Source organism: Mastigoproctus giganteus, chromosome 10 (assembly GCF_048544385.1).
Source record: "Mastigoproctus giganteus isolate SK-2022 chromosome 10, ASM4854438v1, whole genome shotgun sequence".
In the NCBI taxonomy this organism is placed as follows: Eukaryota; Metazoa; Arthropoda; class Arachnida; order Uropygi; family Thelyphonidae; genus Mastigoproctus; species Mastigoproctus giganteus.
The window spans coordinates 232,046,629-232,190,807 of record NC_143584.1 but is presented as its reverse complement, the minus strand read 5'-3'; the positions used below and the strand labels follow the sequence as shown (position 1 = coordinate 232,190,807).

The 144,179-nt window shown below is 39.4% G+C and overlaps 3 protein-coding genes across 3 annotated transcripts; 1 reads left to right on the top strand and 2 right to left on the bottom strand.

The window, feature by feature from the left end:
* The first annotated feature begins 8,021 nt into the window (after positions 1-8,021).
* LOC150080027 (uncharacterized) lies at positions 8,022-9,044 on the top strand. Its single transcript, XM_090383337.1, has one exon. The coding sequence runs from the start codon at positions 8,022-8,024 to the stop codon at positions 9,042-9,044; it is 1,023 nt and encodes a 340-aa protein (XP_090239463.1).
* Positions 9,045-14,283: 5,239 nt separating this feature from the next.
* On the bottom strand, positions 14,284-15,228 carry LOC150080026 (uncharacterized protein F54H12.2-like). The gene has a single exon (XM_090383336.1). It carries the CDS (start codon positions 15,226-15,228, stop codon positions 14,284-14,286), a length of 945 nt encoding a protein of 314 aa, XP_090239462.1.
* A 37,192-nt stretch (positions 15,229-52,420) lies between these two features.
* Positions 52,421-125,507, bottom strand: RpL27A (ribosomal protein L27A). Its single transcript, XM_090384015.1, has 5 exons — positions 125,484-125,507; positions 118,288-118,333; positions 98,611-98,686; positions 76,517-76,691; positions 52,421-52,583 (listed from the first exon to the last, which is right to left on the bottom strand). Exons 1-5 carry the CDS (start codon positions 125,505-125,507, stop codon positions 52,455-52,457), a joined length of 450 nt encoding a protein of 149 aa, XP_090240141.1. The 3' UTR covers positions 52,421-52,454.
* Positions 125,508-144,179: the final 18,672 nt, after the last annotated feature.

Below are 144,179 nucleotides of genomic sequence, written 5' to 3'. Positions count from 1 at the left end.
ACGTATTCCGTTGGTGGAGTTCAACTAAACCCAGTACTGGAGGAAAGGGACTTGGGTGTTACGATACGGTCAGACATGAAGTTCTCTGAGTATTGTAGACAGGTTGCAAGGAAGGCCCATGGTGTCTTATCGATGATCTATCGAACTTTTGCAAGTAGAGATAGGGACGTGATAATCCCATTATATAAGGCTTATGTTAGACCACACTTGGAATACTGTGTTCAAGTATGGAGACCGCACCTGAAGAAAAACATCGAGCTTCTTGAAAGGGTGCAAAGAAGGGTAACTCGCCTGGTGAGATCGGCAAAAGGGCGTCCTTATGAAGAAAGACTTCGAATATGTGGGTGCAGAGTTTGGAAACTAGACCCCTTAGAGGAGATTTGATTGAGGTTTTTAAGGCTCTGAGAGGCATCAGTAAAATGAATGAGGACAAAATTTTCAAGATTATAAATGATGCTAGAACTAGGGGACATGAATTCAAGTTACGGGGGGAAATGTTTAGATTGGACTGCAGGAAGTTTTATTTTAGCCAGCGAGTTATAAATTACTGGAATAAGTTGCCTTCATGGGTGGTAGAGGCCGACAGTTTGGGGAAATTCTAAGGTCATCTGGATAGTACTTTCGGGTAAGGGAAGTTCATAGGATGATAGGTTTAATTTCCTTTTTATTTATTTTTTATTTTATTTTTTTTATTTATTAATTATTATTATTTAGTTATTTATTTTTTTTTTGTTTTTATCATTGTTTTGTTCGGATTTTTTTTTTTTTTTTTTTTTTTTTTTTGGCTTGTGCAGCATAAGCCATAGGCTTTCTTGCACCATGCGGCCGTTACTAATACTAATACTAACTGCAAAATTGCTAGAGGGCTGCAGGACTTTACAAAAGCAGGAACACTACCAAAGTCACGAACAGCTTTGCGTCAAGGTAAGAACTTCAGGTCAAAAGTCAATAACGTTGCTATTTGTAGCTATGCAAAACAAGATTCAGAGTAACGTTGCACACTAAAAATTTAAGCTTAAATAAATAATACTTATCTTGATGAAGACTTCATAAAAACCATCTAAGTTGCTTGATAGTCATCTAAGGAACACGTCAGAACACAGATTTTATAAAGATGCCCTTTAAAAACTACTTAAAATCACTATAAAGCAGGAGCTGAATCAAACACGTCTAACACCTAGGAATTATCAGAATGCTAAGCCTAAATGGATTAGGGAAATGACGAGAGAGTACAGACAAGATAACCCTCGTAATAACAAAATTTTCTCACCCACGTAATCCTCTTGCGAAGTTCTTTGAGCTAGTACACTTTTCCGATGGAAGAAAACACATTAAAATAACTCAACATTCAGGAGCTCCAGAACACGTGGCTACACTGAATGACGGCCATAAAATGTAAGCGTTAGCAGAATGCTAAGCCTAAAGGGATTATGTAGATGACGAGAGAGTACAGACAAGAAAACCCTCGTAATAACAAAACTTTCTCACCCACGTAAACCTTATGCGAAGTTCTTTGAGCTGGTACACTTTTCCGGTGGAAGAAAACACTTTACACACATTAAAATAACTCAACATTCAGGAGCTCCAGAACACGTGGCTACACTGAATGACGGCCAATAATTACACTCTCTAAAGACAGCGCCTATAGCGCCATGCTGAAATCAAGGAAACGGAACTCTGACATTGCAGGCATGAATGGAGTACAGCAAGGCCAGATGCCCGGACCTCAACCGTCGCAAGCATCCCTAAGCCATCGGTATTCCAGAAACAGCAAAACCACCTTGATTGGCACGAGAGTAGTTAACACTAGCCTCAGAATACGAGATCGCCAAGCCACCAGCAATACTCATGCAAATATTTTCATTAGCAGGCTGGATCCGTTGACAAAAGTTGAAGAAATTCAGGCACTGTTGATGGAACTAGGCATACCCGGTAAGCCTTTCAAAATCAATACCAAGCATGCATCCGTCTTATGCTTCCTTTAGGATTCAGATTGATGGGCCTAATTACCAATAATACCTCAATGCTGAATACTGGCCCAGAGGTCTGTTGGTAATGCCATACTATGGGACACCAAAGACCAAGAACTTATCAAGCCCGAACCCCATTCCACAACAAGGCATAACTACAACAGCATAGCTACCTGTCCTCTCTAGTGGAGTCTCCCAAATTATATCCGAGAGCGGGTGCAACTTATGGATGTCTAACGTGGAGATGACGAGCGAACATCGGACCGATTGCATTCCAGTTAGAATATCCAGTAAGAGAGCACATCGAACGCGACATCGATCCCGGGACGAGATTTCAGATCATTATGTGAAAAGCAAATACTGTTCCAAGAGTAATCTCATCATAGTACAACCTTCTGTCGACGTAAAAATTCGATGTTTCCTACAAAACATCAGGAGTGTCAAAAACAAGTTAGATGGCCTACTTGATTTGCTTTCCTGCTCAGACTACGACTTCGTCATTCTGATTGAAACCTGGCTCAGAGATGAAATAGAAATTGCTGCCTTCACCTCAAATCTTGGCTATCACACGCTGGCTGCTAATAGAATTGGAAGACGAGATGGCGGTGTAGCAATCTGTCAAAGGAGTTCACTACCCCTGATTAAGGCATCCACTTATCCAGGAGACGATATAGAAGCTGTCCTTGGAATCTACCGAATTGCTGGTTTGTCGATCTCTGTGTGTGTGTCGTTTATTCCCCTCCACTGGTTTCTGAGGATTCTGTCCTTAATCTGACAGCATGGCTGTCATCCACAATCAATCATCGGCAAAAGCTCATCATCCTCGGAGACTTTAACCTTCCACTGCCAGCCACAAAGAAGCTCCTAGATACTCTGTCATTGAACATGTCGGAAATGGGCATTGGTCTTATTCATGTTCTTCCCTCACACGGCGATGCCACCCTGTAACGCATCTTCTCAAACTGTTTAGTAGAGGAAACCCTAACCATAACTGAGAACTTCCTCCCGTCCGATCATGTTCCGATTGCTGCGATGATATCTCTGCAGGCACCTAAGGATGAACGTACACAAGTACAACTGCAAATACTGTCAGGAGAGTATACAATCCAAAATACATCAACGTTGGAAAATTTACTACCCTTTTCCAACTTTACCCATGGAACATACTAGCTGAGCTTAACATAAATGAGGCTGCCTACTGGCTTTCGAGATGGATGGAATTCATTGCAAGGTCTGCAATGTCCAAAACTTGAATCGTTATTCCCCACTGAAAGCCATGTTGGAATGACCTCCTAACCAAGGCCTTTAGGGAAAAACAGGCAGCCCATGCCTTTTACAAGTCGCCTTCACAAGAGTCATAAGCCAAATTTTCCAAAGCAAGGATGGATTTCCAGAAGAGGAAACAATTTTCTATTGACAATTTCATGAACGGCCGGCTATCCAGGGGAAAACATGTGTGGTCCACTAGTCATACTTGCACCCCTCTATATTTAGATGTCCAGGAATGGTGTGAGCACGTGCTGCGTTTTAAGCGAGATCACCGTGTGTCCGAAACATATCCTTGGAACGAAGCGCTTAACATTTCTTCACCTACTAGTAATACAGAAATTTCCGAAGAACAACTAATAAAAATAATAAATTCACTACCTGACAAATCCACCATAGGAATTCTCGTTTCATCAGAAAGAGCTCACTGAACTCTACAACAAAGTACTCAAATTTGCACAGGTGCCTTCAAGCTGGTTATCATACAGAGTCGTGGCAGTTCCGAAAAAGCCTCGTGCGAAAAGACCGGCTGACTTCAGGCCAATATCAATTGCCTCTCCCTTCCTGAAATGCCTCCAGAAGTGAATCTATAATGATGTAGCACTCGCAATCTTTGCGCATAGGCCAGAACACACCCATTATGCCATGCCTAATAGATCTACGGTAACCTGCCTACAGTCATTATCACAGAAAATACTTCAGGCCTGGAATGACAACGAAGATCTTCACACCATTTTTCTGGACATGAAATCTGCTTTCGACTCAGTCCAAATAACACCCCTTCTTGCCTTACTTGAGAGTTTCTACGGGATATCCGGAAATATGCTCAAGATCCTCAATAATTTGCTGTCTAGGAGAATGCTTCACTTGAAAGGCGATGGCATTACAGTCACTAAAAGCGGTGAAGTAGGGATCGCACAAGGTGGTTGTCTCTCAGCCTTGTTATTTGCAGCAATATTCGTTCCACTAATGGATCAAATTCCAGCGTTCCTATCGTATGCTGATGATATTGTTTGCTACTTGCCATGCAAACGCCATGTGGGTGATTCACATGAAAGACAAACCGCCTCTGAATCTGTAAACAGTTATCTAAATACATTCTGCAAGTATGCTAAATTTTTTGGCCTGTCAGTCAATCCAGAGACGTCAAACTATCTCATCTTTTGGAAGTCGGATCACTTCTACTGATATTGCATCTTCTCTACTTCCGGAATTGGCAGGAAATGTCCTGACTCCCATAGACAGCGTCAAATTCCTCGGAGTAATCCTTGATGCCAACCTCACCTATAAAAAACAAACCCAAGCTCAGTATTCCAAAGCCCTGAGAACGTTCTGGGGAATGAAAATTGATCTGTGCAAAACGCACAATAAGCAAATAATCAAGAAGTACCTCGCAACTTACTTCTGTAGTGTATTCTCCTATGCCGTGGAAGTTTGGTCAGCGACACCACCCATCAGCCTCAGGAAACTATGGGGCCTCGAATTCTGGGTGCTGAAGTGGGCCAACTCGTGGTCGCACCAGATCTTCACAACATCTAAATCTACTCTCTGCTGCAACCTGCAATATACGCCCATAGTCCACAGAGCCCATGTGCTAAAAATAAAGTCATTCCTTCATCTGTACTCAGCTAAGCAGGATCAGATCAACATCTGCAACACGGTTGGTTGGCGTTTGCCAGGCAGACATCTCCGTAGTACCCCCTCCTTATGCTCAAGGCTCCAGCGGTTACAGAATTTCAAAAGACACTTCCCTAATGTGACCCTGGACACTCTCAACTCGCTCAACATCGACATCGACTTGTGGACTACACACAAGGCATATCGTGATGGCATCTTGTCCCATCTTGCTGTTTGTAAAGGACATTTGTGTAAGTGCCGATCCTAGTTAGTTAGCCGATGTCATTTCATGTTCTGCTCAACTTGTAGTCCTTTTTCGCTGTAATTACTACTTCATTCATTTTTACATTTTGACTATCAGCTTTGCTTTGATCTATTAATTATTATTATTTATTATTATTTTTTTTTTTATAAAACAAAATCACTTGTATAAACAACGAGTTGTAAGATTCCTCTGGCTTTCTGTGTAAGGAAACACGATTGTATACAATTTATGTTAATAAAGAATCTTATTATTGTTTATCTGTTTTTGGTATGTGGTTGCCTGTTTTTTAGGCACATCCCTCTGCTTGCTATCTCAGTCAGACCTTCAGAGTGTTTGTTCTTGTCAGGTTTTAAAAACATGTTTTTTTGTCCTCGAACATAACTTATTTTCACTGTGAACTAATGGAAATTGTTTCAAAGTATTTCTAAGTGTTTCTAACCTCCACCTTGCCTGGGTCTTCCCAGCAGGTCAGTTGGTCCTGCCATCTAGTGGCCACTACCGAAATCAACGGGGGGGGGGGGGGTTGAAGAGAGAAGGTTTTTTGGTTAACCCCCCCAAAAAAAAAATCAGCGGTGTATATATATATATATTGCATGCGGTTTCATATTTTATATCAGAGTGAAAGACTTTGATCTGTTATTTTTTTGCAGATTAAGAAAGTTAATTTTAATTATTATTGAAATGTCAGAACTGTATACACTCGTTTCTAGCAGAAGAAAGTATTCTCGGAAATATAAAACGAATTTCTCCAGTTATGTAGTCCAGATGAATCTGCAGGCTGATGATTTATCAGAGGCGAATGTTAAATTGACTCAATTATTTCATCCGATATCGAAAGAAGTGAGAGACAATCTTCCACCCTTTAACGGAATACGATTCGCTATAACTTCGACGTGCCTCGGCAATTCGATCAATTTTCCCCTCGTGGCTGACAACGAGTTGACAGTAAAAAGGATCCTTACAGCCTTTGAGAAAGTCGCTCAATCCAAGACGGAATTACTGAAGTTTTTGCAACTTGAGGCGATTACATTGCAACTTCCCGTCGGGTTTAGTCCAAAGCGGATGTCAGGCCCTTGTAAAAGAAGAGAAATATCAGCCAGTCTGTTCGCAGAATTTATAACGGTAAAGAGTCGTTATGTTTACCGCGAGCGATAGTGGTTGGGATTTCTCTCGCTGAGGAAACAGGCGTATGAGAAAGGTCTGAATTTTGATGAGAAAAAACACCGCAAGTTACTGAACTGTGATCGCCCACTGACACAGATACTTGAGGCAAAAAGATTATGCAGCAGAGCGTCCATCGAACAGGGCGATGGATCGATCCAGGCTGTTGCCGGTTTCCAGAGGTACCTGCAAGGTAGGTACCAGATCGTTGTATATTCTTCTGACAAGAATTTCGGAACTATTTTTCGAGGTCCAGTACATTCAGATAAGAAAATTAATTTGCTGCTTGCTAACAAACATTACAACACAATAACAAGTGTGAAAGGATTCTTTGGAAATAAGCACTACTCTCCCAGGTGTCTGAAAGTATTTAAGAAGCCTAAGGCATTTCACTGTTGTTCTAATGTTTGCAGACGTTGTTGTATATCAAATTGCAGTCGATCCGACTCGCTTTTGAAATGTCCCGATTGTCATCGCTACTTTTGCTGAAATTTATGTCTACTAAAACACAAGACTACTGTTTGCGATATGCTTGTTCCTTGCAAGAAATGTTCGGTGACATTTGAAAAACGAAAATCTCACGCCTGCAAACCCATCTGCTCGTTTTGTAACAAGACTCACGCGTCGACATCCTGTTTCGTGCAACCTTCTACAGAAAATATTAGCAAACCACACAAAAGATTATATTATGATAGCGAAACGGAGATATCAGATGAACATCACCCGATTCTTTGTATCATTCAATATCAGCAGATGCCAGGTGCCAACTTTACAGAGAAAATATTCTATGGGAGAAAATGCGTGACAGAATTTACGGACTGGCTGCTTCAATCGGATCCTGAATCTGTTATATATGTCTTCGAAAACACTACCTGTCTCGCTCACAATGGCACTAGTTTTGACATGTATTTCCTGCTCTCCGAATGTATAGGAGAGAAATATTTCCCCAGATAATTTTTAGAGGATGAACGATACTGAAGATGGAATTACCGGGCCAACAGATTAAATTTATAGACAGTTATAATTTCGATTCGTCTAGATTAAGGAGCCTACCTGACACCTTTGTGTTAGGTAATAATTTCAAAAAAGGATTTTTCCCGTACTGGTTTGTCAACGAAACAACTGTAGATTATATCGGCGCTCTTCCAGAGATCGAATATTTTCGCCAGCAAATATGAAGGCAAGATGAACGGGCAGAATTCCTCGATTTGGTATGAAAGTAATAATCGTTGGCAAGTATTCGATTTGCGAAAGAAAATCATCGAATACTGTCAATCAGATGTCAATATTCTTCAGAAAAGTTGTGAAACCTTCCGCAATATTTTGATCGAGACGGTGAACGGCGATCCCTTCGAAAAGTCGTTCACGTTGCCCAGTTTCAACCCATACACAGTACTGAGTACTATAGGTTTTGATACCTTTTCGTGTTTGGGGTTTCATAAAAAAAAAAAAAGTTTCGCATTGGATGTATTTCAAACAAACTTCCTAAAACCGGGAACAGTGTCCATGGTGCCAGCAGGAGGGTACAGGTTTTCTGAAAAACAAAGCCGGATGGCTAGAATTTTTTTCAAGTGGTACGAGAAAAAAATAATGTTGTTCTGCAGACTTGTGATACTTTCGGCGGGGAATTTAGAGTTGGTCCTTACAAGATAGATGCCGCTCAACATCAACTCGAACAGAAACTCCTCATTGAAGTTTATGGTTGCATGTATCACTCGCATCTGTCCTGCTTTCCACCCAGTATGAGGCACCCATTATATAAACCTCTAGCAAACGGGGAGGTGTACGAAAAAACGATATATCGAAGAAATCATATTCTCCAGTTATTGCCCGATTATAAGCTGATTGAATACTGGGAATGCGAATTGTATGCTCTAGCCAGTGAACAGGAATCATTTCAAAAGCTTGTGGAGGAGGAAAAAGATATCGTTTCCCCCATTACTAGCCGCGAATATCTTTATGGAGGACGTGTTGATTGTATACGGCTTTACTGTGAGGCAACCAACGACATTGGTATGGAATATACTGATTTCTGTTCTCTTTGTCCCTTCATTAATAAAAGCATGGAATATCCAAAATGTCACCCCACTGTGATAACAGACAACTTCAATTATGAGCCAGGGCACTATTTTGGTATAATCAAGGCCAGAGTTCTCCCTCCACGCAATCTGTTTCATCCTATGCTTCCAGTAAAGTTCGATGATAAACTCTTGTTTCCTTTATGTCGATCTTGCGCGGAAATTCAAAGGCAGGACATTTGCAATCACGAAATCGAAAGTCAGAGAACCACAGATGGGACCTGGGTTTCGTGTGAATTATATGAGGCAGTCCGACAGAACTACCGGATCATTAAGATATTCGAGGTTTTGGATTACTCATCCACGTTCAAGGCACGAGAGCTTTTCGAAGATTATATCGACAAGTTCTTAACCCTTAAACATGCTAATTCTAGTTTTCCTGACAATATGAAGACCGGCTCGCAAAGACAAGCGTATCTCGACGATTTTTATCATCGCGAAGGGATAAAATCAGAAATATCAGACGTTAGCAAGAACCCCGGCTTGAGGGCAATCGCAAAGCTGCTCCTGAACCGATCATGGGGAAAATTTTGTCAGAATCTCGGACGTGCCGAAAGCGAGGATATTAATTCATATGATAAACTTCTTACAATAGAGACAGATTCCACGCATTCTGTGTCTGATCTACGTTTCGTAAACAGCACTTGTAACTACCGAGCCGATAGAACAAGCCATTCCCACAAATAGAAACTGTAGCACTGTAATTGCAGCATTTGTAACTGCCTACAGATGACTCGCATTTCTCGAAGAATTAATAAAGCTTGGGAAGCGAGTAGTTTATTATGACACCGACTCGGTACTATACACCATTTCCGAAAATGACAACTACTCTCCCGAAATTGGCAACCATTTCAGACAACTCGTCAGAGAATTACCCTCTTCAAAAAATAACGCATTTCGTCGCCACCGCCCCAAAGAATTATTGCCCGAGGTTATCTGATGGATCGAGTATTATTAAATGCAAAGGGATATCGCTATCTGGACCCGCCCGGGAACATCTAACTTTCGACACGATGAAGAAAGTGCTTGAACAACAAGTGACAGTACACATCCCACTGAAAGGTCAGATTACAAGGGACAAATATAGTTCAAAGGTTTTAAATGAAGACACTGAAAAAATTTTCCGTTATTCTTACAACAAACGGGGAGTCGACGAGAACAGCTACCGAACTTACCCGTTTGGATGGAAGGAAAATTAATTCATCCCTTTACATCGATAATAAGTGGTAAAGCCAGTTAGAGTGGTAAAACAACCATCGTATCTCGCATTCTGCGAAACAGGGACCGACTCATAACCCCAAATATTGAAAGAATAGTGTACTTGTTTGCCGAACTTCAACAAATGTACAAGGAATTACAGAGAGAAATCCCGCACATTGAATTTCGCAAAGGAGTGGAGGATGTAGATTTTCATCCCGATACTAGAAATGTACATCGAAATTGAGAGTCTTCTAGATGAGCAGACAACCCACTACACTGTTATTATGGGGGACTTCAATGCTAAGGTTGGAAAAAGGCAAAACAGCGCAGAAAGAGGAACTATAGGAAATTTTGGAATTGGTGAAAGAAATAAAAGAGGCGAAAGACTTGTGGAATTTGCAGAATCTCAAGGACTGTCAGTAATGAACAGTTTTTTCAAGAAAAGGGTGAACAGAAAGTGGACATGGAAGAGTCCAAATGGATTAACAACTAATGAAATCGACTTCATCCTCACTAACAGAAGGTATATCATGAATGATGTTACCGTCCTGAATAAGGTAAATGTTGGAAGTGATCACAGAATGGTAAGATGTACACTTGGTATAGATGTAGGAAAGGAAAGGAAAAAACTGACTCGAGTAAATAATACAAAGGTCTTTGAGATAACAGAAGAGGAGAAAAAGCAGTATGTACTGGAACTTAAGAACAAGTTTGAGCTTCTGCAGACTTCTCAGGACCAAGATATCCACGAGGAATATTACAACTTTCTGAAAGTGATAAAGCCGAAGAAACCTATAGGGAAACAGAAATCCAAAGAAGAAAAAATTTTTCAAGAAACACTTGTCATGATGAACCGAAGACGACAAATGAAGAACAAGAAAAACACTGACAGGGAGAAAATTGAGTATACTGAGTTATGCAAAGCCATTAGAAAGAGACTCAGAGAGGACATAAGAAGATTTAACACAAGAAAAGTAGAACAAGCATTAAGGGAAAACAAAGGACTTAAATCAGCAGCCATGAGCAGTAATACAGAAAGACAAATGATACTGAAACTGAAGAATAGCGATGGTGTACTTATAAACAGCAGAGAAGGCATAATTCAAATAGCAGAAGACTACTATAGAGAATTATACAAGGAACGAGGGAATGATACCAGCAGTGGGGAAGATGGATTGCAAAGTAGCAACACATACGACATACCCGATATTCTTCCTGATGAGGTAGAACATGCATTGAAGAAAATGAAGAATCGGAAAGCCCGGGGGAAGATGAAGTTACTGTAGAGTTGTTAAAATTGGGACGAAGAGACATAACACAAAAACTGGCAAGGCTCTTCACAAAGTGCATTAGAAAAGGTGTGATGCCTAAGCAGTGGAATAATGCAATCATAGTTTTGCTGCATAAGAAAGGAGATAAATCAGAAATTGGAAATTATAGACCAATTCGCTTGTTATCCCACATCTACAAGTTGTTCTCAAGGGTCATTACTAACAGATTAGAAAGAATACTTGATGAGAATCAACCGAAAGAGCAAGCTGGCTTTAGGACAGGATTCTCAACTATGGATCACCTTCACGTAATATCACAGCTAATGGAGAAAGCAAATGAATATAAAACACCATTATGCCTGGCATTTGTGGATTATGAAAAGGCATTCGACTCCATACAGCATAAGGCAATGTTTCGGGCACTGGAAAGACAAGGCATAGATATCCCATATATTATGATTTTGAAGAAAATATATGAGAGTGCTACCTCCTTTATTAGACTAGACAAAGACAGTAGCAAATTTAAAATCGAGAAAGGAGTTCGACAAGGAGACACAATATCTCCGAAGCTATTTACTGCTGCCCTTGAGGAAGCTTTCAGAAGATTAGACTGGTCGAAGAAAACGAGTCAATGTGAACGGAGAGTACCTAAACCATTTATGATTTGCAGACGACATTGGGGTCATAAGCCACGATCCCAAAGAATTGGAGGAAAATCTTAATCAGTTATGCACAGCTAGTAAGGATTTTGGACTAAAGATGAATATGGCTAAAACAAAAGTAATGATGAACAAGTATGCCACAGAAAGGGATATAATGACTGCAGGAGCAGTAATTGAAAAGGTGGAGTCATATACTTATCTGTGACAAGTCATCAGCTGTAATAATTATAAATGGCTGGAAGTGAAGAGAAGAATAAATTTTGGATGGATAGCATTCAGGAAATATAGTCACATACTGAAGAGCAATATCCCAGTTTGTCTGAAACGTAAAATAATGAACCAATGTATACTCCCCACCATGACTTATGGAAGTGAAACTTGGGCACTCACCAAAAGAATGGAAGAGAAGCCGAGAACTACACAGCGAAGAATGGAATGAATTATATTGGGAATCAGACTGTTAGATAAGAAGAGAAACACATGGATTAGGCAACAAACTCAAGTAAAGGACATTCTTATCAAAACTAAAGAACTAAAATGGTCTTGGGCAGGACACATAGCTCGAAGACATGATGACAGATGGACTAAGAAAATAACAGAATGGTACCCAAGAGGAGCTAGAAGAAAACCTGGAAGACTAAGGCAGAGATGGATATATGAAATTCATGAGTTTTTGGGTAGTAAATGGATGGCCAGTGCTGAAAACAGAAGGAACTGGAAAGTTGCTGGAGAGGCCTTCATCCTGCAGTGCATTGAAAATGGCTGATGATGACTAGAAATTTACTTGTGATCGATGATCTCTTGAACGAAACTACGACATAGCGTCAGGTTTCAGATATCTTTACCAGAGGATCCCATCACCGCAATCTTTCGGTCTCCTTGCTTTCACAAAATTTATTTCCAAGAGGTAAAGAGGCTCGCCCGATTAGTCCGAATTCTCACTATCTGGTGCTGTTGAAAAATGCACGCGGCATGTCCCAAATTTGGTTTTGGCAATGCAGATGTATCCTCAGAAACCCCAAACATTTTGGTCGAGTCGTATACAGATGCAGTGCGTTGGGCGAGGGGTTACCTCTTCGTCGATTTAAAACAACAAACGGCCGACGACGAGAGACTGCGAACGAACTGTTTGTGTGAAATCGGACCGAGTGTTGTTTATCAACCCAAGCACTCGTGAAACTGTGTTCATTTCAGTGAGGACAGATCGTAGAAGGTTTATTAAAGCTCTGAGTGCGTGCAGTTCTACGAGACAACGCTGATCTCCGCTTACGAGTGCAAATAAAAACGAAATTTCTTCCTTATGCGAACTGTGCCTGAATTTGCGACACGGACGCATTCCCACGACAGAGTCTACAAAAAAATCAGCCCGTTCAGAACTCAGATAAGAAGAGTATCCGATAAAAAAGTACCACTGTCATCTAAGCGAAAAATACCGACATCACAGCGTGGGGAAGGTTCGATCACGACTCTGCTGACTCTGGCTGCTCCATTGCTAGGAACGTTATTCGCGAGACGATGAATTCTGTGGTGAAAACAACGGTTCTACAAGAAATAATCGCCGGACTCGATCGTGAAATCTCTGCAATTTTGAACGGTAAAGGTGTGACGGCTAGTGAAAAAGCCAAGCTTTACCTAACAGAGGTTTTACAAAAATATCTGGCGTTTAATGAACAAAATGTGCCCGCTCCAGTTCCTGTCATCCCAATGGCGTAGGTTAGTGACGAAGACGGTACTTTGTTATCCCTTCCGCAAATTTTCCAGCGCAAAATTGCCGGCCTTTCCTTTAGAAACACGGAGTTTCCTGGAACCAGCGAAGAGCGATCCTATTGCGCGATAGTGTTTTGCCGAACACAAATATAAGTGAACTGTTGTTCGATGTACTTAGAAAAAAGCAAAAAAAAAAAAAAAAAAAAGAAATTTTTACAAAAAGCAGATTACAACGATGTCAAGCCGTTGATTGCGGCAGCCCCGATAGGTATAATTAAGAATACGGAATGGTTGAGATTTTGTAAAAAACAAAAATACTATTTCAATTTTGTGTTTTGTATTTAAAAAAAAAAAAATTCTATATATGTATAAGATATAAATAAAAGTATTTATGAATATATATATATACAATAAAGACTTTTTTTGTTATTCGTAGCAATAAATCCATTAAAGAGCAGAGTACAATATACTCGTTAGTAACAGTAATAATTAATAAAATTTATTAATTATAGCGTTCATGTCCGCTCCTCTTCTGTACTTGCGAAGGAAATACATTGCGTGTAGACCACACGAGACTGCGCTCGACGCTTGCACCTGTCTGTCGTTATAGCGCACATCGACGCAGTTTTTCTTAAAAAACACAAAAAATGGAAGTGTCCGACTGGTCCCATACGAACAAAAATATACTCCTCTTCGATCGCTGTTCGCAATAACAACCACCCCGTGTAGTCCTTCTTCGTAATGTGGCGAAATATTGCGGGTCACTGCGTAGGGGCCAACTATCCGAGATGGTAGCTCTTCAGAGGCCAGTACTTGGATACCTGCAGTCAGAGGGTGCCGACTAAGTAACTGTCTTATTTCTTCGCTGTTCATAATGAATAATCAAACGGGATCTCTCTCCGATGTCAAATCTCCACAACACTCTCAAATTCCACTAGCAATATCACGCTTGCATTGCGTGGGAGGTCTTTAGCAAATTTTAACGAGAGACGCAGATTTCCAGCGCGTCTTTGCTCGAAATGAGGGGCATCTGTCTCGCCGCTCGCTGTTAAGTCCACTGCGTAGAGTGCATAACCTCCAGGAAACTCATTTAGAGTAATGTCGTTTGATCGGTCGCTGTGCGAAATGCGATGCGTCAAAAAGGGCAAAGTATTCGCGAGTATAGTTTTTTTCTGCATAATCTGGTGCGAAAGGTCTAGCCGAGATTTGTTCTCGATCGACATTAATCGCTAGAAAATTTAAATTGAAATGTTCGAAATTAAAAGGGTCCTTATCATAATTTCCATTGAACGAGGCGCTACCTATAATTACGCGATTCGGAATTTGGCCCATAATTAGGTTATCGCGTGTTATATTGCGAAGGCCCTTATTAATTGTAAAAGTTTTTAATTCGACGCGTGTGATAGGGTACTTCGCATTAGCTATCAGAAGCGCATCTGCGTGTGCTAACTGAATAGGAGGGGATACCTTGATCTTTCTTGCAAAGAGAATCGCGTCTTCAAAAATTATTTTTAACTTTTGCGAGGGCTCTGCAGAAATTACAGAAAATTCGGTTTTAGCGCAAATTAATCTCAATTTCATATTAACATGATTCAGTAAATACTTATCTCGATGAAAGAGGTCTAGATGTAGTCTACCCAATAATTCGACTGCTTGCGATCCAGCAACGGCTTTCTGTCGCTGGAGAAGCCCCGCTTCAGCGGTCATGTTTTCCAATGTTGCCACCGAAGGATCGCTGTCGTGATAAAACATCTGTGTGGCTAAATGTTTCTTTTTTGCGTCGCTTCCATAATTCAATAAGGTCTCCAAATAACTGCGGTACGGGTACAGGTTAGATGATTGACTTACTAGAATATCTTGTAAATACAAATCAACCTGACTGAAAAGTGAATGCAGCCAAAGTTTTACAGGGCCACTTTGGCCTCGCCCTTGAGCTCCGTTCCGTCTTCGTTTAAAATTTCCACTTTCAAATAAAGCAATGTTCTCGAGAGATCCAATTAATGCTGACTGCCAGCGTTTGATAGCTGCCATATGTGCTCTTTTCGTGCGATAAGTTGACTGGGGGGACACAAAATAAATCCAGTTCGGAAGAAAGACACTCAGACATCGACAAAGATATCTCTTGTTCTGCGTCTCTTAGTACAAATGACCTTTCTTCTCTGACGAGATTTCCGTTTTATACCACTCCCGACCTGTCGATCGGTGAAATCGTTAGTCATATGCATCAAATTACTTCCGGCTTCTTTAAATCGCACCTTGCCGAATTCTCGAATGTTTTGACCACTAATGACATCTCCAAGCATCCCTGCACCGGCTCTTAAAACTTCTCTTCCGACCATCTTTACTACAGGTTTTACAAAAGGTGTAACGAATTTAAATATCGATCTAAACAGCCCGCCCAGTCCTTATCTCCCGCCCCGGAGGCAATGCTGGGGTATAAGGATTGATTTGATAGCAAGTGATATATTGTGTGGATCACAAGTGCCTTGCGACTAAATTCTTATACTTGGAGCTGAAAGCTCCCATTGCTGCTCATACCTCCTACTGGTCCGGGGTGGATGGGTAAGGGGTGAATCCCCTTACCCATCCACCATAAGGGTGAATCCCCTTACCTAGCTAAACTGAGCAAAACAGGAAGGGAAGAGGCTCTTGTTATTTCTAGTTAAATCAGGAGGGGTGGTTTTTTCCTCTCCTGAGTTTTTTTGGAGCATTTCTGTGCCCTAACGTTATTTAGTTGCTGGCACAGCATTTCCGTGCCCTTGGACATTTTATTTCTGTTGCACCGTTGTGCTTCAGTTTTTAGTCCTGCATTTGCGTTAAAGGCCTCTGGGAGCATTACCTGTTTAACTTGGGTAGTGTTGTTTTTAACGCTGAATAGCGTTTTTAAAGATTCCATTTCGGCTTATTGGATCTTGGCTCCTAGCTACCTGACATACTGGTTGTATATATGTATATAGTAGAGTACTCACCATAGTTGGTGTTTAGTTTTTAATTGCATATAGTCCTTATTTTACAATGTCATCATCCTCTGAGGAATTAATTTCCGAAGAGGAGATAATGCGAGCAGCAACTGATGCGACAGAAGAAGAGAAGGAGGACATTGCACGAGTGGTGTTAACTCAGGCCCAAGAGTTGACAGAAATTGATATTTTTGCTGGTAAGACCTTGTGCAGGACACCGGTTAAAGAAAGTTCAACACCATTACCAGGTCCGTCAAACGAGTCACTTGAGCCAACGAAGAAAAGGAAATCAAGGAAAAGGATATCGGATGGTCAAATTGATAATGTTTCGGATGGCAACTTAAGTCAGAAGGAAAAGAGGAAAAAACGGAAGAAAAGGAAAGATGAAGTAGTACAAGAAAAAATAGTAATGGAAGGTTTTGAAAAAATTTATGAAATAAGGGAAAAATTATATAACTTTATGTGGGATCCAATAAGTAAAATTCCTACGGCATCAATAAGGATTATATTAGATCATTGGGATACTTTGGATCGTAAAGCGCATGAAGTACAGATGGAGAACTTGTTGTTAAAAGATAGATTGCAAAGGAGTAGAAACAAAGTTGGTGTTGAATATTCAGATGTTGTGAAGAAGAAGCCTATGGAGGAGAAAGGTGCTCCAAAGGTTTTGTTAATTAAAGCTGATGCGGAACATTATAAAACTAGTGAGCAAGTCAAAGAAGAGGTGATGAAGGAAGTTCGGCCGATGTTGGTTAATTTAAAAGTGCGAAGTATAAGAACAGTGCGTGATCGTGGTGTAATAGTTGAGACTGACTCATATGAGGACCTGGCGAAGATCAAATCTTGTTCAAGGATTAAAGAGATCGGATTAAAATATGAAGTGCCAAGGTTAATTAATCCAAAGATTGTCGTTTATGATGTGGAAGAAGATCTATCCAAAGAAGAATTTGTTGAACAATTATGGACAAAGAACTTTAAGGAACGTGGTTTTACAGAGAAGAAAATAAAGGATAGTGTGGAGGTACTGAAAATTAATCAAAATAAGACAACTAAATTAAATAATTGGATAGTCCAAATGGCACCAGAATTATGGACAGTTATGTGTTTAAAGCAAAGATTGTACTTAAGATGGACTTCATGTAAGTTCAAAGAAATTTTTACGGTTACACAGTGTTATAGATGTTTAAACTTTGGCCATATTGCAAAATATTGTAAAAGGGAGATGGTGTGTGGTTATTGTGCTGGGTCTCACTTGTATAAAGATTGTAAAAATAAGGTAAAGGAGCCTAAGTGTTGCAATTGTGTTAGACGTGGTGTAGAGGCTGGTCATGCGGCGACGAGTAGAGATTGTCCAGAATACGCTAAGGCTTTGGAGGTGCATAAAAAGAAAATTAACTATGGATAAAAGTTTAAAACTAATCCAATTGAATGCACAAAAAGCTAAGGCTGTTGCTCTAGAAATTAATAAATATATGGAAGAGCGAGGAGCTGATATCGGACTTCTACAGGAGCTTTACACTTTAAGGAATCAAGTGATAGGTTATCCAAAGACTTATAGAATAATTCAAGCTGGAGAAGGTTCTCTTGCTGCTATAGTGATTAGGAATCAAGAGTTAACCATAACTAAAATAGTTAGTCTGTGTGATAAGGAACATGTTTGTTGTGAGGTAATTGGAAATTTTGGAAGATGTTATCTGATATCTTTGTATTGTCCACCAGGTGGTGACATAAATGTGGTAGTAAATTATTTAGAATGTGTGTATATAGTGTATTGGGCTCTTGTGGGATTGTGGTGTCGGCCGATACTAATGCAAATTCTCCATTGTGGGGTAGCATGGGAACTGATGATAGAGGGTTAAGTCTAGAAGATTTCCTTGCTACTTCCGGGATGGAAGTTGTCAATGTGCATGGACATATACCTACGTTTAGGTCGCTGCATGGACAGTCGTATATAGATGTGACAATTGCAACACAAAGTATTTTAAGACAGATTAAGAATTGGAATGTGATTGATAACACTAGCAGTGACCATAATACCATATCCTTTGAAATAAGTTGTTTAGGTGGCCAGAGTAGATTGTTATTGGACACTGGAAGATTTAAAACACTAAATGCTGTGTGGACTAAGTTTTAGCAAGAATATAAACTGAAAATGAGTGGTGTTAATTGGTCTAATATGAGTGCAGAAGAGTGTGTTAATTTAGTAACCTCCACAATTTTAGTGTATGTGAAAGAACTATGAAGAAAAGACTTAAAGTTAGTAAACCGGTGTTCTGGTGGTCTATAGAGTTAACGGACGCAAGGAAAAACATGTTCAACAAAAGAAGAGATCTTCAGAGGGCAAGAAGGTCTGGTGATAACGAGTTGTGTAATGTCTATAAAGAAATTTTCAGACGGGCTCGTTCTGATTATATCAGGTTGATAAAGAAATCTAAAAGAGATAGTTGGAGAAAGTATGTCAGTGAGCGGGGATCCAAGGATCCTTGGAATTCAATTTTTAAATTAATAACTAACAAAAGGGACACACATGAAGTTCTGTGCACTCCAAATGATAATGTCAGTATTGTGACATGGGAGGGGTCCGTAAACAGGATCCTGGATGATCTCTTTCCGTTGGATGTAGGAGAACTGGGGCAGGATCAGAAGCAAATGCTGGAAGATAATAAAAATTATAAATCTAGTAAAATTGAAGAAAAATTTACTATGGATGAAATCATAGAAGCCATAGGACGTGCAAAGGATGGCAGGTCGCCGGGTCTGGACAAATTTGAAGTAATAGTAATGAAAAGAGCGTTTAATATAATGCCAGATGTTTATATGACTATGTTTAATAAATGTTTGATGGAGGGTACCTTTCCACCTGGTTGGAAGAAAGCTGAAATAAAACTAATAGTTAAAAATTTAGACAGATTAATGAATGAGACTGGAGGGTATCGCCCAATTGCACTCTTGTCGGTTCTGGCTAAGGTTTATGAAAAGTTATTGGTGAACCGTTTAATGATTATATACCAAGACAAAAATATGGCCTCGGATAGGCAGTATGGATTCAAAAAAGGCTGTTCTACTGAGGATGCCATATATAAGTTAGTCCAGACTGTCGAGGGTTGTGTGAGAGGTATGCCCTTGGGGTTTTTATTGATTTTAAAGGAGCTTTTGATAGACTATGGTGGGAAGGTATCATGAGTCGAGTGAGGCAATCAGAATGTTCTGAGCTGCTATATGGATGCTTCAACAGTTACTTTAGTGATAGAGAGATTGAAGTAGGAAATAAGTTTGGTAAAATTGAAAGAAAAGTGTATAGAGGTTGTCCGCAAGGCTCGGTGATAGGTCCCTTTGCATGGAATATGGTGTTCGATGAATATTTAGATCAAATTGAAGAAAAAGTTGAGAAGATAGCGGATGATCTTGTCCTGGTTGTCCAGGGCAATGCCAGATCTGTCTTGGAAAAAAGAGCCAAAGAGGCTTTAGAGAGATTAACGGATTGGGCTAATAAAAATAAATTAGAGATTTCTAAGTCCAAGACTGTTCAGATGCTCTTAAAAGGAAAACTAAGCATGAATCGGTCTCCCACAGTGAGGCTTCAGGGATGGACCGTTCGATACGTCAAAGAGACTAAATATTTAGGGATAAAAATCCAAGAAAGAATGGTGTTTGTAGAACATGTGAAATATTTGAAACAAAAAATTACAACTTTGTACGCCAAGCTCAAGAGAGTTATTAGGAGCGACTGGGGAATAAAGGGTCGTTCGATCTTATATGATTGTGTATTTATCCCTATAGTCACCTATGCCTCGGGAGCTTGGGTACATAAAATTAAAAACAAAGTTATTATAAAATATTTAATACAGGCACAACGATTTGCATTACTAAGTATAACAAGAGCGTGTCGAACTGTCTCCTCTGAGGCCTTACAGGTGCTCTCTGGTAAGGTACCGGTCCATTATATGGTGTTGCTCAATCGGTTGGTCTACTACACTAAAAATAATATTAGAAGAACATTGTTCTAGATACAGTCATGTCCAGAAGATAAGATATATCAAAGAGCGGACATAAAAGAAGAGAAGAAGAGAATTCTAGAGTTAATATATTTACAATGGCAAGAACAATGGGATAATAGTGTTAAGGGTAGACCGACCCACATGTTCTTTCCTAGAGTGGACATAATTAACAGGAGCAACAAAAATTGGTTGCAATTTGGTTTAAAGGCCACTTATTTAATAACTGAACACGGATTAGCTTTAAGACTGCACCAGTTGGGATTAAGAGACAATGGTTTGTGCGAGTGTGGAACCTTCGAGACATCAGAGCATGTTATGTTAGATTGCCCTAATTATCTCGATCTAAGACAGGAATTGGAAATGTCGGTTGGCATGCTTCAGAGAGATTGTCTTTGGGTTCTGTTTGGTGACAAACGGCTTTTCACGTATTTTAATAAATATATTGATGGAGTGTTCAGAAGACGATATATGCTAGATAGTAGAGACCCACCTCCTCGAGGTAGGGATGGGAACTCCCATCATTAGGATTGTTGAACGAAGTTAAGGGCAATTCTTCTTATGGGAGGCTAAGTGGTCTATGTGTTCTAGTTTGAGTTGTTTTATTGCGTTTAATAAATTAACGAAAGGAATTCTAAATTAAAGCTGTATTCCCATGAGGATTAAATCCACGGATGAGCTACGGCTCGAGTAGTGGTGCCTATGGAGGCTGAAATGGATGGAGTCCGTATCTCCCCTCTGAAAGGCAGGACCACGAAATACAGTTGGAATTCCAAACCCAGCTTGCTGGCTGTAGTATTCGTGGTAAGCAGACAGCGCCATCTTTTTTCCTGAAGTAAAGCTTCAACACTGTTCTCCCAGAACGAAATGTCAACCTCTCACCAGTGTCGGCTCTTATATCGACTTCAATATTTTGAAAATCTTTTACTGCAAGGGGATAATAATCGATCGAGGTGTATATCTTTGCAATAGTATCGGAATTATCATATGTGGCAGGAATAACTCTAAGCAAAGGCGAATAAATGTCGCCGACTAGATGAGAGAAATGATGTTAGAATGTATGTACAATCCGTAGACACCTTTTCTAATATCAATCGGATATTTTCCTTTAACAGTGCCTTTCAGTTCGGGTCCGATTCTATCTTCTTCAAAGCCTAGGAGCTGTCCGAGACAGGGATGGGATTTGGGAAAATACAGACACACATCGTCGGATACAGTGATCTTGACTTTCCATCTGCGCCCTCTGCAAATAAACATCCTGTGGCTTTTTCGAGATCGCTAAGCAGTTCTTTCACAGTTCGGTAATATCCACGTGGAATGCTGACTAATTTCTTTTCGTGATACGCTGCTTTCAACTGTTTACGAATATATTTTTTTTTACCAAATGCAGTTTTTGCAGGTGGCATCGGATGTGATAATGGACGTGTCCCTGCAGTTTGCCATCCATTGTCAGAAATCTCAATCTTTCTCTTTTTATTGCGTGTCTTTCTATCACCGAGATAATCTTCCTCGTCGATAGGAAGCAAACCATCACCTGAATGTGGATGTTCCAATAGAGAACGCAGATCGTTTGGAATGAAAACAGAATATTCGCCTTTTACAAAAATAACAAAATGATCGTTTGCACCCCTCGGCTCTGCACCAAAAATAATGTGAGACCTCAGTGCGTTCGGAATTGCATCCGAAAGGTGCTCTACTAATGCTCCTTGCATTGCATGTGAACTCAGTCGCGTTTTCACGGTACATTCGAAACCTTCATGCTGTGAATCAAAAAATTCCTCGACAATAATCTTATTAAAAGCATCGTCGATATTGTCGAATTCCGAGGGCAAAATGGCTTCGGCACTCTCCAGGTCCTAGATTGACAGGATGAGGGTAGTCTCACAGTATAGTGCCACTGTGTGTTTTCTGGAAAAACGTCCATGCTGGCAGAACTAGGTAGAATCAGGTATTCCATCAGTAAAATAATTTGGGATTATCGCTCTCTCTAATAGACGCAAGTTTCCACAGTCTGTCAGCCAACCTTCTAAAAATTGTAGTGATAAAAGATCTTTACACTTAAACAGCGAAAGAACTTCTGTCAAATCCATTCTCGACAAGGCGATGGCTAAATGAATAATTGTTTCGCTTCCATCACAGCTTATACATCTGCTTGTGTGTCTGTGGAAATGAGGACGAACCGCAACTGCAAGTATTTCTAAAAGAGGCGATTTTGTAGGGTCTGAACTCTGCTTTCTTTTTTCCAGTAGCGATATATGAGAAACAGTCAGGTAAGTCTGCAACCGTTAGGGGGAAGGAAAGTTAGTCTGCCATTCTGAAGAATGTGCTCTAGTCTCTAGATGCATCCCGTCTCGTGTTATGAAAGTCACCGTTCGATATTCCAAGCAAAGAACTGGAGCTGCTTGACTCTTCTTTGAAACTGCCCTCTCTCTGAAATCCACTGTCCATGTCGGTTTTCACTAGATGGCGCAATAAAAATTTCAGGAGCGGTGGTGGCAAAGTTTACACGCTTTTTCAACTGACTTCTGCAAGGAAACGATTCTGTCCCACTCGTGCGGTTCCAAGTTAATTCCCTTTATCGTCGGAATCCAGATAGAATTATGAGAAGTAAACACACGAATATCGACAATATTGCCACATACACTAAGTCGTTTGCTGGAACTAATTCGTTTGGAAAACGTACAGTTCCCTACATTGATATTCATAGAAAACGTTGAAATCAGTAATACAATCACTGTAATTAATCCTACTGCACATAAAATGATTATAAACGACGCAATTCGGATTCGTTTATCCAACTCGGGACTGCATACGCTCGCCATTTCACCAAAATTTGCCTATATATATATATATTTTTTTTTTTTTTTTTTTTCTGTTTATACTCCGGCACGAGTATAAACAGAAAAAAATAATTTATTTATACAACAGACACAAATTTAAATACAAGGATTTTCAGAAATGCTATCAAATTCAGCTCTTCACAAAACGATCTACACAATGAACTTCAATACCTTACTGATAAATTCATAGCCAGGGGCTACCCCCTCAACTCATCCAACACGCAATATCCACCGTTAAAAATAGTATTAATAACCCCACCAGACACAGTAACAAGACAAATACTCGCATAGTTCTCCCTTACCGTAGTGAACTCGCAGCACAATTCCGACGTACATTCAAAGATACCGACATCTCCCTCACCTTCTCCACTTACAATAAACTAGGTTCCCTATTTAATTCTTATAAAGATACACAGAAATATCCCATCAATGATCTCAATAATAATATAATATATCTCATAAAATGCCAACCAAAGTGCGACGCCTGTTACATCGGCAGCACTACCACAAATTCGGTTCCTCCACAACTTCCAATACCCGCGCATACTACCACTTCAACAGTTTCAGGACAAGTCAATCCTGCACTGAGTTAACAACCCACGCTCAAACCCATAACCACACCTCCCTTGTTGACTCTGCCATCACTATTATTAAACTTAGATCGAGCTACAGAATTCTTCAATATGAAGCCCTCACCATCGAATGGTACCCACACCATTCTGATCTCAATATTATTAACGCTAAACTTCCCTTCAACCTCTCACAGGCTTGGAACCTCTCGCGGCTAAAGTTCCCAAGTGTCAAAAAGAGCATCACGAGAGTACAGATAAACTTTAAATACAACACGCGCTCACTTCTCTCCCATTTGCCAACTGATGGCGGTTTTTTCAACGAAAGTGCCTCGTAACGACTATTGGCACCACCGGCCTTCTCTTTTTTTCATTCGCGTTCTTTAACCTCTTTATGACAACCAAGGATTTGAGATCTGCACTTCTACTTCCTTGCGCTCATTTTAAAATCTGTTTAAAATATTTTCACCCCATTCCCCACCTTAATTCTTTTTAATGCTTCTTAATTTAGCCACCATCTATCTACCAATAAATTTATTGCAGTTTTACACAAAGTGAGTACTGTTTTTTAAGCATTTGCTATTCATTTTATAGTCTGATTTATCACGGTATTATAAGATTACTATAATTTCACTATTGACAAATAATAATAAAGAAAAGAACCCACACATTTATATAACAATTATACTAATGCTAATTTCTTCCTTTTTTATTTCTTTTTTAAACCGACTTCCTGTCATACTTTTACATTCTGCTTTCGACATTTATACATCTAACACATTATTTCTCGCATTCATTCACTCATCCAGGCACACACACACACACACACACACACACACACACACACACACACACACACACTTTTACACCCTTACATTCACACAGCCCATTTCACTCAGACTCCACAGTCATTCGCTAATTTTACTCAATTTCGACATTTACGCTTACACTCAGTACTCACACATTCACCCCCCACACACCCAGAGGCATAAATTATCATTCACTCACCGTTGCTAGCATTTCCTTTCATACTCTCGCTCCAATTCTCATTCGCTCCAATTCTCATTCGTTCAATCCTCATTCATACTAGAATACTTCAGAAACCTGCAGCTTACTAGTTTTTCCCAGCTGACAGGTAACCCTGGCTGCACGTCTATACAAGTCTTTTTAAAGACCTTTCCGTGAGTGTTGTCATGTTTGGGAACTCAGACTGTTTTGGTTGGACGTATGCTATGATGAAGGGCAGTACCAGCCTGCCTTTATTCCCATCAGTCACATTTGGTTATTTATCTACCTCTATAGTCCACTGGCAATAAGCCAAAGGAGTCCCCAGGGGCAGGGCGTCAACTCTGGTAAAGTCCCGGTGATTTCTGAGTCATTTCAGATATGTTCAGTCATGTAGAGATTTTGTCATTCACTGGGCATGGGGAGGGAAATGGGCCGGTTATATATTTTGTCTTGATTTTTCTACAGGGACTGGTAGTAGATAAGGGCTGTTACTGGCAACATCCACAGCCCCTCTCTCCCTTGGCCCTGACCTACATACACACCTGTTCGTGGGATGGATATTACACAATCGAGCAGGAAAAAGTGTCACACCATCATCAATCAAAGTGGTATGTGGGTCACAGGGCTGATGCAGGTGGTTTATTATCAGACAAAAATATCAATTAAGTGACGCAATGAAATTCCGGGTAGGTTCGAGCTTGTAGTTTGAGGAACTGTTTACGATAAAGCTATCAGACAACTTCTCGCCTATTACGCAGACCCCCATACAGCTTTGTAATTGGTTTCGACTGTCCAGATACATTTTAATCACATTTGATTGGAGGGTCATTAACGTCTTCTGATTGGTGGGTTTCCCCAAAGAGGGTATATATAATTTTTCTGATCGATACACATTCGATATGCTTTGAGAGTGCATTTTTATATAGTGCCTTGAGTTTGTTTTCACTGTCTCGTGTAAGTTTGCAGTTTGTATTGTCAAGAGGAGTTCGATTCCATATTTCCCTTAGCGAGTTCGATCCTGAAATCTCTATAGAATCGCGCAATACTGTTATTTCTTTATCTGCAGATGTGTGGGACGTTATGAAATCGCACCTCCCTACTCTGAGAAGATATGTACATGATGGTAGAAAAGCAGACTTTATTCTTGGTGGCACTTGTCATGTTGTAGCAACCGACGATATAATTCGCTTCTCCCTTCAAGACAAAGCTGTCGAAGTTGACATCGATGGAATTTCTACTGATTTCTCGTGCTAGCAGCATTAGCAGTTCTCTAGAAGTTTTGCGTGGGCACAGGCATGTTTTTCAAATCGTGGCAGAGATTTCAATGTCAAGTTGAAGGAATAGCTGTCATAAATTGTAACATTCTATGCAATTATTTCATAATTTTTCTTTCATACTTGTTATTGTAAAAGTACTCATAATGTAATTATAAGTATGTACTGTTGTTAACCACGCGACATGTGTGGTTGGTTTACGTAGTCTCGGTAATGGAATGTAGAAACATGTCCAATTCATGATGTATCTGTTTTTATTATCTTTTTCAAAGGGAACACCCCCTAAAAAGCCTCTGGCTTATGTGTTCTCCCTCCCTTCTTGCTGTTATCTCCCAACAATTGTAACACAAAATAGGGATAAATAAATTATCAATCAAATTATCAAGTCTCTGAAGCAAGATTGTGTGAAATTGGGCTGCGATTGTCGTACCTTAAGTGAGACAGATTTTATTTTCTATTCTCAGTGATTTTATGAAAAAATGTAGTCCTTTCGCATTAATCAAAAACTTGAGCTTACAATTCAAGATTCATCAAACCAATTGCAGAGATAGTGTTTTTTATTTCGTGCTGGCCCAGCATTTATTGATTAAGGCAACGTTAACCCAAATGTAATATGTTATCATTTATTATGTTTAAACTATTTTAGTGTCAGTTTGTAACGAATGAACAACTGTACACCGCTTATTACACCCCCATGCCAGAGTAAATAACTATAATACTCGTGTATCAGGAGTTTAAAATGACCGCTTTCAAGCGTGCACGTGTGTGTGACAGCTCCGTAAATTGTGACCTGGATTACTAGTTAAAAGTTAGCGCCAAACTCTGGATTTTTGTTGGATCAAAGCCATTAAGGAACCGGAACACCTTGGTGAGTTTTGTTTGAACTTTCTTTGGGTAGTAGTGAGATTATGTTTGCGTTCTTTATCCAACGCTAGCGTCAATGGGTCTGCCGTTAAAAGCGCCATTGTCTTAGAATTGGAGAGAGACAGCGACGACATGACAACATACGGTCACCATGCCTGAATCACACTTATAGACTGGGAAATTAGTGCCCCCCCCTGTGTGCTACTATAGCGTAGGATTGTGCTCCCTCAACTCTATGACCTTGTAAACAACATAGTGAAGTAAATGTGTCTTAAAGTTCTCCCCTTCCTCCCTCCCTACCAATAGTCATTACATGGGTGCCCACACATATACCCAGGCGCTGAGAAATGACTCAAACCAGTTACAACTAAACCAAGAAGGGCAACAAGTAAAAAGGTCTGGTTACCACTCTTGAAAACACCAAACTTGGGTGGTACTCAGACCGACAGCCCTGGAAAACACTGAAAATGTCCAATCCAGCGAAGAACAAAAGGCTAAATTTATGAAAGAGACGAAAGATAACTTGAGGACTACCAGAATTAAAGCAATAAGAAAAACAAGAAGCACAGGACTAAAAAAAAATTTACTATATTAGGGTTAAAATTTACTATATTACCCGTAAATGATTACATTAACCCATATTCGTGTCTGTAAATTGCGTGTGTTCTCTGGTTGATTTGCCTGTTTTGCTGGACGAAAAAACCTCAGTTTCTGAGGGAAAAAAACCTTGCTATCTACGCCTGAGACCGACTAACTCAGCCACGGACTGAAAAAACCCACTAAAGTTCCTCGCGTCATCGACGGGATTTGAACCCGGGCCTTTTCCAAACGGTGTGAGGAGGACGGTGATGGTACCACTGTGCTACCCACGCAATAGAAGCACAGGACTAATAATAGAAACAGAAAATAAGGAAGATATACAGACAATAGAAAACCCAAAACTTTCCAAGTTGGGGCTAACGGCGGAGCCGCCAAAAAAGCGTGGGCCTGCAATTATAATATTTAATGTACACAAAGACGTAACGCCTGAACAATGAGCAACTGAAATTGTTACCAGAAATCTAATGAATTTAGCACAAGAAAAATGCACAGTAACACCAAGGTATTCAACTGGTACCAGATCGGGAATCAGTAGGAACTGGGTAGTTGAACTAGCCCCATCTGCATGGCAACAGCTGAAAAATTGCAACAGAATATATATAGAATGGGGATCCCACCGGTTCCGGGAGCATGCAGCGGTGCCGAAATGTTTCCGGTGCTCAAAGTTCAGACACAAAATCCACACCTGTACTCAGACAACGCCTATCTGTGGCCACTGCTCTGGCAAGGTTCATGAGTACAAAACTTGCCCCAACAGGGAACAGGATCCAACCCGTGCCAATTGTAAAGCAGCCAAATTGGAATACACACATTCGATCAGAGATCCAAACTGCCCGGTCTATATCAAAGCAAAGGGTCAATACCAAAAGAGAACCAACTATGGAGACAAACAATAAGAAATATAATACATCCAAAATAGAGATCATCCAACAAAACGCGCAAAGAGCCAGACTAGTGGCAGAACAACTAAGGATTAAAGCTGACGAAATCAATGCAGACATTCTCATACTCCAGGAGCCGCACACTCTAAATTGAGATTCCGAGGCACAGGGTCGTCCAGTGTGGACGCACGTTTTCGCGCTCCTGGGTTTTGTCTCTGTATATGTGTTTACGGTACCTGTTAGTTAATGAAAAGTGTACTAATTAGAAGAATTACTACAGTGGATCTCAGGGTGAGAAACTTTTGCTCATTTACTGGGAACTTTGCAGGTTATTTGCGTTTTCTATCTGTATCCTTTGTTGCCAGACCGTACCGGTCACCATGCGGCTGACAGCAGGGCTATAGAGAGGCACCAATTACACTGTGGTTGCCACGCAAATACCCTGCACTTGACTTGGGAGGCTCGTGTGACAACGGAATGTATACCCCCCTGTGTGACAAGAATGTGTAGCATTCCCCTCCGGCGCAGGACTTAGTGAGTAAACACATCTCTGTATTCCTTCAGTTGTGACCTTGACTGCCGCATTTCACTGATTGCGAATGTCCATCTAAAGGCACTATATCGCTTACAAATTCACCCCACTTGATCAGTGTTCATATAATTTTCGAAAACATTTAAGCCAGCCTGCAAAGTAAACAAAATCTTCTGCGATTCTCTAAAAGACTATAGTTGTGGAATCCTGAAAAATTGTATTGCCCTTTTTTTTTTTTTTTTTTTTTTCTGGAATTTTGCGCTGAACTAAAACCACGTCAGATTCCGACGTTGAATATATGAACAGAGACCGCGCAGACGCTGGCTGACGCACTAGAAATGCTAATCTCCTTCATGAGAACGATGAAGCTATGAGAGAACTAAAGAGGCAAAAAAGCACGCGGAAAGCTAGAAGGACAAGACATAGATCTGGCACAGAGTCCCCCCCTGTAAGGGATATACCTGGGGACCCAGGTAGGGATTCATCCAGCGGATCGGATACAGATAACACTGATGACAAGGAAGAACCACTACAGGGGACCCCAATTGACCAACTCTTAAAACTGCGCGACATCCTTGAGAAATATATGGCCAAGAAGACCAACAGAATCACTGCTGTCACTCGCACAGGCATTATTAGAATATGGTCGAAAATGGAGGGCATTCTTTACCATCTGCATACAGATAACGAAAAAATGTCGGCCAAATTAGACCTACTCACACAAGAACGGGAAAACAAAATGCTACAACGCCCCCGTTCTTTTGCCGAGGCGTTGAGGAATGGCACTTCATCGCTCAACGAAGAGGTCCCTGTGCAAAAAAATACTATCAGGAAATCTGACAAAAGAACAGATAAATCGCACGTTATCCTGGTGAAACCCGCACAGGATACGCAACTAACAACTAGCGGCGCAGTTAAGGATGTCTTAACTAGCAATCTCAAGGAGCACATGAAAACCCTAAAGATCAAAAGCATAAGAAAAACCAGGATGCCTGGTGTTATCATTGAAACGGATACTAGGGAGGAGGCACTCACTATACTAAAGAGTTCAGAAATCTCCAACATAGGATTGAAGGCGGAAACGCCAAAACGAAAAGGACCTTCCATTATCCTCTTCGGTCTGGACAAGAGTACTACTCCTCAAGAGCTAAAGGAAGAAATATACTACAAAAACCTTAGCGCGCATACAGCAGAGGCCGACGTTGATGCTGACATTATACCAAAACATATCACAAAGTCTAAGTCAGCTGCTACAGTAAACTGGGTAGTCGAACTTTCCCCCAGAGCGTGGAAGGTTATTAGCCAACACGAGAGAATCTACATCGGATGGGGGAGCCACCGATTCAAGGAGTACGTTCCAGTTCCCAAATGTTTCAGGTGTCTGCAATTTGGGCACACATCGCACACCTGCAACCAACGGGTCCCAACGTGTGGTCACTGTACCCAGCAGGGACACGAGTTCAAAGACTGCCCTAAAAGGGAGGAACCAGCAGCTTGTGCAAACTGCAAACGGTCTAAAATACCCCACCTGCACTCCGTCAGGGATGCAAACTGCCCTGTATATATAAAATTTAAGGGAATATACCAAGACAGAACCAATTATGGATAGACGGTCCACCCAACCACCAACACAGAAGAAGCTGAATTTCTTGCAGATTAATGCACAGCATGCCAGAGCAGTGGTTGAACAAATTAAATTAAAAACAGAGGAAGAAAATATTGACATAATTATGCTCCAGGAGCCTTATGCCTACAAGGGTAAGGTCACAGGTTATCCAGCTTCATACAAAATCATTCAAGGTACTACAGATGCACCACGGGCCGCAATCCTAGTCAGTAACACTGAAATCTCTATAACTAAAGTAGCTCCACTTTGTACATCCTTTAGTGCCTGTGCTCAAGTCCTTACTGCCATGGGATCCTTACATCTGCTCTCACTCTATAGCAGACCTGGTGAAGACATCTCAATTGCGATCGCCATAATACAAACAGCACTTGACCTTCTACCAGGGGGTAAGCTACTCATAGCCATGGACGCGAATTGTCGCTGCCCCCTGTGGCATAGTCAAACACCTGATCGTACGGTCACTCGAAATGGGGAGGAACTTGAAAACTTCATCCTTGCCTCCAGACTACAAGTACTCAACCAGCCTGGAAATCTCCCCACATACAGTAGCACCCTCTGGGAAAGTACCATCGACATCACCCTGGCCACGCCGACTATTTCTGGAAAGTTCAGCAAGTGGAAGGTAATGAAGCATGGACCACTTCTGACCACAGAGCAATCACCTATTCTCTTGGCCGCTCCGTGGATCGTATTCCCCCAATACCAAGGGATGTAGTGCGATTCTGCACAAAGAAAGCTGACTGGCCACGCTTTCAAGCCGAACTTGTAAGAAGACTTCATGAAGATTCTTCACAACTGAATCACATCACCTCTGAGGACTGTGCAGTTTCCCTCTCCAAGACCATTAAAGAGGCCTGTGCTATGGCAATCCCCAAGAGACGGCCCTTCAAAAATGCAGTCCCTTGGTGGAATGCTGAACTACAAGATATGAGGAAGAGAGTCCACCAAGCTCGTAAAACTTTTCAGAGAGCCCGTGCTCACCTCCCACCCTTAGAGGTCGAAGCCGCAAAAGACAGTTACCGATTCTTAAGGAACAGTTACACTACCATGATTAGACGCTGCAAAAAAGCCTCATGGCAGAATTTGGTCTCGATCACTGGAAATGATAACCCCTGGGGAGTTGTCTATCGTATCGTTGTGAACAAACTCCCTAGAGGTGAAGTCCTCAGTACAACTGTAAAGCCTGATGGTTCTTCCACCTTCACGTGGGAGGACTCTGTCCATAACATGCTAAATGCCCTCTTTCCAACAGATGATGCACAGCTAACTGAGGAGCAACTACAGATTGTTACCGCTAACGATTCTTATACAACAGAAAATACAGAAGAACCATTTACAAATGATGATCTAAAAGCTGCACTGGACAAAACTAAAGAAAAAAAAACTCCTGGCAATGACCTCCTCGAGGTGGATGTTATCAAGAAATTTGCAACCTACTTCCCAAACACCATGCTCGCCACTTTCAACAGATGCCTAATGGAAGGCCACTTTCCTGCTATCTGGAAGGAGGCATGCCTTAAACTCATCTTGAAGAACCCAGACAAACCACCTGAAGAGCCAAAATCTTACAGGCCAATTGCTCTCTTGCCAGTCCTAGGCAAACTTCTAGAAAGGCTTCTCCTCAGCAGGTTGTCAAAATGCTACTCTAAAGAAAACCTCATTTCTCCACTTCAGTACGGTTTCAAAGCTGGTTGCAGCACTGAAGATGCTCTTCTGAAATTAATATCTACTGTTTCAAGCACTCAAGGCAAGTATGTGCTAGCCATCACAGTTGACTTTGCTGGAGCGTTTGATCGGCTGTGGTGGCCAAGTATTCTCAGAAGACTCCGACAAGCCAAAGCACCGCTCAAACTTTATAGCTGCGTCAAGGAGTACCTGAGACACCGCACTGTCCATGTTAGTACCAGGTACAAGTCTGTCACTAGCCAGGTCTCCCGAGGCTGTCCCCAGGGCTCGGTCCTGGGGCCTTTCTTTTGGTCCATCGTCCTGGACGAGTTCCTTGGGATGGACTTGGGGATGACTCAACCCCTTGCGTTTGCTGACGATTTGGTTTTAGTGGTGCATGGTGACACAAGAGCTGATTTAGAGGAGAGAGCAAATTGTGCACTAACTAAGCTCCAGGATTGGACAGCCATTCACCGACTAAAGATCTCGGGAGAGAAAACCAAATCTATATTGCTCAAGGGAACGCTCCAACTACGAAGACCACCGGTTATCAAAATTGACAACACCTCCATAAAATTATACCCTGAAATCAAGTATTTAGGAATCGTCTTAGATATGAAGCTAAATTTCCATCCTCACTTGAAATATATGTCACAGAAAATAAAAAAATACTCGGCCATGATCATCCGTATAAGCCGTGCAGATTGGAGCCTAAAGCGCCGGGCTCTGGCCCTCATCTATAATGCCATATTTGTGCCAATAGCTTGCTATGGAGCCTCAGTATGGTGTACTAGGGCCTCCCTCGACCGAAATCGCCGTAAACTAGACTCCATACAGCGTTCTATGCTCCTTGCCGTAACAAGGGCGTGCCGTACAGTAAGCACCCCAGCTCTGCAGGTGCTAGCTGGATGTATACCCCTACACCTAGAGGTAATAAGAAGAGGATTATATCAACGATTGAAGAAGAGTATTCCCACCGAAACAGCAGGCATCACTCTTAACCTTGATAACAACCCCAAACAGGAAAGGAAGAGAATCTCTGAAATTATGTACAGGACCTGGCAAGAGACATGGGACACCACCAACAAAGGATTGATAACCAAAAAGTTCATCCCCTCTGTGAACCTCATCAGTCCAAAGCCTCCTCCCTGGTACTCACCAGGCCTCCATACTACATTTCTATTTACAGGCCACGGACCCTTTAAAGCGAAGCTAACATCCCTAGGCATAGAAGAAGATCCACTGTGTCACTGCGGGGCTGAAGAAACGTGGGATCACGTGATGTATGATTGCCATGAATATGACGAGTTCCGGCTAAGGTTTGCCACTAAAATGCAAGAAAATCCCCGGAATTGTGAACACCTGATTATGATGGACGAGCAGCGCTACGCCGCCTTTCAGAGTTTGCGCAGTCTGTCTTCACTGCTAGACGGGTTAGGCACCCAAACAGCACCCATTGAAGATCAAAGTAAGAAACTTCCTGGATATGACAGTCCTCTCAGGAGAAGGGAAAAAAAAAAAAAAAAAAAACTCCTTCCTTCCTTCGTCCCAGGAGTGACAGAACCTACACCAGCACAGCTCAGCTGCTGCCTTTAGGCCTCCCTAGCCACGCTCCCTTGCGTGGTCCTTTGTTTCCACTCCCTGGTGGGAGGGGGAGTTCATCCCTGGTGTCCTTCCCCCTCGCCACCCCTCTTTTTCACTCTGGTGGGGCATGGGCCTGCTCCACTGACTTGGGGTCATCTTCCCTATGGACCCCGTAACTCTGTTTTTTCCCCCAGTCTTCAGTCTCCCTCCCCTTCTCTAACTTTCAACTAGTGTTTGAATCAACTCCAAATTGTTTGAGCCCTACATCCAAAAACTTAACAACATCAAATCGCCCGACTAGTACTCCCTTTGTTTTTTGGCTGACCCCTATCTATAGCGTGTTTTTTTTTTTTTTTTTTTAGGTCCTTGCCACTGAAATCTCAGGAAATTAGGTGGCAGGACCTGCCAGAGTAAATAACTAAGTAGTGTACCTGGTCTGCCTCCACGGGGCGGAGTGGGGCAACGTTGGGTCCCATTAGGGGCCCAGCGGCTAAATGACCAGAGGAACAACGGTACACGACACTACACATGTACAAAATCCATACACTTTTAAACCTCTGGCATTGACAGTGTTCTGTTTCACACCCACAATGTATAGCACGCGGAGATGGGGGAAACCCCTGGTGCCGTTTGACACTAAACACACTCTACACTCTACACTCTAAATGGGTGTGCGAATACCCAACCACATATAAGACAGTACACGAAGAGGAAGATACCCCTTGGGCGGCGGTAGTGGTACGCAACCCAGACTACACAGTCACGAAAGTTAAACTGTGCTCGTCATGGCCAGCTTGTGCCCACATGTTGACACCACTAGGCCAGTTCTACATAGTAGCACTGTACTGTAGACCGGGGGAGGACATTACCCCAGCAACACAATACCTTCAATCATAATCATAGAGGGGGATGTCAACAAGCCTGACTCTGGACAGAAGCGGAACTCGGAACGGGCAAATACTAGACAAATACCTTTCCAACTCCCCGATCGTGGTGCTAAATAGGCCGCACCAACTGCCCACATTCTGTAACACATTAGGGGAAGCCACAATCGACGTCACGCTGTCCACTAGGAACGTCACAGGCTATATGAAGGACTGGCTTGTTCGGGATTCGTGGACAAGGTCCGATCACAGAGTGGTTACCTATCAGATAGCAAGGTCACTTGACAGAGCCCCAATATCCAAGCAAATACAAAGCTGCTATGCCATTCGCAAAGCAAATTGGGAACATTTTAAGGAAATCCTAATACCAGCAATGGCCCAACAACTGAGACAAATCAGCTCGAGGAACCTAAAGTAACTAAGATAATAACAGAAGCCAGCAATGCAGCAATGAAAAGAAGCCCGATACGGGGGGGGCGGTCCCATGGTGTACCCTGGAAATTCAACAGCTCAGACGGGAAACAATTAAAAGAAGAAAACAATTGCAATGGGCAAGGTGCACATGGCCGGTCCATGAGGTTGAAGCTCTAAGGGACCGATATAGCGAAGCCAGAAACAGCTAAACAAATGTGATCATTAAGAGCAAACGCAAGGCCTGGGAGACTTTTGTTAGCACAACAGGGAACACCGAACCCTGGGGAGTGGTACACAAGATAGCCACCAGTAAACTTCCCAGGGGGGAAGTCATTTCAACCACCCAGATACCACAAGGTGATTATACTACCACGTGGCAACAATGTATAAGCAATATATTGGATGCCATCTTCCCGGAACCAATAGAGCCAACACTGCCAGAGCAACTTATCATCTGTCAAGATAATGAAGCATACTCAGGAGCCACTCTTCACACAGGATGAACTACAACAAATGGCAACCCAGATATCATCATCAGCCATTTTCAATCCACTGCAGGATGAAGGCCTCCAGCAACTTTCCAGTTCCTTCTGTTTTGAGCACTGGCCATCCATTTAGTACCCACAAACTCATGAATTTCATCTATCCATCTCCGCCTGTCTTCCAGGTTTTCTTCTAGCTCCTCTTGGATACCATTCTGTTATTTTCTTAGTCCATCTGTCATCGTCTTCGAGCTGTGTCCTGCCCAAGACCATTTTAGTTCTTTAGTTTTGATGTCCTTTACTTGAGTTTGCTGCCTAATCTTCTCTTCTTATCTAACCGTCTGATTCCCAATATGATTCGTTCCATTCTTCGCCGAGTAGTTCTCAGCTTCTCTTGCATTCTTTTGGTGAGTACCCAAGTTTCACTTCCATAAATCATGGTGGGGAGTATACATTGGTTCATCATTTTACGTTATAGACAAACTGGGATATTGCTTTTCAGCATGTGACTATATTTCCTGAATTTTTTTTTTTTTTTTTTTTTTTTATGTGAACCCCAAACACGAGAGGTATTAGAACCTATAGTACTTAGTACCGTGCTTGGGTTAGGGTTGAAGGAGAAGTATGGGAGGAGGGGGATGCCGGAAACTTTGCTCTAGAGACTAAACATGGGTTTACCCATCCAAAATTTATTCTTCTCTTGAATTCCAGCCATTTATCATTATTACAGCTAATAACTACTTGTTCATCATTACTTTTGTTTTAGCCATATTCATCTTTAGTTCAAAATCCTTACTAACTGATTGAGATTTTCCTCCTCTAATTCTTTGGGATCGTGGCTTATGACCACAATGTCATCTGCAAATCGTAAATGATTTATGTACTCTCCGTTCGCATTGACTCCTTTCTGCGCCCAGTCTAATCTTCTGAAAGCTTCCTCAAGGGCAGCAGTAAACAGCTTCGGAGATATTGTGTCTCCTTGTCGAACTCCTTTCTCAATTTTGAATCTAAATAGCATAAAACTTACCAATTTTTCTGTAGCAACGTGCTGGGTCCTGTTGAAAAATGCAGTTTTGAACGTCTGTGTGATCCCTAATAATGGGTTTCATCCACTCCTCGAAGTTATCAGTATAGGTTTCTGCATTCACCATTCCGTTTGTTATGTTTTTTAGGAGCATGAGCAATTAAGGCCATATTGCTATGGGGATATGCAGTGGTCATTCCCTTACCTTTCCGAATCCTCCTTATTTTGTGGTCATTAGCTCAAACCCAGGTCTAATCAAGAAGTGTGTGCTACATGCTGCTGCTCCTGCACACCTGGCTATTGAGGCACCCACCATTCCGTTAATAAATTTAATTCACCCTACCCCTTTGCTTGTTATGCATCCCCACGCCATCTGACTGGCAGGGAACTTTACAGCCGATAAGATGATGGGTCATGATGGCATGCCTCCGATTTTCGTATTGACATATCGCTTCCCTTCCGATTCGTCAGAAAAGATGACGGCGTTCCATTGCTCTTTTGTCCATGAAACATGCGTTTTAGCCCAAGCAAGTCACTTCCTAATTTGTTGGGTCAACAGAGGCTTCTTCTTGGGCCGATAGGCATGCAGACTACATTCCGAAAGCTGTCTTCGTATAGTTGCCGCACTTACTTCAACGCCAAAGGCCATCTCAAAGTCCGGTTTTAGATAAGGAGCACTGATCTAAAACTGATGGAGATTACGAAGGCATAGCCATTTCAAATATCGATTTTGGGAAGGCATAGTTACTCTCTTACAGTCCGATCCAGGTCTTCTCTTGACATCATACTTTAGTTTCCTAAACCGGGATACCTCATTGGTGGCAGTCTATTTTATCAGCGATAGTACACGTAGAAAACCCTTTGTGGGACAGAGCAACAGCTTTTATTCTTGGTCTCAACTGAACATATGAAGCCATGCTTACACCTCCACAAAACGGGTCATCACCTGCAAAGTAACAAGAACGCTGCCAAGAACAACAGCAAATATACAAACACCCCACAGATACGCAGTTGCCAAGGCAGATTGGCCCCAATACAAAGAGCTACTAACTACAGCGGTTAACAACCTCCGTCCCTAGATCCACAGAATAATCCGAACGAACTGCAGAAGGCAATTACTAAATTGATGATAGATATCAGCAACCAAACTATCAGGAAGAAACACCCCCGGCTGGGTGCAGTCCCCTGGTGGACCCGGGACATTGCCATGCTCCGGCGACAAATGAACAAAAGTAGGAAGGACTTCCAGAGGGCCCGAAGAACATGGCCAGCAAATGAGGTTGAAGCCCTGAGGCAAATATATAGACAAATAAGAAACCGGTACACTGACGCCATAAAGACAAAAGACGCTCTTGGGAGTCCTTGGTCTCCACAGCAGGGAACAATGACCCCTGCGGCATTGTCTACAAAGTAACAACCAATAGACTGCCTAGGAGACATGCGAGAGAAACGATAACTACAGAAACCAGGCGATTGAGCCTCCCTTCACCCTGGATGAACTCAGCGTGGCCACTAGTAGGGTCAGAAATAGAAAATGCCCGGGCCTCGATCTCATTGAGCCTGAAATACTCAAGAAAACCGTCGAATACAAAACCGCACCTACTCCTCACACTGTACAATCGATGCTTGGAAACAGGACATTTCCCAACTGCATGGAAAACAGCAAATTTAAAACTAATACTGAAAAATCCTACCAAAAATCCAGAATTTCCGGATTCATATCGGCCCATCGCACTGCTCCCAGTGGCAAGCAAATTGTTTGAAAGATTACTCCATGTGAGAGTTATAAAACACTATGAAGCGGCAGGCCTACATGCCAGAAATCAGTATGGCTTCAGACCAGGATCCTCAACTGTGGACGCACTGGGAAACTTGTTAAGGATATTCCAGGATTGTAGACGAAAGTATCTGCAGCTCATCTCTGTTGACTTTGCTGGGGCGTTTGATTCACTTTGGTGGCCAAGCGTCCTGGCAAGGTTGAGGGAGGCTGAGGTGCCGCTTAACCTCTACAAAGTAATTGAAAGCTATTTAACGCAAAGAAGAGTGGAAATCAATGTGCACTATCAAAAAATAACAAGAGAGGTGCACAGAGGATGTCCGCAGGGGTCGGTGCTCGGGCCGCTCTTGTGGACAATGGTCCTCGATGAATTCCTGACTACGGACCTGGGTTCTGTGGCAGCACACGCCTTCGCGGACGACTTGACATTGACGGTAGAGGCGGACTTCAGGGCCCAATTGGAGACGCTGGCAAATCAGACACTGCAGCGGCTGCAGCAATGGGCATCAAAAAACCAGCTGAAAATATCGTCAGACAAGACCTCATCGATCCTGCTAAAGGGGACTCTGCAACTACGACGACCCCCGCAAATTAAAATCAACAATGTAACAATCAAATTTGTGAGCCAACTGAAGTATCTGGGCGTTATCCTAGATAAAAACCTGACGTTCCAGCCGCATCTGAAATACGTCAGAAGAAAAATCAGAGGATACTCTGGACTGGTAACCAAAATCACAAGGAAAGATTGGGGACTCAAGAAAAAAGCACTGATGCTTTACTATAAAACAACCTTCCTGCCTGCAATCACCTATGCAGCAGCGGTGTGGTATCCAAAAACGACACTGGTAGTCAACAGAAGAACACTAGAAATGACCCAAAGGACCATACTGCTACCAACAACGCGCGCCTGCAGCATGGTAAGTACCCCAGCATTGCAGGTACTTGCTGGAGCGCTCCCTCTGGACCTGGAGGCAGTCCAGGCGGGGCTGCTGTTTTTGCTGGCCAGGGGAGTGGCCGCTACCCACCAAGGATACACGACTGACCCGGCGGGCAACCTAAAACACGAAAAAAATAGGCTACAGACCCACCTCCTAGATCTTTGGCAGAGAAGATGGACAGAGACTACAAAAGGCGAAGTAACAAAAAGATTTCTACCAGACCTCCGGAAAATATACCCAAAGCAGCCACCGTGGTACTTTCCAGGGTACCATATGACAACACTATTAACCGGACACGGACCCTACAAGGAGAAGCTGTTTGGCTTCCGGCTCGTTGAGGACCCCAACTGCATATGTGGGGAAAGTGAAAGCTGGAGCCACATAGTCTATGATTGTCAACACTATGAAGACCTCAGAGGGCAACTAATAACAAGGTTAAGATACTTCCCAAAAGGACTGGAGCACCACTTCCTGGACACTGAGGATGAATATAGGGCACTCTCCCAGTATGCGCAAGACCTATTCACCAGGAGAAAAACACTAATAGCTATCTACAGCAACGTACACAGAGATTGACAAAAATTGGCGCCAAATGTGACAAAAAACTGAAACCCCGCAGAGGACCAGTACTAGGACAAGAAGAGTGCTGATCACACGGAAGAGAAAAGCAAGGACGGGGGAATGCAGCACAGACAGTAGAGAACAGACAAAACGCAGCAGTTGGAAACAGCTTTATGGCGATCTGAAGAGGACACCCTAGCCCTCTTCACCTATTATTCCCACTTCCTTGGGGGGGGAGGGGACATTTTTGTTCCTTCTCCTCCACCCCCAAACTTCTACTCTGGTGGGGCATGGGCATGCCCCACTGAAAATTGGGGCTATCTACTCTATTGGCCCAATATTTCTGTCTTTTCCCCCCCAATCTTTGGTCTCCCTCCCCTCTCTACCTTCATCATAGCGAAAGCCCCACACGTCAAAAACTTAACATGATAAAATTACCTTACGCCCAAAACTCGGCCTAGCAAACCAAAGCGACATTACCCCTACAACAGCGCAGATCTTTTATTTATTTTTTTTCTTTATTTATTTATTTTATTTTTATATATATATTTTTTATTTTTTATATATATATTTTTTATTTATTTATTTTTTATTATTATTATTATTTATTTTTTTTATTTTATTTATTTATTATTATTTATTTTTTTTATTTTATTTATTTTTTATTATTTTTTTTTTATTTATTTATTTTTTATTATTTTTTTTTATTTATTTATTTTTTATTATTATTTTTTTTATTTATTTATTTTATTTATTTATTTATTATTTTTTTTTTATTTAAGGTCCTAGCCGCCGAAATCCCAGGAAATTAAGCGGCAGGACCTGCCAGAGTGAATCTACAGCTACTGGGTTCCTGGTCTGCCTCCACAGGGCGTAAGTGGGACAATGTTGGGCCTCAATAGGGGTCCAACGGCTAAATGACCAGATGAACAACGGTACAGAACACAACACATGAACAATTCCCACACACTTTTAAATCTCTGGCATTTCCCAGTGAACTGGTTCACCACAATGAAAGCAATGTGGAGATGGGGGAAACCCCTGGTGCCATAAGACAACAACACACACTTACACTTACCTCCACAAAACAAGTTACTAAGTATACCCTTCCAACACTGTATTTATAGAAACGGCTGATGCAACAGAAGCGTTATCTGATGCAATACCTTTGCAACAAACAAAATATTAAACTTTACACTTTTAGTAAAATAATACGAGGAGTTTACCTCAATATAGTACGTAGAACACTTCGGTACGATACTGTTCCTGTGATAGAAGTTAATCCAGAAGTTAGTTGAATAACAAGCCAGTCAGATAGTGCCATGGCTTCTACTACTGCTGTGGTAATTTATTTCAGTATTAACAAAGAACTGTTCTCGAAATAAGTGAGTACTAGAAGAGCTATACAGCAGAGATCAACTAAGAAGAGATAGGGAGACATCATCGCACTCCTTGGAACCTGCACAAAAGAACCCCACCATTAAGGAAAAGGAAGGCAAGTCCTCTGACCTGTGTTGTTTTGGAAATGGTACTTAGATAAAGTGGGAGATTATTTTAGAGTAAGGTTGATGTTGAAGAAATAAGGAAATGTTTAGTGTTGAGTGGTTTATTTGTCAACGTAAATAAAATTGATATTGCTAAATTAAGAGATTACATTTAATTTTTAGTATTAAGTTAGCGACTTATGGATTGCAGTAGTGAAGAGAATTAATATGGGTGATTTAAGAGAAATATGAGTGATTAGGATGAATTAGTTGTTTGAAGCTTTAGAGGAATGGAGAGAAATTTTATGGAAATGATAACATGTATTAGCAGATCAAATGAGAAAAATGAATAGATTAGATGTAAATGAACATGTAACTTGTATGATAAATGACTTTTGTTATGTCATTGCTCTTGAGAAACTGACAGCTCACATATATATATATATATATATATATATACGTACTCGTGTGGGGAATATCCCTCAGCTCCTTTAAATTCTCATATTTTAAGTCAAGTAGCTTGCGGGGCTTATTACTTGAGGGGAGCTGCTGTACGAAAATCATAACAATGGCCACTGACGGTGATACTAAGGTACAGGGAAATAAAAATTAATAAATAAATCCCCCCCCCTCCACAAAACTTAGATTGGGTTTCTTCACCAAGCTTAACCGTCAGATCCTTTCTTTCATTAATCCTTTATTTCATTAATAAATGCCATAAATGTCAAAAAGGAAATGATTTTTTGAAGATAAGGGGTTAAACTGCAACTCATCTACTATCTCAGTACAAAAACACCAACTAGCACAGAATCCAAAAGGATGTTTTCTGCCGCTAATTAAATATGTACCAAAATTAGATCCAGTTTAAACGATAACACTATTGAGTTTCTTAAAGAGCTCACTTTATTCAGACAGGTAGTGTGGATGCTTACTGGTTTTTAGAATAACTGTACGTTTAACAATTTTTGCAATAAAAGTTTGATTTAAAATGTGAATTCAAGTAATTACTTGTTTTTTCCTTACACCTAATTGTCATCAAAATTTATTGTGAAAAGCGTTTTTTTTTTTTTTTTTGGAATACTGGTATCCCAGTTTCATAAATTAAAAATACCAAAATACCAGTGCACTGTATTAAGATTTTGACCAGTATTGTGAGCCCTAGTGCTAACTACCTATAGAAACTCAACACCATCCACTTTCATCCTGTTGTACTGCAGATTGCTAACTGTAAGTTAATTTCTTTTATCTTAACACTATGACGGAATGCTAAAAGTTAATATTTAAATGTGTTCGTTTATTCTGTCAAGAAGAACTAAAAAGTGGGGTTGGAATATCGTTAGCCCTAAAAATTTTAAAAAATTAAAGTAAAATTTATATATTAATCAGTGCCAATATAATAAAACATTATTCAGGTCTGACAAATTCTTTGAGTATATATACATCTGATATTTGTCATCTGGTGCTAGATGCTAGAGAATAACAGTAAGAATTGATTCCAATTCATTTTCCTGTTATTTGACTATCCTTTACTTCAAACTAATCAATGCTTTCATCTGCCCTTAGTGATAAATTTAGAGAAATCTATTCCTATATGAAATAGCTTCCAAATCTTTATACAATATTCCAGATAAGGATTAAGTGACACTGCATAATATAACCATTTTATGCTCCTATTAACAGTCTCAATGTATTATCCATCAGCCTTAGCCTTCTGTGCAATTATTATTATTATTTTTTTAATGGTGAATGTAAACACTAAGAATTGGAACTTACAGTGCCTTAATACTATGAGGCCAGGAAATGCTTGTTAACATTGGATCTGAATTTGCAGACTAATTTTCAGGAAATGCATTACATTACAGAAGGGGAGCAAAGAAGAGGTGTAATATAAACTTTAGGAGAAAACAAAGAGATCTTAGTAAACTGCCACTGAGAGTGTGAAACTGAATGGGATGCCTTCTGGCATGGTGAGTGTACACTAAGTGAATGTAGACTACGTATATATATATATTTTTTGCTATGATGTTAGGCTTCTGCTGCAACAGCAGAAGCCTAACATCATGCATATCATTCTCTACTTGGATATCCTTGCATATCATTCTCTACCTTTGTCAACCTTGCACAAATCTCCAGTTTCTGAACCTTCAGAGTCAAATGCAATTTCTTCCAAACTTCTTTTGAAGTCAGTCACTAACTTTGAGAACTCCTCTTCACTTATTACCTGACTTTAAATATAAGCTGTCATCGTAGTGCAATTAGAAGAAAGATGCAACATAAAAATTAGAACACTACATGTAAAAATCTAAAGACATGTAATTATCATAGGTGATATTTCACCCAGTTATTAATAATAGTCATTAATAATGCTGACCTTTATCAGGAAAAACAAGGATGTGTAGATCGAGAAATTTACGACATTCTTACAGTGGAGTGCAACATTCCTGATCCTGAAAAAAATCTCAAGAGCAGTGATGAGTATGTTCCTGTAAATTTGTAAATTTGTAGAAGTAAATTTGTTAGAAGGGTTCTGCTCCAACTGTGTTTGCACCAAAAGGCAAAAAAACTGGAAATATTAGGCAAAGGAAGCAGAGTGAAAAACGAAGATTAGTTCTGGATTATATTTGTAAACAGCATATAAAATTTTATTTTATTCAAAAGGATTAAAAAAAAATCAAAAAATTGATTTTTTTTGGGAATTCCTGTTTATTATGTTTGTTTGTTTGTTTGGTTTTTAGGAGCATTAGCAACTAAGGCCATATTGCTCCGGGATATGCGGTGGTCATTCCCTGACCTTTCCGCATCCTCCATATTTGGTGGCGACGGGCTCGAACCCCGGTCTAATCAAGAAGCGTGTGCTATGCACTGCTGCTCCTTCCCACCTGGCTACGGAGGCGCCTCCTGTTTATTAACCTAAAATTAATGATGTGTGAAAAATCACCCATGATAGTATTAGTGTACTAAATAGAGGATGATAGTACTTGATTAAGGGTTAAAATTGGGTGGCCCTGTTCATGTTTTTCACCTGGATTTCACGAGCTGTTCTAGAGGGAGCTTGGTTTTTCATAAGGATAATGGAGAATGTGGAGATTTTTTCCACAGAATCCAACACTTTTAAACTAGCTAACTCCTATCAGCTTCATGGAACTATTTATTACCATTATTTGTTTAAAATAAATATAATTATAAACACATTATATTACAAATAAAAACTTTTATATTTCCTTAGTACTAATGATTCCTCTACAGCTACGATATAAACAACACATTATATAGTTCTTGAATCAGCAGATTTGGTTTATTTTTTACAGAAAAATCAAACAAGGTTAGTGCACTGCATCGTGTTAGTTCATAGTAAAATCACCAAAGTAGGTGAAATAGCATTATTTCTGTTATATCTCATATTGTGAACGTCTTCAATATGAGATAGCAAAAAATGCCATTTCACTTACTTCAGTGATTTATTATGAATTAACGCGAGGCTATGCGCTAACTTGTTCAATTAGTGAAATTTCATTCACATTGTTTTTAAATTATGCCATTTAAACTATTTTGATGCAAATTTTCAATCTGCACTATAGTTCAGACATATCCTCAAATGACAGTCTCTTTTAAAGTGTATTCTTACATCTTAGCCGAAACTTATATACTTCGACAGCAAGCAAATCCCTATTAGTTGTATGAGAGAAACTATTTATAATAGGAAATCGTATCAATGAACAGAAAACAATATTTTCAGGATGAACGACAGACTGCCTGCAAGTAGTAAAGAATAAATGTATCTGTAATGAACAATTACTAATTTTAATAAATTATTAAAGTAACACTGCTTGAGGGACTAAATGTAATCAGTTTTTTCCATTTTCAACATAATTATATGGAGATTTTATTCCTTTGTTAGAAATGTGCATTTTCAAATCAATGGCAGAAAAAGAAAAGTTGCTATACCTCTGTGAATTTTTACTGATATCTAATACTATCAGCTTAAGTTTGGAACACATCAAAAAATGAACCCCAGCCCATCACTGTATTAATGGACATGAAAATGATCCACTCAGTGAATGCCCTTCAACATCATGAAACAAATAAAATGTCATCAAAATGAAGGAACTCATGCAAATTGATAGGAAAATGACCATTGAGATTGCTCACGAAGTTTCACTGTCTGTAGGCTCAGTACACACAATCTCATGCAAGATTTAGAAATGCACATGTGTGTGTGCACGCAAAGTTCCAAGCTTGCTGTCAATCAAATGGACTGCAGAGAAGCCATCAACGGTTTATTTGAAAAATCTATACAGGATCCAAGGTCTCGAACAAAAGTGGTCATTGGGGGATGAGTTGGGTGTTTGCCCACGACCTCCAAGAAGTCTCATGCGACAAAATCTAGTCATGCTGATAATTTCTTTCAGTGACGAGGGCACATCATCATCATCAGGCATTTTCAATCCACTGCAGGATGAAGGCCACTCCAGCAACTTTCCAGTTCCTTCTGTTTTGTGCAATGGCCATCCATTTACTACCCACAAACACATGAATTTCATCTGTCCATGTCGTTGTCTTCTAGGTTTTCTTTTAGTTCCTCTTGGTACCATTCTGTTATTTTCTTAGTCCAGCTGTTGGGTGTTTGCCCACGACCTCCAAGAAGTCTCATGCGACAAAATCTAGTCATGCTGATAATTTCTTTCAGTGACGAGGGCACATCATCATCATCAGGCATTTTCAATCCACTGCAGGATGAAGGCCACTCCAGCAACTTTCCAGTTCCTTCTGTTTTGTGCAATGGCCATCCATTTACTACCCACAAACACATGAATTTCATCTGTCCATGTCGTTGTCTTCTAGGTTTTCTTTTAGATCCTCTTGGTACCATTCTGTTATTTTCTTAGTCCAGCTGTGTCCTGGCCAAGTCCATTTCAGTTCTTAAGCTTTGAAAATATTGTCTTTTACAGGTGACCCCCGCTTAACGCCGATAGTTCGTTCCGGGAAAACAGAGCGCTAAGTGAATCCGCGTTAAGCGAGCGCCATATTCCCATAAGGTAACATATGTATTTGTGAGTTGCGGTCTATTCCATAGGATATTTTCTAATCAATAATAAATGGTAGTGAAAATATGCACCAATGTCGATTAAAAATATTTAATATTCAAAGTTTTGTACATATAAAATATTCTACATTATATACACATATAATTATGAGGTAATTAACTAACGAAAATCATGAATTTATTAATTCGATGGCCCTGTGCTCTCGAGTTTTCGTATCTTTGGTTTTCCTCTCATTGTACATCATGTAGGGATTCATTTCTTTCTTCAAATTTCTTATTACCTTGGCACTTTGTTCCATGTCAGGGTTGCTCTCCCGGAAATAATCACACATTTTTTCGAAGTGTTCAAAAGCTTCACTAAGTCCTTTTGCAGTCAATGACTTCATCTATAGGATCTTGATCATCATCTCCCTCAATAGCAAGCTCTTGTTCTTTTATAATTTCCATTAGTTCTTCATTAGAGAGACCATCCCTGTCATTGTCGATCATCTCTTGTACGATGTCTTCGTTAATTTCGTGTAATCCTTCTTTTCCGAGCTCAACAATTTGTGTTTTAACATTTTCAACGGAATCATCAGGTTCCTGGGAATGCTTTATGCAATTTTTCCAAACTTTCCTCCACACTCCATTCATGGTTTTCTGAGTCACTTCATCCCAGGCACTTGAAATGTTGTAGATGGCGGTTTTAATGTTATAGGATTTCCAAAACTCCTTTAAGCTCGGTACATTTTCAGTGTTGATGGCTTTAATAGCTTGGGAAAAGGTGTTCCTTATGTAGTACGCTTTAAATGTTGCAATTACTCCTTGGTCCATTGGTTGGATCAGAGACGTAGTGTTTGGAGGCATGTAAAAAACTTTTATGTGATTGTTCAAGTCTTCTAAGCTCTCTTTGCTTGGGTGTCCTGGCACATTGTCCATGATTAGAATAGCTTTATAACCAATGTTATTTTTCGCACAATATTTTTCCACTGCAGGACAGAAGAACTCAGCATACCAATCAATGAAAAGCGGCCTGGTTACCCAAGCTTTTTTATTAGCCTTCCAAATTTCAGGTAGGTTTGATTTAGCTAAACCTTTAAGAGCCCTTGGATTTTCGGACTGGTAAAAATCCCCTGCAGCATTACCAACCAACAACAAAGTTAACCGATCCTTCGCCGCTTTGAAGCCTGGCATGTTTTTTTCTTCTTTCCGATATGAAACTTCTTTTAGGCATTCGTTTCCAAAAAAGACCTGTTTCATCTATGTTAAAAACTTGAGCAGTATAACATCACTCTTCAATAATTTTAACAAATTCTTTTTTGAAAGTTTCGGCTCCTTGTTGATCTGCACTTGCAGCTTCTCCCTGTATTGCTACGTTGTGCAGGTTATAGAGCTTTCTAAATCTATCAAACCAGCCCTTACTAGCGTTAAATGGTTCCATATTTTTTTCAGGGTGAGCTTCCTTTAAATCTTCATATAGGCTCTTCGCTTTTTCTTTAATAATAATTGAACTTAAAGGAATTCTACGTTGAATGTTGTCTTCAATAAAATTATGTAGTAGTTTCTCCATTTCAATCATAATAGCCGGCCTAGCGCAGGTCAATTTAGTTGCCTGCAGGGGAACAGCTGTTTTTCCAGCTGCTAAAATTGATTCATTTTTTATGATTGTTCTTACAGTTGAACCTGCCAGTCCTAAATTATTGCACACATCCACTTGTCTTTGACCGGAATCAATTCTCTTCAAAACGTCTAATTTAATTTTCAAACTCAATGTTTTTCTTACCTTTCCAATCTTTGCACCATGTCCAGACATTGTTGCTTTTTCATTCTTATCCGCCATAACTCTGCAAATGTAACTGCGTTGCACTGATTGTGATACGATGTTCGAGTACAGTAAACTGTCTGTATGTCTAACACTGTATGCACTGAATGATATCTAGAATTCCTCTGGCAAGTGAGCTGAAGACGGTGACAAACGTTTTATTTATCTGAAAAGTTCGATTTTACCGTGTAGTAAAATCAAATGGTTGTTTATTGCAGGAAAAGTACTGTAAATCAATTATGGTGTGACTCATGGAGAATGTTTATGGAATTTCCAAAACAGTAAAACAAACAAATTTTATGTACTTCGGGTAACCACAAGGTCAGAGGAGTTCAGAAGACAAGAGAATACTGTACAAGAAACAGCACCGCATTTAGCACTCATGGGATTGATTGTGTGAAAAACATTTCGCAAGTTATAGTTCCCACAGTAAAACAAAAGAAGAGATAGGGAGTAAATCTATTTTTAGTATCTTCTATTACAGGTCAGAACAGAAAATGCAGCTTCGTAACAACATATGACACTGGATGGTAAATTTTTTCAACTTGAGTACTAAAAAAGAATTTCTCCCTTGAAACTATCCACACCAAGAAAATAAGAGCATATTGAAAGTTTCAATTTTGTACAGAGTAGAAATTATAAAAAATAATTACTGTAGTTAATTTCATGGTGGCTATTTTCTCCTTTTGCCAAAAAAAAAGGCTCAAAACAGACTGGACTGAAGACGAATTTGCCAAAAATTCAATCTGTATGCTAGTAAAATAGTGTTACAGTGAGTTTTGACAGCGTTATAGTCAGATACGGGTTATAACGTAAGAACAGCATTATAGCGAACCGCGTTATAACGGGGGCCTGCTGTATATATGTTTTCTGCCTAATGCACGTGTTTCTCTTATCCAAGTCAAATTCATAACAATTTGTTCCATTCTTTGCTGTGTGGTTTTCAGCTTCTTTTCCATACCTTTGGTGAGTGCCCAAGTTTCACTTCCATAAGTCATGTAAGGGAGTATACACTGGTTCATTATTTTATGTTTCAGACAAATTGGGATATTGCTCCTCAGTATGTGAATGCTATTCATCCAAAATTTATTCTTCTCTTGACTTCTAGCCATTTATATTATCGCAGCTAATGACTCATCCCAGATAAGTATATGACTCCACCTTTTCAATTACTGCTCCTTCAATGATTATATCCATTTCTGTGGCATATGTGTTCATCATTACTTTAGCTTTAGCAATATTTATATTCAGTCCAAAATCCTTACTAATTGCATAACTGATTAAGCTTTTCCTCTAATTCTATGGGATTATGGCTTATCACAATGCCATCTGCAAATCGTAAATGGTTTAGATACTCTCCATTCACAATGACTCCTTTCTGTGACAGGTCCAATCTTCAGAAAGCTTCTTGAAAGGCAGCAATAAAGAACTTCAGAAATAGTGTCTCCACATTGAACTGCTTTCTCAATTTTAAATTGCTGCTGTCTTTGTCCAGTCTAATAAAGGAGGTAGCCTTCCCATATATTTGCTTCAAAATCATAATACATGGGGAATCTATGCATTGTCTTTCCAGTGCCCAACTGTATGGAGTCGAATGCTTTTTCATAATCCACAAATGCCAGGCACAATGGAGTTTTATATTATTATTATTTTTTTATGTAAACCCCAAAAAGGAGAGGTATTAGAACCTATAGTACTTAGTACCATGCTTGGGTTGGAGGTTGAGAAGACGAAAGAAGATATTTGTTGACATTGGACTTGAACTTCTGTAGACTAATTTTCAGGAAATACGTATGAAGGAAGGAAGGTTGTTCCAGAAAACGGCAGTTGAATGAATAAACGAGGATGACGAAAAGTTGGTTCTGTGAGTTTGGAGTTGGACATTAAATGGATGTTGGCAGCACATGTTCGGACTGTTTTGAAAGAGAGAGCGGGAATTATAGAAGCCAATTCAGAAGAACATGGAAATATCTGCAGAAGCAGCATTCAACAGAAACAGTGCGTCTATGAGAGAGCGAATGGAGACTTTGTTAAAGATGAATCATTAATCAACCTAACTGCCCTCTTCTGAATGGAATCAAGAAGCCTCAGAGAGGTTTTGGGGGCACCACCCCAGATGTGGGAACAATATTCCATGGCAGGGCAGATTTGCGATTTATACAGAATGAGCACTGTTTGGAAGAAAAGTAATGGTGAGAGCAAAAGAGAAAACCAAGTTATTTAGATGCAGAGGAAGCAATATTTGTAATGTGCTTGTGCCAAGAGAGATTAGAAGTCAGGGTAAAGAGATATATCATTTTGCCTAGAAATCAGAGTGTCACTAAAGATAAGCATAGAAAAGAATCCTTTTTGCGAGATATAAGACAAGACTGAGTTTTAAAAGGGTTGAAATCAACTAAGTTGTCTTTGCCCCACTGGAGAATTACCTGAAGATCGGCATTTAAGGAATTGGTAGCAGATTTTCGAGAAGTTGAAGCTGATTGAGCAGGACAAGGGTTCTCAAAATGGAAAGTGGAAAGCAATGTGCTATCATCGGCAAAACTGTGGATAGGATTTCCAGTCAATGGAAGAAGGTCATTAATATACAAGAGGAAAAGAGTGTGGGGAAAGAACTGAACCTTGGGGGACAAACGCATTAGTGGAGAAGTTAGAAGACAGAGAGCCATCTATCATCACCCTCAGTGAACGATCAAAGAGAAAACTGGATAACCAATTACTAAAAACAGTTGGCAAACCATAAGATGGAAGCTTGTTTAGAAGACCTTTATGTCAAAATTGCTTTCTCCATTAGCTGCAATGTTACGTGAAGAGCTATAGTTGAGAATCCTGTCATAAAGCTAGCTTGCTCTTTCAGTTGATTCTCATCAAGTATTCTTTCTAATCTGTTAATAATGACCCTTGTGACCAACTTGTTTATGTTGGATAACAAGCTAATCTGTCTATAATTTCCAATTAATCTTCTTTCTTATGCAGAAAAGCTGATTGCATTATTCCACTCCTTAGGCCTTTCCTAATGTATTTTGTGAAGGGTCTTGCCACTTTGTCATGTCTCATCCTCCTAATTTTAACAACTCTGCAGTACCTTCTTCACCTGTGACCTTCTGATTCTTCGATGCATGATCTATCTCATCAGGAAGGATATCAGTCCTTTGTTTTCCCTTAATGCTTGTTCTAAAGCTTCTTATGTCCTCCCCGAGTCTCTTTCTAATGGCATTGCATAACTCAGTATACTCAATTTTGTGCTTGTCAGTGTTTATCTTGGTCTTCATTTGTCGTCTTCAGTTTATCACGACAGGTGTTTCTTGACTAATTTTATCCTCTTTGGATTTCTTTTTACCTACAGGTTTGTTGGGCTGTATCACTATCAGAAAGTTGTAGTCCTCATTGATATCTTGGTCCTCAAATGTCTGCAGCTCAAACTTGTTTTTTTTTTTTTTTGAAGTTCCAGTTCACACACTGTTTTTTTTCCCTCTACTGTTATCTCAAAGACCTTCATATTATTTACTTGAGTCAGATGAGGGCACAGTGCACCAAAAAATTGTTACTAAGGGAAGGCTGGAACTTTAACAGCTTTAATGATGCTAACTACATTGAAGTTTTGACACTTTTGTATGAGAATGTCAGGCAAAGGCAACAGTAAAAACGGAAGGATGGCTGGATCCTGCACCATGACAATGTCCCATCACATGGCAATGGCAGTTCAGCAGAGAAAGAATTTTAAAGATTTGTTTCAAAGCCTGGGAAGAACGAGCAAGTGCGTATGTGTAAAGGAAGGTACTTTAAAGGTGATTAGGTTAGTAAGTCCAACTGTTCACTCAAACTTTTAAAGTAAAATTCTGGGAATATTTTGAACACACCTCATATTATGCTTGTTATGTTTGTTAGTTTTTTGGTTTTTAGGAGCATTAGCAACTAAGGCCATATTGCTCCGGGATATGCGGTGGTCATTCCTTGACCTTTCCGCATCCTTCGTACTTGGTGGTGACAGGCTTGAACCCTGGTCTAATCAAGAAGCGTGTACTACGCAATGCTGCTCCTTCCCACCTGGCTACGGAGGTGACAATATTATGCAACCAAACAGTTAAATTTTATTCACATTGAATATCACCTAAACTGCTGCTTCTAATACTTTTTTAAAATGCAGAATTTATACAATTTGAACATATAGTGACATTATTTCACCTTTCCCATAGCCTTAATAGTGCCTTTAGATGTTATCATGAAATATAGTAACAAACGTCAAATGTCGAAAACAAAGAAAAATTACTGGTTGGGATGATACTGTGTAATGCTGCTTGTGAAAGCAAATAATGGTGAGTGTTTTTCCCAATTACAAATTTTGCACATTTCTCTGGTAGTTTTCCATGGATTACTAATTTAGGAGTATAAAAAAATAACTTTCTGCAAAATGTCTATAAGTTATTTTCAAACATTTAATGATTTTTACATTCACGCAGTTAATACACAACAACCACCGACAGATTTGATTTTTTCTTCTGCCTGTTTGCTAAAGAACTTGGCCTTCACTATGACAGGTTGTTTTGGTAACTTGCCTTTTCCCAGTACCTTGTAATAGCCCTAAAATGAAAGAAATCTGATAAGGTTTATGATCAACTGATAATCGAATTAACAGAAACAACAGATTTTGAATATGTAGAAATTAACTGAACACAGGTATGTCCAAGAAAAGTTTAATTAAAATATTTTCGTTCAAGCCACTAAACTGATAAAACTAGTAATCTTAATTCATAGTATACACACAAATAATTCAGGAATCAATGATCATTAAAATGTCACGTAACAAATCATATTTCCAATTTTTTTTGTTTTATTTACAACGATTGCAGAAGGCCTGTTAAGTAGCATTAAAGATACATTATGTTCTGGTATTGACTGGAAGGAACTTGGGTGAGCAGAATAAAACCACTGGTGTTTCCCTATTAGAGACAATAGCCATTAATTGGCTCTAACAGGACAGTCCAATGTAGTGGGCTTTCCTGTTAATAACTATCATTAACACAAGTATTTTGATCAAACAAAATCCCATTTTTAGAGAGCAGGGACAGGGGCACAGGCACCTACAAGAGGTTTCAAAAGGTGAGGCCTTTTAATCTTCACTCTTGATATTATTTTAGCATTGTATTAGAATTAGTAGTAAAGCACAAGGAAGCCAAGCTTTTTCTGTACTGAAGGGAAAAAAAAAACATGTTTTTCCTCCTCCGCCTCATGTAAGGAGCCATCTGGCTGACCTTTGCATTTCACCAAGCTGTCCGACTCAACTAGCCACAGAGGCAACTTATCTTAATAACTCAGATCTTGCAATCTAAAGGAAAACTCTTTTATGACCCTGTATTAACCATTTTCCAAGTAATTTGAAATTATGGCCTCTAGTTCTGTGAATATTTATAAAAGTGAAATTTTGCCGCCATTCTTTTTAATGTCCCTCTGTCATACAGACCTGAATGAAGTTTTTCTAAGGCATAGCTGCCAATAACAGAGCAAAGTGAAGGAGAAATTGTCTGCCAGGGGCAAAGGTTGATGACGTAGAGCAGATATCATCTTTTAAGGGCACAAAAGGTGATATAGTTGTACACGTTGGCACTAATGATATTAAGAGTAGGAGACCGGCGGAATTACTTAAAAAGTACAGGTCACTGTTGAAAAAAAGCCGTGAATTAGGGTTGAATTTGAAAGTATCTGCAATTCTGCTCAGACACGATAGGAGGGAGTATATGATGAGAGCCCTGTCGATCAATTCAGCCCTGGAAAGATTGTGCAAGGCTCAAGGGGTAGAATTTTTTTCAGCCTGATCTGTACTTGTTAACAGGAGAGACTGCTTCTATAGGGATGGGATACACTTAAATAGAAAGAGTGCAAGAATGTTTGCTGATGCTATCGAGGCAGTGTTAGGTGGGTCGGAAAACTGCTAGATTGGGGGGGGGGGATACAAGGACTAATAGATTAACAGTAGCCACTGGCAGAGGTGAAAGTGATTCATGCACTGCTTCTATTGGAATGAGCTGCAGCCTGGAAAATAAGATGCAGGATATTTCAGAGATTGCTGGGAATCGTTGGGGTACAAATAAACGCATAGGTTGTGTTAGGGTAGCTAACAAAAAGAACTGGTGCATATATACTTGCGTGTACACCAATGCTAGGAGTTTAGTAAATAAATTTGATGAATTTGAGGTATTGCTCAAAACATCAAAGGCAGATATTGTTGGGATATCAGAGACGTGGTGTCACAGAAATAAGGAATGCAGAACTGGAATTTGGGGAGTAAAACGTCAACAGAAAGGATAGACAGGATAGGAAGGGGGGAGGGGTTATGCTATTAGTTAAGAAACACATAAAAACCAAGGAAGTGAAGCCAGTCAACATCGCTGGACAGTGCAGTGTTGAGTCAGTTTGGTGTGACATAAGCATTGGAAGATCAAAATTGAGAGTAGGAGTGTGCTATAGGCCTAATGACTCTGATGAGTATAATAAGAAACTTTACAGGGAAATAGAGTGGGCCAGTAAATCAGAGTCTTATAATGGGGGATTTTAATTTCCCAGATATTGACTGGAATTTGGGGGCTGGTCACTCACACACTAGAAAGGCTTTTGGGGATTTATTGGATGATTGTTTTCTACATCAGCATGTTCGGGAGGCAACTAGAGGGAGTAATACTCTTGATTTGATTATCAGTAGTGATTCTTCATGTATTAAGAATCTACAGTTAAATGAACCACTAGGTGGCAGTGATCACAGTGTGCTGAAGTGGGATTTACTCAAAGTGGTAACTACCATTAGGGGTAAAGGGAAGGGTTATTGCTTTCGTAAAGGCGACTACGATGGACTGAGAGAGTATTTAAATTCTATACAGTGGGACCAACTGATGATGCTACCAACGGCAAATTCAAAATGGGAAGCATTCAAAGAACTTATCTTGGAAGCTACTAGGCTTTACATACAAACTAAGAAATATTGTTCAAGGTTTAGGCGTAAGCGGATGTCAGATGAACTAATGAGACATATGGCAGAGAAGAAAAATGCATGGGATACATACAAATTAACACGTGACACAGAAGCCTATGATAGATACAAGTTGATCTGTAACCAAGTTACAAAGGTGGTTAGGCAGGCAAAGGCAGATTACGAGAAATCTTTGGCAAAGGATGCAAAGAAAAACAGCAAAGAGTTCTTTACTTATGTAAACTCTAGAAGGAAGGGGATGAATCAGATTGGTCCACTTTATCGATGGTTCAACTGTTAATGATCCTGCTCAGGTAGCTAATAAACGAAATGAATATTTTGCATCGGCATTCACACATGAGGAGTTATTCAAGAAGGAGAATGACAGAGGTGTACTCAACTCTGGCAGTAAGCTAGAGAATCTTGTAATAACTGAGAGTAAAGTGGAGGAGAAATTGTTGAAGATAAATACAAGAAAGGCACCAAAGGAAGTAAGGAAACCTTTAGCCATAATTATGAGAGCTTCCTTGGACTCAGGGGGAAGTACCCATGGACTGGAGATGTGCAAATGTGACCCCCAATTCACAAAGGAGGATCAAAGGCTGACACAAGTAATTAGACCTGTGAGTTTAACTTGTGTTCCCGGAAAATTAATGGAGGCACTGGTTAAAGAAGCACTGCAGGATCATCTAGACAAGACTTCAGTTATAGCTCAGACACAGCATGGTTTTGTTAAGGGGAAGTCTTGCCTGACCAATTTGATTGGATACTATGATGCAGTCATAAAAGAACTGGAGGCAGGGAATAACTTTGATATTATATACTTGGATCTTAGAAAGGCTTTTGATACTGTTGCACACGGAAAACTGCTGCACAAATTGGAGCAGTGTGGATTTGGAGGCAAATTGCTGCTAGGGATAAAGGGGTGGTTGAGGGGGAGAAGACAGAGAGTGGTAATCAATGGACACTGCTCATCATGGGGTAATGTTATTAGTGGTGTTCCTCAGGGTTCAGTATTGGGTCCATTATTGTTTTCTGTATTTATAAATGATATTGATGATGGTATATCAAGCTTAATGTCCAAGTTTGCAGACATTAAGAAGGTTGGCAGGGTTGTCAAGGACATTACTGACACTATGCTACTGCAACAGGATCTGGAAAGGTTGAGCAGATGGGCTGAGAGGTGGCAAATGAAGTTTAACATTGACAAATGTAAAGTACTACATATGGCAAACCGCAACCCCAGAGCAACGTATCAACCCTGTGGTACTACACTGACAGTGGTAGAGAATGAAAGGGACCTGGGGGTGGTTGTGCAGGCAGATATGAAGTTTTCTGAGCAGTGCAGATGGGCTGCAAGAGTAGCTCATGGTGTATTGTCGATGATATATAGGAATTTTTCTATCAGGGATAAGGAGGCGATTATTCCCTTGTATAAGGCAATGGTCAGGCCACACCTAGAGTACTGTATACAGGTCTGGAGGCCTCATTTCAAGAAGGATGTAGAGATACTGGAACGAGTACAGAGAAGGGCAACAAGATTAGTGAATGGAACAAAGGGGTGCTCTTACGAAGAAAGGCTTAAGTTTTGCAAATTACAGTGTCTGGAGACTAGGCACCAGCGAGGTGATCTGATAGAGGTGTATAAAGCCTTGAATGGTTTGAGCATGCTCAATGCTGATGGGATTCTTCCTCTTGCTCAGAATAATCACCTGAGAGGACATAAATTCAAATTGAGGAAGGACAGATGTAGGATAGACGTGAGGAAATTTGCCTTTAGCCAGCGGGTGGTTGGTTGGTGGAACAGACTTCCATCCTTTGTCGTGGAAGTTGATAGCCTAAATAAGTTTAAGGCTCAGCTGGACAGGTATTTCGAATGAACAGAGGAGTGAAGTGGAAGTGGTTATTTATTTATTTATTTTTTTTTTTTTTTTGGCTGATGCTGCATAAGCTTGCTTTCTGGCATCAAATGCCTCTACTAATGCTAATGCTAATAAGAAAGGCACCTGAGGTAGATGGGATTTACGCAGTTATATTAAAGGAGGCAGCAAAGGAAATAAGCAAACCCTTAGCCTTAATTATAAGAGCTTCCTTGGACTCTGGGGAGGTACCCATGGACAGGAGTCGTGCAAATGTGACCCCAAATCACAAAAGAGGATCGAGGGGTGACAAGTAATTAAAGAACCGTTAGTTTAACTTCTGTTCTGGAGGAATTAATGAAGGCACTGGTTAAAGAAGCACTGCAGGATATCTAGACAAGACTTCAGTTATAGTTAGGACACAGTATGGGTTTGTCGTAGCCGAGTGGGCAGGAGCGGGAGTGCAGTAGCACACGCTCTTTGAGTAGACCGGGGTTCAAGCCCCTGCCTGCTGAATACGGTCGATCTGCCAACCCGCACTGGACCAGCGTGGCAGATTATGGTCCATTTCCCTCAGCATGAATTGTTGAGGAGGCTTCCATCCTGCAGTGGGTTGATAATGGCTGCACTTTACTTTTTTTTTATGGGTTTGTTAAGGGGAAGTCTTGTCTGACCAATTTGATTGGTACTATGATATGATCACAAAGGAATTGGCGTAGGGAATAACTTTGATATCATATATTTTGATCTTAGAAAGGCTTTTGGTACTGTTGCACATAGAAGACAACTGTACAAATTGGAGCAGTATGGCTTTAAGGGACAATTGCTGCTATGGATAAAGGGATGGCTGAGTGGGAGAACAGAGTGGTAATCAATGGACACTGCTCTTCGTGGACTAATGTTATTAGTAGTGTAGCCCAGGGTCCACGTTGTTTTCTATATTCATCATTAATACTTATGAAGGTATGTATATCAGGCTTAATGTCTAAGTGTGCAGGGTTGTTAATGATGTTACTGACAGTGCGCTGCTGCAACAGGATCTAGAAAAGTTGAGCAGATGGGCTGAGAGGTAGCAACTGAAGTTTAGCATTGACAAATGAATATGGGTAGCAGTAACCCCAGAGTAATGTATCAACTGTGTCGTATCAGGATGGTAGAGGATGAAAAGGACCTGGGGGTAATTGTGCAGTCAGATATGAAGTTTTCTGACAGGACAGACAGCATACAAGAGTAGCTCATGGTGTCTTGTCAATGATATATGGGAATTTTTCTAGCAGGGATAAGATGATTATCCCCTTGTATAAGGCAATGGTCAGGCCTCACCTCGAGTACTGTATGTAGGTCTGCAGGCATCATTTTAAGAAAGATGCAGTGCTGCTGGAACAAGTACAGAGAAGGGCAACAAGATTAGTGAATGGAACAAAGGGTTGCCCTTACAAAGAAAGGGCAACCCTTTGTACTGTTTTGCAAATTAAGAGTGTCCTGTGACTAGGCATCTGTGAGGTAATCTGACTGAGGTGTATAAGGCCTTGAATAATGGCCTGAAGGGACAAATTCAAACTGAGGAAAGGCAGTTGTAGAATAGATGTGTGAAAATTTGCCTGTAGCAGCCAGCAGGTGATTGATTGCTGGAACAAACTTCCATCTGTCACTGTAGAAGTTGACTGCTTAAATTGAAGACATAACTAGACAAACATTTGGAGCGAATGGACGGGAAGGAATTTTTATTTTTTTTTTGGCTGATGCTATATAAGCTTGCTTTCATGGATCATATGCCTCTACTAATGCTAATCTCTTTAGCCATGTATAAGATGTCTTTCTTTGTACAAGTAACCTTTCACAGATCTTGTTAAGCGAGTTCATCTTCAGACATTTTCAAGCTCGTCATGGCCTTACAGCCACTTGATATAATAGGACACTGACATCCCTATCAACACAAGCAAATATTCCAAAAAAAAATCGCCACCATGGGCCGGCCTACCTTGCTGTCTACACTGCTTTGAGAACTTCATGTCTGAACATATTAAATTCGAAATCCGTTTCCTCATTAATGTCTTATAATTCAATCATAATCGCTGATTGAGTTATTTGGCGATTGCTACTTTTCCCGAAATGTACGACTTAGCTGCATTTTCTTACATTAAAATATAGCTGCCACTTTTCTGACCGTCACAGAAGCTTAAGTCATTCTGAAGCTCTGCTCAGTAATAATCGTCCGTTACTCTACCAATCTAGACATTACTTACAAATTGCACTCCATCCCTTCATCAATATCATTTAAAAAAATCAAAAACAACAGTGGTCACCAAGTTGACTGTTGGGAACACCACTTCTAACATTAGACCAATCTCAAAAGTAAACATTAATCACAACCCTCTGCCTCTTTCCCCAGCCATTTCAGGACCTCCCCTGTGATTTGAACATGTTCCAGCATATACAGTAAGCTCTCACGTGGAACCAAGCCAAATATTTTGCTAAAATTCAAATAAAAAACAAATTAAATCCCACACCCAGGTCAAGGGTAACCATCGAAATAGCCAATCGGTTTAATCAAACAAGATTTTCCCTTAAGAAAATGATGTTGTATAGTCATCAGAATTCCATTTCTATCTAATCTAAATGGAATTCTGAAGACTTGCACTCTATCACTTCTCCTATGACATCATATTCTTGCCCTTCACTCTTTCTCAGAACTGCCTTTATGTATTGGTGATACAGTAACACTTCTCCAATCCTGGAGAGGAATTACCTTCAATTATGACCTCATAATTAACCTTAGTGGTCCATTGTACTCTCTTGCTGTTTCCTTCAAGATTACTGGTTGTATCCCATTAACTTCAGGAGCTTTCCTTGTATTTAGGATTGAGTTTTTCTAATAAACATCTGTAATTTGAATATTGCTAATACTACTCGGCCTCTCCTCGCTAAAAAAAAAAAAAAAATCAAAGATCAATGCAAAGTACCCACCCAATTGGTCATCTGTGTTATCCCAGGCTTGCTCATACCCATTACTCAAGGGTCGGATTGCTTTATTTTCTTCTTTGTATCCACATACATGAAGACATTATTTTCTCTTGTAGACAGTGATTTATAGTCTCTGCCAACCTAAATTTTTGTGATACTATTGCAGATAAATTTGTAGCTCACCTTAGCATCCTTTCCCCACTTTTCCTAATGGTGTATATATATATATATATAGGGTGATTCACTACCAGTGCAAACTTGCAGGAGGTGTAGGGGGCACAAAGACAAATCGGAATCACATAGCATTGCAGGGTCTGAAATGCCTTCATCATGCAGTAGAGGACGTTGAACGGGATGTCGTGTGAACAGCAATCCCGCTCGAAATCAGCATTTGCGAACCGGTTCCCGAGGCAGTAGGATGGACGAGTATTCAAACATTGAACTGGCCGACATGCACCTCGAGTATGGAGCTGCGGACTGTAACGGGTGTGCCGCTCTGCGCTTGTACCAGGAACGTTTCCTGCACAGGCGTGCTCCTCATCATACGATTTCCGCACATGTGCACAGAAGGTTACGTGAGACTGGTTGTTTCACGAGAGGTACCATGAATCGAGAGCGAACGACGAGGACGCCAGACAATGAAGAGAATGTCCTACGTCTTGCAGAAGGCAATCCGAGTAAGAGTACTCGAGCGATAGGCCAACGATTGGGTATTTCCAAATCCACTCTATGGAGGATACTGTCAACAAACCAAATGAGTTTATACTATCTGCAACGCGTCCAATAATTGGAGCCTGCGGATTATCCACTCCGGAGGACTTTTGTTACTTGGTTTCTTCAACAGAAACGGTTCGCAAATGCTGACTTCCACCAGGATCGCTGTTCATGTGACCTCCCATTCAACGTCCTCTACCGCATGAAGGCATTTCGGACCCTGCAATGCTATGTGATTCCGATTCGTCTTTGTGCCCCCTACACCTCCTGCAAGTTTGTCGCACTGGTAGTGAATCACCCTGTGTGTGTGTGTGTGTATGTATATATATATATACACACACACACAGTGGAACTTATCTATTACGAACTTCTATTTAATGAATTTCTCTATATTATGAATGTTTTCGCAAAACATTGCACCTTGAAACGAAATTACATTTAAAATTAACCCCATATAGCGAAGTGTTAGTCTCTCTATAACGAATTTTTAAAAAAATTAGTAAAAGCATTTTTGAAGATTTTCACGCATTTACTGCTAATGCAGCCACTCAAATATACTGCCTCCTATCCTCCGAAATTGAGCATTAGCATCTGGAATTAAATAATCATCCTTTTAGTGAACACTTGTGGCCATTGACGCCCATAGGAGGGCCTTTGTTTCATTTTTGTTACAGTTATAAAACCAAATGGGTTTCTTGATGGCTTTCCAAATGAGTTAATGAACAAAAGTGGTCATAAACTTTACAATAAATAGGATAGATTTGTAAACTGAAGTTGGCTCAGGGAAAAATGAAATTCACTGCAGTAAACCTTTAGCGTGCTGCGGTGGCAATACATAGAATGCTACCACAGTCGGATTTTAGTAACGCCTACTGAGTGACATTCGCTTCTCACCTCAAGAAACCATCCCTGTAGATGGTTTTCATGCATTTTTTTTTTTTAATTTCATTCTTTTAGAACAATTTGTCATCGATCACATAGGCTATATGCTCTTGTATTTTATTTATTTTTTCTGAAGAGTAACATACGCATACATTAACCATAAATTCTTTCGTGTATATAAGAATGAAAGCAGAATAAAAGAAATTCATAAAGGCGTATATTTCTTCAAAGTGATTGATAGGAAAGGTCACGCAATACTGTTGAACTGGCAAGCAAACGTAATTGAGTAGGCGGTACTAACATTTCACTATATGGCCAGGGCAGCGAAATTTGCGGTGTGTGTAACGGCAAGAGCTGCATTCGAGTAATTTTTACAGTTGCGGAAACAATGTCGAAGAGAAAGTGTTTAAGTATTAATGATAAAGCAAAGATTGTTATGATATTGACCAGGGTTTTAAGAAAAAAGGTGTTGCCAAGAAATATGGCATACCTGCAAGCAGCTTATCCATGATTTTAAAAAATCGAGAATCAATTTTAAAGGCAATGGAAGGAGAAGAAGACAACAAGGGAATTAAGTTCTGTATATACAAAGATGTTGATAAAGCTTATAAAATAGGCGCAAATGATACATGAAAAGAATATACCAATATCAGGTCCAATCATTAAGCAACAAACTCTGAAATTTGCACAGTCCCTGGGACATACAGAATTTAATGCAAGCACTGGGTGGCTAAATAAATTTAAAAAACCATACAGAATTGCGGAAATGAATAGGAACCTACCTAAGGATGTTTTTAATGCTGACGAAATGGGTTTATTTTTTAAATGTTTACCAAATTGAACACTTGCTTTTAAGGATGATAAATGATTTGGCAAAAAACAAAGCAAAGAAAGAATCACTGTGTTGGTTGGGGCAAATATGACGGGAAGTGAAAAATTAAGACTTTTAGTCATCGGAAAATCAAAAAAACCCAAGATGTTTTAGAGGCACAAAATCTTTGGAAGTTGACTGCACCTTTCGGAATACGGTTAATGAAAAAGAATGGATGACAAGTGATATCTTTGAAGACTGGATATTCAAACTGACAGGCGTATAACAAAAGAAAAAAGTAAAATCGTGTTAGTATTAGTAACGGCCACATGGTGCAAGAAACCCTATGGCTTATGCTGCATCAGCCAAAAAAATAAATAAATAAATAAATAACTAAATAATAATTAATATTTTATATTAATAATATTAATATAAATGTAATATTAATTAATAATTAATAAATAACTAAATATAATAATAATAAAAAAAGGAAATTAAACCTATCATCCTATTCACCCGAAAGTTCCCTTACCCGAAAGTACTATCCAGATGACCTTTGAATTTCCCCAAACTGTCGGCCTCTACCACCCATGAAGGCAACTTATTCCAGTAATTCATAACTCGCTGGCTAAAATAAAACTTCCTGCAGTCCAATCTAAACATTCCCCCCCCCCCGTAACTTGAATTTATGTCCCCTAGTTCTAGCATCATTTATAATTTTGAAAATTTCGTCCTCATTCATTTTACTGATGTCTCACAGAGCCTTAAACAGTTCAATCAAATCTCCTCTAAGGTGTCTAGTTTCCAAACTCTGCAACCCACATATTCAAAATCTTTCTTCATAAGGACGCCCTTTTGCCGATCTCACCAGGCGAGTTACCCGTCTTTGCACCCTTTCAAGAAGCTCGATGCCTTTCTTTAGGTGCAGTCTCCATACTTGAACACAGTATTCCAAGTGTGGTCTAACATAAGCCTTATATAATGGGATTATCACGTCCTTATCTCTACTTGCAAAAGTTCGATAGGTCATTGATAGGACACCATGGGCCTTCCTTGCAACCTGTTTACAATGCTCAGAGAATTTCATGTCTGACCGTTTCCTCCAGTACTGGGTTTAGTTGAACTCCACCAAGTGAATAAGTTTTTTTTGGGATTACTGTTTCCCAGGTGTAATACCTTACACTTTGTTGGATTAAAGCATAGCTGCCATTTTTCTGACCATTCCTGAAGTCTATCTAGGTCTCTCTGAAGAAGCTCAGCTTGACAGTGATCAATAACTACTCTACCAATTTTAACTCATCTGCAAATTTAGACATCACGCCCTCTATCCCTTCATCAATGTCGTTTATGAAAAATTAAAAACAACAGTGGTCCTAATACTGATCCTTGGGGAACCCCACTTCTTACATCAACCCAATCTGAGGAATAGCCATTTATCACAACCCTCTGCCTCCTGCCCTGAAGCCATCCTTATATCCCTCTAAGGATTTTCCCAGTGATTACAACCTGTTCCAGCTTATAAAGCAACCGCTCATGTGGGACTGAGTCAAAAGCTTTGCTGAAATCTAAATAAGCAATGTCGAAATTATTCCCTAAATCCAGCTCGTAACTATACAAAGGGTACTAGGAAAGTTTTGCAATATTACGCAACAATGAATCACAGGAAGCTGCTTGTTGCTGCATGTTGAGACATGTTCATACGTGCATAGTAGACGCCGCGCCAAGTCGATGGGCTCAGTTATTCATTAGTAGTGAGAGTGTGAAGTGCTTGCGATGGCATCGTAGTCAGGAAATGAGATAAGGACAGTTTTGCGGTATAATTTCGTGCGTGGTTTAACCATAGACCAGTGCTTAGAAGAAATGACTCTTGCACTAGATGATGATTGTCCACATCGTACAACGATATTCGGGTGGTATAGAGAATTACAAAGGGGAAATTTCACTCTGGAGGATTCTGAGAGGCCGGGAAGGCCACAAACATCAGTTACGGAGGAAAACGTTCCTGCTGTGAGGAAAATGCTTGACGAAAACAGGCGAGTGACCTACCAACAGATAGAGGCTACTTTGGGCCTAAATGCACCAGCAATTCGTTCGATTCTGCAAGATCATTTGCACGTGAAGAAACTTTGTTCTCTCTGGGTGCCGCATCAACTGACTGAAGAGCAGATGGCACGACGTGTGACTTGGTGCCGGGAGATGTTAAAAAAGTTTGATAAGGGACAATGTCGGTATGTGAACAACATCATGACAGGTGACGAAACTTGGCTGTACTATTACGAACTGCCGACCAAGGCTCAAAACAAAGTTTGGGTCTTTGATGATGACGACACACCTGTAATTGTCAGAAAATCCCGATCTGTAAAGAAGAAAATGATAGCTGTATTTTTCAAATCGAGTGGAATTGTGGAACGTGTCGTTTTGGACACGCAGAAGACAGTCACAGCTAAGTGGTATACTGAACAATGCCTGTCTAAAGTCATTGGATCTATGAAGAACCTGCGGCCAAAGTCAAGAATGGACACCTGGTACCTCCATCACGATAATGCTCCAGCTCACCGCGCCAAAGCCTGCACCGAATATTTGACCACGACAGGACTGAAACTTCTCGAGCACCCTCCCTACAGTCCAGACCTTGCTCCCTGCGACTTTGCACTGTTCCCGCGTGTGAAAATGAAGCTAAAGGGGAGGCGGTTTTCCAGTGATGAGGACCTTCTATGGGCTTGGGACAACGAGTGTGCTTTACTCCCTAGTGAAACTTGGCAGAACTGGTTTAAAGATTGGTTTCGGAGGATGGAGAGGTGTATTGAATGTAGAGGAAATTACTTTGAAAAAATTAAATAAACAAAGCTGTATTGCAAAACTTTCCTAGTACCCTTTGTACTTATGTCTAAGTCTAGGAAGGTAGCTGATTTGCAACTGTTTGTGTTAGTAGATTCTAATATTAATTCTGGCAGATAGCTTCTGTGAGAAAATCTGGCTTGTTAATAACAATCAAATCATCTATATATATGTATAGAATAATACTGTGAAAGTTATTTTCAAAATGGTGAAGGTATAGATTCACCACTAAACAAAAGCTACATGCTCCCATAGCTATGCCTGTGTGTTGCCTATATAATTACTGCCATTAAATATGTAGTTGTTGAAAATACAAAGGTTAATAAGGTCATCCCAGTAGTATTTCTGACATGGTAATATATTTTTATATTTATTGTAATAATCACTAAACACCGTTTTTAGGCTGTTATGAGAGATACTAGTAAACAAGTTATTGAAGTCATAAGTATTAATGTATTCTATCGTATTTATGTCTATGTTATTATTTATGTAATTTAATACCAGGCTATTATTGAGAATAATATTGGAATTACCTATGTTATCGAAAATTATTTGCAGTAATTGAACCAGTTTGTGATGCGGAATCTTAGCGTAGCTATCCCTACACGAAGTAATAAATCTAAAACCAGTAGGAGTTTTATGAAATTTAGGTATACAGTATATGTATGGATACAAGGTGTTATTGTTAGTTAGGTTAGGTTATCACTAAATCACTATAATGAATTCTAATATATGCAGCACCCTCTGTATTTTTGTATATGCTGCTTGAAGAAAACATAGAAAGCCAACTAAGAGATATCCCTCGAAATAGCTGTAGAGGTTAAAAGAATTAAGTTCCTACCCATAGAGTAACTACAGAGTAAACATAACCTAACCTAACATAACATAACCTAACTTTCTATGCCAAGTCCGTATTTTCTTAGTAATGGAGTTCCGTTTGTCTGTTACTAATTTGTAAGTGGTACTATTATTTAGCTCATTTAATAATATAGTAGTGTAAATTTTTTTACATATTATACTGTAATTATTAGAGGTTTTATCAATGGTAGTAAAAATAAACATATTTTGTATCTTTTTAAGCTTCTGTTTAATTTTGGCTAAATTGAAAACCTTAGTAGGTGGTAATTTATAATATATGGACCTTATCTGTTTCTTGATAGCCTGGTATGCAAGCGTAAGCCACATGTGGAACGCTTCTAAAGATATGTTGTGTTTGTAAGATAATTTTAAGCTGAGATCTAAGTGTAGTTGCTTAATGATGGCTTTGGTATTAATATAGGTTTTTGGTCGAAATTTAAATCCAAATGAAAACATTTCGCGCAGATCAGGGTAGTCAACGATACTCAAATCTCCGGTGATAATGTGTTTATGGTGCTTCTCCACATAGCCCTGATATTGCGGTAAATGGCAAAAGCATACCACCTCAATATTAAATTTGATATATTTATTATAATTGAGCTATTAAACTATTCATTTATGCATTTTACATACTTGGGATATATATATGTATATATGGCTTCCATGAGTATTGCTCTAAAGATATTCCACAACTGCACTGTATTGGCATTAGCAAAGGCACATGATGCAAGAAAGCAAGCTTATATAGCATCAATCAAAAAAAAAAAAAAAACTCCTATTTCACCCATCCACTCGCTCCAGACATTTGTCAAGTTCTGCCTTGAATCTATTTAAACTATCAACTTCTACAATGACAGATGGAAGTTTGTTCCAGCAATCAGCCACCCACTGGCTAAAGGCAAACTTCCAACAGGCAAGTATTCTGAGCAAGAGGAAGTATCCCAATAGCATTGAGCATGCTCAAAGCATTCAAGGCTTTATACACCTCAATCAGATCCCCTCGCAGGTGACTAGTCTCCAGACACTGCAATTTGCAAAATTTAAACCTTTCTTTGTAATAACAACTCTTTGTTCCATTCATTAATCTTGTTGCCCCTCTCTGTACTCGTTCCAACAGCTCTACATCCTTCTTAAAATGAGGCTTCCAGACCTGTATATAGTACTCAAAGTGTGGTCTGACCATTGCCTTATACAAGGGGATAATCACCTTATCTCTGCTAGAAAAATTCCTGTATATCATTGACAAGACACCATGAGAAACTCTTGCAGAACCTTCTGCACTGCTCAGAAAACTTCATATCTGCTTGCACAATTACCCCCAGATCCTTTTCATTCTCTACCACTGTCAGTGTGGTACCACAGAGTTGATATGTTACTCTGGGATTACTGCTTCCCATATGTAGTACTTTACATTTGTCAGTGTTAAACTTCATTTGCCACCTCTCAGCCCATCTGCTCAACTTTTCTAGATCCTGTTGCAGCAGTGTACTGTCATTAGTGTAGTTAACAACCCTGCCAACCTTCGTATCGTCTGCAAACTTGGACATCAAGCCTGATATACCATCATCAATATCATTTATAAATACAGGAAACAACAATGGACCCAACACTGAACCCTGAAGGACTCCACTAATAACATTAGTCCATGAGAGCAGTGTCCATTGATTACCACTCTCTGTCTTCTCCTACTCAACCATCCCTTTATCCATAGCAGCAATTTGCCTCCAATGTGCAACAGTATCAAAAGCTTTTCTAAGATCCAAATAGATGATATCAAAGTTATTCTTTGCATCCTTTGTGACTACATCATACTAACCAATCAAATTAGTCAGACAAGACTTCCCCTTAACAAGCCCATGCTGTGTCCGAGCTATAACTGAAGTCTTGTCTAGATGATCCTGCAATGCGTCTTTAAGCAGTGCCTCCATTAATTTCCCTGGAACAGAGTTAAATTAATAGGTGTGTAATTACCTGTGTCTCCCTTTGATCCTCCTTTGTGGATTGGGGTCACATTTGCACATCTCCAGTCCATGTGTACCTCCCCCGAGTCCAGGGAAGCTCTCATAATTATAGCTAAGGGTTTGCTTACTTCTTTTGCCACCTCCTTTAATATAACTGGATAGATTTCATCCACCTCATGTGCCTTTCTTGTGTTTATCTTCAACAATTTCTCCTCAACTATACGCTCAGTTATTACAAGATTATCTAGCTTACTGCCAGAGTTGAATACACCTCTGTCATTCTCCTTCCTGAATAACTCCTCATGTGTGAATGCCGATGCAAAATATTCATTTAGTTTATTAGCTACCTGAGCAGAATCATTAACAGTAGAACCATCGATAAAGTGGACCAATCTGATTCATCCCCTTCCTTCTAGAGTTTACATAAATAAAGAACTCTTTGCTGTTTTTCTTTGCATCCTTTGCCAAAGATTTCTCGTAATCTGCCTTCGCCTGCCTAACCTCCTTTGTAAATTGGTTATAGACCAGCTTATATCTATCATAGGCTTCTGTGTCACATTTTAATTTATATGTATCCCATGCATTTTTCTTCTCTGTCACATGTCTAATTAGTTCATCTGACATCCATTTAGGCCTAAAACTTGAACAATATTTCTTAATATAAAAAAGAAATATTGTTCAAGTTTTAGGCCTAAATGGATGTGAAACAATATGGGAAGTGAAAGATGTAGTTAAAAGGCATGGGTTTTAATTTCATGAACAGGAACTGACAGTTTTAGTATACTGTATGGCCTCTATCTCGCATCTGCCCAGTAGATAGAGGCCATACAGTATATAAAACTGTCAGTTCCTGTTCATGAAATTAAAACCCATGCCTTTTAACTACATCTTTCACTTCCCATAATGTATCATCCAAGTGTGGGTAATCATCAAGGCTACAATATTTGTGTTGCTAGAATTTTCTAACACTTTGCTGGAAAGAATAATCAACTTGTTTATTTAAAAAATGTCACCCATGGGAAGTCACTAAGGGGTAAATTAGGATTACCCATAATAAACACATTCACATTTGTTCCACCTATATGTAGAACCTCTCATTTCTCATGTCAGTTGCACACAGCCTACACTCTCATTTTACCTTTGCACACAATACTTTACATTTACACAACACAGATTCTATGTTAGCATGCATAAGTTCGGAATTTGGGAAAGCTTCAGTTTTGCTTCTGCTTTTGATAAGATGCATGATCCCACCCCTATCTTGGACACCACAGAAACTCATTATTCTGTATTTTCATGACACCATGTTTCTGTTATCCCTATTATTTCAGTATTAATTGTGCTAACCAGGAGTTTGGATTCACTCATTTAGCTGACACAGTTAAGACTAAGATTTTATGAATAGTTTACTACCACGAAACACCCCGTGAAGTTATTTTACTTCTTCATTTGAAATTGCAAATCTAAAATCAGCTGTTGCAGCGACATACAAGAGATTTTGAAGAACAGAAGATTCATTTGAAATGTTTTTGGCTTTAAATGGATTAAATAAACTAAACGTTATGGCATAGCAGTTAAAATGAACAGGTTAATACATGGAAGTTTGCTCCAACAATAAATTTAAATATAAAATTATGGTTGCATGATAGATGTGCAAAAATCTATCTTGTAAAAACGGCAGGCTTGAATTTGACAGTGGGGTGGGGAGGGGCTTATTGAGAACCTAGTTCATCGATTCGGCTCTATAGAGAATGTGTAAGGCTAATTGGGCAGAATTTTTCTCAACATGTTCTTTGTTTGTTAACAGGAAAGACTGTTTTGACAGGGATGGGATACACTTAAATAGAAGATACACAAGAATATTTGCTGATGCCAGCAAGGCAGTGATAAGTGGGTCAGAAAACTGCTAGCTTGGGGGATACACAGACTAATAGATTAACTAGAGCTGCATACAAAGGTGAAGGTGATTCTTGCAATGCTTCTATTGGGAAATGCAGCTGGAAAGCAAGGTGTTGGGGATTTCAGGCACTCTGCTGTGGGTCAACTGTCGATGACCCTGCTCAGGTCACTGATAAATTGGATTCGTATTTTGATGTCACTCTCATGAGGAATGTTTTAGGGAAGAGGATGCTGGAAGTTTATCAAGCTGTAACAAGGAGGTAAATGATTTTGTACTAAATATAAGGAGAGTGGAAGGTTGAAGCTAAACATAAAAGACATCTGGGATGGATGGAATCAATCTAATTATATAAGGTGTCCCAAACGTCACTGCATATTTTAGTGAAATCCAGTGAATTTAATATGAATGACATAATAGCATGATCACAAGTTTATTTTTATACAATATCCATGTTTGAAACAGGGGGGGGAAATATATATATATATATATATATTTATTTATATATTCTGTAATATATATATATATATATATATTACAGGCTGACCTCAATTAACACGATTAAGTCGTCCCACAAGCGCATTGCGCAAAATGGAAACGCGTTATTCTAATATAATAATCAATAGGAAAAATTATAATTGGTCCTTGACCTTAAAGAATGTCCATAAAGAATTTTAAAAATACTTATTTTAAATAACTTTTTAATTGTATAACATGTAAAAGATAATTGAAATAATTAGGGAATTAAATGTTTATTGCATAAAACTGCAGTTCCCAAACTGTGAGCCGTGGAATATTTTAAATTTGAGGGAAACAGTGATAATTGACATCTGTTGGATGCCACGTGTACTACTAGCTTGAGGTAGTTCAGTTTCAACGTTTCTTATTAAGTTATTTGGACCTAATTACTTAATAAACGAAACTGTTAGGTATTTCTTTTGATCTAGGTGCGGCGTGAAAAGATTATTGGGATGCTAAGGGTGCCGTGAACTGAGAAAGTTTGGGAACCTCTGACAAAATACAGAATGAAGAAACAATTTGTTACGGAAATATTTGAACAGAGATGACCTTCTCTTATCATCAATCAATTTCCGATAGATGACAACAATCTTCTCTGGGCGCTGGTGAAATGAATATTGCAGAGAACCTCAAACCTTTTGTTTGAGGTTCACGAAAGATTTCCCTAGTTCTTTTACTTTGCAGTAACATTTTCATCTGGCTCATTTAAAAATTGGAATTTTTAAATGCAAGTCTGCATTGCCTTTATTAACCTTCTTCCGATGGTTGATGGAACATACTGAGGCGGGTAGCAGGCAAACGTTTGATTATTGCCGGTCCAATGAGCGGTAAGCTTAACACGTGATTCAAATCTTTTTCAACGAACACATAAAAATAAAAAAAGATCGCGTTAACTGGAAATTTGCATTGTGTAAAGTGAAAAGTCATATAATTTTTTCAAATAGCAGTAACCGAAAAACATGTTATGCGAGGCCTGGTTGTACATATAAAGGTCAAGAATTCAATGTGCCCCATCAGTGCCCATACAAATTTCAAATCGCTCAACCACGTTGCAAGCATCTCAGGGATAATTTCCTGTAGTGCCACCCATATGCATTGTCTAAGATCAGATAAATCTTGAATCTCCTTGCAACAAACCTTCGATTTTTATGAAATCCCTATTTCATAAAAATTTCTGGCCAATATAGCCAAAGCCTGGGGCTTCCTTGCACTATATGGTTAATTTTTAATTTACTTTATTAAACTAAGTAGATCCAGCCTTACCACCTATATACAATACTGTACAGATATTAAACATATATTGTTATTAAACATATATTGCCACTAGCTGGTTATCACTCCTGGTTTATTGAGCCAGTCAAGGATTCACTTTTTGCATACTGTTAATACTAAATAAGGAAATAGAAAGAACATGAAAGAGAAAAGACAATAGAAGAAGAAAGAAGTAGGAGAGGAAAACAAACTCGGTACAGAGCTTAAAGCAACAGCAATCAGTAAGTCCATGCAGCCCAAAGAAAAAACTGTAGCACATTCCAGAACGATGAAAACAATGTGATGAAGGCAGATTGATATTAATACTAAAATACTCATATTAAGCTCTTGTCCAGCGAGTTATGAATTACTGGAATAAGTTACCTCCACTGGTGGCTGAGGCTGACAGCTATGTGAGGAAGAAGTCGAATAGGTAGTTTATTTTATTATTTATTTTTTTACTGGTGCAGCAAAAGCCTTGGGCTTCCTTACACTATACGGCTATACTAATGTTAAATTACCATCTCATCGTAAAACATTACTGTAACCGATATTCTTTCTTGATTACACCGCACATCAGCTTTTCTAACCACTTTTATTAGTAAAAAGTTTTATTTATATATTTTTATCTACAACAAACATTTAACTTTATATGCAATGCACTGAGCATAATCTGTTCAAGTGCCTAGCTAAAGGAATGGAATTACAACCTAAAACATATCTGAACCACCACTACCACTTCTACTTCCCTAACTTTGCCCTCTACTTTACTAGAATATTCTTTTTTATGTCTTGTTAACTATTAGGCAAGCTGTGGGGAATTCAGATACTATATTCTTAACACAACTCTTTTTATCTGTTTAAAGTTCAGCAAAATTTATTACTGCTTCAAAATTACCTCCTAAACTACAGCTGGATTTCATTATATTTGGATGTGACCATTACATTTTTCAGAGCTATTATATTTCTGCTTTTATTTTTCTAATTCCCAAACAGATGACTGAACTTTTTTCACATTTCTGGTCACTATCGGTCCAGAGGAGAGTCATCATCATCATCAGCCATTTTCAATCCACTGCAGGATGAAGGCCTCTCCAGCAACTTTCCAGTTCTTTCTGTTTTGAGCACTGGCCATCCATTTACTACCCACAAACTCATGAATTTCATATATCCATCTCCGCCTTTGTCTTCCAGGATTTCTTCTAGCTCCTCTTTTGGTACCATTCTGTTATTTTTTTGGTCCATCTATCATCATGTCTTCAAGCTATGTGTCCTGCCCAAGGCCATTTTAGTTCTTTAGTTTTGATAAGAATGTCCTTTACTTGAGTTTGCTGCCTAATCCATGTGTTTTCTCTTCTTATCTAACTTATCTATCAGAGGAGACTAGTGAACTCCAATTGTATAACATGCACTTTTGATTTCTCCCCTTGGAAGCAGTAAAGTTTAAATCTAATTTTGTTTCTTTGCTTTAATTATTCTTTTAATGAAGTTCTCTGTTTGGTCAACAGTAATAATTGATACTAATTCAGCATATATTTGGAATAATCCAGTGAACGTTTTTGGTTGTGCACTTTTATTTTACTTAAAAGGACTAGTGCGTACCCCAGAATAAAAAATTAAATAAGTTTAATATATATATATTTTTTATTTATAAATCATTCACATGGAAGGCATATCTAAAATCACATATAATTTTAAAAGATCACAAATAAAAAAATACAAAACAATTAACTGAAGTTCAAGCACAAAATTATATGAAATCATTAATGTAACAAGTGTAGTACAGTAGACTCTTGATTTTCCGGGATGGATGGTAAAAAGAAATTCCCGGATAATCCAAAAATACAGTAAGTCCCGGACATCAGAGATACGTTTCAGGACTTCTTACGTAAGTCGAGCTTTACATAACTCTGGAATGACTAATAAAATACTGCTGCCATATCCCTAATATGCCAAAATTACAAAAAACCACATAATTTCCTCAGAAGAATGAAGAAAAATAGTTATATATTTTTAATTAGTTCAATTAAAAACTTTATCTGGGGACAGCAGTGAAGTAGCAAAGAAAACATAAAAGGAAGAAAAAACACGTTATTGTACTGTAAAGACTGGTATGTATTTTGTAGTCTTGGTTATTATAGTTAATCTTCATTGGTACCGATCACTTCACCACTTCTCATACTCTTTCTCCTTTATGGTGTTCACCATTACCACTGACAAGTCTGAATTCCGTGCGATACTTGTTAATGTTTGACCGTTTTCATACAATGTTATTTCAATTTTCAGACTCGATCGCTTTCCTTTGCTTCGTAAATTTACTAGTACCGTTGTCACTTATTCTCTTAGTTGGCACCATGATGACGGTCAAAATTAAAGCACATTTCTGGAGGTCACTGCCAAAAAAACAATTTGCACTGGGCTTGTCTGTAGTGTAACCAATTATAAACAGGTAGTAAATTCAATCTTATTGCATTTGCTATAGTACCAATAGCCAGAATTCTGTGGGCTTTACATTATTATGGTGAAATGTGTGTGTGTCCCCTTCACTGAAATCTTCAGTCATATAAAAGTCTGAATCTACATAAGTCGGGGATGTACTGTATCGAAAAATGTTCAGCAACCTATGTAAAATGTATGGCGATAGATAAAAAACTTACCATGGACTACTTGCATACTGAGTAGTGCGTATTGGTCACGCATTTATGTTTTACAATGTCGATTTTAAATCTAATAGTTTCCCTTTAATTTTTACAAAGTTGCATATGGTTTCGTCGTCAACATAATAGTGGTTCTTTAGAGATTTAACGGATGCACTGTTTTCAAAATTTTGAATAATTTCAAGTTTTTGTTTAATTGTAGGTGCAACTCTTGCATTTGCCCATCATTTTCGCGATTTCTAAACAAAAAAAAAAAAAACACTATAAAAAAATTCCGACATCTCTGACATGAATAACGAAACAAAATTTGTCCTTTTGTGGTGCGACGGAACACAACAATCAACATGACACTAAATCAAACTAAACATCTGGTAGTTTTTTTTTTTTTTTTGAGTGGCGGATGTGAAGACAGCGGAGATCGCAAGATAATAGGTACACATCTCCTAATGACGACTTATAATGCAGCTTCTTGTCGCTTATTTACAAGTTGCAAAATTTCTGTTTATGCCTATTCTAGTTATTACTTTAAATTTTATGATTTCTGGTTGAATTTTTTTTTTTTTTTTTTTTTTTTAGAATCTTGAAGGGCCCTGGTTAATACGATCCCGGTAAAACGAGAGTCTGCTGTATATGTAATGCAATACTATTTGTTTTGTTTATAAATAATTTACATGTATGCATTATATCTATTAGAATCACATAATTTGAAAAGATCACAATCTAATTCAATGCAAAATTACAAAAAAAAAAAAAAAAAAAAAATTGAAATTAAAGTATAAAGTGGTATAAATCAAATCAATGGCTTTTTTTTTTTTTTTTTTTTTTTTTTTCAGTGGGAACAATGTGCTTCAATATTTTTCATTATTACTGTGTATCTTGGTTTCATATTTTGGGACACAACTACTTGAAGATCTGGTTCCAAGTTAAGTTTATTTCTAAAAGTGGTTTTAATAATAGTCATTGCAGAGAAAGGCACCTCACATAGGTACGTTGATCCAAATGGAAGGAATGCATTGCCCGCTCTGCTTATCAAATCATCCCTTGGATCATCTTGTGCACCCCACACTTTGGAGACCACTGGTCTAACCTAATAAAATATTCAAAAATGTATCTGATTTATTACTGCCTGCATATTGCTGTCTTTCCTCTCAATTTCAAAGATTGATGACGCTACACAAATGGTCATTTTTTCCCCTTTCAACCATATCCAGATAACATCTTTAAACCCAAACATACCAAACATTCATTTACAGTTGTGGTGTTTCATTACTTTGGCAGTGATCCTAGTCCATAAGTTATGTATTGTATTTTCCTCAAGTTTTGTGACTTTACTAATATATATCTTACACAGTTGTAATATTTTAGACAAACCTCCAACTCCACTTGGTTTAATGCATTAAATCAAGTGGAAATAGAAGTGAGGTTTGTTTAAATATCACAAGCTGTTGTTGTTATTTGGTTTTTAGGAGCATTAGCAACTAAGGCCATATTACTCCGTAGATATGCGGTGGTCACTCCGCATCCTCCGTATTTGGTGGTCATGGGCTCGAACCCCAGTCTAATCAAGAAGGAATCATGTGCTATGCACTCCTGCTCCTGCTCACCTGGCTACGGAGGCACCTTAAGACCACAAGCATCAGCTGTTTAAATTACATTATAACACCCAAAAATTACAACACCAATTAAAATACTACAATTTCTATATATAAATATATATTCCCCACCTCTTCACTTAAGTAGGAGAAATGGCACAGCTGATGTAGGCTAAAGAATTAAACTTTTTTTTTTTGCTACTTTAACAGGGGCAGTATTTTAAGCAGCAATTTGCCTCCACTTCAGGACACTGTGATCACTGCCACCTAGTGGTTCTTTTATCTGCAGATTCTTGATGCATGAAGAATCACTACTGATAATCAGATCACAAGTATTACTCCCTCTAGTTGCCTCACAAACATGCTGCTGTAGAAAACAATCATCCATTAAATCCACAAAAGCCTTGATAGCGTGTGAGTGACCAACCCACAAATTCCAGGCAATCTCTGGGAAATTAAAATCCCCCATTAAAAGATACTCTGATTTACTGGCCCACTATTTCTCTGCACAACTGCTCATTATGGAGCAGTGTGGCATTGGAGACAAATTTTTAAAGAATTAAATAGCAAAAAAATGGCACTGTTTAAAAAGGAAAATTGTGAAATATAAAACCACAAAAACTCTTGTTCGTAATTTAGAGATGTACATTTATACATTCAAGTATCAAGCCGTGTCAATCACAAAACAGTTCATACTCACTAGCAAATTTCAATAAATGAAAGTTAAAATATTAAAATAAAAAGACTTACAGATCTCACGACATCAATAACAGGTGCTTTGCCATCCCTATCATTCTTATATTTCATTCTTGTCTGTTCAGTTACTAGAGACCACAGTTTGTCAATATTGATGCAAGGTTTCCAATAATGATTTTTTCGTAAGTGAAAGTTCCTCATGCCCACTTTACCAAAATAGCCTGGATGGCTAGAAAACAAAAGCTTATTCTTAATCAAATCATGAATTTTGTAGATATGATTACAGCAATGCTAGTTCTAGCATTACTGTAATCATACCTTTTAGCATCTTAATACTAAAAGGTATTTTAGTATTAAGATGCTTGAAATTAAAAATGTTCTCCTAACCCAATAAGCCCTGGCAGCAGCACATGCTATGCTACCATGGTTTTTCCTGATTAGAAAAAAAAAAAAATAATAATAATAATTTCGCTAAACAAATGAATAACAATCAATACAAAAAACCATTTCATATAATAACAACCAAATAAAAAGATAGTAATTTGGGGGAAGAGGGAGAGAGAGACAATCCAGCACTAACTCTGGACTTCTTTAACCCACTAATGGCCAACGTCTCATTTTTGGGACACATTTACGGAGTAATATAATTGTTACAGTAATAAATAATTATATTTATTAATTCCCAAAACTATGAAGGTATCCCATGAAAATAATTATGTGGTTTATATTTTGTGGCAGTAGATGATGTCATAGTAGTAAGATTTTTATGCAGCCAGATACATCACAGTCCTCAGTTATTCACTGACAGTGAAGGAGGAAAGTTATGTCAGTCCATAGTGCTTATCGGTAATAAAAGAACCATATATACGAATATATGAAAGAACCAAAAACTGGCCAGTCAAATGTAAGTATTATGTCATTTGAAATTCTGCATACCATTTTCAGGACTTTGGCCAGATAGTTGTAATTTTAACCAGATGTAGGTGTGCCATTTGTATACAATGCTATGTCAGGACAAATTTAAGGAAATCAAAGGTACTTTCACTTGAATAACAATGCCATTATCGATGAAACCATAACCAGATACTTAAACGGAAAAGTTTTAAAATTTGGCATATCTGATGCCATTTGTAAATCACCAAAATGATACAGTAATGCAGTGTTATAGTTAGGTGCCACCTGTGGTTACCCACATCTGCTCCATAACCGTGAAGAAATATAGAACTACTGTAAATGCCAGGAAAATGTTGTATGTAGAATTGTGTTGGGTTCTGTTGTGTGCCCTGGCAATTGGCTGCAGGGCCCCAGGTGGGATGCCACGTTGCTTGCACACACTGCTAGGAGGTAGCCAGGCTACCCATTATTCTCTGGCTTGTGTCCGCCAGGGTTGCCTGAGCTTGCTGGATGGAGACACAAAATAGATAAATAAATAAAAGTAGGAAAGCGTGGATATAGTTGAAGAGGAGAAAAGAGGGAGATATGATGAGCCTTGAGGAAGACAGAGAAGGTATCCTCATCGGGTGAAATGGAGATGTCTCCATCAGGCAAAAGGGGGGGAAAAGAGTATTGCATAAGTTGCCATTTGGCGGGAAGGGTCTTTGTTCCTTCTGTGGGCCAAGTCCAAGTGGATTAGATTTTTAGATCTAGTGCTCGATTGTTAAAAGGTTATGTTGTAGGTAGGTTTTCCGCTTCTCAAACAGGTCCCGTGCAAAGTGGCTGTGTTTTCCGGTGCGTAGAGCTCAAGGTTGTTTGGAATATCGTGTATCCTTGTGAGTAGAGTACATCTCATATCCTTGTGGATTTCACAATTGCACATAAGATGGTCCCAGTTTTCAGGGAAGCTGCAATGACACAAGGGATCATCAATGATACCTAGCACTTCCAATTTTCCATTGATTGATCTGTGGCCAGTAAGTAGGAATGAGACATACAGGCCAGGGGTGAACCACGAAGGTGACTCAGGGTAGGCTTTGTTAAATTTCAGGGATGAATTTTTTTAATGATATTCCCTTTAGTAGAATTAGTGTGCCTTGACTGCCAAGTCTGCATTGAGTTGTGTCAGCTGCTTTTTCTCTGCCTGGGTATTGTTGGCAGGATCAGTTGTGAATCCAAGGCACATGGCAGATCTTCCCTTGGAAAGACTGTAGAGCAGCCTGCATCTGACAACTTCAATGTCCATTGGAAGTGCACCAGCCAGCACCTGCAGAGCACGGGTGCTGACAGTACAACAGGCCATCACAAAATGGCAAGAAGGATGGCATGTTGCATTGTTTCTAGTTTCAGCCTGTTTACACTCAGAATAGCTTTGTCAAACCAGACCCCGGATCCACGGCTGCTAATGGGCACAAAGACAACTCCATAATAAAGAGAGGGCACGCTTTTCCAAGGCCAATCTCGTTGTCAAATTTTGTCTACTAGTGCAGCGTAGTTGCTAATTTTCTTTGTAAGGTAAATCAGGTGCAAGGTCAAGGTGTGTTTCTTTCAACTGCGGTCTCCAGGGCTCCCCCCATATGCCACTGTAGCATTTGAAAATGCGAAGGCCGGCAACTGTATGTATGTATGTAGGTGTGTAAGTATGTGCCTCGTTATGTTGAGTGTTGAGTGCCAGCACCTGTCGACTTTGTAGCCAGTGGTAGGTCAGGTGCAGGATAGTACAGTACTATGGAATGCACTCTGCTCAAGTGTTCAGGGGGGACAAAATTTGACAAAAAGATTTGGTGCCTTTGTGCTGCCGATGGATACTTTTATAATTTTCTGCCATACCTTGGTAAACACAAGGACACCAGAAATGAACCACTTGGACTAAGAGTTATATATAACCTTATTTTTGTCATTCCTGAAAATGAAGCTGTAAACCACGAAATCTTTTTTTTGATAATTTCTTTACAAGCACTGATACATTGAAAGCATTGGGAGAAAGAAAATTATACAAAAAAAATTTATGCCATCCAAAGTTATGGATAAAAACAACAGAAAGGTCACAGATCTGATTTTAACATTGAAGTATTGATCAAAGTGGTATAACACTCCTGTTACAGTTGCTACAAATTACATTAAGGTTTACCCAACTAGCAGTTGCACATCCTATTCTCAAAGGCTCCAAAAGGAATACCAAAGGTTATTTCAAAATATAAAAAATCAAATTTCAGGTTCATGCTAGATAAGGAAGTATCTCTATATGGAGTTAGAATACATGGGAAGATATGATGGTTTCCAATTTTGACACAACTGCTTGACACTGCTGTTGTAAATTCTTGGAAAATTTCATCACCAGAATCCAGATGACACACTTTCTCTGCTAGAAGCAAGAAGAAAAATTGTTTTGGATTGTGTTTCAAAGCCTTCTTCATCAAGTCACAAGTGCTCTGGTCAACAAAAAAAAAGTAGGCTTTTGGGGGGGAAGAGTAAGCCAAGATATTAGGGTTCGATCGATGAAATCAACTCGTAATACCAATTCAAACTCAAAGATGTGCATTATGCAGCAAGAAAACAAAGGGAATTTGGAGTTGCTGTGATGTTCCACTACATGATATCTGCTTTGCAAGATTGGATACTAAATAATACAAACGAGCTAGGTTGAAGTGCTTGTACTTTTGCCATGGAAATGGATTCTTTATCATGCCTAAAAAAAATGTCTTTTCCAGGATAGACAGTAACAACAGAACAGAGTAAATAATGAGTAACAATACAGTGTAGAGTGATGTATTTATTTTTAAAACTTAATGAACATGCCTACATTTTTACTTTCTACTTATGATATAAAAAATAAAGGAATTCTAAGATATCTCAGTTTTTTATACCCTAAACAATCTTAGGGTGGATTTTGTCCCATAAATGGGACTGCTGTTCAGGTTCAAGATTGGCAACCCTTATGTATTTAATGGTCATGGCATTAATCAGAGGCCATTAGAAAATGAAAATAATGACAAATATGTGGTTGCATGGCATGTTTCAGTGCTTCATTTATTGGTTTATTCTGAATAACTGGCAAAGTGAAGGGTGCCATGTCAGCTCTCTGGTATAGTTCATGAGGTGACCACAGAGCCTCTGCTAATGCTAATATAAGAGAATTCACAGTAAACCACAGGAGGCACTGAATGAGTGTGTTGGGATGTTTTACCAAGATCATTAATACACGTACACGAGTTGGAAGAAAAATGGAATGTTAGCAGGTCAACTTTATCCTTGGCTGAAGTGACAATAGAACCATCTGGTTTTGACAGAGGTGGGAACAGAGATGGCCAAAAGCTTTGCCAAGAGATCAGAATGCTTGGCTACTATTAGGGCAAGAAGCAAGTTTTCTACTCTTAGCCTGTTCAAAATCATGTTTGGACTAATTAATAACGGCTTTACAATTGTTGCAAACTTTGGTGTAGGCAGAAAACAAAACTGAAGAATTGGAAACAAGCCAATTATGATATTAGCATTAGCAGAGGCATATGACGCAAGAAAGCAAGATTATGCAGCATCAGCCAAAAAAAAAAAAAAAAAACCACACTTCGACTTCATCCCTCCATTCATTCAAAATACCTGTCCAGCTGAGCCTTAAATTTATAACTGCCCGCTGGCTAAAGGGAAATTTCCGCACATCTATCCTACATCTGTCTTTCCTCAATTTGAATTTATGCCCTCTCAGGTGATTATTCTGAGCAAGAGGAAGAATTGAGCATGCTCAAACCATTCAAGGCTATATACACCTCTATCAAATCACCTCGCCGGTGCCTAGTCTCCAGACACGGTAATTTGCAAAACTTAAGCCTTTCTTCGTAAGAGCAACCCTTTGTTCCATTCACTAATCTTGTTGCCCTTTTCTGTACTCGTTCCAGCAGCTCTACATCCTTCTTGAAATGGGGCCTCCAGACCTGTATACAGTACTCAGGGTGTGGCCTGACCATTGCCTTATATAAGGGAATAATCACCTCCTTATCCCTTCTAGAAAAATTCCTGTATTTCATTGACATGACACCATGAGCTACTCTTGCAGCCCATCTGTACTGTTCAGAGAACTTCATATCTGCCTGCACAATTATCCCCAGGTCCTTTTCATTCTCTACCACTGTCCGTGAAGTACCACAGAGTTGATACATTGCTGTTTCCCATAGGTAATACTTTACATTTATCAATGTTAAACTTCATTTGCCACCTCAGTCCATCTGCTCAACCTTTCCAGATCCTGTTTCACAGCATAGTGTCAGTAGTGTCCTTAACAACCCTGCCAACCTTTGTATCGTCTGCAAACGTGGACATTAAGCTTGATATACCATCATCAACATTATTTATAAATACAGAAAACAACAATGGACCCAACACTGAACCCTGAGGGACTCCACTAATAACATTAGTACACGATGAGCAGTGTCCATTGATTACCACTCTGTCTTTTTCCCCTCAACCATCCCTTTATCCATAGCAGCAATTTGCCTCCAATGCCGCACTGCTCCAATTTGTGCAGCAGTCTTCCGTGTGCAACGGTATCAAAAGCCTTTCTAAGATCCAAGTATATAATATCAAAGTTATTCCCTGCATCCAGTTCTTTTATGACTGCATCATAGTATCCAATCAAATTGGTCAGGCAAGACTTTCCCTTAACAAAACCATGCTGTGTCCGAGCTATAACTGAAGTCTTGTCTAGATGATGAAAAGACTTCAGTTATTAGAGGCACTGGTTAAAGAAGCACTCTGCAGAGCTTCTTTAACCAGTGCCTCCATTAATTTCCCCGGAACAGAAGTTAAACTCACAGGTCTATAATTACTTGTCAACCTTTGATCCTCATTTGTGAATTGGGATCACATTTGCACATCTCCCGTCTATGGGTACCTCTCCCCTGAGTCCAAGGAAGCTCTCATAATTATGGCTAAGGGTTTGCTTACTTCCTTTGCTGCCTCCTTTAATATAACTGGATAGATCCCATCCACCCCAGGTGCCCTTCTTGTGTTTGTCTTCAACAATTTCTCCTCCACTTTACTCTCAGTTATTACAAGATTATCTAGCTTACTGCCAGAGTTGAATACACCTCTGGCACTCCCCTTGCTGAATAACTCCTCATGTGTGAATGTCGATGCAAAATATTCATTTAGTTTGTTAGCTACCTGAGCAGGATCATCAACAGTTGAACCATCGGTATCAAGTGGACCAATCTGATTCATCCCCTTCCTTCTAGAGTTTACACAAGTAAGGAACTCTTTGCTGTTTTTCTTTGCATCCTTTGCCCAAGATATCTCGTAATCTTACTTCGTCTGCCTAACCTCCTTTGTAACTTGGTTACAGATCAACTTATATCTATCATTGGTTTCTGTGTCACATGTTAATTTTTATGCATCCCATGCATTTTTCTTCTCTGCCATATGTCTCATTAGTTCATCTGACATACATTTAGGCCTAAACCTTGAACAATATTTCTTAGTTGGTATGTAAAGCCTAGTAGCTTCCAAGATAAATTCTTTGAATGCTTCCCATTTTGAATTTGCTGTTGGTAACATCATCAGTTGGTCCCACTGTGTAGAATTTAACTGTCTCAGACCACTGTAGTAGCCTTTATGAAAGCAAAAACCCTTCCCTTTACCCCTGATGGTATTTACCTCTTTGAGTAAAACCCACTTCAGCACACTGTGTTCACTGCCACCTAGTGGTTCCTTTATCTGCAGATTCTTAATGCATGAAGAATCACTACTGATAATCAAATCAAGAGTATTACTCCCTCTAGTTGCCTCCCGAACATCATCATCAGCCATTTTTAATCCACTGCAGGATGAAGGCCTCTCCAGCAACTTTCCAGTTCCTTCTGTTTTGTGCACTGGCCATCCATTTACTATCCACAAACTCATGAATTTCATCTATTCATCTCTGCCTTTGTCTTCCAGGATTTCTTCTAGCTCCTCTTGGGTACCATTCTGTTATTTTTTTTTAGTCCATCTGTCATCGTGTCTTCGACCTATGTGTCCTGCCCAAGTTACCTCCCGAACATGCTAATAAACAACATTTTGACACAGCAATCCGCCAAGAAAAATATTTTGCAGGTCATCACATTTTGCATTCTTGAAATGCCAAACAATGAGGTTGGGAATAGCCATTAGATAAATGCTCCATTGAAGAAGAGACAATCACCAAGTTGTGATCTGAGGTGCCTAAAGGATCACCCACTTTGACCATGTACTTAGAAGGGTTGTTTGTGAGAAAAGATCAAGTGTGTTGGCTGTATGGTTAGGATTGTCTGATATTCTGGTAGGTAAATGACCAATCTGTGTGAAGAAGTCATTAGTAATTGCAAAAGCCTCAGCATCTCAACCAGCTAGTTCGGTGTGACTAGAGAACAGAAGCTGGAGTTGTGATCATTAAAATCACCAAGGAAAATTACCTCACCATTAGGAAAGTTGGACTGGAGAAAGTCAAGTTGCAAAGAGAAGTCAAAGAGCTCCAAGTGATTAGTGGAGTTAGGAGAATGGTAGAGACAACAGATGAATTTGACAGAATGAGATAGAGAGATTTTAAGCCAGAGAAGATCGAAAAGAGGATCTAAATTACCAAGTCTCTGACAGGGAATATTGAAATGGACATATGCACAAGTACCACCTTTGAGGTGAAAGGAATCATACAGCGAATAATTTGGGCAACTGAGATGAGCACTGGTTCAATCAACCGATAACTGAGATTCTGTCAGAAAAAGTAGATGGTGCTTGGCAGACTGCAAGTGGAAATGGACATAGTTGAGACCACGCATATTTGTGAAATGAACTAGGAAGTGTTTGGGATGTTTAAATACTAAAGATGGGTTCCCCCACATCAAGCCTCCAACAAGCAAAGTGGTGGTATTGCACCAATTGATGAGTCATCTGCCAACTAGTATTGTCTGGTAACACAGAGGGGCGGCACACCTCAACCCCTGCTTACGTTGGTTCACACCTAGGTGGTCACCCACAGTGTGCTTGCACATGGGGATTTTACCCAGGATTACTAACAGTCCCACCATCGTGAAGGTGAAAGCAGAGGAGTTGGCTGTCACAGATCATCCAGGCTGCACCAAAATTGAGTCCACTTGACTTGAGGGTCACCCAAATATCAGTTCCATCGGTGTTTTATACTCCCAGGTAGCAAATACAGCTTGTCTGGTATATCTGAAAGAATGTCTGCGACAACCTCAACCTTGGTGAAATTACCTAAATAGTGTCTATCCTCATAGACTTATTTTTTATGCAAGTCAATAATCATCAATAATACAATATCCAAGGATTTGCACTTTTGGATATTTTCTTTTCACTTCTGCCATTACATCTTTAACCATCAACTTTGCTCAATAAACAAGAACTTCTCAAGATTTCATTACCTAGTCTGCCACCAAAAAGGAACTTCTTTTGGATCTAATCACCTACTTGGCTGAATTTTTATTTATTTACCAACGAACCCCAAAATAAATCATACTTTTGGTGAGGTTGAATTAAAAACAACAGAGAAAGAAAGGGATCTGCGAGTTATGATACAGCAGACATGAAGTTTTCTGAGCAATGTTAAACATGTTCATTGTCCTACTGATGATTTATCGATCATTGTACAGATAGGGAGGTCATAATCCCACTGTATAAGGCAATGATAAGACCTCATCTGAAAAAAGACAATGAGATTATCCAATGATGGGCAACTGGTATGCTGAGATCAGCAAACGGGTGACCATACAAGGAAAGGCTCCGATTATGCGGGCTGCGGAGCTTGGCAACCAGGCACCTCAGAGGTGACCTGACTGAGGTTTATAAGGCTGAGAGCGATTAGCAAAATGAATGAAGGTGGAATTCTCACTGTTATAAAGAATTCCAGAACTAAGGGTCATAAATTCAAATTAAAGGGGTTGAGGTTTAGACTAGACTTTAGGAAGTTGCTTTTGCAGGTAACTGAAGCTGTCAATTTGAATAAATTTAAAGGTCAACTGGATAGTTACCTTTGCAAGGAGTGAAGGCACATGATTTCTATTTTTTTTATCTACTTTTTTTTTTGCCCAGTGCAGCAAAAGCTTGTGGCTTCTTTGCATTTTATGTTGAACACTTAGTATTACTTTTATTTTTTTTTTTGCCAGCTCCTCTGAGAGCAAGATTTGCTAGCCTATTAAACCAGGATTACTGGCATTCACTGGTTTAGCTTCTGCTTCCCTGTGAGTGTGGGATACCACCACACTCAGTGCCAAGCATGTTCCCATATTGTTCACAACAGAACAATATGGGAACATGGTCCCCCTCCTTATGGGATGGATACTGACGACTAGCCTTCCTGGTGATTGCTCCCAAGTAGCAACGTGGTCAGAATCTAAACATCATAACAAAATACACACTGCAAAACAGAGTGCTATACTCATTTCTGGGCATTTACAAAATTATGTGCCACTATGGTGGCACATCAATACCATGGCAAAGTCGAATCAATCTTCACAGGTTGTCCTATATAAACTATGAGGCATGTCCACAAGAAGTCTATGACAGCTATAAGTCAATCTGTAATAGTATCACTGATATGGTTTGGTTGGTAAAGGCTGAGTATAAGAAATCACTGTCAAAGAAAGAAAAGAAGAAGCATAAGCTTCTGATGTGTGAAGGGGCGGGATTTATATCGATATAGAGGGCATGTCAAAATTTTCAGATGATCAGAAGACTGGTGTTTAATGATCATTGCTAAGCCTTGATTCTTCAGGATAACCTGGACATATTTCAAGGATGGTCACAAAAGTAGCAACTACATTGTAACACAACAAAATGCAAGGTCATATCTAGGGAATAACAATCCCCAATTAACTTATGGAGTGATGAGGCTGAATTATAAACAGAAGATTAAAAAGGGATTTGGGAGTTATGGTAAGTTCAGATAATCCAAGGAATATTACAGCAACTGGATGAAAGGAGAAAGCTAAAAAAATTCAAATGACACTATGAAAAATGGAATGCAAAAAATTAAGAAACCAAATTACTAATGTGTAAGAAAGCCAAGGAAACGTATTTCGAAGAGCAATGCAAACTAACAAAACTATTCTTGAAAGGAAGTTTAAAGAAAGCTTACAAAGGATTAGATAAAAAGAAAAATCCCAAAAAATATACACAGTTAAAACACATCAATAAAAGGCAAGAATTTACAGTTACTCATGAACACAGATGAAATCGTAGTAAGATGAAAGGAATATCTGGTGAGTCTTTATACAGGGGAAGAACTTAAAATCAACCAGTTTCATCACATAGAACAAATCAGAGGACCTGCTAGTCGCCGTAGCCTAGTGGTCAGGGCGCAGGTGCATAAGTACACATGCCTTGAGTGACCGGGGTTCAAGCCCGTGACTACTGAATACGGTGTTGTTTCTTGTATTCTATCTATCTTGTGAACTCTGACCGTTTGGTCGTCCCGGAGTATAAACAGAAAATTTATTTTAAATTTATTTATAGACAGAAATGAATTTGATAAAACATGAAACAAATTAAAGAATAATAAAAGTCATGGGGCTGTTGGAATTTCAGAAAACTACTAAAGCACCCAGGAGAAGAAACAAAAACTGTGCACCATGAATTAATTACATAAAAACATGAAACAGGAGTATTACTAGATGATTTTACAAAACCAATTATCATTCCAATACCAAAAAACACTGCCAATAAATGTGAACAGTTCAGAGCATAAAGCTAGGTCTCACATTGCAGAAAAACTGCTGAAAATAATACAAGTTCCCCAAGAAGTATACACAATGATCAAGGCTGGAATTCAGGGATTATTTAAATAGAAATGGAATTCTGAAGGACAGGCAGCATGGTTTTCTAAAGGGAAAAATCATGTTTAACAAATCTAGTTAGCTATTTTGATAGGGTTTCGACATTGTTTATTTAGAGTTCAGCAAAGCATCTGACTCAGTCCCACATGAGCAGTTACTTTATAAGCTGAAACAGGTTGGAATTGCGGAGAAAATCGTTAGATGGATACCTTCAGGGCAGGAAGCAGAGGGTTGTGATAAATGGCTATTTTTCAGATTGGGCTAATGCAAGAAGTGGGGATTCCCCAGTTTCAGTACTGAGATTTTTGATTTTCTTAAATGACACTGATGAAGGGATAGGGGACATGATGTCTATATTTGCAGATGATGTAGCACCATTTGGTAGAATAGTTAATGATCACCATCAAGCAGAGCTCCTTCAGAGTGACTTAGATAAACTTCAGCGATGGCAGAAAAGTGAATGCTTTGCTCTACTACTCAACTCCAACACTTGGTGGAGTTTAGTAGAAGAAAGGGACTTGGGAGTTACAATATGGTCAGATATGAAGTTCTCTGTCTGAGCATTGTAAACAGGTTGCAAGGAAGGCCCATCGTGTCCTATCAATGATTTATCCAACATTTGGTGTAGAGATAAGGACGTCATAATCCCATTATAGAAGGCTATTGTTAAACCACACCTGGAATACTTGTTCAAGTACGGAGACTGCACCTAATAAAAAAAAAGAAAAATGACCAAGCTTCTTGAAAGGGTCCAAAGATAGGTAACCCGCCTGGTGAGATCTGTATAAGGGCATCCATGTGAGGATAGAATATGTGGATTGAATTGAATATGTGGGTTGCACAGTTTGGAAACTAGGCACCTGAGTAGACTTCATTGAGGTGCTTAAGGCTCTGAGAGGCAAAAGTAAAATGAATGAAGAAGAAATTTTCACGGTTATAAATGACTCTAGAACTAGGGGACATAAACACAAGTTATGGGGTGAGAAGTTGAGGAGGAGGGGAACAAATAGGCTGTCTATTTCCTTTTCTTTTATTAATTATTTATTTTTTTGCATTATTATTATTTTACTTTTCTTTTTTTTTTTTTTGGCCAGTGAAGCATAAGCCATTGACTTCCTTGCACCATATGGCCATTACTATTAACTATACCCTAAAATAGATTCTAATCTTGATGAAGTCTAATTTGTTTATAGAAAAGAAAGGGGCATAAGAGAGGTGATATTATGCTAGTCTATAACTGAAAAAAGATTAGAAATTGGCAAAGAAACATTTGCTTTATAGATCTAGAAAAGGCATTTGATAAGGTTGTATTCAATATAGCATTCAGTTGTTTAGAAAAAACTGGCATTGACTGAGAGATAACGATATTATACAAACTATAATAAGAATCAAAAGGGAATAATTATGATAAGAGAAAAAAAAAGAAACAGTAAAATAAAGAGAAATAAGGCATGGGTGTATCCTCTAACTACTCATTTAATTTATATACAGAAAATGCAATTCAGGAAATAAAGAAATTAAGGGGAAAAAATGGAATAAAAGTTAATGGAGAAGAATACTGTTTTAGATTCACTGATGATATTGAAATTTTTGACCCAAGATGAAAATAAATTTAGAAAAATTCTGGAAACAATAAATAATTTTAGAAAATATAAAATTAAAATAAATACAGAAAAAACAAACAAGCTCAGATGAACAAAAATTGAACAAGTTTAAACACAAATACCTTGGCAGTACTATAACAGACGATGGAAGGTGCAGAGAAGATGTAAAAACCAGAATTGGAATAGCCAAGACTCAACTTAATAGGATGAGAAGAATACTAGTCAGTAAAATGAACCTAAGGCTCAGAAAAAGAATAAACATATCTGGAGTACTGCTCTGTATGCGAAAGAGACCTGGACAATTGGAAAGGAAGGAAGACTAGAGGCTCATGCTAAAAATAATATGGACAGACAGAAAAACAAATGAAATGCAGGAAGAGATCAACCAGCCAAGAACTCTTATTAAGACAATAATCAGAATAAAAAGATGGAATGGACATTTATTATGATATGAAAGCTTAACAAAAAGAAATTTAGAGGGAATGATGGAAGGTGGGTCTTGGCCTTCAGTGAGAAGGCTAAGACCCACCCTAGGTTATAATGCCAGAAGAAGGAGGAGGAAGGGAAGGCCAAAGAAAAGCTATATTAAACAACTAAAGGAAAGAACAAGAAATGATGGAAGGGAAAAGAAACAAGACAAAGGCCAAGGAAAAGCTATATTAAACAAAAGGAAAGTACAGGAATAAATTCTTTAGCAAGAAATAAAGTAAAGGCTAACAACAGAGAAGAATGGAAGGAATTGCTACTGAACTACCAGTCACAAGACTGAGGCAACTTAAGAAGGTATGTGCAGACAAGAAATTCCCCAAACAGCATAAATAGGCAGAAAAGAAAGTCTGTGTCTAGCTGATGATTTATCAAACATTTGCTTGTATTCTTGTTAAGATAAGGAATACCACTTCGTAAGGAATTGTATGTCACACTTAGCATTAGCAGAGGCATTTGATGCAAGAAAGCAAGCTTATGCAGCATCAGACAAAAAAATAAAATAAAATAAAAAATAACCACTTTCACTTCACCCCCCCTCTGTTCGTTCGAAATACCTGTCCAGCTGAGCCTTAAACTTATTTAGGCTATCAACTTCCATGACAAGGGATGGAAGTCTGTTCACCAACCAACGACCCGCTGGCTAAAAGCAAATTTCCACACGTCTATCCTATATCTGTCTTTCCTCAATTTGAATTTATGCCCTCTCAGGTGATTATTGTGAGCAAGAGGAAGAATCCCATCATCATTGAGCATGCTCAAACCATTCCAGGCTTTATTCACCTCTATCAGTTCACCTCGCAGTTGCCTAGTCTCCAGACACTGTAATTTGCAAACCTTAAGCCTTTCCTTGTAAGAGTACCCCTTTATTCCATTCACTAATCTTGTTGCCCTTCTCTGTACTCGTTCCAGCAGCTCTACATCCTTCTTGAAATGAAGCCTCCAGGCCTGTATACAGTACTCTAGGTGTGGATTGACCATTCCCTTATATAAAAGGGAATAATCACCTCCTTATCGCTGATAGAAAAATTCCTATATATCATTGACAAAACACAATAAGCTACTCTTGCAGCCTATCTGCACTGCTCAGAGAACTTCATATCTGCCTGCACAACCACCCCCAGGTCCCTTTCATTCTCTACCACTGTCAGTGTAGTACCACAGAGTTGATATGTTGCTCTGGGGTTGCTGTTTCCCATGTGTAGTACTTTACATTTGTCAATGTTAAACTTCATTTGCCACCTCTCAGTCCATCTGCTCAACCTTTCCAGATCCTGTTGAGCAGCATAGTGTCAGCAGTGTCCTTGACAAGCCTGTCAACCTTCGTATCATCTGCAAACTTGGACATTAAGCTCGATATACCATCGTCAATATCATTTATAAATACAGAAAACAATGGACCCAATACTGAACCCTGAGGGACTCCACTAATAACATTAGTCCACGATGAGCAGTGTCCATTCATTACCAATCTCTGTCTTCTCCCCCTCAACCACCCCTTTATCCATAGCAGCAATTTGCCTCCAATACCACACTGTTCCAATTTGTGCAGCAGTCTTCCATGTGCAACAGTACCAAAAGCCTTTCTAAGATCCAAGTATATAATATCAAAGTTATTCCCTGCATCCAGTTCTTTTGTGACTGCATCATAGTATCCAATCAAATTGGTCAGGCAAGACTTCCCTTTAACAAACCCATGCTGTGTCCGAGCTATAACTGAAGTCTTGTCTAGATGATCCTGCAGTGCTTCTTTAACCAGTGCCTCCATTAATTTTCCGGGAACAGAAGTTAAACTCACAGGTCTATAATTACTTGTGTCAGCCTTTGATCCTCCTTTGTGAATTGGGGTCACATTTGCACATCTCCAGTCCATGGGTACCTCTTCCCTGAGTCTAAGGAAGCTCTCATAATTATGGGTAAGGGTTTGCTTACTTCCTTTGCTGCCTCCTTTAATATAACTGGATAGATTCCATCCACCCCAGGTGCCTTTCTTGTGTTTATCTTCAACAATTTATCCTCCACTTTACTCTCATTTATTACAATATTATCTAGCTTACTGCCAGAGTTGAATATACCTCTGGCATTTCCCTCGCTGAATAACTCCTCATGTGTGAATGTCTATGCAAAATATTCATTTAGTTTGTTAGCTACCTGAGCAAGATCATCAACAGTTGACCCACTGATATCAAGTGGACCAATCTGATTCATCCCCTTCCTTCTAGAGTTTACATAAGTAAAGAACTCTTTGCTGTTTTTTTTTCATCCCTTGCCAAAGATTTCTCGTAATCTGCCTTCGCCTGCCTAACCTCCTTTGTAACTTGGTTACAGATCAACTTGTATCTATTATAGGCTTCTGTGTCACATGTTAATTTTTATGTATCCTATGCATTTTTCTTCTCTGCCATATGTCCCATTAGTTCATCTGACATCCATTTAGGCCTAAACCTTAAACAATATTTCTTAGTTGGTATGTAAAGCCTAGTAGCTTCCAAGATAACTTCTTTGAATGCTTCCCATTTTGAATTTGCTGTTGGTAATATCATCAGTTGGTCCCACTGTATAGAATTTAAATACTGTCTCAGTCCATCGTAGTCATGTTTACGAAAGCAATAACCCTTCCCTTTACCCCTAATGGTAGTTACCACTTTGAGTAAATCCCACTTAAGAACACTGTGATCACTGCCACCTAGGTGTTCATTTATCTGCAGATTCTTAATGCATGAAGAATCACTACTGATAATCAAATCAAGAGTATTACTCCCTCTCGTTGCCTCCCGAACATGCTTATGTAGAAAACAATCATCCAATAAATCCACAAAAGCCTTGCTAGTGTGTGAGTGACCAGCCCCCAAATTCCAGTCAATATCTGGGAAATTGAAATCCCCCATAAGACTCTCTGATTTACTGGCCCACACTATTTCCCTGTACAGTTTCTTATTATACTCATTAGAGTCATTAGGCCTATAGCACACTCTTACTCTCAATTTTGATCTCCCAATGCTTATGTCGCACCAAACTGACTCGACACTGCACTATCCAGCGACGTCGACTGGTTTCACTTCCTTGGATTTTATGTATTTCTTAACTAATAGCATAACCCCTCCTCCCTTCCTATCCTGTCTATCCTTTCTGTAGACATTGTACTCCCCAAATTCCAGTTCTGCATTCCTTATATCTGTGTGACACCACGTCTCTGAAATCCCAACAATATCTGCCTTTGATGTTTTGAAGCAATACCTCAAATTCATCAAATTTATTTACTAATCTCCTAGCATTGGTGTACACGCAAGTATACATGCACCTGTTCTTTTTCGTAGCTACCCTAACACAACCCATGTGTTTACTTGTACCCCTATGATTCCCAGCAGTCTCTGAAATATCCTGCATCTTATTTTCCAGGCTGCTGCTCATTCCAATAGAAGCAGTGCAAGAATCACTTTCACCTCTGCCAGTGGCTACTGTTAATCTATTAGTCCTTGTATCCCCCCCAAATCTAGCAGTTTTCCAACCCACCTAACACTGCCTCGATAGCATCAGCAAACATTCTTGCACTCTTTCTATTTAAGTGTATCCCATCCCTGTAGAAGCAGTCTCTCCTGTTAACAAGTACAGACCAGGCTGAAAAAAATTCTACCTCTTGAGCCTTGCACAATCTTTCCAGGGCCGAATTGATCGACAGGGCTCTCATCATATACTCCCTCCTATCGTGTCTGGACAGAATTGCAGACACTTTCAAATTCAACCCTAATTCACGGCTCTTTTTCATCAGTGACCTATTTATTAAGTAATTCCAGCGGTCTCCTACTCTTAATATCATTAGTGCCAATGTGTACAACTACATCACCTTTTGTGCCCTTAAAAGATGATATCCGCTCTACAACGTCATCAACCTTTGCCCCTGGCAGACATACCCTGGTCCTGTTCCACCTATCCTTTTTACAAAGCATGTTTTCCATTTCCCTGACAATAGTCACCAACGACTAGTAGTTCCTTTGGGACCAGTGCATTCTGCCAGCACATTTCAAGTGCAGCGCACTTGAAATACAGTTTCCAAGTACAGAGGCTGTACATATGATGTAAAAAAGCAAGTTTATACTGCATCAAAAAAAAAATAATAATAATAATTTTAAAAAAAGCATCGACACATCCCTCCAGTAGTTATATTATTATTAGCTACATGGTGCAAGGAAGCCTGAGGCTTATGCTGCACCAGCCAAAAAAAAATAAAAAATCCCCGAGTTACCCTGAGAGAGAGAGAAAGAGTGTCAAAAGTAGAAGGGAATCACCAAGAAAGAGAAGAATGATGATATCCAGCTCAGGACCCTAAGTGCACCAAGCCCATACTCAACAGATGTGAGCCCCTGGAGTTTGTTTAGTTCTTCCTTCAATTTATTCAGACTATCCACTTTTACAACAAATGTAGCACAAAACAAGAAATAAATTTAAATTGAAAATAATTATCATTTTTTAAAAATCTTTCTCATGTAAATTAACATGTTAATTATTCTTAAACAAGTTACTAAAAAAGAACTGCTGAAATTGTCACAGTTCTCTCATTAATTACTATTCATCTGAATTTAGCTTCTGATGACCCCCCAGGGAAATATCTACAGATATTTTCATTGTAAATATTTCTTCACATATTTACAGTTGAGCTTGGCTTTGTTCATCATGTTGTGCTCATATATGATGGCAATAGTAGTTAAAGCAAATGTGAAATGCTGCTCCAGCACAGCTTCAAATAATGCACAGAAATTTAAAATCTGAAGTATGATGTTCAAAAACAGTGTAAATGTGAATTTGCCACAAAACTAACATAATAAAGGACAATTTCAACAATGTGATAAATCTGAGATGTACAGTATTGTGCAAGCAAGGTTCTCAAGGTGCTCATAAACAGGTAAATGAAACAGTGATATAATATTGCAGTGAAAATTTGTAAGGCAAATTACTGGACTAGAAAAATTCAACCATTCAAGGAGAAGGCAGTGAATCTATGAAGCTATTACAATCTTACATTAATAATGGTAAATGATGCAAGAAAGCAAGCTTATATTATAAAGTGCATGTGCACACACACACCTCCTTTCCCATAACACTTGTCCATCTCCTCTAATGGTGTCTAGTTTTATCTTGAATTATTCATAATTACTCACTTTTGTAACACCAGATGAAAGTTTGTTCCAACAGTCAACTATCTGAATGAGAACTGAATGCTAGCTGAAGGCAAATTTCCATGAGCAACCATCCTTCCTCAATTTGAATTTATGCCCCCTCATGTATAGTCTGGGCAAGAGGTAGGATTCCATCATCATCATTGAGCCTACTCAATCCATTCAGTTTTAAAAACCTCAATCAGATCACCTCAAGATGCTGCAATTTGCAGAACTGAGACTTTCCATGTAAGAGAGCACCCATTTGTTCTCCTTACTAATCTCACTACTTTACTTTGCATCCAATCTAAGAGGTCCGCTCTGTCCAACATGGTTTCTCATCCAGAATTTTGTTATACAGTGTTTTTTTTAAAGGTGAATGAACAATGACATACCAACAGAGGCTTAATGTACCCACTGTGCATGCCATTTGGGCAGTACTGAAATGAAGTAGTTTATCATAAGAGTCATTCAACATTATTTCTGTAAAAATAAAAAAAATATATAGCTTAATCCCCAAAAAATATACACCAAGTGATTACTGAATTATTACCACCTACCTAATACTTCGTAGGTCCTCCTTTTGCCCTCAGTACAACAGCTATCCGACGTGGCATTGATTCAACAAGATGTCGGAAGCATTCTGGAAGTATGGCCAACCAATCTGTGCGTAATGCGGCCAGCAATGCAGGTATGGAGGTGACTGGTGTATCCAGATGGCTGCTATGCCGTTCCATAGGGTCCCACAAGTGCTCTATGGGATTGATAGAGTGAGTTCGGAGGCCAATTGATATGCTGGAAGTCAGAACTGTGTTCCTCAAACTATTCCTGCACAACAAGTGCCCGATGGTTCGGCGCATTGTCATCTTGGAAGACACTATTGCCATTCAGGAAGAAGCGTACTATAGCAGGGTGTACACAGTCCGCAAGCAGTTGACGATAGCGGAGACCAGTGATACGTTGTTCCATGTCCACCAGGGGTTCAAGTTCCCGGCAGTGAAACAGGCCCCACACCATACAACTGCCACCACTGGCCTGCACTTTTGATACCGTGCATGGCAGATCAAGAGCCTCATGTTAACGCCAAATCCGTACACGACCATCGAACGGTGTGGAGTAAAGAACTTGACTCATCCGAACAGCACACCTTCTTCCAGTCTTCTAATGCCCAACTTGCATGCCCTTTGCAACAGGAAAGTCTTTTATAGCAATGAACCTTGGTTAGGAGATGATGCCATAAGGGTTGTCTGCCCCATACATGTGAGCATGCGACACATAGTCATGGCAGATATTGTTCCGGATTGGCACATGTTGTATTGGGTGTGTCAACTCTTGAACAATGATGCACCTATTCGACTGTACGAGTCATTAGACCCGGCACTCACCTCTAACTTCAACCTTTCACTGACCTTTGCAGTCAGGTCGTTGTTTGACCCTTTTGACGCCAGTCCTAGTACACTAACTGCAGCGGCTCTCGAATACCCCACCAGTTCAACTGTTTGGAAAATCGAGGCACCAGCTCATCGAGCTCCCACAATATGTCCTTTACCAAAGTCTGATAAATCCTTCCTTTCATCCATCACGCTTGAAATTTTACTACCTACTGAACCACTGACACCTTATCTATGCTACATAGGTTGACTAACTGTGCACTCTCATACCTCACGTGGTCAACTGGTCGCATTCACTTTTCATAAGGGTGGTCATAATTCAGTGATCACTCAGTGTATACACAGGCAGTTTTCACTTTACGAGTTTTTTTTTTTTTCAAGTATCAACAAAATCGAAAATATGAACATTAATTACAAAAAAAACGAATGTTAAACATTCATAAATACAGAATTTCAAACCACACACGTAACTAAATTATACTGTATCCCACTTTATGATATTAATCCATTCCAGAGACACTGTCGTATCGTGAAAATATCGTAATGTGAACCCAATAACACTGTTTTTTGATAATTCGTTCCACAACCTTGGAGGTTGCAATTTTCACTATATAACTCTCAAAAAGGTTGTTTTTATAGTGTAAATTGTATTAGTTACCAATTCAAATCATTAAAATGCACTACACTTTCATTATTAGCATATGTTCTGTTATAAGAACCAATTTTGGACGGCTTTGTGATATTTTCCTAAAGCACATTTCTGGAGGTCACAACCATAAAACAAAACAATTTGCACTTTCCAGTTTATTGGGCTTTTCTGTTACTGCAAGTAATTAATTATAAATGGGTAGTAAATCATCTTTTAAGGGCACAAAAGGTGATATAGTTGTACACGTTGGCACTAATGATATTAAGAGTAGGAGACCGGCAGAATTACTTAACAAGTAGGCGCCTCCGTAGCCAGGTGGGAAGGAGCAGCAGTGCTCCTTCCCAGGTGGGAAGGAGCAGTGCTCCTTCTAATGCTCCTAAAAACCAAAATAACAACTTAACAAGTACAGGTCACTGTTGAAAAAAAGCAGTGAATTAGGGTTGAATTTGAAAGTGTCTGCAATTCTGCCCAGACACGATAGGAGGGAGTATATGATGAGAGCCTTGTCGATCAATTCGGCCTTGGAAAGATTGTGCAAGGCTCAAGGGGTAGAATTTTTTTCAGCCTGGTCTGTACGTGTTAACAGAAGGCACTGCTTCTACAGGGATGGGATACACTTAAATAGAAAGGGTGCATGAATATTTGCTGATGCTATCGAGGCAGTGTTAGGCGGGGCGGAAAACTGCTAGCTTGGGGGTGATACAAGGACTAATAGGTGAAAGTGATTCTTGCACTGCTTCTATTGGAATGAGCAGAAACCTGGAAAACAAGATGCAGGATATTTCAGAGACTGCTGGGAGTCACTGCGGTACAAGTAAACACATGGGTCGCGTTAGGGTAACTAAGAAAAAGAACAGGTGCATGTATACTTGCGTGTACACCAATGCTAGGAGTTTGGTAAATAAATTTGATGAATTTGGGGTATTGCTCAAAGCATCAAAGGCAGATATTGTTGGGATATCAGAGACATGGTGGCACACAGATATAAGGAATGCAGAAATGGAATTTGGAGAGTACAATGTCTACAGAAAGGATAGACAGGATAGGAAAGGAGGAGAGGCTACGCTATTAGAAAAGGATGAAATTAAACAAGTCTGAAGCTATTCCAGCAGTTATATTGGATAATGTCTTTCAGTTGTTTGCCACTATGATCAGTGCCTAGTAGGACAATATGAATATATGCACTAGCTCACCACGTGCCATAAACATTTGCTTCTGTACAAATCCAATAGTTTGAAATTTAATCAATTTTATTTTCTAAAATATGTTCACATCTTTCTGAGACACCCTATTCCATGGCAATCACTGGTTCATTATTAGTGGCTGCTAATGAACTACTTCCCTAATTATACACAGAAATCTTACTATATACCCACATCTTCACTATAGCACATGACCTCAATATATTATTCTGTGCAAAAGATACCCAGGGACAATACCTAATAGTAGCTTGAAGCCTATGTCAATAAACAAAAATATATTGATCATGACTTCAGCATTTGGAAAGCAAGCACACTCTTAACTGAAATCCATAACAGTAAGCTTTCCATGAAAGTCTGTGATATAAGAATACAAAATACTAGCTCTTAGACCCAAATGGAGATGGTTTATTTCTAAGAGTCCTTCCTGCAATCAGATTGATTTTACAGAGCAAATCTGAAAATGTGTAAATATCCTCACAGAAGAGAGAGACGGAGAGTAGACAATGCAAGGAAGAAATTTTATTCTGTACTGTTAATAATAATAATAATAAAAACACAATTTGCCCATTTCTAAAAGTAATGATCTGATTTCTACCACAAATCTGTCACTATCTCAACTACCTTGGGAGAAAAGTTACTCCAATTACCAACAACACTTCACAAGACTTATGCTTCTACTGCTTTCCCCTTTAAATTTTATATATATTATAAAACTATTTCATTTCAGAAATGCAGTTCATTCAAAATCTCTGTAATGCCAATGAATTTTTATGATTAAAAAACTTTTAGGACACAGTTCATTCCCAAGCTTTGTGAAATTAATCAACTTATTAACCACCATCATTTGGTGGTTAATAAGCTGATTATATTTGATATTGTTTTTATGTTTTTTCAAGTAAAATAAATAAGTATGATAAACATATCAGAGCTTACTATTTGTCAAAGTTTATTCTATGGTGATGCATGCCACCAGCATTTCCACGACCACCAGGGTGCTTGCGATGCTTGCCTATAATTGAAATTAAAATTAGGCTACAGATAACAATAACATGATTTAAAATTACATAAAAATTATTATTTACAAAGGATTTTAGTACATTAATAACTGATAAGAACAGTTACAATGCACCCTGATAACAGAAAAGAACAACAGTTCAACTGCACATACATACATATTTCTGTTTATTATGTATATTTTATATGAGAGACATTATTCTTATATTTTAAAGATATAATTCAAATTTGGCACCCTTCAGCAGTGCACAAATTTTGAAACTAAGTAAATTGCTTCCTGCAGAATAGGGGCCATTTTGAGAACACAAGGTTTAGTGTTATTTTTACGCTGTGAAAACAAGTCTTTCAAAAACAACTGGGATAAAATGGTAAATGTTTATTGACCTAGTGGGAGAGAAAAAACAAGTAGCCAACTTTAAACAAACACAGTATTGGCATTTGTCCAGTACCATGCAATTATCCAAGCAAAATCCAAATTTTAACTACAATTCAAAGTTCAAAAAAAAAAAAAAAAAGTGGTGGGTCACCCAACAGGTACTCCGTCTAATTTATACATGAAAACCATAAGCAAATTGCATCAGAAACTACTGCAGTAAAAGTTTGATTACATTTATGATGGCGGAAAAATATTTCAGAATTTTAATCATCGATTAACAGTTAATGTGGGAAAATAACTTTTAAGGTGCCACTGTGAGATGTCCCACCACCACTGCTGTGTTAAAGTGATTCGTGTACAGATTTTATATTTCGTAATTTCATGAAGAAACTTGCTGCACACAGCTGCCGCTATTTGAAAACTACTCACTCAAGAAAGAGTTAACAGCTGAAGCTTTATCTTAAGAGGACACAAAGCTTCGGGTATCATGAAAACTATTTATTTAATAACTGAATTAGAAACTGCTTTTGAAACATTTAAGATGACTTACTTCCCTGAGATGCAAAATTTGATTTTAACCTTTTAATAGTGTGTACTTTCCTAGGCAGATTCAAAAGTTTCCTTTGATTCTTTTTTTAACTCCAACTATTTTTAATTTCACTTTTCTAAATGCAAACTCATTCCATTCCCAATTTCTTCTCTTTATTTAAAATACCTATATTAGCTAAGATGAAACTGCAAGAAGAAGTGTAGCCTAGTTTTCTGAACATTTCCAGCATGTTGCTCATGACTGTATCATAATGTGGGCGTTTGTTTCCAAAAATTGCATACTACATTTTAAAAGCCGGTCCAAGAGTCTCGTTCAGTTTGGTTCATGGATTCTTCAAATACAGAATCTATCAATAGTTTGCAGATTTGAAGCCCAACAAATTCCTGCTTTGATTTTTTTTTTTTTTTTTTTTTTTAGTGTAAGCAATGGAATTTAGTGCAAACATACTTCAATCAATTTTCTTCCTTATTCTGTCTGGGCTTGGGTGGACTTTCATATGCAGAGGCAACAGTACTTTGTTTTAATCTACTATTGGCTTGTCTTTAATGTTCTTTGAAAATGGTGTCAGCTTGCTCAACCATCCCAACTGCACAGAAAGCAGGGCACTTTTGTGTAACCAAGTTGTTGGTTGATTAGCAGACCAACTAAAACTTCACACCCCAGCCAAGTATGATCTGTATACTAAATTTTTTTTCAAAAGAAGCTTAAAATTTCCATAGTTATTCTTTAAGTGTACTGAATGGGCTGCAAGAATGGATGCATGCTTGTTTCCATTATGAAGGAGAACTCCTTCTAGGGTCTGCATGCATGTGTGTGTTTAGTGGTGTAATAAGCTGCATGTAATAAACACTGATGGATACAATATCTTTCTATTTCAAAAGACTTAGGAGAAATCCGGTTGGCCTGCTTCCCTAAAATCAACTCATACACACCTTCTTGATGGTAAGCCCTGTTACGTTACTTAGGTGGCAACGAATGTGAAGAGTGGTTCACTTCAAGATGCCTGGTCAGCATGAAGAGGGAACGATCGAACTCTCCCCTCCAGCACATGACAGCACGACAAAACAAATGGCCCTCAGTCCCCAACAGCTTTCACTCCCTCTCTTACGGCAGCGAGAGGATCAGAGTGTGCTAAAAATCTCTGGGTACGACCAGGCTGCCAAGCACAGAAACTGAACTTGGCCTGTTACAACGTAACATCGCTCATCGGTGAAGATAGGATATAAGAACTGGAAAAGGAATTAGAAAATGTGAATTGGAATATCATGGGCTTGGCTGAAACAACAAGAAGAAATTAATCATTTATAAGTTTATCAAGTGGAAATCTGCTGCACACCAATGGAAACAGTCACAGGAGCAAAGGTGGAGTATCATTTTCTGGTCCATAAGATATAAAGAACAACATTTTGGAATTAAAAAAGTATATCACCAAGGGTGTCAAAACTACTACTCAGGATTTTTAAGAAGTACAAGCTAAAGGTTAAAACCATATTGACCAACATCGAGTTATGGTGATGAATGAGGAGGCTGAAGAAATGTAGACTGAAATTGAGTCTTCTAGATGAGCAGATAACCCACTACACTATCATTATGGGGGACTTCAATGCTAAGGAAAGAGACAAAACAGTGCAGAAAGGGGAACTATAGGAAATTTTGGAATTGGTAATAGAAATGAAAGAGGTGAGAGACTTGTGGAATTTGCAGTATCTCGAAGAATGTCAGTAATGAACATTTTTTCAAGAAAAGGGCGAACAGAAAGTGGACATGGAAGAGCCCAAATGAATTAACAACTAATGAAATCGACTTCATCCTCACTAACAGAAGATATATCGAGAATGATGTTACTGTCCCGAACAAGGTAAATGTTGGAAGTGATCACAGAATGGTAAGATGCACACTTGATATAAAAGAGCAAGGAAAAAGCTGACTTGAGTAAATAATACAAAGGTCTTTGAGATAAGAGGAGGAGAAAAATCAGTATGTACTGGAACTTAAGAACAAGTTTGAGCTTCTGAGCTGTTCAGGACCAAGATATCGACGAGGAATACTACAACTTTCTGAAAGTGATAAAGCCCAAAAAACCGAAAAAGAAATCCAAAGAAGAAAAAATTAGTCCAGAAACACTTGTCATGATGAACCAAAGACAACAAATGAAGAGCAAGATAAATACTGACAAGGATAAAATTGAGTATATTGAGTTATGCCATTAGAAAGAGACTCAGAGAGGACATAAGAATATTTAACACAAGAAAAGTCAAACAAGCATTAAGGGAAAACAAAGGACTTAAATCAGCGGCCATGAGCAGTAATACAGAAAGACAAATGATACTTTAACTGAAGAATAGCAATGGTGTTCTTATAAATAGCAGAAGACTACTATAGAGAATTATACAAGGAGCAAGGGAATGATGCCAGCAGTGGGGAAGATGGATCACAAATTAGCAACACATGCGACATATCTGATACTCTTCCTGATGAGGTAGAACATGCGTTGAAGGAAATGAAGAATCAGAAAGCCCCGTGGAAGATGAAGTTACTATAGAGTTGTTAAAATTGGGAAGTAATGATGACACAGAAACTGGCAACTCTTCACAAAATTCTTTAGAAAAGGTGTGATGCCTAAGGAGTGGAATAATGCAATCACAGTTTTGCTTCATAAGAAAGGAGATAAATCAGAAATTGGAAATTATAGACCAATTGTCTTATCTCACATCTACAAATTGTTCATAACGGTCATTACTAACAGATTAAAAAGAATACTTGATGAGAACCAACCAAAAGAGCAAGATGGCTCTTTTGGTTGGTTCTCAACTATTCTCAACCTTCACGTAATACCACAATTAAATGAATATAAAACACCATTATGCCTGACATTTGTGGATTATGAAAAGGCATTTGACCCAATACAGCATAAGGCTTCGGCACTGGAAAGACAAGGCATAGATACCCCATCATATATTATGATTTTGAAGAAAATATATGAGACCGCGATCTTTATTAGACTAGACAAAGACAGTAGCATATTTAAAATTGAGAAAGGAGTTCGACAAGGAGACAATATCTCCGAAGTTGTTTACTGCTGCCCTTGAGGAAGCTTTTAGAAGATTAGACTGGTCGTAGAAAGGCGTCAATGCGAATGGAAAGTACCTAAACCATTTACGATTTGCAGATGACATTGTGGTCATAAGACATGATCCCAAAGAATTAGAGGAAAATCTTAATCAGTTATGCAGAGTTAGTAAGAATTTCGGACTAAAGATGAATATGGCTAAAATAAAAGTAATGATGAACAAGTATGCCACAGAAAGGGATATAATCACTGAAGGAGCAGTAATTGAAAAGGCAGATTCATATACCTATCTGGGACAAGTCATTAGCTGTAATAAGGATAAATGGCTGGAAGTCAAGAGAAGAATAAATTTTGGATGGATAACATTCGGGAAATATAGTCACATACTGAGGAGCAATATCCCAATTTGTATGAAACATGAAATAATGAACAAATCCACCATGACTTATGGAAATGAAACTTACCAAAAGAATGGAAGAGATGCTGAGAACTACACATCGAAGAATGGAATGAATTATATTGGGAATCGGATTGTTAGATAAGAGAAACATATGGATTAGGCAGCAAACTCAAATAAATGACATTCTTATCAAAACAAAAGAACTAAAATGGTCTTAGGCAGGACACATAGCTCAAAGACATGATGACAGATGGACTAAGAAAATTACAGAATGGTACCCACGAGGAGCTAAAAGAAAACCTGGAATACAAAGACGGAGATGGACAAATGGGTGGCGGCTTGTGACTCTGATGTATGGCGGTGCTGTTCCTTAAAAGTTACATTAAATTGTCTTGGTTATAAGATATGTAGACATAGAAGGTAATAATAATAATAAGCAAGTTAAAAATACTACAAAACATTAACTGGACACTTGCCATTAACAGCCTTCGGTAATCTCGAAATTTTATTTAAAAACACAATCCATTCTTTGGTTTTTATTTGTTGAAAATAGATTAATAACTTTTTCATTCAAGTTTGGTGCAATGTTCAAATCGGCACTGCTTGCTGCACAGTTCCTTTGACTTGTTTTATCACCTCTGAAAAATGTGTATTGGCAATCTGCCATGTAGGCATTGACTGAACCACTGGGGGCAAAAATGTGGAACTGCATAGCACACAGTTTTTTTTTTTTTTTTTTTATGAGAACCCCAAACACGACGGGTTTTAGAACCTATAGTACTTAGTACCATGCTTGGGTTTCAGGATCAGAAGACGAAAGAAGATATTTGTTGATATTGGACTTGAACTTCTGTAGACTGTAATTTTCAGGAAATACGTATGAAGGAAGGTTGTTCCAGAAAATGGCAGCTGAATGAATAAATGAGGAAGATGAAAAGTTGGTTCTGTGGGTTTGAAGTTGGACAGTAAATGGATGTTGGCTGGTGGCAGCACGTGTTCGGACTGTTGTAAAAGAGAGAGCAGGAATTATAGATGCCAATTCAGAAGAACAGTGCCCATGGAAGTATCTGTAGAAGAGGCATGCAGCAGAAACAGGGCGACTATGAGAAAGCGTGTGGAGAGAGACTGTTAGAGATGAATCATTAATTAACATAACTGCCCTCTTCTGAATGGAATCAAGAAGCCTGAGAGAGGTTTTGGGGGCACCACCCCAGATGTGGGAACAATATTCCATGGCAGGGTGGATTTGCGATTTATACAGAGTGAGCAGCTGTTTGGAAGAAAAGTAACACCGAGAGCCAAAGAGAAAACCAAGTTTTTTAGATGCAGAGGAAGCAATATTTGTAATGTGCTTGTGCCAAGAGAGATTAGAAGTCAGGGTAATCCCCAAAAGAGATATAACATTTTGCCTAGAAATCGGAATGTCACTAAAGATAAGCATAGGAGCAGAAGAATCCTTTTTGCGAGATATAAGACAAGATTGAGTTTTAGAAGGGTTGAAATCAACTAAGTTGTCTTTGCCCCACTAGAGAATTACCTGAAGATCGGAATTTAAGGAATTGGCAGCAGATTTTCGAGAACTTGAAGCTGATTGAGCTGGACAAGGTTTCTCAAAATGGAAAGTTGAATGCAATGTGCTATCATCGCCAAAACTATGGATAGGATTTCCAGTCAATGGAAGCAGGTCATTGATATACAAGAGGAAAAGAGTGGGGGAAAGAACTGAACTTTGGGGGACATCGGCATTAGTGGAGAAGTTAGAAGACAGAGAGCCATCTACCATCACCCTCAGTGAGCGATCAGAGAGAAAACTGGATAACCAATTACTAAAAACAGTTGGCAAACCATAAGATGGAGACTTGTTTAGAAGACCTTTATGCCAAACACGATCAAAAGCCTTTGAGACGTCAAGAGCAACTACTTGTGTTTCACCGAAGCTTTCCATCGAATTAGTCCATAAATGGGTAACATAAGCCAGAATATCACCAGTGGATCGACACTGACAGAATCCATACTGGCGATCGTTGATCAGATGGAAGGTTTCTAGGTAGTTTAAGAGTTGGCGGTTAATTGATTTCTCCATTACTTTAGAAAGAGTAGAAGTAATTGCAAAGGGACGGTAATTGGATGGGAGGGATTTGTCACCCTTTTTAGGAACTGGATGGATATGAGCAAATTTCCAAGCAGAAGGAAAAACTCCTTTGGAATAAGAAAGTGAAAAAAGGTGGCAAAGAATAGGAGTAAGTTCAGGAGCACAGGTTTTGAGAATAAGTGGTGAAATACCATCAGGACCTGGAGCTTTCTTAGCATCAAGATTCATCAAAATCCTTCTGATATCCTTTTGACGAAAGACCACAGGAGGCATTGAATGGAGCGTGTTAGGAATGGTGGGAGGTGTTTTACCAAGGTCATTAATACATGAGCTGGAAGAAAAATGGGATGCTAGCAGGTTAGCTTTATCCTTGGCTGAAGTGACAACAGAACCATCTGGTTTGGACAGAGGTGGGAGCAGAGATGGGCAAAAGTTGCGGCCAATAGCTTTGGCAAGAGACCAGAATGCTCGGCTACCATTAGGGCAAGAAGCAAGTTTTCTACTCTTAGCCTGTTCAAACTCTAGTTTGGATTGATTAATAACTGCTTTACAATTGTTGCGAGCTTTGGTGTAGGCAGAAAATGAAACTGAAGAATTAGAAACAAGCCAATTACGATATGCAACATTCTTCTCTTGGACAGCCTCATTTATTGGAAAACCAAGGTTTAGATAAAGGACGAGATTTTAAAGTGGAGTGTGGGATAAAGGATTCCATTCCTGCAAGAATAATTTCACTGACACGATCTGAGCAAACGTTGACATCAGAAGTTTTGAAACAGTAATCAGACCAAGGAAAAGAAGAAAAGAAGTCTCGCAGGTCATCCCATTTTGCATTCTTGTAATGCTAAACAATACGAGGTTGGGAATAGCCATGAGATAAAGGTTCCATTGGAGAAGAGACAATCAGCAAGTTGTGATCTGAAGTGCCTAAAGGACCTCTCACTTCAACCTTTTACTTAGAAGGGTTGTTTGTGAGAAAAAGATCAAGCGTATTGGCTGTATGTTTAGGATTGTCCAGTATTCTTGCAGGTAAATGAACAATCTGTGCAAGGTCATTAGTAATTGCAAAAGCATCTCGACCTGCTGGGTCGGTGTGACTAGAAAACGGAAGCCAGCTGGAGTTGTGAACGTTAAAATCACCAAGGAAAATTACCTCACTGTTAGGAAAGTTGGACTGGAGAAAGTCAAGTTGCAAAGAGAGGAAGTCAAAGAGCTCCAAGTGATTGGTGGAATTGGGAGAACGGTAGAGACAACAGATGAATTTTACACAATGAGGTAGAGAGATTTTAAGCCAGAGAAGATCAAAGAGAGGAGATTCCAAATTGCCAAGTCTCTGACAGGGAATATCAGAAAGGACATATGCACAAGTACCACCTTTGAGGCGAAAGGAATCATACAGCAAATAATTTGGACATCTGAGATGAGAAGTAGTCGAATCAACTGATAACTGAGATTCAGTCAGAAAAAGTACATGGGGTTTGGAAGACTGCAAGTGGAAATGGACATCGTTGAGATTGGAATTGAGACCACGCATATTTGTGAAATGAATTAGGAAGTCCTTGGGAGGTTTAGATCTTTTCGCAGATAAGCTTGCTCTATTATTTTGACAATTCATGGTGTATTCAATAGTAAGAAAAAGTGGGTGGGACATGCTGTATGAAGTAATGAAATTTTTGGATATGTCGTACATGTGGTAAGAATATACCCAGATCCTTGACTTAACATGGCCTCGACGATGCTCCCCGCATACACACTACTCGGACTCCCTCCAGTCACTATCTGGCAGGGTAGAGGTAGCAAGATTATACACTAGCTGATCCGGAAGCCTCCTAGAGAGTTACCAATAGGTTTGGTCTGGTGTACTATCTAGCGGCCGGCCTGCAAACACCGTTTTAGAGCTGTACCCTCGAAATGTAAGGAATATTGGATCTCACCACGACATTCATCATAACCTCAAAAATCATCAATCATACTGCATGATGGAAGAGATAGGGAAGGGTTGGCCGGAACTTAGCTCTAGAGACTAAACATGGGTTCCACCACTTCAAGCCTCCAATAAGCAAAGTGGTGGTATTTCACCGGTTGATGAGAGTCATCTACCACCTAGTACTGCCTGGTAACATAGAGGGGCGGCGTTCCTCCATGTGGTGTGGGCCCCACACCTCGACCCCTGCTTACGTTGGTTCACACCTGGGTGGGTCACCCACCATGTACTTGTGCATGAAGGTTATACCCAGGATTACTAACAGTCCCACCATTGTGAAGGTGCAAGCAGAGGATTTGGCTGTCATAGACCATCCGGACTTCGCCGAAATTGGGTCCACTTGACTTGAGTGTCACCCGAATATCAGTTCCATCAGCGTTTTAGACTCCCAGGTAGCAAGAACAGCTTGTCTGGCATATCTGAGAGAATGTCTGTGACAACCTCAAGGACCAAAGTAAGTTCCACCTACAGTTAAACTACAATGTTAGAAACGATTGTGTTTTTATTTGTTTATTATTGAGATGATTATTGGAAATAGAGGATGAGTATACTATATGCGGGACCTGTTAATAAAAATTTTCATTGTATTGGATTGTTTTTCACATAATTTCATATAACTCTCTTGACTGTATATTTAGATTTAAAAAGCTGGGGGTGCTGCAGTTCCACAATGCCTAACAATGAGCCATCCCTGGACAGATGAAATTCACGAATTTGTGGGTAGTAAATGGATGGCCATTGCACAAAACAGAAGGAACTGGAAAGTTGCTGGAGTTGCCTTCATCCCGCAGTGGATTGAAAATGGCTGATGATGAAACTGCAGGAGCTACAGTGCACCTAGAAATTAACTCTAAGTGTAATCACTTGATTTCAATTAGAAACTTGTCCTGAATATACTCCAATTTGCCTGTTCATCAATAGGCTGTAGTGTCATTGGTTCTCAGAGATTAGCAGGAGAATGAAGAACTGAAGATCTGTCCTCTTGATAGAGGGTACAGTAAATCAGAATGTTTGACTGTTAAATGTGCTGAACAGTGTGGACACTGAGGATGATCTTCCACTATGAACAGATGGTGAGTCAGATAACTATGTCCTATTCTTGCCTGTGCCAGTACCACTTCTCGTTGCACAGTCTGAATGCCAGAGTGCCAAAAGTTTTCGGTCCTTTCACCTTTCTTCAAGGTTAGGGTGCCATAGCTCTTTCCACTGTGCAATGCTTGTATAATGAGATTATAGCCAGAAGCTAGAATGGGGACAGAGGCTAAATCTAAATTTGACAGATTTTGAGCAGCTTTATACCCAAATGTGCTGGGATCGCAACAACAGTGTGTGGCAGTGATTACACTGTGGAGGGTTATTTCTTGACAAAAGGAACAGATGGGTTAAGTGAGTTTGCCTATTTGAGTTCTGGCTAGGATTACTTCTTGTCTTTCTGTAATGAAGCTGGAAGCCAATAATTTTGATACGTGTTTAATTTGAAGGAGTTTATTATGAATTTGCACTTGCCATTGAAATATCCATCATCCTTCACATATACTTCGTATATTTAATTTGTAATCAGTGAATGGCTAGGAAATTTGTTGGGTTGGATGTTTGGCAGCATCATCCACGATTTTATGTCCTGGTATTCCAGTGTTGCCTGAGATCCAGCCAAAAGACAACCTATTGCTAATGCTCTCTTATATTATTATTAGCCATATGGTGCAAACTCTGTTCTGATGTGCTTTATTAAGGGATGAGGAGATGGGGGAAGTGTTTTACATGGCTAATAGGGCACTTTTATAGACAAAAATATTTTATAGACCAAGCTTTATGGCATATAATTCAGCGGTGTAACTACTACAATCTTGGCGCCTCCGTAGCCAGGTGGGAAAGAGCAGCAGTGCATAGCACACGCTTCTTGATTAGACCGGGGTTCGAGCCCATCACCACCAAATAGGGAGGATGCAGAAAGGTCAGAAAATGACCATCACATATCCCGGAGCAATATGGCCTTAGTTGCTAATGCTCCTAAAAACCAAATAACAAACAAACAAACTACAATCTGTGAAAAGTGATACAGAAATATCAGCGAGCACCACCACCACCGCTGCATCTGTTCCACTCTCTGGCTTTGATCCATCAGTACATATTTTATGGAAATTATAACATAGTGCATGAGTAATGTGTAGCTGTTGGATGTTAATGTCTTTCCCTATTGGTGGATTGGTTTGGTTTGTATTGGAGTTTAGTGTCCCATGGACTATGTGTATACCCTATTGGTGGAAAAACTATGACAAGACTGCATGATAACAGACCATAAAGAGTTGTGATCTATAGGACATTAGAGAACTTTATTCAAGTGTGCATTCCAATTTCAGGTAGATACCTTCAAAAGTATTAAAGTGGGGGACCCACCAAGCTCTCAGCTGCCCAACTCAATGCTAGAGCTCACTCTTGTGCATCAGGCAATACAGTAGCAATCTTCAAGGCAGAACGTGATGGTCCCAAAGTAGTTATTGTCAGGGAGATAGGTAATATATTGTGCAAAAAGGATAGGTGGAATAGGACCAGGGAAAAGTTGATGACGTAAAGCAGATATCTTCTAAGGGCACAAAGGGTGATATTTTTGTACACGTTGCCACTAATGACATTAAGAGTAGATCTGCAGATTTATTAAACAAGTCATAGCGTGCTGCTATTGTGGGATTTACTCAAAGATGTAACTACCATCAGGAGTAAAAGGAAGGGTTTTTGCTTTCTAAAAGATGACTGGGGTTCCGAGACAGTTTTTAAATTCTATATAGTGGGACCAACTGATGTTACCAACAGCAAATTCTAAATGGGAAGAATTCAAAGAATTAAACCTGGAAGCTACTAGGCTTTTCATACCAACTAAGAAATCCTGTTCAAGGTTTAGGTCTAAATGGATGTCAGACAAACTAATGAGACACTTGGCAGAAGCAAAATGAATGGCATACATATAAATTATCAAGTGACACAGAAGCTGGTCTGTAATTAAGTTGCAAAGGAGGTTAAGCAGATTACAAGAAATCTTTGGGAAAGGATGTAAAGGAAACACAGCAAAGAGTTCTTTACCTATGTAAACTCTAGAGGGAAAGTTTCAAGCCCGTGACCACCAAATACGGAGGATGCGGAAAGGTCAGGGAATGACCACTGCATATCCACAGAGCAATATGGCCTTAGATGCTAATGCTCCTAAAAACCAAATAACAAACAAACTTGATATTGATGGTTCAATTGTTGATGATCCTGCTCAGGTAGCTGACAAACTGAATGAGTATTTTGCATCTACATTCACACATCAGTTATTCAGGGAGGAGACTGCCAGAGTTTTATTAAACTCGGGCAGTGAGCTAAATGATTTTGTAACAACTGAGAGCAAGCAAAGTGGAGGAAAAAATTGTTGAATTTAAACAAAAGGAGGGCACCTGGGTGTGGATGGGATCTATTCAGTTATATTAAAATAGGCAGCAAAGAAAATAAGCACACCCATAACAACAATTGTGGGGGCATCCTTGGACTCAGGGGATGTCCCCTGAGCTGTGCAAATTTAGCCCCAATTCACAAAAGGAATCAAAGGGTGACAAGTGTATTTACAGACCTGTTAATTTAACTTCTGTTCCAGGGAAAATAAGGGAGTCATTGGTTAAGGAAGCATTGCAGGATCATCATGATAACATGACAAGACTGCAATAATAATTCAGACAGCATGGATTTGGTAAGGGGAAGGCTTGTTTGACCAATATGATTGGTTACTATGATGTGGTTACAAGGGAACTGGATGCAAAAAATAATTTTGATTTCATATTGTAGGCATTCTCCTTTTCTCTCTGGCTGAAGCTTATTGCTAAAATTTAGCTAGCTAAAGCCAATATTCCTACTTTAATCAGTGTTTGATTTAGGGCAATGGTTTTCAACCTTTTTTTTAATAACGGCACCCCATAAGTAATTTTATTTTATATTGCAGCATCCCTACTCAATTTTCTTCCTGTTAGATCTGATTCTGTGTGTGTGTGTGTGTGTGTGTGTGTGTGTGTACATAATATTAAAAAATATATGTTATAAGATATTTATTATAATATAATTATAAAAATTACATTTCATAATACAAATTATATATATATATACAGTATATAATTTTATTCTTTATATAGGGGCACTAAGTAAACATCAATTATAGATCACCACAAAATTGAAAAGATACTGTACACCTTTTTTATAAAGAAATATACATAAATTAAAAAATAATAAGTTTAAGTAACTTAAACCCAAATTATGTGGCACCCCTGGAATGTCGTTGTGGCACCACGGTTGAAAACCACTGATTTAGGGTCTCTGACTAATGGAAGTTCCAAATCTGGTTAGAAAACTCAGTAAGGTGACAACTCACTACAGACATTAGTAATGGTTAAGGAATTTTTAATAAAACATTCAAATTCAATGAAGTACTATTTCTATATATGCTAATGCTAAAATTATACAAGCAATTATTCATAGTAAATCCAAGCTACTATTCATCAGACAACAAAATTTCTATTCATTTATGGTCTAGGGACTGCCCTTACAATCACAGTAAGGTACCTTTCTTCCTTGAGTTCAGACTCATTAGAGAGAGAGAGAGAGAGAGAGAGAGAGAGAAACTAATACAGCTCTACATCTCAGAAATTTCTCCCTCTCACATTTCTATTTAAGCAGATTCCAGGTATAGCTTCACACCATGCTTCCATAGTAAGCGAACACACAATACAGTAAACCCCGCTATTCGCGGGGGTTACGTTCCTGAGAAATGTCGCGAATACCGAAAACGCAAATACTGATTTATGGCTCCCATAGTAATAAAGGGGTTCCATTCCAAAGTATGAAATATATAAGAAAAACTAGTCTAAAATTTTGTCTATGTATGTATTATATGTACCTTCATAATATGACTATGTACATAGACAGTACATAATGAAATGCAAGCATAAGGCATCGAAATGAAAATAAGAAACAATTTAATATTAAATGTAATATTTATTAGAAAGTTCAAACAAATCTTTCAAACCAGCGCCTTTGCTTGCTAGCAAAAAAAACATCCCGCCAGTGCTATCACCAGTTTCGCTAAAGTGTTGATAAAGGAGTTTTGCCTTTTCACGAATGATGAGTGAACTTAACGGAATTTTATTTTGAGTTCGGTCTTCTATCCACAGATTTAAAGCTTTTTCCATTTTTTCTAATTTAACATCACGAGTTACAGAGCAAATTTTTGTAAAAATTAGCGCGTTTTCACGGACACTACGGCAGATTTTTTCTTCCGATTTCTGGATTGATCGTACTGTTGACTCATTGATTTTATAATGTTTGCCACTGAGGAGACACTTTCACCATTAGAAATTTTGTCTAATAACTCAGTTTTATTCGCTAATGTCATCACCTTCTTTGATATTTTCACATCTCTTTTTATTCGTAGCCATATTTTTGTAGGGGTTAGAAAGAACTTGTCCACAATAAAGTCACTTTCTTCTGTTAACACACTCGAAAAAGTCTGTTTTACACTGCAAAACGGTTGATAAATTTATTCAATTTATAAACATATAAATTAAAAGCAAACGACGAAACCTTCCATGACAAACGCATAACACATACTGAACAAGGATTAGCGAGAAACATCCATGCTCGCAATTTTGTCACCCCTCTCCCCCCCCCCCACCCACTGAGCGCTGTTTTGACCGGGAAAGATAATTTTAGCCACGCCAATGTTTTTTATGGGGGAAAATATTCACGGCGCTTAAAAATTCACATTTTTTTCAGGTTTCATTTTATATTAAATCAGCGATCGCGAATACGCGAAACCGCGAATAGCGGGGGTTTACTGTATACTTGGATTTCAGGAAAGCTTTTGATACTGTTGCACATGGAAGACTACTGCGCAAATTGAAGCAGTATGGCATTAAGGGCAAGTTACTACAATGGATAAAAGGGTTGGGTGGGAGAAGACAGAGTGGTAATTAATGGACGTTGCTCTTCGTGGACTAATTATTATTAGTGGAGTTCACCAGGGTTCGGTGTTGGGCCCATTGTTGTTTTGTATATTTATCAGTGATATTGATGAAGGTATATCAGGCTTAATGTCCAAGTTTGCAGATGATACAAAGGTTGGCATGGTTGTTAATGACAGTACAGTGGTACCTTGGTTTGCGAGCATAATTTGTTCCGGAAACGTACTCGTAATCCAAACTACTCATATATCAAAGTGAATTCCCCCATAACAAATAATGGAAACCCAGATGATTTGTTCTAAAACTCAAAAATATCCATATACTGTAAAAATGATTAATACAAAATACATACATACCTTTTTATATTTTTAATATTTAAATTTAATATACATAAAGCAATGAATTTATTAATTATTGGGTAGGACAATTTTCACTGTCACTAACAGAATCACTGCTATCTGTTGACTTTTTTTCTTTTTGTGCGACTTTAACAAGGAACCTATCCAATGACACTTGCTTTTGCCTCCTTTTAAGGATTTCACGGAAATATGACATTGCATTGTCGTTAAACAGATTCATCGCTCGCACTACCTCAGCCGTATTAGGGTGTTGCTTTTCTACAAAATTTTGCACTGATTCCCACATTTCACACACCTCACTAATCTCATTTGAAGAGAGGGATATCTCCATTTTTTTCTCCTCCTTCTCAGACGAGATATCCTCCATAACCTCGTTCTGTTTCTCGTGATGCAGATCCATCAGTTCGTCGGTTGTAAACTCCTGGCCATGTTCCTCCACCAGCTCTTGAATGTCATCCTTATTCACCTCCAGTCCCATGGTCGTTCCCAAGGACACAATTTCATCGACAACTGGCAGCTCCTGTTCATGAGCAAACCCCTCAACGCAATCAGACCACAGTTTTCTCCAAGCAGAATTGAGTGTTCTCTTGGTGACCCCATCGCAAGCTTTATCGATGATCTTGAGGCAGTTTACGATGTGGAAACGATTTTTCCAAAACTCTCGGTGGGTAAGGTTAGTTCCTTCGGTCACCTCGAAGCACGCTGAAATAGTGCCTTGATGTAAAGCTTTTTAAAGTTCGAAATGACCTGCTGATCCATGGGCTGGAGTAATGGAGTAGTGTTGGGAGGAAGGAACTTGACCTTAATGAACTCGAATTCTTCCAGTAAGTCATCTCAAGGCCTGGAGGATGAGCAGGAGCATTATCCATAACCAGCAAGACTTTGAGTGGCAATTTTTTTCTAATAGGTATTTCTTCACTGCAGGACCGAAGACCTCGTTGATCCACTCAACGAACAAGATACGAGTGACCCAAGCCTTGCTGTTGGAGGCTTGTGGATTCTCAGAATGATACACAAGCAGGGTCTTGACTTTGAAATCACCGCTTGCATTAGCACACAGCAAGGGGATGAGACAGTCTTTCATGGGCTTGTGACCGAGCATTGCATTCTCTTCTCCTGTAATGTAGGTCCTCTTTGGCATCTTTTTCCAAAAAAGCCCCGTCTCATTGCAATTAAAAACTTGCTGCGGCAGGTAACACTCGGAAAGCAGGAGCTTCTGGAACTTGGCAACGAACGCCTCAGCTGCCTTGGCGTCTGAACTCGCAGCCTCTCCGTGCCTCACAACACTATGGATGCCACTTCTCCTCTTAAAGTTATCAAACTATCCCCTGCTCGCCTTGAAGCCTTCTTCGTTTTCTGTAGAAGTACCTGGCAGTTTACTTACGAGGTCAGCGTACAAGGCCTTTCCCCTCTCACAGATCAAGTTCTCGGTCACAGTATCACCTGCTAGTTGCTTCTCGTTTACCCACAACAAAAGCAACTTTTCTACATCTTCCAGAATACGTGGCCGTTGCTTTGATATTCTCGTGACTCCTTTTGCTACATCTAGTCCCCTTAGTTCTTCTTTCTTCTTTAATATTGTGCAAATCGTTGACGTAGACTTCATAAAAAATCTTGCGATGGCAGCCACTTTCATACCTTGTTCGTGCTTCCCGATGATTTCCCTCTTAATTTCTACTGTAATCATCTCCTTCTTCTTACCGCCTTCCTTTTCAACCCTTTTTTTTTTTCATTGGGGCCATTTTCAAAGTGTATAGTTAATAAAGAACAGTCACTACGTTTGAACACAAAAAAAAAAAAAAAAAAAAAAATGCTTTATGCACATACACGTGGTCACAACGCTAGCACGAATGTTCACTGCAATGTTGACTGTATACAAATGAGGTGTGCCGCCGGAGATCGAGCATGCGGGATGATTACCCGATCAGCATGTGATCACGTGACACTCGACAGACAATTTTTAGGGAATAAAGCACAATTACAAAATGAGAAGGCACGCTTGATACACATAAACAAAGCTGCGGGTGTGTAGCAACCGAATAAACAACACTGTAAAGGCAGAGATACATTATTAACACCTCACATTTTACTAAAGCACATTTCTAGGGTTACTACCATAAAACAATAAAAACAATTTCCAGTTGCATTTCTGCTAGTGGAATCTGTCATAAATGGTAGTAAACTCGATCTAATTGCATTTGTGATTATACTGATAGCTGGAATTGTGTCGGTTTTTACGTTATTATGGTGGCATGTGTTTTCCCTTCACTGATATAAAAAACATAAATACATTTTCAGAATCTTCTCTTCATTCCTATCGTGTTGCATTCGGTTGGTGTGATTCTGCGTTCGACTGCCATTTCTTGTAAACACAAAGGCAAATTGTGCATAAGTGAATTCGATTCGTGTTATATACGACATTGTTCCCCTATTTATAAATCGTGTATGATCGAATTCGTGTAGTGTAAACACGTGTTATACGAGGACTGACTGTACTCGTATTGCAAGACCTCGCTCGTTTATCAAGTTAAAATTTATTAAAAACTTTTTCTCATCTTGCAAAATACTCGCAGACCGAGTTACTCGCAATCCAAGGTACCACTGTATACTACTGCAACAGGATCTAGAAAAGTTGGGGAGATGGGCTGAGAAGTGGCAACTGAAGTTTAACATTGACAAATGCAAAGTACTGCATATAGGTAGAAGTAACCCTAGAGAAACCTTCCAACTGCGTGGTACTACACTTAGGGTATAGAGAATGAGAGACCTGGTGGTAATTGTGCAGTCAGATCTGAAGTTTTCTGAGCAGTGCAGATACGCTGCCAGAGCACGTCATGAGGTGTTGTCAATGATATACAGGATTTTGCCAGTGGGGAGAAGGTGATTATTCCTTGTACAAGGCAATGGTTAGGCCATGCCTTGAGTAATGGGTACAGGTCTGAAAGCCTTATTTTAGGAAGGATGCAGAGTTGCTAGAATGAGTTCAAAGAAAGGCAACAAGATTGGTGGGGGGAACAAAAGGGTGCGCTTACCAAGAAAGGCTTGAATTCTGAAAATTACAGTGCCTGGAGACTAGGCATCTGCGAGGTGATCAGACCTTGAATTGGTTGAGCAGGCTCAATGCTGATGAGATTGTCCCTTTTGCTCAGGTTGCAAACTTGAGGGTGCATAAAATCGAATCGAGGAAGGACAATTGTAGAATAATGTTAGGAAATTTGTCTTTACTCAGAGAGTGGTCGATTGGTGGAACAAACTTCCTCATGACACTGTGGAAGTTGATAGCTTAAATAAATTCAAAGACTGCAGAAACTTTTAGAGCAGGTGGTTGTGTGAAATAGATTTTTTTTTTTTAAGGCTGATGCTAGCTCTGCTAGTTTTTTTTTTAATCTAATACAAACAGAGATGCCTGTGGCTTATTTCTATAAAAGGTGATAAACTGTGGATCTTAGATTTTGACCAATTAAGGATGGGTCAACTGACTTTGGATCTTGGTTGCGTAGCTGAGTAATAACATTTTTCTCCTGATATTTAAGAGGAACTTCATAGGCTTCAACTTATGTCTCATAGACTTTGCAATGGAGATGTTCTGAAACTACCAAGCTGAACGTTGAATAGGGTTGAGGCAAGATAAAGCACTCTCACTAGCAGAATCGAAGACAGGTTAGGGCAATCCGAGGACGTGGGAGAAACTATTTCTTATCTATACCACTATTTTTCGCCTTTGTGGAGTTCAGGTTCTATTATTCCTACTCCTTTAGTTTTTCTTCTTACTATCTGCATGTTTCTCTGTGCGTTAATTTAATTATTTATTTTTACCGTATCCATCACATAGGGGGCACCACATATTTTGACGACTATTACATTATGTCCTAGATACAGTCAATATGTAGTATGTATTATATATTTAATCTTATTTTAATCATTAAATTACGTTCTCTGTCGGGTCAACGATGATTAATATATGCTTACATTTATATTTTACTTATATTTCTTACCTTTGATTCTAATATTTCTAAATTTTCTTAACTTTTATTATCATCCTTCGATTTATTTATATTCGATTTACATTCGGCCTATACTGGTTTATATTTAAATTACTTAGCATATATTGATCATCACAGAAACGAAGAACCTCTTGTCGTTTTTTGCCTTCATTCTGGGTGGTTGGCCCCAGTTGAAGTCATCTAGATTGTTGGTAAAAACCAATATTTTTTTTTTTGTGTTTTCTTGGGTCCCTGATGGTATTATTGTTGGATTGATTTGCTTATTCCGGTGGTTCTTTATATTGTCCTTAATATTATATAGACATTATGGGTGTATTGCATGATTGCTTGCAACTGCATTGACTCATAAATATTATTTACATATTAGTTACAGTTATTGTCGTTTTAACTTTCTTTCTTTACTTTTTTATCAATTATATATATATATAATATTATTCTTTATATAGAGGTACTAAGTAAACATCAATTATAGATCACCAAAATTAAAAAGATACTGTACACCTTTTTATAATGAAATAAACATATAAATTAAAAAATAATAAGTTTAAGTTAACTTGAACCAAAATTACATGGCACCCTGGTTGAAAACCACTGACCTACATCATTAAATTTCCATTTATTTGTATTCTAAGTTTTCTGTCTTTTAGGGCTATCTTTTGCTTTACTAATCTGGATTATTGCTTAATCCAGATGACTTCTTCATCCCAATTAATCCGAATTAGCAAGAGTTTACTGTATTTCATACACACATTAGAGAGAAAGAGAAAGAACTGCACTTACCAACACGACCATGACCGTGGCTGACGTGGCCTCTCAACTTCCTCGTCTTCTTTTTATGGGTAGACTAAATCAAAAATAAAAGAATTCTGTAGTACTTGTTTGAGCAGATTATGTATTATGTTAGAAGTCGTCTAAGTTGTAACACTTCACTTCATAAACATTGGTTCCATTTAAATATTCTGGTTTGTACGTGTGTGGGAAGGGGGGGAATATCATGCACAACATACACTGTGATCACTGAATTATGACCACCTACCTAATACTTCGTAGGTCCTCCTTTTGCCCTCAGTACAGCAGCAATCCGAAGTGCCATTGATTAAACAAGATGTCGGAAGCGTTTGGGAGAAATGTCCAACCAAGCTGTGTGTAATGCTGTGAGCAATGCAGGTATGGAGATGATTGGTGTATCCAGAAGGCTGACATGCCTTTCCATCGTGTCCCACACGTGCTCTATGGGATTGATATCGGGAGAGTTCAGAGGCCAATCGATATGGTGGAAGTCATAACTGTGTTCCTCAAACCATTCCAGCAAAACAAATGCCCGATGGCTCGTCGTATTGTGATCTTGGAAGACACAATCACCAATCGGGAAAAAGTGTAACACATCGGGGTGTACACTGTCAGAAAGCAGTTGATAATATTGGAGACCACTGATACGTTGTTCCACATGCACCAAGGGTCCAAGTTCCTGGCAGTGAAACATACCCCCACACCACAGAACCGCCTCCACTGGCTTGCACTTTTGATAACATGCATGATAGATCAAGAGCCTCATGTCGTTGATGCCAAATCCATACATGACCATCCATGGTGTGGAGAAAATAACATTAGCATTAGCAAGGGCACATGATGCAAGAAAACAAGCTTATATAGCATCAGCCAAAAAAAAACCAAAAAAAAAACCCTTATTTCACACATCCCCTCGCTCCAAATGTTTGTCATGTTCTGCCTTGAATCTATTTAAGCTATCAACTTCTACAACGAAAAATGGAAGTTTGTTCCAGCAATCAACCACCCGCTGGCTAAAGGCAAACTTCCGCACATCTATCCTACAACCGTCTTTCCTCAATCTGAATTTATGCCCTCTCAGTTGATTATTCTGAGCAAGGGGTAGAATTCAGTAGCATTGAGCATGCTCAAACCATACAAGGGTTAATACACCTCAATCAGATCAACTCGCTGGTGCCTGGTCTCCAGACACAGTAATTTGCAAAACTTAAGTCTTTCTTTGTAAGAGCAACCCTTTGTTCTGTTCACTAATCTTGTGCCCTTCTCAGTACTCGTTCCAACAGCTCTACATCCTTCTTAAAATGAGGCCTCCAGACCTGTATACAGTACTCAAGGTGTGACCTGACCATTGCCTTATACAAGGGGATAATCACCTCCTTATCACTGAAAGAAAAATCCCTGTATATCATTGACAATACATCATGAGCTACTCTTGCAGACAGTCTTCACTGCGCAGAAAACTTCATATCTGCCTACGCAATTACCACCAGGTCCTTTTCATTCTCTACCACTGTCAGTGTGGTACCACAGAGTTGATACATTATTCTGGGATTACTGCTTCACATATGTAGTACTTTCATTTGCCAACTCTCAGCCCATCTGCTCAACTTTTCTAGATCCTGTTGCAGCAGTGTACTGTCATTAGTGTCATTAACAACCCTGCCAACCTTCGTATCGTCTGCAAACTTGGACATTAAGCCTGATATACCATCAGCAATATCATTTATAAATACAGAAAACAACAATGGACCCAACACTGAACCCTGAGAGACTCCACTAACAACATTAGTCCACGAAGAGAATTGATTACCATTGATTACCACTCTGTCTTCTCCCACTCAACCATCCCTTTATCCATACCAGCAATTTGCTTCCAATGCCAGACTGCTCCAATTTGTGCAGCAGTCTTCCATGTATCAAAGGCCTTTCTAAGATACAAATATATGATATCAAAGTTATTCTTTGCATTCAATTCCTTTGTGACTACATCATAGTATCCAATCAAATTAGTCAGACAAGACTTCCCCTTAACAAACCCGAGCTAGAACTGAAGTCTTGTCTAGATGATCCTGCAATGCTTCTTTAACCAGTGCCTCCATTAATTTCTCCGGAACATAAGTTAAACTAACAGGTCTGTCATTACCTGTGTTTCCCTTTGATCATCCTTTGTGGATTGGAATCACACATGCACATCTCCAGTTCATGGGTACCTCCCCTGAGTCCAGGGACGCTCTAATAATTACCACTAAGGGTTTGCTTACTTCCTTTGCCACCTTTAATATAACTGGATAGATTCCATTCACCCCAGGTGCCTTTCTTATGTTTATCTTCAACAATTTCTCCTCCACTTTATTCTCAATTATTACAAGATTATCTAGCTTAGTGCCAGAGTTGAATACACCTCTAGCATTCCACTCCCTGAATAACTCCGCATGTGTTAATGTAGATGCAAAATATTCATTTAGTTTGTTAGCTACCTGAGCAGAATCATCAACAGTTGACCCATCCATATCAAGTGGACCAATAAAGTAAAGAACACTTTGCAAAATTAAGTAAAGAACTCTGCTGTTTTTCTTTGCATCCTTTGCCAAAGATTTCTCGTAATCTGCCTTCGCCTGCCTAACCTCCTTTGTAACTTGGTTACAGACTAGCTTATATCTATCATAGGTTTCTGTGTCACATGTTAATTTATATGCGCCTTGCATTTTTTCTTCTGTCACATGTCTAATTAGTTCATCTGACATCCATTTAGGCCTAAATCTTGAACAATATTTCTTTGTTGGTATGAAAAGCCTAGTAGCTTCCAAGATTAATTTTTTGAATGCTTCCCATTTTGAATTTGCTGTTGGTAACATCATCAGTAGACTAACATTTACTGATGACTTAAATACTGTCTCAGACCTTTACAAAAGAAAAAACCCTTCCCTTTACCCTTGATAGTAGTTACCTCTTTGAGTAAATCCCACTTAAGCGCACTGTGACCACTGCCACCTAGTTGTTCCTTTATCTGCAGATTCTTGATGCATGAAGAAATACTGCTGATAATCAGATCAAGAGTATTACTCCCTCTAGTTGCCTCCTGAACATGCTGCTGTAGAAAACAATCATCCAATAATTCCACAAAAGCCTTGCTAGTGTGAGTGGCCAACCCAAAAAATTCCAGTCAATCTCTGGGAAATTAAATCCCACATTATTTACTGGCCCACTGTTTCTCTGCACAATTGCTCATTATACTTATCAGATTCATTTGGCCTATAACACACACCTACTCTTATTTTTCCTTTCCCAGTGACACCAAACAGACTCAACATTGCATTGTATACCAACATCAATTTGATACCGTTCCTTAGATTTTGTGTGTTTCTTAACTAATAGCATAACCCTTCATCCCTTTCTGTGTCTATCCTTTCTGTACACATTGTACTCCCAAAATTCCAGTTCTGTACTGCTTATGTCTGTGTGACACCATGTCTCTGATGTCCCAACAATATCTGCCTTTGATGTCTTGACTAGCACTACAAGCTCATCTAATTTATTAACTATACACCTAGCAGGATTGGTGTACATGCACCTGTTTCTACTCTAAGGGTGCTGACACGTAGAAAGCAGGTAGCCGCTTACCGGAAACCAGTGGTGACATGCAGTTGAAGCTTCTCACTGGCTACGAACACATAGAAAGCAGTTGAACAATGCAAAACTTATCCCATTGCATACTGAGAAGTTGCACTTGTCAACTGCTTTCCATGTGTTCATAGCTAATGAGAAGCTTCAACTGTATGTTGCCGCTGGTTTTTGGTAAGTGGCTACCTGCATTCTATGTGTAAGCACCCTTAGTTACCCTAACACGGCCCATATATTTACTTGTTCCACTATGACTCCCAGCCGTCCTGGAAATCCCCATTGCCTTGCTTTCCGGGCTGCTGCTCAATTGCATTTCAATAGAAATAGTGCAAGAATCACTTTTACCTCTGCCAGCAGCTACTGTTAATCTATTAGTCCGTGTACCCCCCAAGCTAGCAGTTTTCCCAACCCACCTAACACTGCCTCGATAGCATCAGCAAATGTTCTTGCACCCTTTCTATTTAAGTGTATCCCATCCCTGTAGAAGCAGTCTCTCATGTTAACAAGTACAGACCAGGCTGAAAAAAATTCTACCCCTTGAGCCTTGCACAATCTCTCCAGGGCCGAATTGGAAGCATAATGTGACGTTTTTATTAGGTCCATAAATTATAAATCTATAAAAATGTAACTATTGTGCAGTACATAATGAAACCTAAAGTGGCATAGTTTGCATAGCTGACACAGAAGCAGGATTAGCATATGGCATTATTTCCTCTGAGCAACTACCCTAATCAGGACATAGAGCCATAAGAGATGTCTTTATGTTTGTTGCAAAGGAGCAGGAGTAGGTTAAGAGGGCTTACAGAATAGCACTGATGCCATTGAAAGATTAAAAAAAGTTGGACCCATCAAGCAATCAACTGCCCAGCCCAATGATCAGGTCAATTCCAGGCCATCCTCCACAGCAGAGATCTTTAGTTTCACAGGAAGCAGCTACTGTTGGCGACTCAACTTTCAGAGAAATAGGAAATATGTCATACAAAAATGATATGTGCAATAGGATCAGGCTACAACTGCCAGAGGCTAAAGTTAGTGACATTGTAGAGCAAGTGTATTTTAAGAGCACAAAAGATGATTTGGGTACAGCAGTACCAATATCACCTTAAACTGATATTAATAATAGATGTAAGGATTTAATTAACAATTTATGTATTAAGTATGTTGAGAAGAACCCACAAGTTAGGATTAAATTTTTAAAGTGTTTGCAATTCTGACTAGACATGACAGCCGTGTCAATCAACATGGCCCTGGATAGAACAAAAGGCTCAAGGATATGGATCAAGCAAGAATTTGCAGATGCAGTGTTAGGTGGGTCAGAAAACTGCTAGCTGGGGTGCCCACACACTAATAGATCAACAATAGCTGCTGGCAGAGATGAAAGTGATTCTTGCTCTGCTTCTACTGAATTGAGCAGTAGTCTTTAAATCAAGATGCTGGGAGTACTCTTAGGGTAACTAACAGTAAGAACAGGTGCATGTATACCAATGGTAGGAGCACAGTAAATATGCTCCTTATATCTCAGTGAGATGTGGTGTCACTCAGATATAAGGGGATGCAGAATTTTTATTATATGGTGCAACCAGCAGACATCGGTGGCCACCCAATGTTGAACCACTGGGACACGCATTGGGAAAGCAAAAATGAGAGTATTAGCATTAGTTGAGGCATATGATGCAAGAAAACAAGCTTATACAGCATCAGCAAAAAAACAACCCTGCTCATTTCACCCATCCAGTCACTCCAAATGTTTGTCTAGGTCAGCCTTAAATAAATTTAAGCTACCAACTTCCACAACAACAGATAGAAGTCTGTTCCAGGAGCAACTATCCAGTGGCAAAAGCCACATCTATTCTGCATCTTTCTTTCCTCAATTTTCAGTTTATGCCCCCTGAGGTTTGTAATATGGGCAAGAGGAAGGATAGCATGAGCTTTGAGCCTGCTCAATCCCTTCAAGGCCTTATACACCTCAATCAGATCACCTCACAGGTGGCTAGTCTCCAGATGATACAACTTGCAGAACTTAATAAAGCCTTTCTTCGTAAGAACACTCTTTGTTCCCCCTCACCAGTCTTGTTGCCCATCTTTGTACTCGTTCTAGCACTCTATATCCTTCCTAAAACAAGGCTTTCAGACCTGTACGCATTACTCAAAGCATGGCCTAACCATTGCCTTATACAAGGAGATAATCGCCTACTTATCCCTGCTAGCAAAATTCCTATATATCATTGACAACACCCCACACCCTGTTTTGGCAGCATGTCTGCACTGCTCAGAAAACTTCACATCTGACAGCACAATTATCCCCAGATCTCTTTCATTCTCAACTACCCAGAGAATAACACCACACAGCTGGTATATTTCTCTGAAGTTACTCATGTCCATATGCAGTACTTTGCATTTGCCATTGTAAACTTCAGTTGCCACTTCTCAGCCCATCTGCCAAATTTTCTAGATCCTGTTGCAGTAGCATACTGTCATTAACAACCCTGTCAACCTTTGTATCATCTGCAAGCCTTGACATTAAGCCTGATATACCATCATCAATATCATTGTTATTGATGAAGGTATATCATCAATCAGGTCTAGATTATTCTACAATGCTTCTTTAACCAGTGACTCCATTATTTTCCCCAGAACAGAAGGTGACTTTATGTTTAACTTCAATTTCTCTTCCACTTTGCTCTCATTTATTACAAAATCATTTAGTTCCCTGTTAGAGTTTAATAAGCTCCTGTTCTCCACTTCTCCATAGTATTCCTCGTGTGAATTTAGATACAAAATACTCGTTCTGTTTTGCAGCTATCTGAGCAGGATCATCTACATTCAAACCATCAATAAAGCAGGCCAATCTGATTCATCCACTTCCTTTTAGAGTTTATATAAGTCAAGTCGCCATGGCTGTTTTTCTTTGCATCCTTTGCCAAATATTTTGCATAATCTGCCTTTGCATGCCTAACCTCCTTTGTGACTAGATTACAGACTAGCTTATATCTACCATAGGCTTCTGTGTTGCCTGATAATTTATATATATATACCATGCATTTTTCTTCTCTGTCATGAGTCTAATTAGTCATTTAACATCCATCTGGGCCTAAACCTTGAACAGTATTTCATTTTGGAGGATGCATGAAAAGCCAAGTAGTCCAAGATTAATTCCTCACATGCTTCTCATTTGGAATTTGTTGTTGGTAACATCATCAGTTGGCCCCACTGAATATAATTTTAAAAATTTCTGAGACCACTGTAGTCAACTTTACGAAAGCAAAAACTTCCCTTTACCCCTGATGGTAGTTAAATATAAGTAAATCTCGCATCAGTACAGTATGATCAATGCTACCTTGTGCTTCCTTTATCTGTAAATTTTTAATGCATGAATAATCACTGCTGATAATCAGATCAGATCAAGAATATTAATTCCTCTCGAAAATGCTGCTGTAGAAAACAATCATACAGTAAATCCTCAAAAACCTTGCTAGTGGGAGAGTGACCAACCCACAAGTTCCAGTCAATATCTGGAAATTTAAAATCCCCCCCCCCTTATAAGACATTCTGAATTACTGGCCCACCCTATTTCTCTTACAATTGGACATTGTAGTCATCAGTCATTAGGCCTATAACACAATCCTACTCTCATTTTTGCTTTCCCAGTGCTTATGTCACACCAAACTGACTCAACATCACACTGTCCATCTTTGTCAACTGGATGCACTTCCTCAGATTCTGTTTCTTAACAGCATAACCCCTCCTCCCTTCCTATCCACCCCTGTATTTGTTAAGCAAGTACAGGAAAATATTGGCAAAGTCACGAGTTAGGATTAAATTTGAAAGTGTCTGAAATTAAACACAGCCACGGTTGAAAGGAATATATAGTAGTAGTAGTAGTGGCATATGATGCAAGAAAGCAAGTGTATGAGCTTATGCAGCATCAGCCAAAAAAAAAAAAAAAAAAACACACCATTCCCAATGCCTGTCCAGTTCCTCCTTAAATTTATTCAACCTATCAACTTCCACAACGACAGATGGAAGTTTGTTCCAGCAATTAACCACCCACTGGCTAAAGGCAAATTTCTGCACATCTATTCTACATCTGTCTTTTCTTAATTTGAATTTATGCCCCCTTAGGTTCGTAATCTGAACAAGTGGAAGGATCCCATTAGAATTCAGCGTGCTCAACCCATTCAAGGCCTTATACACTTCAATCAGATCACCGCGCAGGTGCCTAGTCTCCAGCCACTGCAATTTGCAGAACTTAAGCCTCTCTTGGTAAGAGGATCCCTTCATTCCCCTCATCAATATTGTTGCCCTTCTCTGTACACGCTCAAGTAAATCTACATCCTTCCTAAAATGAGTCCTCCTCATTTTAGGAAGGATTTTATGTTGAGCCTTCTCAATCAATTTTGCCCTGGAGTGAATGGCAAAGGTTCAAGGGGTAGAATTTTTGTGAGTGTGGTCTGTGCTTTTGAATAGAAAAGACTATTTAATAGCTAAGGTATAACATAAAACTATATAGTGGGATTTGTATTACTGCATTAGCTTAGTATAGTATTGTAAATTAATCAATTAAATTTATTAACCTTATTTTCATTGTTAATTAAATCACATTTAAATGAAAATTATGTCCTAGACTAGAGCCGCAAAGTAGCGGGAGTCTGTGAGTGGAGGAGAACTGAAGGGGACGATTCTTCAACACATCACAGCCTAAAGAAATGTGGGACCTGTGAAATGTTTGCAACCTTTCAGGGATGGGACATGATGTTGCCCCGTCCCAGAAAGTCTGCAATGATTCTTTGTGTGTGCTTGATGTAAGCAGTGTGAAGAAGTTACACGCCAACTCAGTGTTGTTTTGAGCCTTTATGAGTGCTTAAGGGCAGGGTAGCTTGTGGAGCAATCAGGTACAGGATATGATATTGCCAAGGCAGATAATGTAAGGCATGCAGTGTGAGGATATGAGGCGACAACTCAGTGTTGTTATGGGCCTATATGAGAGCTTGAAGGACAGGTTGGATGCCCTCGAAGGATCTAAATTGAGGGGCCCATCAAGCTCTAAGCTGCCCACAATGCCAGAGCTTGCACTTGATCATCGTGCAACACAGCGGCAACCCCCAAGGCAGAATGCGCTGGTCCCACAGGAACTAGCAGTTGTTGGTGACTATTGTCAGGGAAATGGGGAACATGCTATGTGAAAAGAACAGGACCAGGGTATGTCTGCCAGGGGCAAAGGTTGATGATGTTGTAGAGCAGATATCTTTTAAGGACACTAAGGATGATATTGTTGCACACGTTGGCACTAATGATATTAAGAGTAGGAGACCGGCAGAATTATTAACAAGTACAGGTCACTGTTGAAAAAAAGCCGTGAATTAGTGTTAAAATTTGAAAGTGTCTGCAATTCTGCCCAGACACAATAGGAGGGAGTATATGATGAGAGCCTTGTCGATCAATTCGGCCCTGGAAAGATTGTGCAAGGCTCAAGGGGTAGAATTTTCAGCCTGGTCTGTACTTGTTAACAGGAGAGACCACTTCTACAGGGATGGGATACACTTAAATAAAAAGGGTGCAAGAATATTTGCTGATGCTATCGAGGCAGTGTTAGGTGGGTCGAAAAACTGCTGGCTTGGGGGAATACAAGGACTAATAGATTAAATTCTATTGGAATGAGCAGCAGCCTGGAAAACAAGATGCAGGGTATTTCAGAGCCTGCTGGGAGTCATGGCGGTAAAGTAAAAACATGGGTTGTGTTAGGGTAGCTAAGAATAGGAACAGGTGCATGTATACTTGCATGTACACCAATGCTAGGAGTTTGGTAAATAAATTTGATGAATTTTAGGTATTGTTCAAAACATCAAAGGCAGATATTCTTGGGATATCAGAGATGTGGTGTCACACAGATACAAGGAATGCAGAAGGGATTATACTATTAGTTAAGAAACACAAAATCCAAGGAAGTGAAGCCAGTCTACATCGCTGGACAGTGCAGTGTTGAGTCAGTTTGGTGTGACATAAGCACTGGGAGATCAAAATTGAGTCTCTTATAATGGGAGATTTTAATTTCCCAGATACTGACTGGAATTTGTGGGTTGGCCACTCACACACACTAGCAAGGCTTTTGTGGATTTATTGGATGATTGTTTTCTACATCAGCATGTTCGGGAGGCAACTAGAGGGAGAAATACTCTTGATCTGATTATCAGTAGTGATTCTTCATGCATTAAGAATCTGTAGATAAAGGAACCACTAGGTGGCAGTGATCACAGTGTGCTGAAGTGGGATTTACTCAAAGAGGTAACCACCATGACTACATTGGTCTGAGACAGTATTTAAATTCTATACGGTGGGACCAACTGAAATGTTACCAACAGCAAATTCAAAATGGGAAGCATTCAAAGAATTTATCTTGGAAGCTACTAGGCTTTACATATCAACTAAGAAATATTGTTCAAGGTTTAGACCTAAATGGATGTCAGATGAACTAATGAGACATGTGGCAGAGAAGAATAATATATGCGATACATATAAATTAATGGGTGACATGGAAGCCTATGATGGATATAAGGGGGTCTTTAACCAAGTCACAAACGAGATTAGGCAGATTATGAGAAATCCTTGGCAAAGGATGCAAAGAAAAACAACAAAGAGTTCTTTACCTATGTAAACTCTAGAAGGAAAGGAATGAATCAGATTGGTCCACTTGATATTGATGGTTCAACTGTTGATGATCCTGCTCAGGTGGCTAACTAAATGAGTATTTTGTATCTACATTAGCCCTTGAGGAGTTATTCAGGGAGGGGAATTTTTTTTTTTTTTTTTATGAAAACCCCAAACACGAAAGCTATCAAAAACAATAATACTTAGTACAGTGCATGGGTTGAAGGAGAAGTATGGGGGGAGGGGGATGCCGGAAACTTTGCTCTAGAGACTAAACATGGGTTTCACCACTTCAGGCCTCCAATAATCAAAGCAAAGTGGTGGTATTTCACCGGTTGATGAAAGTCATCTACCGCCTGAATGCCAGAGATGAGAAACTCTGGCAGTGAGCTGGATGATTTTGTAATAACTGAGAGTATAGTTGAGGAGAAACTGTTGAAGATAAACATAAGAAAGGCACATGGGGTGGATGAAATCTATTCAGTTATATTAAAGGAGGCGGCAAAGGAATTAAGCAAACCCTTAGCCATAATTATGAGAGCTTCTTTGGACTCAGGGGAGGTACCCATGGACTGGAGATGTGCAAATGTGATCCCAATTCACAAAGGAGGATCAAAGGGCAACACAAGTAATTATAGACCTGTTAGTTTAACTTTTGTTCCAGGAAAATTAATGGAGGCACTAGTTAAAGAAGCACTGCAGGACCATCGAGATGAGACTTCACTTATAGCTCGGACACAGCATAGTTTTGTTAAGGGAAAGTCTTGCCTGACCAATTTGATTGGATACTATGATGTGGTCACAAAGGAACTGGATGCAGGGATTAACTTTGATATCATATATTTGGATCTTAGAAAGGCTTTTGATACTGCTGCACAAAGTGGAGCAGTGTGGCATTGCAGGCAAATTGCTGCTACGGATAAAGGAATGTTTGACAGTGGTAGAGAACAAAAAGGACCTGGGGGTAATTGTGCAGGCAGATATGAAGTTTTCTGAGCAGTGCAGGCAGTCTGCAAGAGTAGCTCATGGTGTATTGTCAATGAAATACAGGATTATTTTCTAGCAGGGATAAGGAGGTGATTATCCTCTTGTATAAGGCAATGGTCAGGCCACACCTTGAGTACTGTATACAGGTCTGGAGGCCTCATTTTAAGAAGGATGTAGAGCTGTTGGAACAAGTACAGAGTGGGGCAAGATTAGTGAATGGAACGAAGGGTTGCTCTTACAAAGAAAGGCTTAAGTTTTGCAGTTAACAGTGTCTGGACACTAGCCACCTGCGAGGTGATATGTTTGAGGCGTGTAATGCCTTGAATGGTTTGAGCATGCTCAATCTGATGGGATTCTTCCTCTTGCTCAGAATAATCATCTGAGAGGGCATAAATTCAAATTGAGGGAAAACAGTTGTTGGATAGATGTGCGGACGTTTGCCTTTAGCCAGTGGGTAGTTGATTGGTGGAAAAGACATCCATCTTTTCTTGTGGAAGTTGATAGCCTAAATAAATTTAAGGCTGAGCTGGACAGGTATTTGGAACGAACAGAGGGGTGAAATAGGAGTGTTTGTTTTTTTTCTTGTTTTGGCTGATGCTGCATAAGCTTGCTTTCTTGCATCATATGCCTCTACTAATGCTAATGAAGCTACTAACCTTTTCATAACAAAGAAATAGTGTTCAAGGCTTAGATCTAAATGGATGTCAGATGAATTATTGAGACACGTGGCAGAGAAGTAAATTGCATAGGATGCATATAAATTATCAAGTGATACAGAAGCCTAAGGTAGATACAAATTACTCTGTAACCAAAACACAAAGGGGTTTAGACAAGCTAAGGTAGACTGTTCAAGCCTCCATAGCCAAGTGGTCAGGAGCGGGAGTGCAGTAGCACACGCTCTCTGAGTAGACTGGGGTTCAAGCCTCTGCCTGCTAAATACGGTTGATCTGCCAACCCGCACTGGACCGGCGTGGCAAATTATGGTCCATATCCCTCAGCATGAATTGTTGAGGAGGCTTCCATCCTGCAGTGGGTTGATAATGGCTGCAGTTAACTTTAAGGTAGATGAGAAGTCTATGGCAAAGAAAAACAGCAAAGACTTCTATGCTAATATTAACAGTAAAGGGTTGAATCAGATTGGACCACTTGATTTCAACAGGTTAACTGTTGATGACCCTGCTCAAATGCAGACAAATTGAATAGGTATTTTGCATCTACATTCACACAAGGAATCTTTAGGGAAAGGGGTGCCAGAAGTTTTTATCAAACTCCAACGAAGGGCTAAATGATAACAGAAAGGAAAGTGGAGGGAAAATTGTTGAAGATGGGCATAAAAAAGGCACCTGTGGCATATGGAATCTATCCAATTAGGTCAAGGGAGGCATAAAAGGAGGTAAGCAAACCCTTAGCCATAATTATGAGATCATCCTTGATTTCCGTGGAGGTCCCTATGGACTGGAGATGTGCGAATATATCCCCAATTCATAAAGGGGATCAAAAGGTGACATGAATAATTACAGACCCGTTATCCAAACATCTGTTCCAGGGAAAACAATGGAATCATTGTTTAACAAAGTAATGCAGGACTATCTGGACAGCCATGCAATTATATTGCAATCACGGTATGGATCTGTCAAGGGGCAGTCTCGTCTAACCAATTTGATAAGTTACTATGATGCAGTGAACTTGGAACTGGATGCAAAAAACAAAATTTTTACATCATATACTTGATTTCAGGAAGGCTTTTGATGGAAAAAAGAGAGCAGTTATCAGTGGGCACTGCTCTTCATGGACTAATGTTATCAGTGGAGTTCCCCAGTGTTTAGTGCTGGGTTCATTGTTGTTTTCAATATTTATTAATGATATTTAATAAAGTATAACAGGCTTAATGTCTAAGTTTGGCAGGGCAGTTAACAGTAATGATGGTATGCTACTGCAACAATATCTACAAAAATTAGGTCGATGGGAATCTTTAGGTCTAAATAGCAGTGAAAAATAGCAGTTGCATTTTAAAATTGACAAATGCAAAGGTACTGCACATGGATAGCAGTAACACCAGAGTAACTTATCAACTGCGTGGTACTACATCCAGTATAGTGGAGAAAGAAAAAGACTTGTGGGGTAATTGTGCAGTCAGACATGAAATTCTCTGAGCAGTGCAGACATGCTACCAGGACAGCTCATGGGGTTTTGTCAATGATATATGCAAAGTTTGTATTTTGAAAGTAATTCCTTAATTAAACCTGCTAGAAACTTTGCTAGCAGGTTTAATTAAGGAGGCAATTATCACTTTGTATTAGGCCTCATCTTAAGTACTGCTTACAGGGTCTGGAAGTGTCACTTCAGGAAGCGATGTAGATCTGCAAGAACAGGTGCAGAAAACGGAAACCAGATTGGTAAAGGGAACAAGAGGCTTCAGTTCTGCAAATTGCAGCATCTCAAGACAGCACCTATGCAGAGATCTGACTGAGGTGTTTAAAGTCTTGAATGGATTGAGTTAACTGAATGCTAATGGTATCCTTCCATTGCTGAGACTACACTCATAAGGGGGATTAAATTCAAGTTGAGGAAGGATGGTCCAAGTTGTACGGCAGTTTGCCTTCAGCCAGCATGTGGCTAATTGTTAGAACAGGCTTCCATTTGTTATTGTGAAAGTGGATGGGTTGAAAATTCAAGGAAGTACACAAATTCTTAGAGGATACAGATGAGTGAACTGTTTTTTTTTGTGCCTGATGCTATATAAGCTTGCTTTCTTGCATCATTTGCCATTACTACTACTAAAAAAATTGTGTAAAGGAACAATTATCTTACTTTGGCCAAAATGCAATAAATATAATGTTCTTGTTTATACTCCAGCGCGACAACCAGGTCAATGGAGTTTACAATACATCATCAATACAAACATTAATCGTATTTAGCAGTCATGGGCTTGAACCGCAATCCACTCAAAGAGCAAGTGTGATACAGATCTTGGCTACATCCGGCTTGATACCCATTGCAATGCTAAAATGATTTAAGTCACTTTGAATTCATCAATAAAAAAGGAATACATGTACAAATACAGTATTAATTATGTATGATACATTTCAGTTAAGCATAACTATAGTCTTTACAGCATTTACGTAGCATATATGTTAGTGTTCTCCACAGGATCTATCGAATGGGTGCACCACCAGTGAATTTAACTGACCGCCCGGCTAAAATTAAAGCGATTCTCGTGGTACCACATGGTACTGCTCACTGATCTCGATCAATATTAATTCAAACATACTATGTGACCAAGGTCAATGCAACAGGAGCATATAATGTTAAATTATGCAATTAATTTTTGCTCTGTATCGCTAAGTCACATTTATAAAAATCAGAAAATTTTACAATATTGCAAGGTATTACACTTCCCCACTGGGCTACCTCATAATGCCACCCGGCTGGCAAAATTTTCTGGGGACAACACTTAATAAGCATAAACTGTACTGCCAGACATAATCTGGGTGTTGAAATTTGGAAAAATCACAAATGTTTCCCTAAGTTATTATTTGTTAATAGATTTACAGATTCTGCTATCATGTTAATTTTTTTCACAGTATGAAAAATAAAAAATGTGTTACCTATAAGCACAAATTACAGGAAGATATGTACAAAAAATTATGGTATATTTTCTGGTTCAATTTTTTTTAAAAAAGTTACATAAAGACATCTGATTTTGAACAGTTACAGAGCAAGAGATGAATTTAAATTTCAAAAGTTATGGAATATCAAAGAGTAAAAATAATAAGAGAAATAGATATAAGCAGACATACCTCATATGAATAAACATTTTATCAGATGTGCCTGCTTACTCTCATGTTTTTAACATTCAAAACTACTGCAGAGCAATTAAAAAAAAACAAACCACACTATAGTTTTATATTCACTATAGTTTTATATTCAAAACCACCACAGCTCCATAACTGCTCAGAATCAGATACGTTTGTGATACCCCCCCCACCACTCCCTTATTTTGTACCCCAAAATAAATAACATAACGCTTTTGCACAGACTTCTGAAACATTTCGGTAGAACAATATCAGTAGAACAATAATGCATTATGCAGTCGAAGCTCTATATAACGACCCCGGATGGAATGAGAAAACGGTCGTTATATCGACTGTTCATAAAATAGCATTATGTTAATGCGAATTGGCCAGGACCAACCACATAGGGTGTCATAACCTGTGGAATTAAAAAGGGGATCGCTATAAAGAGCTTCGAGTGTATATACATAAGCAGGGTTTTAAAATGAAATAAAAAATTCTGCACTCTTTCGGTTATGATCTGATTTTTTTTTTTTTCCGAGTTGCCTACTAATCAACAAGTTCTAGTGACCAACTAATCAGCAATACTTGAAATATAAATTTTTCGGTTGAAATATGTAAATAAAAATATGATTTCGTGGCAGGAGATACTATTAACGTAACAAATGCTAAGGCAGGAAACGTGACAATTATCAACATGAAAAAATAAAAATATAATATTTTATTATCATGGCATATAACATTATCATTTTATAAATTACGTCATGCCAATCAATCAATAAAACGTTAAGCAGATGCTATCTGATTAATTTAGATTCAAAAGAGCTAACACAATACTCACCATTTTCTTCACAAAAGTCGCGAAAGAACTTAACACGATGCTAGTACGTATGCCCCCCTGGTGGAGTAATTCAGTGATACGAAAAGCAAAATATATTAACTTAGTTTGTAACCATACACAGTAATTATAAAAAGTTCATATGCAGATATAACATTTAATTGCAAATAGCGCTAATTTGAAGGGAAAAAAAGTAAAAATCTGTTTTTTTTTATGTTTCTAATACAAATTTATCCGGTTAATTCCATAGCGCTTATTGGCATATACCGCTTTTTTTTGCATACCCAAGCTGAGTAGAATTTCGCAATTTCTAAAGCATTTTGTAATGATTAGTTAAGTAGCTGTTTTCTCTAAAAATATATTTTCCGTTATTTTCACTTACATAGCGATTACATTCAACACAACATTTTCCATTCCATGCATGTATTTAATTTTATGAATATTGGCTAACTGTTTTCCTACATAATAAAACACGCCTGTGTGCTCTGGATTCATAATTTATTTATCTTATTTTTGTTACACAGAGCATTAAAATTATGATAAATGAATTAGCTTTCGGCTGGGTGGCAGCCTTCATCAGATTAAAATACTTTGAATGGCAGTTAGAATAGAGATGCACTGCCAGGATGGTACGTGAGACACGTGGTTAATTGTTTGTTGATGTTTGTGGCTGTGACGTATGGTGGTGACGTGGCCAGCGTTTGTCTATGGACAGAATTACTGCTTCTGTGATGGGGTTAAGTTGACAACCACTGTTCCTGTTCAACGAGGTATCCGAGCATTTTATACTTAACGATTCCAACCAGGTGCGCCTTAAGTAATGGTGGGACTTGTCTACAACCACGACATCGCGGTGTGGGTAGATGTCGTGGTGGGTTGTCCAGACATGCTCGGCAATAGCTGAGTGTTCTACATCCGCCAAACGGATCGCCCTTTTATGTTCTGAGAGGCGTTTCTCGAGGCGACGACCAGTCTCTCCAAAGTAGCAGCTCGTGCAGTCACGGCAAGAGATGCGATAGACCACACCACTCTGTAGAAGGGTGGGGACAGGTGTTTTTATGTTGGAAAGGAGAGAACGCAGTTTCTTGCCTGGGAGTTGGATGCACTTCACCCCATGCGATCTTAGGATTCTACCGATCTGCTGTGACAGGTTGGGGTAGTATGGGATGAATGCCCTCGTGGAAGACTCGTCACTGTTGGTGTTGCTGTTGGTCGTCACGTTGTCGCGTGCTTGTAGATCACATCTGTTTAACAGATCGCTAGAATCCTAAGATTGTCATATTGTCACAGCAGATCGGTAGAATCCTAAGATCGCATGGGGTGCAGTGCATCCAACTCCCAGGCATGAAACTGCGTTCTCTCCTTTCCAACATAAAAACACCTGTCCCCACCCTTCTACAGAGTGGTGTGGTCTATCGCATCTTTTGCCGTGACTGCACGAGCTGCTACTTTGGAGAGACTGGTCGTCGCCTCGAGAAACGCCTCTCAGAACATAAAAGGGCGATCCGTTTGGCGGATGTAGAACACTCAGCTATTGCCGAGCATGTCTGGACAACCCACCACGACATCGACCCACACCGCGATGTCGTGGTTGTAGACAAGTCCCACCATTACTTAAGGCGCACCTGGTTGGAATCGTTAAGTATAAAATGCTCGGATACCTCGTTGAACAGGAACAGTGGTTGTCAACTTAACCCCATCACAGAAGCAGTAATACTGTCCATAGACAAACGCTGGCCACGTCACCACCATACGTCACAGCCACAAACATCAACAAACAATTAACCACGTGTCTCACGTACCATCCTGGCAGTGCATCTCTATTCTAACTGCCATTCAAAGTATTTTAATCTGATGAAGGCTGCCACCCAGCCGAAAGCTAATTCATTTATCATAATTTTAATGCTCTGTGTAACAAAAATAAGATAAATAAATTGTTTTCCTACAGGTTGATAACGTTTTTAATTATTCTGTTAGTAGTAGTAGTGGTATGTAATGCAAGAAAGCAAGTGTATGAACTTATGCAGCATCAGTCAAAAAAAAAAAAAAAAAAATCACACCATTCCCTCCAAATGCCTGTCCAGTTCCTCCTTAAATTTATTCAACCGATCAACTTCCACAACGACAGATGGAAGTTTGTTCCAGCAATTTACCATCCGCTGGCTAAAGGCAAATTTCCGCACATCTTTTCTACATCTGTCTTTTCTTAATTTGTATTTATGTCCCCTTACGTTCTTAATCTGAACAAGTGGAAGGATCCCATCAGAATTCAGCGTGTTAGGTAAGTGTAACAAGGCATGTTCTAACAAAGTCGTTCCGTGTGTTGTACAGGAGCTGCCTGTAGGCTACAATCAGTTGCACTTTCTTTAATCAAGAACACTGAAAGCATGAGTTTAAGCATATTTTAAACGCTCTATTTTTACCCAGTGATGTTACAGTAATCTGTCACTAAATGAAATAGCAAACAATTATCGAATAACACAATCGCGAGCATCGCGAATCTAAACAAATGAGGAGGCAATCATGGATTAATTTATAAGAAAATGCTTTATAAGAAATGCTTTGTCTTTCCTTGCACACTCATTTGAGTGTGCAAGGAAAGACAAAGAGAATCAACTAGAAAACATCTCGACAAAGTCCTAATTTCTTGCACACTCAAACGAGTGCTCGTAGTAGTAGTAGTGGCATGTGATGCAAGAAAGCAAGTGTATGAGCTTATGCAAAATCAGCCAATAAAAATTTACTAAACAATTCCCTCTAATTAATTGTGCAGTTATTCGTTAAATTTATTTAACCTATCAACTTCCACAACGAGAGATGGAAGTTTGTTCCAGTAATTAACCACCCGCCGGCTAAAGGCAAATTTACACACATCTATTCTACATCTCCGTAGCGGAGTGGTCAAGAGCGGGAGTGCATTAGCACACGCTCTTTGATTAGACCGGAGTTCAAGCCCCTGACTGCTGAATACGGTCGAGTTGCCAACTCGCACTGGACCATCGTGGCAGATTATGATCCATTTCCCTCAGCATGAATTGTTGAGGAGGCTTCCATCCTGCAGTGGGTTAATAATGGCTGCACTTTACCTTTTTTTATTCTACATCTGCCTTCCATCAATTTCAATTTATTTCCCTTAGGTTCGTAATCTGAACAAATGGAACAATCCCATCAGAATTCAGCGTGCTCAATCCATTCAAGGCCTTATATACCTCAATCAGATCATGTCGCTGGTGGCTAGTCTCCAGCAGCTGCAATTTAGCATTAGTAGAGGCATATGATGCAAGAAAGCAAGCTTATTCAGCATCAGCCAAAAAAAAACAAAAAAACACACCACTCCCATTTCACCCCTCCGTTCGTTCGAAATACCTGTCCAGTTGAGCCTTAAATTTGTTTAGGCTATCAACTTCAACAACAAATGATGGAAGTCGGTTCCACCAACCAACCACCAGCTGGCCAAAGGCAAATTTCCGCACGTCTATCCGACATCCGTCCTTCCTCAATTTGAATTTATGCCCTCTGAGGTGATTATTCTGAGCAAGAGGAAGAATCCCATTGGCATTGAGCATGCTCAAACCATTCAAAGCCTTATGCACCTCTATCAGATCACCTAGCCAATTTGCAGAACTTAAGCCTCTCTTGGTAAGAGCATCCCTTCATTCCTTCACAAATCTTGTTTCCCTTCTCTGTACACGCTCAAACAAATCGGCATCCTTCCTAAAATGAGGACTCCAGACCTGTACGCAGTAATCAGGCATGGCCAGACCATTGCCTTATGCAGAGGAACAATCACCTCCTTTTCCTTTCTAGCAAAATTCCTGTATATAATTGACAAAACACCATTACCTTCCCTGGCAGTCTGGCTGCATTGCTCAGAAAACTTCTGAGCAATGCACAATTACTCCCGGGTCTTTTTCATTTTCTACCACCTTAAATATAGTACCATACAGTTGGTACGTTTCTCTGGGGTTACTTCTATCCATATGCGGTACTTTGCATTTGCACGGTTAAACTTCAGTTGCCACTTCTCAGCCAACCAATCTGCCCAAATTTTCTAGAGTCTGTTGCAGTAGCACAGTGCCATTACTGTAATTAACAACCCTGCCAACCTTTGTATCAAATAGCACAATCTCAGAACAAACTTAGTACAATCTCGAAGTCACTCCCTTCGAAAAACCAGATTCTTTAGCTGACCAATTGTATCTGCAAGGAACGTTTAATCTGCAATCGATTCATCGACGGTGTTTACGCAGAATGATTCAATTCAAATATTCACATGGGAGAAAGCAAGGTGACAACAAAAAGACTGAGAAGCATTGGCTACTGATTGTTTTCCTTAACAACTATAAGCTTTACATTACATTTGGTCCTTGAGGTTATCACAGACATTGTCTCAGATATGCCAGACAAGTTGTACTTGCTACCTGTGAGTCCAAACCGCTGATGGAACTGATATTGTTGTAACACTCAAGCCAAGTGGACCCAGTTTCGGCGAAGTCCAGACGGTCTGTGACAGCCAAATCCTCTGCTTGCACCTTCACGATGGTGGGACTGTTAGTAATCCTGGGTATAACCTCCATGCACAAGTACATGGTGGGTAACCATCCAGGTGTGAACCAACGTAAGCAGGGGTCGAGGTGTGGCACCCACACCACATGGAGGAATGCCGCCCCTCTATGTTACCAGGCAGTACTAGGTGGTAGATGACTCTCATCAACAGGTACAATACCACCACTTTGCTTATTGGAGGCTTGAAGCGGTGGAACCCATGTTTAGTCTCTAGAGTTAAGTTCCAGACAACCCTTCCCCATCTCTTTCATCATGTAGTATGATTGATGTATTTTGAGATTATGATGAACATCGTGGTGAGACCGAATATTCCTTACATTTCGAGGGTACAGCTCTAAAACGGTGTTTGCAGGCCGGCCGCTAGTTAGTACACCGGACCGAACCTATTGGTTACTCTCTAGGAGGCTTCCAGATCAGACTGTGACTGAAGGTAATCCGAGTAGTGTGTATGCGGGGAGCATTGTTGAGGCTACGTTATGTCAAGGATCTGGGTATATTCTTACCATATGTGCGCCATATACAAAAATTTCCTTTCTTCATACAGCATGTCCCATCCACTTTTTCTTACTATTGAATACACCATTGATTGTCAAACTTATAGAGCAAGCTTATCTGCAAAAATATCTAAACCTCCCAAGCAATTCCGAATTCATTTCACAAATATACGTGGGCTCAATTCTATTCACAACGATGTCCATTTCCACTTGCAGTCTGCCAAACCCCATGTCCTTTTTTTGAAAGAATCTCAGTTATCGGTTGATTCAACTACTGCTCATCTCGGATGCCCAAATTATTTGCTGTATGATTATTTTCGCTTCCAAGGTGGTACTTGTGTATATGTCCGTTCTGATATCCCATGTCAGAGACTTGGCAATTTGGAATCTCCTCTCTTTGATCTTCTCTGCTTTAAATCTCACTGCCTCATTGTGTCAAATTCATCTGCTGTTTCTACCGTTCTCCCAACTCCTCTAATCACTTGGAGCTCTTGACTTCCTCTCTTTGCAACTTGACTTTTTCCAGTCCAACTTTCCTAACATTGAGGTAATTTTCCTTAGTGATTTTAATCTTCACAACCCCAGCTGGCTTCCGTTTTCTAGTCACACCGACCCAGATGGTCGAGATGCTAAGGCTTTTGCAATTACTAATGACCTTGCACAGATTGTTCATTTACCTACAAGAATACCGGACAATTCTAATCATACAGCCAATACGCTTGATCATTTTCTCACAAAAAACCCTTCTAAGTAGAAGGGTTTTTTCTCACAAAAAACTCTTCTAAGTGCTCATCGTGGACTAATGTTATTAGTGGAGTCCCTCAGGGCTCAGTGTTGGGTCCATTATTGTTTTCTGTATTTATAAATGATATTGATGATGGTATATCAAGCTTAATGTCCAAGTTTGCAGATGATACAAAGGTTGGCAGGGTTGTCAAGGACACTACTGACACTATGCTGCTGCAACAGGGTCTGGAAAGGTTGAGCAGATGGGCTGAGAGGTGGCAAATGAAGTTTAACATTGACAAATGTAAAGTACTACACATGGGAAAAAGCAACCCCAGAGCAACGTATCAACTCTGTGGTACTACACTGACAGTGGTAGAGAATGAAAGGGACTTGGGGGTGATTGTGCAGGCAGATATGAAGTTCTCTGAGCAGTGCAGACGGGCTGCAAGAGTAGCTCATGGAGTATTGTCAATGATATACAGGAATTTTTCCAGCAGGGATAAGGAGGTGATTATTCCATTCTATAAGGCAATGGTCAGGCCACACCTAGAGTACTGTATACAGGTCTGGAGGCCTCATTTCAAGAAGGATGTAGAGCTGCTGGAACGAGTACAGAGAAGGGCAACAAGATTAGTGAATGGAACAAATGGGGTGCTCTTACGAAGAAAGGCTTAAGTTTTGCAAATTACAGTGTCTGGAGACTAGGCACCAGCGAGGTGATCTGATAGAGGTGTATAAAGCCTTGAATGGTTTAAGCATGCTCAATGCTGATGGGATTCTTCCTCTAGCTCAGAAAAATCACCTGAGAGGGCATAAATTCAAATTGAGGAAAGACAGATGTAGGATAGACGTGCGGAAATTTGCCTTTAGCACCAACCAACCACCCGCTGGTCCTTTAGCCAGCGGGTGGTTGGTTGGTGGAACAGACTGCCATCCCTTGTGGTGGAGGTTGATAGCCTAAATATGTTTAAGGCTCAGCTGGACAGGTATTTTGAACGAACAGAGGGGTGAAGTGGAAGTGGTTTTTTTTTTTTTTTTTTTTTTTTGGCTGATGCTGCATAAGCTTGCTTTCTTGCATCAAATGCCTCTACTAATGCTAATGCTAATGCTAAGTACATGGTCGAAGTGAGAGGTCCTTTAGGCACTTCTGATCACAATTTGGTGATTGTCCCTTCTCCAATGGAACCTTTATCTCATGGCTATTCCCAACCTCGTGTTGTTTGGCATTACAAGAATGCAAAATGGGATGACCTGCGAAACTTATTTTCTTCTTTTCCTTGGTCGGATTACTGTTTTAAAACTTCTGATGTCAATGTTTACTCAGATCGTGTCAGTGATATTATTCTTGCAGGAGGAGTACGGTTGATGTTTTAGTATGCTGCACTTCATTTAATATCCTAATGTATTCATTGTGCTTTATTTAATTCAGTTGTTGTCCAGAAATTGTCAGTAAGTTTTTCTCTAAGTGGCTATAAATTTTAATAGATTTTGTAAACTGTTGATATTAGTTTATTACCTTTGTAATATTGTTAGGCCTAACTGAGGAATCGCTGACTGCCTCGTTTAACCCTAGTTAGTTGTTGGCGCATCGGCTTCTGTGGCTATAATACACCTCCCAAGGTTTTTGCAGTACTCTGATCCAAGCCCGAGGAGGGATTTGAGCCGCGACCTTCGGGTTGCCAGGCAGGCACTTTACTCACCTAGCCCAGTCGGCTATTTAAATTAGGGCGCTGATACTGGATGTGAACGGCTGATTTTGGCCCCACGATTTCGGCAGAAATTAGAATTGTGCCACTTGACATAAATAATATTGCAAGCACTGGTGTAACTTAATACCATTATAATGACCATATGGATGTCATCCCAGGGCAAATAGCACGTGACAACAGCACGTAAATCCTATTGGTGGTAACTGTTCTTGTGTAGCACTTCTTAAGTTGATTCACCTACTAACTTGCAGTGGGTATCATCTGCACTCATTTTCTGAGCTCCTTCTGTGAGACTGTCTCGCCCCTCGCTCATCCGCAGTGAACTCGCCAATTCGTATCTGCGCAAAATGGAGGGTAAATCGAGGAAATCGGCTGTAAACACAACCCTGCCAGTGACCGACAACCCTAAAATAGCAGAGCAACACGAAGAACATGAGGGATCTCAAACTGAATCCCCCATTAAGAACAAAAAATCAATCGGTACCAAATTTGATCGAAAAACCAGGTCAAAATCTCAAAACAGAGGGACCATGGAACCACCCCTCTCCCAAACCGAGTACACAGATATGAGACAACCTGACCTCCCCCTTGACCCCAGCATGCCTGAGGGGACAGTTATCCAACAATCGCTACAACTCAAAGTAGCATTGGAGAACGTGCTCAAAGAGCCAACTAACAGAGTTACAACACTTCTTAGGGCAGAAATCGTCACCCTATGGAACAAGCTAGAATCGCTGCTTAACCAGACTCACCTGGAAAGCGAAAAGGCAACTGCAAAATTGGAAGCCTACACTGACTGTGGAGTAAAACAAACGCGACAGCGCGACTCCACATATGCCCATGCGCTGAGGAAGTCACCACTGGACTTTATTCCCGAATCTCAGGAACTGAGCTACCAGACAAACAATTCAGGTGCCAACCTACGGACTACACTGAAGAAAACGCTATCACCCAGACCTAACTTTGTGGTACTTAAACCCCTTACCAATGAAGGTCGTATGTCCAGTGAGGAGGTCAAGAAGACCATCATGGATTCCTTGACAGATGACTTAAAGAACACTAAAATCAAGTCAATTCGCAAAACGCGAAATACAGGAGTAATTATAGAAACAGCCACAAAAGAGGATGCTGAACTGATTGTTAAGAATCCTAAATTACCATCTCTGGGACTCCTGGCCGAGTCCCCTAGACAAAAGGGCCCTTGCATACTGGTACTAGATGTGGACAAGGATCTCCTTCCAGAGGAATTGCAAAGCGAAATTTTCCACAGAAACTTGAAACAGGAACTCCCAGATGAAGAACCAACTTCTCACATAATCCCTAAATTCCAAACAAAACCCAGAGCTGGGCACACCATTAACTGGGTCTTTGAGCTATCACCCAAGGCCTGGAAGATCCTCTCCCAACAAACAAGGATTTACATCAACTGGGGCAGCCACCGCTTTAGGGAGCATGTAGCCGTCCCCAAATGTTTCAGGTGCTGCCGTTTCGGCCACACCACGCACACGTGCAGGCAAAATCTGCCCACCTGTGGCCACTGTGCCGAAATGGGGCATGAATACGCTACATGTCCCAAAAAGTCTCAACCTCCCACATGTGCCAATTGCAAGGCCCTAAAGGTGCCAGCCAACCATTCGCTCCGTGACAGCAGTTGCCCAGTTTATCTCAAAGCCAGAAGTGCTCAACAATCAAGAATATAATATGGGGAGTAACAGACCAAACCTAAATACCCACACCGTGAAAACAGCACAACATAACGCTCAGAGGGCCAAGGCTGTTGCTGCACAACTGGTCAAAAAGGCAGATGAAGAGAACTTAGATGTGCTGCTGCTTCAGGAGCCATACACTCATAACAAGGAGGTAAAAGGCTACCCCTTGAGATTTAAAGTGGTCCAGGTTGATGGTGACACACCCTGGGCCGCGATCGTCGTTCGCAATCCCGAACTGACTGTCACCAAAATCACTGATCTGTGTACTAGCTGGGCTGTGTGCGCCCATGTAATTTCACCACTGGGGCAATTCTACTTAGTTTCGATATACTGTCGACCGGGGGAAGATATTCTTCCTGCCACCCGATATCTGCAGACCATCCAGCTACAAATGCCAAATGCAAAACTCATTATAGGGGCTGATGTTAACTGCAGGTCCCCAGCCTGGCACAGCCGAACTCAAAATCACAGAGGAAATAGAAATGGCCAACGTCTTGAGGACTACTTGTCTAACAGCAACCTGGTCATTCTAAACAAACCTAACTGCCTGCCAACTTTCTCCAGTACCCTGTGGGAAGCTACAATAGATATCACCTTAGCCTCAAGCTCCATTGCTCAGCACCTTGCTTCCTGGACGGTCCGTGAGAACTGGACCACCTCTGACCACAGGGTACTAACCTTCCAACTACACCGTTCACTAGTCACTCAACCGAACTCAACAAAAAAGATATGCCCTGAATAAGGCTGACTGGAACCTTTTTACGGAGGAATTGACCAGTGCAGCCAGCCGA

Bases quoted from the DNA above. Each gene is read 5' to 3' on its own strand.
- LOC150080027 (XM_090383337.1), top strand. From the start codon at position 8,022: ATGAGGCACCCATTATATAAACCTCTAGCAAACGGGGAGGTGTACGAA.
- LOC150080026 (XM_090383336.1), bottom strand. From the start codon at position 15,228: ATGGCAGCTATCAAACGCTGGCAGTCAGCATTAATTGGATCTCTCGAG.
- RpL27A (XM_090384015.1), bottom strand. From the start codon at position 125,507: ATGTCCAATTGTAAGAGAAATAGG. The intron at 118,334-125,483 runs GTGGGCCAGTAA...CATAAAAAGAAG, and splicing joins CCAATTGTAAGAGAAATAGG to ACGAGGAAGTTGAGAGGCCA. The intron at 52,584-76,516 runs GTAAGTCTTTTT...CTTTCATTTTAG, and splicing joins TTATTGATGTCGTGAGATCT to GGCTATTACAAGGTACTGGG.